The sequence below is a fragment of the Molothrus aeneus genome, chromosome 9, assembly GCF_037042795.1.
Source record: "Molothrus aeneus isolate 106 chromosome 9, BPBGC_Maene_1.0, whole genome shotgun sequence".
Taxonomy (NCBI): Eukaryota; Metazoa; Chordata; class Aves; order Passeriformes; family Icteridae; genus Molothrus; species Molothrus aeneus.
The window spans coordinates 13,835,128-13,979,306 of NC_089654.1; positions in this window are offsets into that span (position 1 = coordinate 13,835,128).

Below are 144,179 nucleotides of genomic sequence, written 5' to 3' on the forward strand. Positions count from 1 at the left end.
TTGGGAAAAATTGATGAAGAAACTGGATTCAAGAAACAGCAGGTTTTTTGATTGTTGCCATTCATTCCCTCGTGATCATACAGCTTAAATATGAGCACAGCAACATCTGAGGCACAGCACCCCTTACAGCATGTGCAAACTGTCCTGAGCAGGGCTTTTCTAGTGCTGATTGGCAAATACCCAACACCAACAAAGCAGCAGTGTGCTACTGGGATTTAAGCAATCTTTCCACAGAATCAAATGTCAGAAAGAAATGAATATCAAAACAGACTTTAGCTGTCTCGTGATTTTGTCATGCTGGTTCTGAACTGAATGAGACTGAGGAACAAGCCCTGAGAGACAAGGAGCACCCACATGCTTGGAAAGGACTCCACTGTACTTCTACTTCTCACCATTATTACAAACTAATACTGGATGTAAGCTGACTGAATTTTTAAAACCAGACTTTCTTGTACTTAGAAGAGCTCCTGTTGGGATACTTCAAAGATTTCAAAAGGTAGGAGAGACTCTGGAGAAGGCTATACCCTTTCTGTGCAGCCTGCATGGAAGCCCCTCAGCACAAGGCAGGTCTGTGGTTTTAAATACTAGACCTAAATTCTTCTTACAAGCAAAAATTAGTCTGTAGTGGCAGGGAGAAAAGATGTGGAATCAAAGCCTCACCTCAGAAAAAAACTGCTTTGTCTCTGCCAAGGGCGCTTTCAGCCCCAGCTGCATTTAGTTCAAAGACAAAAGAGTCCACAGCTGGGGCTCAAATTGAAAATGATACTTTCAAATGACACTGGAGGCTTTAGGTCCCCAAGGTTTTTATTCATTTAAATGAATAAATAAACAATAACAAAGCAGAAAAGAAAAAACGTTTCACTCTTTTCCTTCTACTTTTTCCTTGGATGTACTAATTCAGCTAGTCTGAAATAGCAAAAAAGTTCTAGCAGCATCTGTAGAGGCTGGAACCTTCATTAGTTAATCAGATCATTCCCTTTTTTGTATTCCATAATACAATGATTTTACTGATTTCTTTAACCTTTCATTTTGGACACAATTAATGCAATCACACTTCCAACTATTTGGAGATGATTTCTTGCTAGCAAACTGCTACATATAGTGGTGTGCTTATTTCTGGCTTGATTCTCAAACAGCCAACAGAAATGGGAGTTTGAAGTTAAGTTAATTTCTTTTTAATTATCTTTTCTTTCTTTCTAATTATCCTTTGATCACAGATAAGAGGAACAAATTACAAGAGCTTTTTCATTATCCTCAAAAGTTGATGATGTCTGCACGTCTCATATACCATATTGGTGATGCTTATTGTTTCTGCAAGATGCCTTAACAACATTTTGGAAGGAAAGTATGTACGCTACACTAGTACAAGATAACTTTTTAAAAAGCACATAAATACCAAGATCATGAAGCCAACTATATCCATGAAATGACTGATTGATTTTTTTATTAGATACAAGCCAGAAAAAAAAATTCTTCAGTCCTTGATGCTCCATGCAAGCAAACTTAATGTGAAAGACAAAGTGAAATATTCCCAAGTTATTCTGGAGAAAGCAGAAAGATTCTTAGCTAAATGCCCCAGCTCCAAGTTTATAACAAAGTCACCACCTCAGTAGAGTAACACATCTCTACAGTATTTTTCTAGATTTCCTCCAGCCTCTCCAACATGCCAAGCAATTTGGCATCTACTTCTGCCTTTGGGAGACTACTTCACAATCTAATAGATCTCATTGTCAGGAAATTTTTCTGCACTGCCAAGTCTTTCCCAAGAGTGCCACTTTTATTTAAGGGAGGGGAACTGATTCTGGCAATGGTGCAGTCACTCCTTCGATATTTTGAGTTAGTGGGTGCAAGTAGCCAAACACCATCTGGTACCCAGCTGGTACAGTATATTTAGAGGCACCTAAAATCTTTCCAACCATCCCTGGCTCATCTTTTCTTTTGGAATCAGCTTCTTAATCATTTTTAATCATTGTATTGTTTTGCTATCTGAAAAATTCTTTTATATGTATACAATTATTGGAAGGAAGAATTTAATTATAGTTCAGAGACTATTATTATGAACAAAGCAGTGTGGCAGGTTTTTTTCTCTCCACTTCAGTTTAATTATCTTTAACAAGTTTTAATTGTGTATCTTTTTTCAGTTTACAGCATACAAAGTGTCTCATGAGATGAACAAATCTATGAAAGTGGGGCAAGGTTAGTGGCCACATTTGTACATAAACATGAGCAGCAGTAGATCTTTTATGATATTTGCAATAAAAACATGAAAAGGGGATTCTATATGGCAGCTTTAGCAGATAAATGCTATTAAGTATTCAGAAAGCATGTTTCAAAGACATGCTTTTTAACAAGACTATACAGTAAATTATTTTTGCTATAATTAGATTTAAGAAAAAGATAGACATGTTAGTGTTATCTTTTAAATGTACAAGGTGGTTAATGACTGACCTATTATAGCTCCAAAGGAAGTCCTTCACAGAGCACGGCCCTTATTTAGTATTTTTCTCAAGACTCACTACAGTGAAAAATGTGTTTAGTGGCACACTCCTGCAAAATAAAAAACACAACCTATTCTTTATGACCTGATTCCAAATCCCACTGAAGTCAATGGTAGTCTTTGCACTGACATTAGACCCCAATGCTTAGCTAAATATTTTACAGCATCATAATAAAAACTGCAGTAGGAGAAAGGGTAGAGCAGGGATCTGATGCAAGTCTTCAGTAAACTCATTGGAGCGGTGTCTCATGTAAAAGTAAATGTGTGCTCTGTGCATCTGTTATTTATGTCACCATGAGCTTGGCTCAGAATTAGATAAAGGATGTGGGGCATCCTCAGCTGGCTTCACCAATGCAGGCAGAGAGGTAAAATCTTCCATAACAAAAATTAATTGTCTGTTTCAGAAAAGATAGGAAAGCAAATATGGTCTCCATCATCTTCAAGACGCAAAATGAATATGCAAAATTAAGTCCAGTCACTACTGAGAAAAAAGCTTATTTCCCCATATGAAATCATATATTACAAAAAATGGAAGCACACAAGGAAAACAAGATCTCATCTTTCACAGCACACATATCTTCACAGCAGAAGGTTCCAATGACTGGGAGCAAACGCAATTCTCCACAAAACTGTCTCTGTAAAGGACATTTAGAGCAAATGTTTTCATTCCATCTGTGAAACTAGCACACAATAATAAAAAAAATCTGATTAAAAGAGAAATAGTGATTTTTAGTTTTTTCAACACTAAAATCTGAATTCCTTTTCTGCCCAGGCCAAGTAATAATCCTTAACATGCAAGCTTTTCACTTTGGAAAAACTTCCCATGACCATATTTGTACCTGTGTATTGTCTGCTATATTAGAAGGAATCAAATGGATTTGATAGACATGTTAGATGCAAACAATACTTCTGAGGGAGTTATGGGAATTATCTACTGATAGTCCTCCAGACATTTTATCTGAAGAGACCTATTCTAAATGACAGTTCATATTGGCCTGGCTGCCTACAGAATCTGCTTTTCTAATGGGTTTTTTCCTGATCCATTTCTATTAAACACAGAGACTAGCTGAGGACTTATTCACTTTCTCCTCTCTGTTCATTTTGCAGCCTCAAATCTGTCACTCAATAGGAATGTTTACTGTGTCATTAACTGTGGTCAAAAACAAAAGTCAAGGGAAGCCAACATTTGATGTAATATGGAGCCCTTCAATCTATAATGCTTTATTAGACTTCCTGTTAAATGCTCCATAACAAAGAAACTACTATTTGAAAGCAAGATACAGTCTGATACATCAAACAATTCAACCATACCAAATGTCTCAGTCAGTCAATCAAATCAATCAATCTAATTAATAAATAAAATTCCTTGTGTCTGTTACAAAACTGACAGTAGAAAAAGAGTGGGAAAGGAAACTGCATTTGAGGACTGGATTTACATATTTCTAACTGATTTTTTCAGCTGGTACCAATAGTTTTGGTTTTGCAAAAATAAAGCCAAATACAAAAATTAAAAATGCCTTGATGCTGCCGAGTAAGGTTCCAAAGAATATAGGCCAAAACTGGTCTGACTGGGAGGAGAACATGAAACAGAACAAAAAAGCAAATTAGCTCCTACGGAAATAAGTTGGGTATTAGTTGAGTAAGACATTTTCTGTTTATTCATCATAAACATTATTTGGGTTTGTGGCAGAAAGGGTTGTTCTACAGAACGAGGCCATAATGAATATGATTCATCATTTAATGAATGCCTAATCCTTAGCCTTTAATACTCCATGCCATCATCTACACACTAGACAGATGTTAGTTATAATTCCAAGCAGGGAGACTGAATATCTGCTTACAGGAAAGCAGTTCATCAAGCCTTCAAAGAAACAGTCAAATGCCATAAATGCCACAACTGTCCTGCCTCTTCTTGAGAAACTCTGTATTTTGAAATCACCGACAATATTTGATCTGTGGTTCCAGATTAACACTTAGGCACAGAAGCTGAACTTTCTAATTGAAACTTACCTCATCTTTGGAAGTGTTTGAGGAGTTAATTCTGGAATTTCCTTTACTATTTAGGCACTAAATATGCGCATGATAAATAACTAATTTCACTGCCCAACATCTTCTTTTCAGTAATGAAGAAAGGGGTATTACATTCATCTGGAGACCTTAACACCATCAAAAATAAGGTCTGATTTAGTCAGCTATAAGTCAGGTGGTTGAGTACTCCAGTTGCTTACTTTTAGAGAGCCCAGCAGGGAAACTATACATTTACATCACAAATTTTTTTCAAGATTGGCTTATCTCTGGTTTTCTCCTTCATTGTCTGTGCATGAGACTTAGCATGAATAACAACAGAAAGATGTTAACTCGAGTTTCCATTTTGTCAGCATCATGGCAGCAGTCACTTAAACAGTAGAGTGGTTTGAGTCTGGAAATCAGCACCATCTGCACTGATCCATAGGAAAGATTGCATGCTCAGCAGGACTGCTGTTAACAGCTGAAGTCCACTTCTATGTGTGAATCTCATGGAATTCTAGGAACACTGGTAATTTCATATTTGCAATTTATATTTCATATAGCAATTTACTCTGATATGAAACTTACACTTTTTCTGAAGATACTATGTCTGAATTGTCTCTCTAGAAGGGCATTCCAGGCATAATCATCAATCCATACATAATGCTACTTTCTGAGCCTAAGAGATAGACATCACTCATCCTTGCTTAATCAGGAGGACCCATACATTCAATAAATATTCTGAAGAAGAATGTTTTCCAAAGCAACCAACACTATTTTCCTTTAATCTGAAACAGATCTATATTGAAAACCTGTGTGCATAATGTGTGTGAACACCAACAGCTCGCCAACTTACCAAATTCTCAAACATAAAGCTCTTGGAATATACATACAGCAATAAGGACAAAATAGTCATAGCCTTTCACTTGTTTTCATGCACAACATCTACTAATAACAGTGTATGTTAGAATCTATAACCAGATGCATAAACTTTGGAAACAATATATATCACCTGAAATTCTGTTTCTACTTGAAAATTAGGAGCTACTCTACATTAGCTGTTTTTATTGATCCAGTAGATTCTGAGTCGGATGATGTGGAGAATTTTCTATTTACATTCACAATCTCTGGCCCAGAAAAATGGATTCAGGCTGTACTCATTTCATATTCAACATCTATTTGGTCATTCTTTCACTCTAGCAAATTATTTAACTCTATTTTTTCTTAGAATGTATGCAGGAAGGATTGAGTCCACAAAAATCAATTAAGCATCATAATTCTAAAAATTGTTGTTAACTTGTGAGCTAATTATAAAAATAGACCAAGAATCCAGAAAATATCAGGGATAAACTAGAAAAAGTGTTACAAACTCCCCAATGACACTGAAGTAAGATGACAGCAAATATGCATAAGTGAGTATGGTTCTTTTTAAAGAACTAAATCATTAACTCCAGATCATCAAGTAATGACAACTCACCTTTTGCAGCAATATGTGAGTGGCATATAGGCTGCAGCAAGTTTCCTCTCACAAATAGGGAGGAGGGAAGGGAAAAAAGGAACAAAAGAAAAGAAACTAAACAACCATCCTGTCCCTCTTTTTATACTTTGAAACATAATGTTTCAAACAATTGCTGGGAGATCTAGAATAAAATCCCTTTCACACCACACTTGAAGGAAGTGCTTGAATTCAAGAGTGCAGCTACACAATGAGCTAAATAGCTCAATATTAGGGACTTCCAGGGAAGTTGTTGCTAACAAAAGTCCTTGTCCATCTGGGCCAAAGCAGGGTCCTGCAGTCCTGTATGTCACAGGTGAAGTGACTGTACAAGACACAGGAGAGGAAGGAAGACAGAAAGCCAATCCTCTGGGAATTTTGTGTTCTACAAGCTTTAAATTAATCAAGCCCAGAGGCAGAACAAGCAAAGGAATGCATCCTCTCTCAGCAACACCTGGGAGCAAGGGAAAAGCCAGCTGGCACCCTCAGGACACACAGAGTTGTGGCCACCAGCAGAAACAAGCGCTCCATTTAGCTGCAGCTTTAGGCTGGAAGTGGCAATGACACAACCAATTTAAGCAAAACTGAGATGTGCGAGTGTTCTTGAATTTAACTCCTATAAATAAAGAGAGTAGCAGTATTTTCCTCCATGAAGTGGGGTTTTTTTGTCATGGTTTGTTATCAGGTGTCTGTGCCCAGCCTGGCTCGGGAGTGCGGTGAGGAGAGGCCGGTCCCGCAGTGCAGCTGGACAGCGCAGGGCTGAGGCAGCAGCCCCGGGGAAATGTGCCTGAGAAAGGGCAAAACACTGCCCAGACAGTGGGGAACAAAGGGCACAGAGCCCTGTGGGCTCCCAGAGAGCATGGGGAGGGATGGAGCCCCAGGCACCCAAGCATGGACTGCCCTGCAGCCCACGAGGGCCATGCGGTGGAGCAGGTTTTTGTCTTCGATCACACCGGCATGGTTCATGAGCTTTTCCACCTTATTTTGTCTCCATGAGGAGAGGAAGTGAGGGTGTCTGCCTGGGTGTCTGACAGCCAGTCATGATCAACCCACGACAGTTTGCAAGGAAGATCTGATTTTTGCTGCACTTCTCCAGGGGATTACCTGCATTAGTTATGACTCTAATACTTTCTATAATTATGTAATCCATAAAGGTGAAAATTATGACTGTCCGTGGTGGTTTTCATCTCTATATCCTGGTTATAACCTTTAATTCTACTTTTTCAAATGATCACACTTCTCTATATGTATTTTTGTCATTGCATAATATTTATAAGGTGACTTTTATAGCATTCTTTAATGATACTGGCAAGTCTCTATCTCAATGGCAGATTGCAGTCCTTTTCTTTTATTTTTTTTTAATTGTAAACGTAATTAAAATGGCAGTATTCCAGTGGCTTCTCTACCAGGAAAAGAAAAATTACTTCTGTACAGGATAAAGATATTGGGGCTGGAACTTTTGATATGTTTTCTATTTTTCTTTTCTAGATACGTAATGAAAATATTCTGTTGCACTTGCCCAACACAGAGTATTTTGGTTTCAATTCCAGATGCACTGTCCCTCACAAGAGGTCTGAGATCACTTTTGTTAAAAGGGAATCTTGCCTTCAAGAGAACATAACAAGAGAATTTGCCACAAAGCAGTCGTAGCATTAGCATCAAGGTACACCCAGAAGATAAAAGCCAGGAACATTCATATTTAAGCTAATTCAGCTGTCTTCTCAGGGAATTTATAAATTATGAATAATACAGAAGAGAAAATAAAAACTACTACCATGCTTTGTTATGTAGTTGACTGACAAATATTTCACATTTCAGCATTTACTCTGTTGCAAAAGCATTAAGGGTGAGCAAAACCTATTGCCAGGTTCAAGCAAACATGATGGTTTCATGTAATCTTTGAGCCCCCTCAGACAGTCCACGTACACTGCACTGTTTATCTCAGTTCTCCACTTTTGTATCTTTGTATAGTATCTATGGTTTTAGGATATCACAAAGATGTATTCAATTGTATAGTATCTATGGTTTTAGGATATCACAAAGATGTAATCAATTGTACATCAGAAAAAACCAATAATTTTTAGTAGAAAAATGAGAATAAAAAGTTACTGTGGGAAAGTTCCTAGTTGACAATATGTCATTTTAAGAGCTTTTACTCAAAAAGCAGGATCAGAGCTTGTTTCTCTCCAGGTTACAAATTTCTTCTGTCACCAAGCATAAAATTACCAGTTAGAAAAACTTGAGAATATTACTAAAGACAGTGCTGGGAAAAGAGCCTATCTACACTGCATGCAATGGTGCCCTGACCTAGGTAAATGCCAAATTAATATTTAATTAATGTTCATTTATTTAGCATAAATATATGTCTTTTCTTTGGGCAAGGTATCCCAAATGGATGCTGTCCAATAAGAATGAGACACTTGTAATTCTTTCTTTCAAATGTTGAAAGCTGAGCTAATAATCTTAATTTATCAATACAGTAAAATAGCTTTACTTGATACTTAAAGTTCCCTGATGGCTTTGCAAGCCTATTTTAATTAAGAAGCAGCTGATGCTTTGAACATTTCAGGTCAAGTCAGTTTCCTGAAAGTGGGTTAAACACTGAACAGTAGTAATGGAAATTACAAATGACAAATGTCAGTAAATCCTCAGCTTTAACACCAAGGCACAACCAACCACCTACAAAATGCATCACAAGGAAAAAAAGTTTTAATGATTCTAGATCACAGTGGGCCTGACTCCAAAGTGAGGGAAATTGGGCAGAGGACAGAGACCCATAAACACATAAGAAACAGAAATGTCTCACTGAAATCAGTGGCAAAACTCCTGGTAGTAGCTAAACAGATCTTATACTAAACCGAAGAAGTAAAAAAAGCTAAATTAAAAAATTGCATCAAGATAGGAGGACCTGACTGGAAAAGAATTCCTATTGTTTCTTTGTTATGCACTGTTTTTAACACCAAATTCTTGCAGAAATAGGAACATCAAGAAGTCTGCTAATTTTATGCAAATGGTTACTCTCTTTTTCTGTGAATGTGAGAAAAAGTTTCTCAATTTCAAGGCAGAATTTGTAATTTCAAGAAAAACCCAGGTTACTACTTGGATTAAAACATTGTTATTGCACAGTAGTACCTTCATTCCTTCTTTCCCAGCCATCAATAGAGAACTGAAAATCTCATTGATTCATTCTGCATGTTTCCATTCCTTTAATATTTTGCTCTAACTTTTAATCAGCAGCAGGAAAGTCTCGTCTCTCCCTAGCAAACAAGTCAACATTTTCATCTTCAAAACCCCAGAGAACTTAAATAAGTTTTTTATAAAATTGAGAAGTAGAGAGAAATTCTCTCTGGACTGATTCTTTCTCTTATTTTTGCACCTGCATTATCCTCCTGGATTATCCTGCTGTCAGCTGCTTCTGAACAGAAAACACTGATATATGCACACCACTGACTGAAGTATTTTGCTTTTTCAAGCCATGCTCACCCACTTCACAGGTGGTGCTGCACCATCAGCAATATTTTAGTAGAGATAACAGAAAACCTTTCATTATTTAGGCTTCTGCAGCAAGGACACCTGTATACTGAGGCAAAAGAGGTGTAGGATAGGGGAAAAAAAAATCTGACTGGTGTAGAGGGAGCAGTGACAAAGGTTCCTGCCATTGTTTGCAGAGAATCTGCAGCTGAATGAATAACGCCAGTGCTCAGGGGCCTCTTGTGACACCTCATGCCTTTTAACATGAGCAAGGAATCATTGGCATCTGTAAACTTTGTTTACCTGGTCAAACTGATGGAAGATTTCATCAGTTAGGATTGTTGAGGATTACAGTGAAACTGTCCCTGTAACATGCACTTCAAAGTCTATTTCAGAACACAGAAAAGAGTTTTCTGTAAGTAGTGTATTATTTGAAAATAACAAGAAGACAGCCTATGTTTGCAGAGGTCAAAGATATTAGTGAAAATATCTAAAATTTTAGCAAAAACACTAGGTGTTGCAGCAAGGAGAAAGTGTAGAAAAAGGAATAAGATGCTGAAAAAAAGAATCCTATGGGGCACAAATAGAAGATCTGACATTTTCTGACAGTTTAGATAAATCCATTGTAATGAGAAAAGAAAGATTCTGTATGAAATCAAATCTGTTTGCAATACTTACCCTTGGATGTTCTGAAAAACCATTTCACATCTCAGAGATGACATCCTTTTCTTTAGGGCCTAATCCAAAAACCATTTAAGTTAGTGGGCTGAAAAAGACTCAGCTCAACTTGGAATGATAGCATCTGCCATAAGATTTGTTTCACATCTTTACAGCTTCAAAAGCATCACAGACATATCTCCAGGAAGTGAAGAGGGAGGAGGCACACATCCAACTGCCCCCAAATCTTTGTTTAGCTTTTCCACTGTTTGAAATCTTTCCCATATTTTTTTACGGTGGTAAAAAATTATCTATTCCATCACAGGACTCCATGAAAGAGGAAGAACACGTATTGTTTTTGCAATGTGCAGTCTACATTCATATAGTCACATTATAATTATTTTTAGGTTAATTAAAACATTTGATCTAAAATGTGTAAATAAAATAGAAGATACAATGGAAGCATATATAAACATGTCACATTAAAGGGTTTACTTGAAAATTAATAGACTGGAGAAAAAGGAATCGTGATGTATATGGAAAAAGATAAAAAGAGCAGAAACCAAAAACTAAAATACTCAAGCCAAGACTCCTACACAAACAAATATAATGTGGTGGAAGACAATGTGAAGTTCTACATTTAGTGTTTTTTAAACCATTTTACTTTGTATATTTAAACAATGAGGAAACAGGAAGCTCCCTCCACAGAAAAGTCTGGATGGCAGTTTGTTCCACTGAGAGGTAGAAAGAAGTAAGGATATAAATACTGCCTTAGTGACAGTTTTACACATGATTCTGTTACCAGATTGAAGTCCAAGAAATCAGAGGCACATTTGGGAAAGAACTTATAAAAAGATCCCTGGAAGATTAACCAGGAATGAAGATAATATTAGTAGAGAATGTAGGAAGATAAATTGTTCCTGGATTTGATACTTAAATTTAAGTAAAATTCAAAAACAAACCCTCTTCCTAACTTAATGTCCAAACACAGTGCTGAAGCTGGTGCTGATTAACCTGAGGAATCCTTTGCCAAAGCAGTATGTCAGCTGTCCCATAGCTTAAGATAACAGAAACTTGAAAAAAACCTCCCAGGGAACTGCTGTAGGAAAAAGACTGGAGAACAGCCAAAATGGCCAACAAATCTTTACTACCAGTGATCTAAGTAAAGAAGGAAAAGGAAGATAAAGGAGAGTAAACAGTGCTCTCCCTTCCTTCTCTGGCTTGAATGGACAGCAATACTGCAATCCCCATATCTTTCCTCCTCCCACCACGTTACTGCACCACGTGTGTGCTCCAGTGACCTCCAGGGACAATAACAAATTCCTCATTTCCTTCAGCTGAGTAGAAATCAGGCCCAAGGGGAAAAGCTGAAGAACACATCCCCTATACCTTACTGATTGGGCTTGTCTTTGTTCACTTCAAACACAGCAGGCTCTTCAGATCACTTTTGCTTTTAAACAGCTGATGGCATGGCAGAGGGAGAGGAATACATGGTGTGTATTGGGGTTTTTACATAACTCTGTGTTCCTTGCTAAGGTTTTAAAATTCTTTATGTTCTCCATAAGGAGAAATGGCATGAGCACAACTTCTTGTGAGATAACTACTGCAGGAAGGAAGTCTGCCTACTACTTTGTATGATACCTTGGTGATTAAAGTTCTTTCTCAATAAATTGGAAATCCAGGTTCAATTCTCTCTTCTGCTTTAACATATTGAGGATCACACCTTCTATTTCTCAAGTGACATACAATATGCCATAGGCTGCTAGATGACAAGGTGTCAGAAACATCTCTTGATAAAGCTGCATCAGTGCACTGGGAGAAGAAACTGAGATTATTTGGGTTGTAGATAATGAATAGAGAGAGGAAGATTTTAAATTCAAACAGGTTAAGACACATGGTTACATTCAAGGGATGAATGAGAATCCTCATTTCCTATTCTCATATTTAAGACTATTTGTTTATTTGATTCAACGACCGAGACAATAAAAGAAAATTTAGAGAGATACATGTCTTATTTTGTACTATTTTCAGCATGTTTGTTTTCTACCTTTACTAAGTCACATACCAGTTTTCCAGTATCTGTGGTATCCAGCTTTTGTTGTAATGGTTCTGAGGTGAAGCATTAGATGATAAAAGAAGGAAAGAATTTTTAATATCTAAGCCCACTCTGGGAAAGTATTTTGTTAGTAGGCAGTGAAGACACACATTGTAGCAAGGAAAACTTCAAACATCAGCTTTCATTCCTATCTTTACCTCTGCACTCAGTGAAATTCACATACTTTATTGGAAATAAATACACATATTCAATTTCCCTTTCTCTTTTCTCTGCCTCTAGTATAAATTATGAATAAACTAGCAAAAGTACTTTGTTCAATAATAGTTTGAGGGCAGATTCCATGTTTTGGAATGTTTCTTCTATACCCCTCTCTATTACTTGCCTAGTTGACAAAATTCCTCAAGGAAGCTCCTTAAGACTTTACCAGTGTCAGACACTTCAACTTCTCTTTTCTTCCTTGCTCTTTGTTCAAATACAAGCTTTGGATTTTGTCTTGAACTCTTTTACATTTCATGTGCATTCTTTGTTCTAAAAGTGTATGAATGTTTTTTAATATCTAATAGTTTTAAACTAGCTAAAATGCCCCAACATGCACAGTTTACTCATGAAAATTTGATGTCAATTTTTTCATATTTCCTGCAATCTGTACATATTTCATCTAATTATATTTGGAAGTACATCTGCTTGGACACCTGCAGAATTACTGCAAGCTGTCATTTTCATTCTTGAAACATTATTTAAATTTTAAATTTGGCATCTGTCAAAAACAAACAAAAAATATTATTGGAAATTATAATACAGCAGTTAAAATTTGATGAATTTTACTGAATCACACAGAATGAAAGACCGTGCTTTCAAACTGGATTTTTATGTCAGCACTGTGGAGCAGAAGAAAAATCACTGTGAAGTGATATATTTCTAGTAAGATATATTTTATTCTGATTAAGTCCCTACAAAACTGATTGGATGAGATAACTTGAAAGCAGTGACAATATGTTTTTTCCCCTCAAAGTAATGTCGAAAACTTTCACACTGGTCCCAGTAATAAGAGTCTCAGTAACAGGCCCTGTTTGACAGACTAGGACACAGAAAGCTGTCAACCTAAGAGCAGTCTGAAGATTATTGTTAAGGGGATTTGGTATTTCGTGTATTTTGCCTAATAGGGGAGCCTGTGCTCAGCATTTCCTGAAGCAAAAGAAGACAGATGAAATCTCTGGGCACTTCATTGCTGCTGTCTCTCAAAGATTTCCTGTCAAAATGGGCCTATAAGGGAAGAAAGGTTTTCAATAACATTTTTTTTTTTTTTACCTGGCAGGATTTCCAGTCTTGCTATGAAAGAGTTTGAAGGCGCTGTCTTTGTGAAAACACTGCTGCCAAACTACCATATCTAGTTGTGTTTAAAAATAAAAAAGCAATATGACTCACATTACCATAGTGTATACTACAAACCCGGGTTTGATTGACATTCTATCCATATTTTATACAGTGCTTTTTTTCTTCCGTCAAATGGAGCAAGTGACCTTGATGTTACTGTGCTTTGCAACTTAAACAGGAAAAGCATATTTGTTGTCAACTTCTTTAGGGATACAATTTTCAACAGACTATGTAGGAAAAGGAACACAACTCCTATTATTAATGATAGGGAGTTATTCATGTAAGTTCTTGTTCATCTCATCGAGACTTCACTCTTTTATATCAGCCTGCTCAGAAGGTTGCCATGTAAATTTAAGCTGCCCAAAATTAAAAGGAACAATGAAAATGATCATCCTTTTTGGCATCAATTCTAAATAAAAATTGTTGTACATGTCTGAAAATATTAGAACTTTCCAAGGAATTTAATCTTGGATGTCACAGCGCCACACCCAAGTGAATCAGCTGCATTAAAAACAACTACACATATATAGCCACAGCAACCATAAAAATTAAGTGCTTTCCCCTACTTCATCATTAAAAATGAGTAAACAAAAATCTCATTTTCAAAACTACCTCAGATTCTGGAAATTGTTTTGAAAAAAATAAGATGATGTCCAAAATTATCAAATCATACAAAACCTGCAACAATTTCCATTTGTTAAGTATAACAAATACTATTCTCTATTTAAGGTAAGTCATGTAGCAGGGTTGAGATAGGGAACTTGGCTGTTCATCTGTTGAACAGTCTCAGCTCTTTTGGATTTTTGTGGTGCTTTTCTTGCAAGGAGGAGGCTACTTAACCTGCTCTCATGTGAGCTTTCCTCCTGGAAGTGGAGCAGGAAATTCGAGTTTTGCAGGTCTGAGGTGTTAAATTAACTTGATTTATTACAGACTCAACGGAGGATTTTACTTGGTGGCCTGAGAACCCCCTGCTGTCTAAGAAAACTCAAGTGATGCACATTAACTCTGTCTAAACAGACTGTGGAGGATAATTTAATTTGCTGCAGAATGATTTTCTCCAACAGGGGTCTTGAACAAGGAGAAGGGGATGTGAAGCTTGCTGTCTGTTATTGGCAAAGACAATTTATCTGATTGGAAAATGGGTAAAAATTACTGTATTTTCTTAAAAAAGAGGAAGCGTTTGTCAAATGGAAATGATGGATACTTTTTCCAGGAAATGGGATCAGCAGATATTACAGAAAAAAGATTAAGGGGAGAGGATACAGCACTAAGAGCAAGAACTGAAACAAAGAAAATGCGGGGAATCTGGGAAGAACAGTTTTTTGAAGTAGGTGTCTCTCAAAAGGCTAAGGAAGACTTTCAGGGTCAGATGGGTGTATTTACATGGTCAGACAGCCAGAGTTACAGGGGGAAATGACTCTGAAAGATTGGGGACGATTAAGATCTGCAGCGACAAATGCGTGAACAAACTGATCAGCAAAATGAGCAGGAAACTTCAGCAGAGGTAGGTGCACATGACAGCACAGGCCTGGTAGACAAGGGTCCTGCAAAGTATATCATGAATGACTGTGAAAAGCAGAGTTGAGAAGAGCTGCACAACTCTGAGTCCAAAAAGGAAATCAACTTCACTACATCAGGAGATGGAGCATGTGAGATGGAGTAAGTCACAGGTACCGTGGAAGGTGTTTATCTTTCCAGGACACAGCAAAGAAAGCAGATGCTTTTCTGCAGCCTCAGTCTTAGTACTCATGCAGATCTCTTAGCATTGTTTATCCATAGCTCAGTGGAACTCTTAATGCAATCCTCTGACTTGGCAGGAAATCTGGGATTCATATTTCTCAAAGTAAGACTGTGATGCAGAAGCATTTTTGTCAGGTCTTGAGACCCTCTGATGGGGCTTCATCTAGAGAACAAGACACCAGGTCAATCAGACAAAAACCGCTTCTATTCAGCATTAAGGAATTGCATTAAAATCTTACCATATAAAGGTTTCAAAAAGGACTCTGATACTTTACATTTAGAAAGTCCACAGTTCAAATAACTTACTCTCTAAATGCAAGGAAAGATGAAAAAGAATAAGACTGTAAATCACAAGGGGACAGTAATGTTCAAATTTGCAGGAATCTGTTCAGAATGCAATGATTGCAAATTCAGTCCTTTTTCTAGAGAGAAATATGACAAACTATGCAAACATAATGCTTTGCCTTCTTTATTTTTGTAGCCTGTTAAACACTTTGATGATCTTCTTATATTTTTTAATAAAATTTCCAAGTAGCATTCTTTCTCTGGCTCTGTTTTGCTTTCTTTAATTTTGTACTAACATCTCTGAGAATCCATTTGTTGAATTTGAGGTGCTAAAAACAGAGAGGATTTTTAAACAAATAAAGCAGAATGTGGCATTGGCAGCTTTTTTAGCAGCATTCTAAAAGCTCTAAAAATTTAAAAAAGAAGGAACCAACCAGCTACTTCATCTTAAACAGCAAAAGTGGAACTTCAGCAGATAGATGGGTACAAATACTTAACACAATTTCCCCCCATCTTTTTCCATCATATTTATCTTCTTCCATTTGAATCTATGCTTGAGAGTATGGGCCAGGTACTCACACACTGTTATTAATTGCCCTTCTAGAAACATATCTACCAGTTGTTTTCAGCTTTTACATAAAATATGTTTCTATAAATGGTAAATGTCAGAAAATAGAATAAACAACTAGAAAAATATTTGTTAGTCTTCACCACTAAGTTAAACAGGTATTTTTGCTAAGTCCTACTAGACTCCTCACAGTCACAGCTTCAGTGTGGTCAGCAAACAAAAAAATGGCCAATTTTAGGGATCACTCCCAGATGTCTCGCTCTTTAGCCTCTAAAACCACCTACTGAGTGTAATATTCCCAAAGCACTGCACTCAGTTGATTAAAGGCATGTTTGCTGTGGTGTAAACATCACAGCATCACCCAAGTGTCAACATCGCCAAACGGTAATTTTGGAATTATTTTAGCACAGTCTGACTACACGACAGTTCATCAGGGTATTTGAACCAAAACATCCTTGCTAATTTGTGCAAATATACTACAAACTAATAAAGTAATATACTGCAGGATTTGCTGCCCTTTTTACACCATAAGCATAAACCACACATTATTTTCCCTATGAACTAAGCCATTACTCAATTACAACCAAATTCCAACATCTGTTTTTTGAAATAGTGAAACATCTAAGTCTGTTACAGAAACTAATAAAATTGTTTCAGTAAATTTCTCAAGACAATAATGAATCATAATTACCAGATTTCTCAAAGCTTTACTGTGAACAGTGTGGGAGACAAACAGGCCCAGACTGATACTTTGACATCAGAGTACAGAAGGACAGGGATGACAAGGTGAAGCAACCCTCAGAATGAGCTGGCAGCAATTACAGCTCCATTAGACATCATAAATTTTCCACTTAACTCCTGTAGCTTGGTGGCCACTAAAATAAAGTCAGAGGGACAATTCCAACTCTGGCATTGCTGGGAAGGGGCCCCTCAAATGGCTATTAGAGTGTAACAGACTTAGGTCTATAGCCAGGTTTGGTTTGGAAGGGATGCTCAGAGGTCATGCAGCCCAACCCCCTGCCCTAGGCAGGGATAATTTCAATGAAATCAGCTGCCCCCAGAGCCCCATCCAACCTGACCATGAATGTCTCTAGAGATGTGGTATCTGCTGCCTCTCCTGGCAACCAATTACAATGTTTTACCACTCTCATAATAAAAAACTTCATCCTTACATATAATCTAAATTGACACTCTTTTAGTTTGACCCATTACCCCTGTCCTATCACAACAGGCCCTCCCATCTTTCCCACAGCCCCCCTTCAAGTATTGAAAGGCCACAGTAAGGTCTCCCTGGAGCCTTCTCTTCTCCAGGCTGAATAACCCCATCTCTCAGCCTCACAGGGGAGGTGCTGCATCCCCTTAATCATCGTTGTGGTTCTCCTCAGGACCTCATCCCACAGGTCCCTGTGCTTCCACTCCTGAGGAACCCAGACCAAGAAGCCATATCTGCTGGCAATGCTGCTTTTGGTATGGACCAGAATGCACAGGCAGAGTAAAGGAGTGCTCCTCTGTTTGCATGTTTTTCCTGTCCTCATTAAGATGTCAGAGTTTTTTCCTATTTTCACATATCTGATGCATCTCTGATGTAGCTATACAGATACTAGGGTTCTTTAAATATTGTATGAATAGGTTGATCTTAAAAGATATTGTAAAAAAACCCCCAAACAATTAGGACATCTGCTCTGGGAAAGACTGAAATATGATCTCATCTTTCCACAGGCACCAGAGATTATGTGGGACAGAAGGGACATTACACATGCCCTAATTTCAGGGAAATCTTCAGTTTGAGTTGTGCCCTGCAAGTCTTCACGGAATCCCATCACTAGACATGGAGCTACAGCACACCAGGTTTCATTAGTTTCACTGCTCGCAAACGACATGTTTATTTTAATAAAACATGAACAACTGAATACAGAAACCTGCCTACCAGGTGGGTTTTCTGTTTGTTGGTTTGGTTTGCTCGAAGAGCTTTAGATAAAGCCATAATATTAAGCAGTAATTTTGTCTGTGTTTTAAATCACACTATCAGCAGTGAAATAACAGATGAGAGAGGTAACTAAAACACTGATTCAGAATGAGCTGAGCTTGCCATCCCTGGCCTGGCACAGGCTGCTACCACCCTAATCAAATTCTTCAGGTTATTCTGGATTCGTGCACTCAATGCTGTGAAAGTGAGTTTCCTGGTTAATGCTATAAAGCAACACTGAATAAATACAAATAGTTTAATCTTTCTCTGCAGTCATGTCCTCCCACACTGGTAAGTGTAATTAGGAAAATGCTACATTGCATGTCTTGAATAGTGAATGTAGCTGATTGTTAATCATTATATTTACATAGTTTATATGAAAAATATTTAAATTCATGAATGCTCCAACTTTTCTTTGCCATAACATTAATACCTGAACAGCATCTGAATGTATAATAGTATATTTGCAGCCTGTTGATTCTTTTGCAATGTCCTTGTAAGAAAACTGTTAGACAATGAACTTCTGGGTGTAGAAGGCACTTGGGATTAAAAAAGGAGTATTTTTTTGATAAAAGCTGCATATGCATAGAGGGAAAGAAGGGAAAGACACACATCCTAGGCGGACATTAAAAAGTACCCACATAAACAAATGGTAAACTGTAATATATTAAAAGAAAATTTGAGGAAGTGCCTTTTATAAAATCCTTTTTTTGTAGAAGTAATTGTGAATAATCTTTCATCTGTGTTTAACACCCATGAAATAATGATTTCCACAAAACCACAGTGATAAAAAGGTTAATATGAAGCATGCAATTTCATTTTGCCAACAATAATTGTCTTGTATTTTTTTACAGGGAACAGACAAAACAAAAATGTATCAAATATTTTGTGAATGTAAAAAACTAAAAACACTCAACAAATAACTCTTTAGAAATTTGACAAGGAAGCAGTGTATGCTCACTGGCAATACCTCTGATAGGATTTGTAAAATCATAGGATGAATGTATAGAGTATTAATAAAACATATTTTAAAAACTGAGCTGGGAGAAAGAGCAACTGTTATTCCATAAGAAAATTTATAAACCAGAACAATATTTCCAAAACCCCTCCATTTATTTTCTAGGTGCTCAGTCTAGGCTACTATGGACTGAATTTTCAGCAAGTGAAAAATGTACACCTTTAAATATCTGTTTTCACTTAGAAATCAAAATCTAGAGCCTCTCAACTGAAAATACTAGTCTTCTCCTAAATAAAATTGAAAAAGTGAGACAAAAAAAACTGGCATTCACATGAAGTTATTGCCTTTTTCCCTTTTTTTTCTCTTTCTATATTGTTCATCCACAAAAGAACTCTGTTTCTAAAGTATCAAACTAAATCCTTACATTACCCTATTACAAATCTTCACTTTTAGTCTATATAAATACAAACTAATGCCCATTTGATTTGTGCATTCAAATTTGGACATTTCTAAGCATTCTTATCTATACACTTATCTAGTCAAATACACGCATAAATGAAAGCAACAATGTCCATTTGAAATAGTCTTAAGAAATGCTTCATTTAGGTACACTGAAACTTCATGAACAAAAGCTTGAAATAACTTTAGTCTTCCTGTAAGCATAACTATTTGCAGTTTTCTGTAGTTCTTAATCTGTGTTTAGCCCATATTCCAAAAAAGGCTTATTTATTAATTTGTGATATTCTTTATACACATTTACTTGCTAAGCATATTAAATGCAGCATTTCATGACCAAGGTACCCATGAAGATTTATTTCTTAATGAGAAGTAGAATAGTGGTAATGCTTGGGGAGTGATTAGGTAAAGTATTTGAGGCTCACAAGTGCAGTGAGTGAACTAACTCCTTGAATGATTTAAAAGCTAATTTTTCAGTACTTTCAGTATTTACACAGTGAGATCACAAGAACTAAAGTAGAAGATTTGAAACCATTTCAACACATAGACATGTTGTGCCATAATATTTCCTAGAAGAGCACATGACAATCCAGTGTCTCAAGCAAAATCAATTACTTTTTAGTTCAAGATCCTCAGTCACTGAAACAGGATATTATTTTGTGTCCTGAACAATATCTTGTTCCAGTTTCTAAGGAAACCAGCAGCAAAAACTAAGTTTACAGTGCTGCATCCTCCAGAAATTGACTACAACGTTAGTCTCTAGGGTATTATTACCAAGTACAATTTGCATTTAAATTTCTATAACCCTTAAGCAACTGGATTATTTGTTTATATGCACAGTTATGGTCTACCTGGTATCTAGGTGCTATTCTTCACCTCTCTGTGTGGGTTAACAACCTATTGACATTTAATGAATCAAGAAGCTTGATTTCAAGTCAGCAACACCATTTGGGAACTTTCATTTTAGAAATTTCTTTTGCCACCCTCAGTGAGATGTCAGTTTGAGACCCAGTATGCGCTTCATTAATGGATGCCACTCATTTGGCTTCACACATGGGAAGAACCAGGCAAAGTCCTGCTGCTCTGTGCTGCAAATAGCCAGTCTAGAGGAACTGTGCCTTTGTTTTGCACAGAAGGTTTTGGGAATTGGCTTTGGGGAACTGTATTACGTGTTCCTAGAGGAAGTCAAGGAAAACTCCAGATTTTTCTTGACAGACAATTGCTTCTTTTTCAGAAAAGCCCAACAAATATTCTGATGAGTTACTGCTTCCATAGATGAAAGCTCTCCATACAAACCTCTTTGCTGACCAGAGGTGACAAGGCCCTGACATCAAGTTTCTGTCTTCAGAATATACAGAATTTTTATAAAATCTGCTCACAAAGGATGCCACAAGAACGGTTTAAGGATTGTATTTTCCCACCAAAATCAAGATCGATTTTCATTTAGTGGAAAATCTGCTTCCTTTCTGTTATAAGGCTTTAATTTTGTAATTATTTTTTCACAAGAAAAAGTCGTCTATAAACTTCTACAAGCTCTATATTTATTCTGCATTTAGTGACACAACTTAGTGAACAGGATAAAAAAAGGGCTTTTCTAAACAAATCACTTTTATGACTAAGCAATCACACTTATCTAAAGAAGCAGGTTATGAATATAAGAAGCATTACTTTTACAGTCAGTTATACTTGAACCAAATGAGCAAAAAATATTAATAATAAAAATATGTCAAAACCACTAAAAATACTTTAAAGATAGTTTGAAATACTTAAATGAAAACTTTTTTTTTTTTTTAAGTTAAATTTATGCTTAAAGGTGATAAAGGCATATTTCTCATTGCTTGGATGCAATACATTAGTTATAGTGCCTAGTGTGATGCATTTATTCAATGTTCTAGCTTCTTTTTGCTGCAAATAATTAGCACAGGATTACTTTAAAGATGGATTACTATTTGATGACTGATAAATTCATTGGGCACTGCTGTTGAATTTGTATACTTGCTGAGCAATAAAGTAAAGCCCTATTACAGTCTCAGCCAAAGTAGCACTAGGCACCTCTTAAGACACAATAAGACTCTAAATCAGTCAGTCAGTTAAAGAGAACTTGTGGCTTTGCATCTCATAAGATCAGTTTTCAGCTAGAAGTGAAAGGCCATGTATTGTACTGAATCATTCTTTGACTTTAATGAGCATCTCTCACACTTGAGTCAAAGGTTGTGTATTGAGGATGATGTTTGACTACCCCGTGCTCCGAAAGTAGAGCAAATGCTGATTCATTTGCCTACCAAGTGAGAAGAAAAGGCAGAAGCAAAGGCACACCTTGACAGTATTTTACCAGTTGGGCCCAGATTCCCAAGACTGCCTCCAGCACTGAGCCCCAGCAGGGCCAGGCTGCCTCTGCAGCCCCGCCACTTCAGTCATCCACAGGGAGCAGAAACAGAGAGAGCACTGACACCACTAGAGATAAGACTGCTTGAAAGGAAACACTACTACAAGGAGAGGATAGCTCAAAAAATAGGAAGGAAGGTCATGGGTAGAGATGGGAACAAGACTAACCAGAATTTAAAAAATAAGTCTGTCTTAAACAGACACAAAATGAAACCCCTGGGTAATCAGCCTTATTTCTGTGTCGCAGCTGAGCCATCTATAGGAAATATTGTATCACTGGTATTTAAACAAATATTAAGGAAGGGAAGAACAGGAATCTTCATTGCAGGATGAAGATTTTTTATTATTTCTCACTTCTTTTTTATAACTTCCACTTTGATTTTGGCAGCTGTTATGAGGTAAGCTCCTGTAGTAGGGATATCACCAAAATGCAAAATACTCTTCAGCTACCACATTCCTGTAGTCTCCTTGTGGGGCTCCTTACAAATGCCTGGCTATTTAATGTACTCATGTCAGAGCAAAATTCAAGCTCAGAAATACAAACCAAAACTGTTAAAAAGGTTTTTAAGATACTCCCTGAGAAGGGGATAATCATTCATGAGAATTGATGCAATCCTTTCAAGGAATAAGCTCTTGCCAGAGACTGAATTAATTTAGAGGGACAGTGTTGAAGCCTGCATCCTGTTAAGAATATACAAGCGGAAAATGTTTCATACATATTTTGCATTCATTTTTCCACTGTCTAATTGGGCTGGAGGAATGAGATAACTCATAGCTTATTGTTCTGGCAAGCCACAAGTGTAAAGAGAGAAGGGAATTGTTAACAAGCTAATATTAGTCCAGTAACATGACTCGATCATTTTATTTCTATCTGTTGGAGGGATGTCACAAATTGTCATGTAGGAAATTTGCTCTTTTGCCACAAGGATTAGCTGCAACCTGCAATACCAGTCCTTTGCTGGAAGGAATAGTAGAGGAGCTTCACTGCTGTGTTATTATCTGGGATCTATTATGTTTTACATTTTTCAAAAATCTTTAAGCTAGATCTTTGACATTCAACTGCCTGTAAAGACATACACCACCCGATGAGAAGCTTTGATGTGCATTTTGAGGATTAAATAATCTAGATGGAAGGCAGTGTGTTTCCAGCCAAGAAGAAAACTATGGAGAAAATTTTGCCTCCTGCTGTTCAGCGCTGCTGGCAGTCAATACCTTTTAGCCTACCCTCTAAATTTGATTTCATACATATTTACAGACTATTTTTCCTCTTACTACTAATTCTTTTGAGACCAAATTAAGAACAAAGATAGCAGGAACAGGCTTCATCAAATAAAAATGTAAATATGCTGCATCTCATTTTTGGATGAAGAGAGTTTATTTAAATATTTTCTCCACTGGAATATCTTTGCAGTATCATTATTGCTTGCAACTGGAAAAGTAATAGCCTTACAAGTCAGAGTAACCCATTGGGGCTTAAGCAAATTTATGAATTTAAATAATGGCGTTTACCTAAAAACCAAAAAATCCTATAATTTTCTGCACTTCCAGACAAGGAAAGAATAGTAATGATAAAACAAATAGATACTAAAGAAAACATAATCTCTCTTACTCTATCCAACATGCATTCTCACATAACTCAATAGTTTAAACAATGAAAGAAACACTAAAGTAATTACAAACCCACATTTTTTTCACATTTTTGAAAAAAAGCAACTGAAAAATCTGAAGTTTAAACTGAAAATTATAGTGTTTCTGCAAAGTGAGATTAATCTACAACATATTTCTAATTTCCATTTCCTTAAGTAGGTTTAAAAACCATAATTTTTTTTTTTTTTGTTAGCAGCCTACCCTTTCCGTTTGATTGACTTCACAGGTAAATAGACAAATATGGTAGATGTGTGATACTACCTTGATGAAGCAAAAAAAGTTACAGCAGTGACTTTGGTGGAGTAAAAAATCTTACCAGAGATGTTTGATCTCTTTTATTTCCCAGTTTAAGTTCAGTGAGAAAAATTATTATACTTTGTCTGACTGAATGTGCTGATACTTTTTCCCTTGGTTATTACCTCCACCCACAGCCCAAGTATCTAAAAGAAATCTGAAAAGTCACTAGTAATAATTATTGCTGTAAACAAACTAAAGCATTACATTCCATCATCATCATCCTCATTGTTCAAGAGCTTTAAGACATAGTTTTCTCCATAATGACACACTTCATTCAAGCTCAGTACAAAAACTAAAGTTATGTACAAAGCAAGAAAAGAGTAACCAGAGACATTTCTCACATGTTCATCTGGCATGATGAACAGCCATTTTAAGTAATTTTAACCTCTAGATTTTTCTCAATTTTGAGGTTCTTCCATCCCATTTTACTCCCCAAAAAACCCTCAGAAACTACCACAGGGTGCTAGTTCCCACATATCCCACAGGCATATATTGTACATATATATCCCACATATCCTATCAGGCATTTTCTACATATGCTGTAGTTAAAGAGAAATAGTCAGAGCAGGCTTGATAAGGCTTTAAACATTGTGTGTGTGCTGTAAAATGGTGTCTGCAAGCCAATCTCTGGCTTGGATTGGACACCTGGGGGAGGAACGCTCACTGTTTCTGGGCAAGGTGGCATCCAGAGTGCCACGAAGAGGTGTAGGAGAAATCAAAGGTTCCAGCAAGAAGCCCACTGGATTTTCTGGGTTGCATCAAACTTTAGCTTTCTCTGCACTCTCCAGCTTCTAAGGAGAGCATGCAAACGAAACTCACTGAGCAAAGATGTCAGGAGTTACGTGAGAATGTGTGTATTATCCTTGCCTGCAGGTATTTCTTCACAGAAGAATATATTAGGGCCTGCTACCTTGTATCATTTTCTTTTGAGAAACTGAATCACAGTTCTGCTACTTCTAAAGTGTCAGATGTTCACAAGCACAATATTAAACTGATATGTGTTTGTTATATAGCATAAAGATATCCTTTGTTGATATCTCATGATATTTCTATATAGGGCAAGATAAAATCTGCTTGAAAGAAGAGCAAATATGTTAACTGTTTTTCTCAAGAAAACTCATGCAGAGAGGAAGGAGAGATTAATCTCTTTGTAAATGCTGGCAACATTTCAAATGTATCTACAAAGAATTGTGACAAGTTTAAGGGCGACATTATGTAGAATTGTGAGGAGACCAAACACAAACCTAAAGAGCCCAACTTCCCCATTAAGTCCCTGTCTACATCAGTCAGTGAACAGTGTGATGTTTGAACACAATGCCTTCAGCAGGTAGGCACGTTCATTATCTGCAGACCTGCTCTGTGAGTCTGCAGTAGGAGTCCCAAATATTCCTAGTCCAGGTGTGTCCCTGTAGTATCACTTAATTTCTCTGTTTTTTCAGGAAAAAAAACAAAACATCTGCTACTCAGTCTGTGACTGCTGCAGCTGCAGTTTGCCCCTACAGGTTGCAGGACGATGGAAAATGGGCCCTGGGAATGTGTCCCTGGCTTGGCTCTGTTGGCAACTCTCATACAAACAGCTTGGAATGTCTTTATCTGCCAAATTCCAAGTGAAAAAAAAATAAAGTAACTGTTCACAAATCTTGAGGGAATTTTCAAATATTTTTGATGTCCTGGACACTAGGAACACAAATTCTGAAGGTTTTTGGTGTCATGATAATAATAATGAGCTAAATCTAGAAAAGGGAAAAAATATTAGATTCTGATAGTGAAAAGAAAAAAAAAGGTGAAGACTGAGATGTAACAATAAACTTTAAACAAAAGTATTTAATACAAAATAATTTTCTTTAAAGGCCTGGTTGTGATTTTCACAGATAAAATATGTATAATGCCAGCAATTGTTTTCTTAGAATGATATTATATAATTTGTGAGAATGAAAAAACCCACAAAATTTTTCTCATCTGCAAGATTATTTTCAAGAGAGATGCTTAGCAAATTCTCCTTTAAGAATACTGTATGCATCAGAATTCTACATATGAATGTTTTCACAGGCTCAGAGGCTTCACTATTGTAATTAAAGGTGATTTTTTTTTCCCTTTTATTTTGTTTTTCTTGTCTCCTGGGCCTGATTTATAACTTTTGTTATACAATTATACTCATTTATTTCTTTGTACCATGTTGTATGTTATTTCAAAAGTAACATCTAGGGTGTCCTTGCTTTAAAATGTAGATTTAGCCTCTCTGGATGAAACTTGGTAGAACATCTGTGTTTGAAAGTATGAAAAATTACACATTTTCTGAGAGAACCAGGCTGAGTGCTCATATAATACTGTCTCTAAGAGAAAATTAAAGTGCTGCTGATAGCAAAGGGACTGGATGGCTCAAGGGAATCCTAGTGTGACACAGTCTTTCATCTGATGAAAACCAGCATGAATTTAAGCCCATGCTGATAATGACCAAAAGTCATTATCATTTGTTCAGTAATTTATTTAAAATGAGTTAGGGGTCTGGCTCTCATCTTGCTGGCAAAGAGTCCAAATTATAACTAAGCAAATAATGAAGAAATGTCTTTGCAAAGTGATTGTATATCTTTAATGTCTATCTTTAAATTAGTGTGTTAAAACTTCTTTCTGTTTATCACCTTCCTAATATTTCAACAAACAAGTCTAGGAGAATGGAGGTTTGTGAATTTAAAATTTAAATGTATCTGCAAATTCTCATGGAAAACAAATTCTGAATTTATGAAGACAAGTGTTTGCACCAAAAAAAAAATCTATTTTTCAGGATTCTGCTTAATCAACTAAATATATTAAAATATATGTCTTGTCTCTGTGCCTGGTCAGAACTAACATCTTCTATATTGTGAATCAGATGCTAACAAATGAAGCACTTGGAAGAAAGCTAGAGAATCACAGTTGTTTACAAAAAAATAGCAAAGAAAAACATCCCACAAGTTAAATAGAAAACACATGATTTCTTATTAACCTAATATTTGAGATCAACTGAGACCTGCTAGAAGTAGGAATGGAGAATCTAATTCTCTGTAGAACAGAAAAAAAGACTGGTGTGTGATGACTTTCCCTTAGTGTGGCCGGAGGATTAAAACAAGACCAATAAATTGATGTACAAGAGATAACAAATATATGAATGAATATGCATGTCCTGCAAAAGTACCTCCAGTGAAAGTATCTGGTGTGAAGGTATATGCTAGTAAAAAGTGAAGGCAATGGGCAATCTTTCAGTAAAAGGCTGATCTAAAAAACCCAAACAAACCAACAAAACCCAAATTCCACCCCTTTTTATTAACAAAGATATTATGACTTATGGACTCAGTCTTTAAAGGCAGACAAGAGAAATTGCAAAGACAAGTGTTTTGTTTCCCTGTGTTCTACACTCTTGGCTGGGGTTCCTGCTTTAATGGGAACAGCAGGATTCTGTGCCACACCAAATACACTCAAACTGTGACAAAATCACGGGCAAAGGGAAGTACTTCCAATAATTGTATTTCTGTATGACTAGTGATTATGGCACAAACCCCTCAAACGTCCCTTCCCTGAGAAACACCATATTTCTGGAATAAGTAGTATTACTCTTGATTTACATCAGCAAGCCTGAGAGGAGAAACACACGTGGAAAAGCTCACAATGAGAGGGACCACAGGCTTATTTCTGTTGTTGCTAAACAGAATGTCAGCAACAACAATCTGTATTTTGCACTGTTCACTATGTTCATCCTCATGCCACGGGGAAAAATGATGCTTAAGGCAGAACAATTACACCACAACTAGCCTGAAGGAAAATGACAGCATAAATAAACAGTGCAAGAAATAGCAATAATGACAGCAATGAAAATAGATATAGAAACAAAAAACCAAAGTAGAACTGTCACAAAATAATATATCTTCAAACATATAAAACTAACTAGGATATTTTAAAATCCATTTAGAATAAGAAAGAAAAAAATGGCAAATGAAAATCTGATATAATACTTGAAATTGTCCTTTTAACCTTTATTTAAATTAGCAAAAGTTGTATGTTCATGCCCAATGGCAAAATATAGTCCTTTTCTAGCAAAACATGGACATTTGGTATTAATATAGAGCATATAATATTTAAAAAGTCATCTATTATAAAATCTAAGTCATGACTATACTGCCAAGTATTGAGCTTAGCAAAGAAATATTAATTTTAGTTAAATTGGTTCAAAATCTAATACAAATATTCAATGAAAATTTGGGTCAATTGTCCCTTTGTAGACCAGCTACAATAAAGGAAACAATGTCTTCACTTGTTGAATTTCATATCCCTGTAAGTTCTGAACATAAGCATCCTCTAAGAATAAACCAAACGAGCTCTCAATTTAAAATATATCTTCCTTCTCTGAAAATCTGTATAGCAAATACAGCCCGAGGGAACTCTTAACAAAATGTTATAAAACTGAAAACTGACATTAATAGGAAGTACTGATATATCTTTAGTGACAATGAGTTCAATTCTCCTGCCACTGCATAACAGAAACACCAATTGGCTCCAATTTGCTTCGATTGGATTTGCTCCTATCTGTGACAGAAGAATGAGGCCCAGTCCTGCTGAGACATCATTATGACAGACAGATTTAGCAGAAAGTATTGGCTACAGCTGAAATATGTGACTCCTTAACACGACTCAGACTTGGGTTGAAATCCGTGGGGGTGGGTAGGATGCAGTACAAGTGGTCAATGCACTCCTTAGGGTCAATGGCTATAGCTCATACAATGAGCTCTGTCAGGGAGGTAAAGCACATGATGTTTAAATGTGCAAATTTATCCTGGCCCTTTATTCTAAAAAATCCTCTAACATCTCCCCTGTACTTCATTTTTGCTGTGTCTTTCGCAGATCTTTCTTTTCTGTCTGCCTAAATACACTTCATTTTCCCTCACATCTTTGCCTCTTTCTTCCTTCACCACTCCCCATCAGCTCTCCTTTTCTCCCTGCTCAGCAGAGGGACAGGTGGTGGAGTTCTCCTAGAACATCTGCCCAAAGCAGCCCAAAGTTTGCACTCGCCCAAAAGAATCTGTCCACTCTATTTCTTCCTCTTTCCTACAGCATGCTTGCATTTTGAAGGGAAAGAGGAAGTAGTGCAGTCCATCTTGTGAAAACTAGCAAGGGGAAATGCAATCTGTCCCCTTACAAAGATGTTCTGGCCAAGAACAGACATATGCACCATGAGAAGATGCAAGAAGGAATTTACACTGCACTGGAAATGTGTGATGAATTTTATACTGAATCAAACTTAATGTTCAATTGATTTTTTTTCTTCAACTAAAGATTGAAAGCCTATTATAATACCACTTATCAATAGAGAATGCTAATTCACACTTTGAGTTATCTAAAATGGGAATTTAATTTAGATTTACTAAAATGGCAATTGCATATTAATTAAATAGCAATTGATCATTAAAATATTTTATTGAGGCTTAACAGCTCTACTACATAAGAAAATTTGCTGAATTACTGCCCAAATTTTATTTTTAGATGCACTGCAGTGATTTCAGTGAGGTTGCATTGATGCAAATGAAAACAAACTAGTTGTTTTCTCTTGAGTTAGTGTTTATTTAACATAGTGTAAGTGACTGAGTCTAAACCAAGTGGTTAACTAAAGCTATTTATGATAGCTAAATTTTTAAGGAATATTATGATGTCATTTGTTTTGAAGCTGGTAATGTTTGGTACCATTTATTAATTGCCAAAATAATCTTTAGTTCAGAAAGATATCAAAGATTTTTGATTCATCTGTACACAACTCTGGCACAAGATATAAGAAGTAAAAATCCATGCTATTATAACTGTAATACACTTTGGTCAACAACAGTGTGGGAGTGTGACCTGGGAAGTTTTATCTAGAAAACTGAATCAATCACCCATCAGCAAAGCCTGGAGAATTAAGAACTCCTGCTGTTCCATGGTGTCCAGGCACACAAGCACTAAGCAGGTGCTCTGATGAATTTTGTTTTCACTTGATGCTGAAAGCTGGGCTCAGGATGTGCATGAGCATAGCCTGGGTTTTCCCTCTGCAGCTGAGGCAGTTCAAAGGGGATGCCATAATTTGCTTGCAGAATATTCATTACCAATTAACATAATCAATGGAGATCTCCTCCATTTAGAAGGGCAAGACAAGCCACAAGAGTTGCATTAGTAGAGCCCTGTCAGAATCTAATCCTGTATGTGTGGATGTTTTCTCTGTATTTTTCCACCACTGTTTAAGAGGTTGACACTTTCAAGGAGGAAAAAAACATCCTTTTTACAGTCTTAACTGGGCACACAGTGAGAGCATAACTGTGATTTTTATCATTTTTATATGGTCTTAGATTCTCCCCCAGTTCTTCCCCCTTAAGATAGCTCTTGTCTTCAGCAACGTAATGTACTCATTTTTCCAGTGGGCATAGGTAGAATTCCCCTTTCTCATGGAGATTCCTTGGACATTTTTTAAAAATGTTATTCTATCTATTCACATTCAGCTTTCAATTCCTGATTTCAATATTTTATCATCCTTCTTCATCCCCTGTTTTATATGCTGCCTTTCAGCTGTTCCAATTCTTCCTGGTCTAGAGAGCACCAGCACAAATTTCAGCAACACTGCTCAGCACCATTTTTGCTTTCCATCCTTCATAAATCAGAAATATAATCCTTGGATCTATCCCAAGTCTTGTGACACCAAATAAATCACCATTTTCTTTGGCGTGAGGACTTCTATTTCATATTTGTATGAAAAACACAGTTATCAGAATAAGGTCTTTGGCAGTTAGATCCACTAATTCTTTTTCACTCCTACACATTGACAAAAAGCTCATGGATTGCAGAGGCAGAGCAGTTCTCTGGATGCCCTCTTTCCTCCCATCTAGTACAAACCCCCATTACTGGAGGAAGAGGGACAGCTAAATCCCACTGTCACACCCAAGGCAAAGCCGCATTTTATGTCAATACCCTTCTTTTCATCAAATGCTGTATGTGTGAGCCAGACATGCCTTTAGCCTTTCCCCTTCATGGCAAAATGCCCATGTCCAAGGAACTCAAAACCTTCCTGTCAGCATCAGCCTCTGCCTAAATTTTTATTCCCAGCTGTGCTGATTGAAAAAAGAAATTCCTGGTGCTCCCCAGGATGGGAGGACTCACTCAAGGTCTCACCAAACGCTGCCAGCAGTCATGCCCAGGCTCTGGTAACTGGAGGGGGAAGGGTTTGTCCGAGTTTCCTGAGTTACCAGCTCTAGCTGGTATTCCTCCTCTTTTTAATGCCATTCCAAGGCAGATCTGCCTGAAACACGACACTCTTCCTTCTTTTTTAATCCTCCAACAGAACCTACAAGTGAAACTGTTCTACAGTGTAAGTTCACGCTCTCACAATAAGTATTACTGAGTAGCCAGTGGCTAATAGTCCTAAAGAAAGGTAGCAAAATTTAGCCATTATTTTCTGAAAGTCAATTATTCTAGAACCACTTTAAACAAAGCGTGTATTTTTCTGCTTCTTCTGAACTTCTTGTGTATTATCATCTCAAAAAAAGGGATTTAATTGCTTACTCACCATACAAGTACATAGTTATCTTTTTTGGAGTGGGGGCAAGGGGAGCTTAAGTGCAGCTGTACAGTATTATGTTGAAATTTTCATTACTAGTTCTACCTACTGGACACACATTACTTGGTCTTCCTAGGAAATACAAACATTCAAAATACAAACCAAATACAAGCTGATGTTACTTTTATGCCTATTTCCCATTCCTCTTCATTCACACTTGCGTGACTGATTTGTGTGTGAAATGGTTTCCAAGTTTTCAAGCAAAAAGCAGTTAAGAAACAAAATATTTATACTCTTCTAACTTGCACTTCCTGTCTAGCTAGATCCAATGCAGATGCAAAGTCACTGATCTGCAAGAGCTTTCCACAGATCTATAATAAAATAATTAAATTAGTGAGTTGTGTTTAGATCAGAGATTCTTGGCTGCCAGCTCCTAAGAACTTGGGGAATTCTGAACCACAGAAGGATCATTTGGAGTCCATTTGGCAGAAACGTCAGAAACTTGCTGCTCCTGGGAACATCCTTTTCCAATAACATTTATAGCTCTAGATGGAAGTGAAAAGCACCATATGTTAAGAGTTTCCTGCAAAGCTTCCTGGTAAGAGAGGAAATAAATTCAACTTGTCACATCTGCTCGTGGACCAGTCAAGTAGGATTTTATCACAGCTTTAAGTGGTTTACAAAACTGTCCTGTTATCGACTGAAGGGAGCTTTACTTCTCAGGGCTTTTTTTCCATATGCATGTTTATATAATCTCAATCATTAAATTAGTTATTTGTCAGTGGAATTCAGTAACATGTATTATTATTTATCTCTAAACAGCAAAGATTACCCAGTTATTCAGCTAACAGCAACAGTTCAGTTGGAAGCCAATTTGTGTGGTTCAGCTGAATAAAAGCAAGCAGTCCCATTCTGCCCCTTGTTTTTCTAACCCCAGTTCTGTAAATTGTATCACATTTTTCATTATGAAATACTTTTAATTAGACAAAAGTCAAGTTTCTAACCTATAGAGAAATCTTAGGTCCTAACCACTGTAAACACAATGCAAACAGCTGGTTTCAAATTCCCAGGAGTCAAGGATCCCAAAGAAAATATTATGAACCACTACATCTTGTCTCTGTGGTTGCTCAAGAAATCATTACTCCCCTTACAGAAAGCAGCAATTTATTATGTAAAGTGCAAAGATTGCACAAAACGAGGCAACAATATTCTGTGGCAGGAACTTCTGCAAAAGTCACAGCTCTTTGAAATTTGGCGTAGGCAAACTCTACAAGCACACACATGGTTTTTGGCATCTTGTCCTGTTCTCATTGAAGTCAGTGGGAATTTTGCCACTGACAAAACAAAGAGGAGGATTGGGCCCAAACCATGCAGCTATTTGCCAAAATAATCAAGTTACAGGAAATTGCTCCCCAAAAGGTAGATGTGTTTTAAAACTCCAGATGCCTACTTGGAGCTGATCTAATTTACACAGACCGGGCCATATACTGTTCCCTGCCTCTGCACACAGTTCCCTTTGATGTTAATGGGAATCTGATGCTGCTTCAGGGCAGTGCAGAACACGTTCCTTGGAGCCCATTCCTTCCACTCTATCACTAAAGAGTGAGCCCAAAAGAGAGTGGCAGTAACACATCACATTATATCCAATATTCATGCAATTATTGAAGAACACTGTATGTATTACATTTGCAAACTGTCCATAATAATTTAATTTTCTCTCCTCAATTTATAATATGTTAATTAAGCATGAAATTAAATGCTTTTTAACATACAACTGATTATGCTATAATGTATCCAACAAAGATTGATTACTGAATAATAAATCATCATTTGCATAAATATTTATATAATTTATTTTTTAAAATTCCATAATGCATAAACAGATAACATGGGAAAACAAGTTCCATTACAGACATTGTACTTTGACTTTTAAAGACCTTTTTCCTTGAGACTTGTGAAGACTTTCTCATATATTAGGGAGCCTCTTTTTTCTGCCTTGCTATCTATCATTATCACTATCATTATCTTACACTCAAAAACTTTTACTGCAATTATTTCAGTCTAGGTTTCTCTGTGACAAAGTTACAGTTGCACTCATTACTTGGCCAGGGAGTTAAAAGTTGATAGTTTTTGTTTACAAGACACCCAGGATTACTTTCAAATATGAGGAGAGATCTAAAGAAAATCCATTAACAGAGTTTCTGAGAACTTGTTCAGTAGATTTCCCAGCAACTCTGGCACCACTCACCCTGCCTGCCTGATAGCAAGAGTCAGTTTTTGTGAGCTACATATCCTTCAGGAGCTCTTCACCAGCAACAGCTCAGATACCTTCTCACTCCTCCACAAAGGGCCTGCACCAAAACTGACTGAAGTAAATGGAAACATTCCCCAAGAACTCACAAGTTTGGATCAGGTTCATATTTTGCACAATATTCTTATGAACCAAAGATCATTTATAGGCAAATCCCAATGCTCAACTCTGTTCTGTCCACACCGAGTGGAAAGGGAGCCTCCACATTTATTTCAGTGGGAAAGAAAAGGAAAACTTCATGTAACTGCAGGAGTGCCTCTACCTTGGCTAACTTTGTTTATGCTTCTTATTGGCCTAATCAGAAGCGTCAAAGATATTAAAAAACACACACCATTATTCAAAAAATGCAATCAAAACAATGGAGTTAGATTTTTTTGGATATACTGACTTGCTGCTGACAAGCTAGAAGCAAGAAAGAGTTTGGAATAAACCACACTGGTTTGAACACAGAATTCTCTTGTAAAAAGAAAACTGGATTTAAATGCCTGATTTAGGATGACCAATTAAAAATAATTTTCAGTTATTCAAAAAGGAAAAAGTTTAATGAGAAAACTATTACAAGAAAAGTGCAACTGGGTTTTTTTTCTGCACCTGCTTAAAAGTCACCAACTAGTCAGCAGGAACCGCCAAGGAGACATATTCCACACAGGGAGCAAGACTGAAATAGAGCCCAGCTTTGGTTCACTGCTGCAAGCTGCTGTGCACCTCTTGAGAAACACTCAGCTCTATACAGAAATCAGTGGGAGTTTTAGTAACTCAGACTGCTACAGCATCAAATTTTTGGATATTAATGTGGATTATGTTTAAAAAGTCTGTTTTCATGCCCAGAAATCCTGTGATGAATTTGCTCTTCAGTAAGTTTTCAGGAAGCCCTCATCATTAGTGGAAGGATGTGGTATAATATAAGCTTTTTTGAAAAGTTTTGAGATTATACTTCTCCTGGCTGCTGCCCCCGTACATCTGAGAAAGGAGGTGGGAGTCCCTGCACAGCTGAGAGCTCTTGGGACAGCAGAGCCTGATGGGCTGCCCAAGAGCTCCTCCTGGGCTCCTCCCAGGGACTGCACAGAAAATTCCATAAAACTGAGCCTTCCAGGCAGTTTCTGCAGAGGCACATTCTTTTCTCTCTTCTACTCCTTCCCACTTCTCTTTCTCATTCTTATTCTCAATTACTTTCTCCTTTTTGTTTTCAAGGTACTGTGTAAGAGGATTTTGTTTTAAGAAGTGATGTTCTCTTTGCGAGTATTCCATCACAAGTAGAGAGCACCAGACCATCCATGTCTGCTAAACCACACTTCATCTCTTAATATTGTTGCTTTGTGTTTGGCACCAGCTTCAAACTCCATTTCATATAAATGCACAGAACTCTGCAAGCTGCAATCCCTCAGATACAAACTGGTAATGCTACCTCAATACCCTGAATTCTTAGAGCTTTCTTCCACATCTCAAAATGCTTAGAGATATCAATATTTCTTCTGCACACAGAAAACCTAGGGCATAAGTACATGACATAACTTTGAATGTACACTCAGACTACAAAACTACACACTAGTCATACAGCTGACCATCAGCTGGATCTTCTAATACTCTTAAAGCAACAAGAACAAACTTTACCTCCTTACAAAATTTGCCTAACCAACTCATTATTTTTAGTTCTCTCTAAAATTGCCATATATCTTACTGTTTAAAGATCTTTTTGGATCTCTTGAAAGCTGTTCTCACTGCACTCCCTCCCCACCATTTGATCCAGCTGTGCCCCAGGTGGGTACAAGAAGGGCATTGTGCTGCCCTCTGTGCCTCTGCTGCTGTGCTCCACAGTCCTGCTCTTCTGCATCCAATTCTTACTGACACATTTCTTATATGCAGCACACTGTGAAAGGGATACAGGATGTTACATGAGGTGTACTGATATACTTTATTATTAAATATTTTAAATTAATCATGTGTGATAGTTAATTATTCATTCAAACAAACCATGAAAAATAGGGACTGCAGCAATTTCCTCTCTCCAGTATGAGATTGCTACTAAATGTATGGCACAATAAAACACTCAAATTAAAACTTCCTGATGTGACACAAAATTACTAAATACCCAAACTGCTGAAAAATTAGAAGTATAACCCTTGCACAACATATTTATTATATTCATGTCCTACTTAAAAATGCATCTTATTTGGAAGAAAAGAATATTCATGATCTCTCTTGTACAAATTGGAAAGGAAGTTTCTTGATTTGCCTGAAACTTTTAAACAGCAACATAAGAAAACCTTAAGAAAGGCACACCATGTGTAAGCAGTTGATGGTGTAGTGTGAAATTAAATAATTAGATAGCAGAATGTAACCTCTTGAAGTCAGGCTTTCCACCTGAACAAGTAAATTTTTATTATTCCTAATTACTTAGTGCGCCCTTCCTCAAGGAGTAAGAACAAAAATTCACTGCTTCAAAGAACTCAAAACTGAAAATCCTATTACATCCTACTTGTGAAAAGGCCAGTGTTGGTGGAACTAGTCCTTGTAAGAAGCAACACACGAGTTATGAAAAATTTTTAGGAAAGAAACCTGGAAGAATAAAGGAAAAACAAAACATATAAGAAAGAAGTCTCTAAAAGAGATTAACATTAAGATACAAAGAAAAAGTTCAGCCAAATCAAAATATGCCCCATCAACTCTCCAATGCTATCTTTTTTTACACTCTCACAGGTCTGAAGGTCAGACTGAGTATTCCTCTACTGCCCTTCCCTAACAATCACTAAAGCCATTAAAAACAATCCCAGAAACATAAAAGCAGGATAGAAAAGATGACAGAACCCATATCCCTATCTTACTTTTATTTATGATTTTACTGTATTTTTTTTTCACACATAATCAGCTGTATAAGTTTACCTCCTATATAATTCCTAAACCCTGCAAAAAATGTAAACATAAGACTTTTGATTGAACTTAATGATTCTATTTTGAACTGCCTGGTTTCTGGCAGAGATATCATTATAGTATATATTCCTGAAGACTCAGTGTAATGATCAAAGCACTCTGCAAGTACAGTGATCAATGAAGAGCTGTTTGTCTGTCAATCCTTCAGGAGAAGCAGGAGTGCCCAGCTCAGCAGAACAGCAGGAGAGCACCCTGCCTTCTGAGGGAATTGTGGCTTGGTCATGTTCTCTCCAAGGTAATAATATTTTGTCAGTATTATTTCTTTTCTTACTATGAAAAGAGATCCATCTTCTGTGAACCCATTTGTTAGATTGCAATTTACAGGTTTAACCTTTCATTAGTCTCTATCCACTTTCATTAAAGCCACTAATTTGACAAGTGAATGGCTTCTTTTTGAGAGGTTTGTCCTTTTCTTTCCAAAGAAATTTCTTTTCACCTTGCCTATCAGCCTGGCCCAGGCCCTGAGTGTCACTGCTGCCTTCTCTGCTGACAGCAAGGGGATGGAGCAGGAGAGCAGGCAAAGGCTTGCAGAGGTGCAAACAGATTACACACATGGATGAATTCTAATACTGGTCACCTCTTACTGAACTCATACTCTGGTCATCCTTTCTCCCTTCCCCCTCCAATAAAAGTCCATGCCACTTCTCTCTTGGTGAGATATTCCTAACGGCATCTTTGAATCCTTTTCCCCTTGCACGTCCTTCTTCTCTACTTCCTTCTGCTTTGATTCTCCCTTGCTTTCTTCTGTTTCATCTTTTCTCTAGTCAGGTCTCCTATTATTTGTTTCATCTTTTGTTGCTCTTTCCCCCCTCTGCAGTTGCTCTTTTTCTGTGCTGCTGACTAAACTTACTTTCTTCTTCCTTCTTTTTCTTCTCCCCCCAAAGAGTTTTTCCAATCTTTCTCTAAAGCACAGTAGAAAAAGCAAATGAGAGAATCTTGTTAATTTAATCTAGCACCTCCTCAGTGTTGCTCTTTTCTTGATCATTCTGCTCCCTCTTGCTTTTCTACAAGCAAGGATAAACAACTTCTAATGATAAAGGGCAGACAGAGAGGGAAAGATCATGCACACGCTCTTCTAAAGCTCTCACCAACCTTGCTGGAGCCATTTGCTAATTTTTATATCTATTATCTATTTGGTTGTTGCATAATAAGAGCCTTCTCCTTTAAGCCTCCAAATGAGCCAGATACAGCCTTTTACTGTTCTCTATCATTATATGGCTCTTCAATCTTTTTATAGTAAGAAACTGGAAATATATTCTGCACAGTGTTATTTGTTAGCTTCTCTCTCTCCTCATCCCTTTCAGTTTTTTAAGTGTTATTTGACAGTCAAAGTTTAGGATGCTGTATTTGAAAAATACTATTCAGCATCTCTACACTGGAAGACCTGTGAGAGAAAAGGAAATAAACCCTCCTGAAAGCATTTGTGTTCCCTGAGTAGCAGCACATGGATACCTGGGAGTCATCAGTTCCCTTCAGCTGTTACAGTATGGGTGAACATTAGCCAATACATAAGAGCTGTTTGGAAAGAGCCAGCATTAGTGGGGTCAGAGAGGAATGGGCTCCATTCTGTACAGTAAGCTTTGCTCCTGTGCAGCCTCTGCTTCCTACTGCCAGAATCAATGAGCTGCGACAGGCTGCTCCTTGGGTCAGGCTGTGCACGAGGTGAGCAGCGCATGAAGGAAAAATGGTAGGGAGTCCTGAGGTTATTATACAGACAAGGCAGAAGCAATTGGAAAAAGGAATGAAATGCAAACTGCCATGACAAAAGGAAAAGGATAGAAAACATAAAATGAGTTCAGGCCAGACAATCACCAGGGATGGAGAGAAAAAGAAGGGAGAGGTGGGAGGTAAGACATTTTATCTCCTATCTACTCAGTAAATTTCCTCAGATTACTCATAATACATTAAATTATACATAATTCTCCTCAAAGCTGTTGTCAGTGAAGCTACTTCTACCTCAACAATGTCACTTATTCTTTACAGACAACAAGTAGCAATAATTTTTATCTATGATTAATAAAAACATTGTATGATATATACAGGTATATAGCAACAGTACCAAAAAACTTAATCCCTTCCTAAGAACACACACCCAAATTTCTAGACAGAAACAATGCATTTTTTTTCTCTTGTTACATATACAGGTTCTTTCAACTGAAAGTGCTAAGTCTTAGACAAAAGAGCACAGAAAATCAAAAGCAAATCTAGGAACAGAGATGAGAGTCCTGTTGGCAGAGTCTGGCTCTGAGCACCCTTCACCCTTTTTCATAAAGAAATTTTGAAGAAAAAACTAAAAATTATAGCAAAAATTAACACAACTGGACAGCATGTAGGTCTTCAAGTGCTCCTGGGATGAGAAACAAGACAAAGAGATAATCTGTTGACATTTAGTTGATAATTTCTGGATATAATTTTTCTCAACACTAAGGTTATAGGCACTTTGAATCTTATCTATACATTTCTCCACCTGGGAAATTTAAGTGTCCCAAACAGACAAGCCTAGTGCAAGCCATCTCAGGCTGCTGAGATAGCAGAACAACAGAAAAGCAACAAAACACTACACACACCTATGGGAAGAATACCAGGAATTTGCTTCACTTAGTATCTAACAACCCCCTTCTCTCACTAGATTTTGGAAATCAGTTTTTTAGCAATCTAATCCAGAGACTTTAGCTATAGGCTGATTAGATTCATTTTCTAGATCCACAAACTACCTAAGAAATGGAATATGGTGCTCTACATTTCAGTAAATGCAAGATTCTGACCTTGAGCATATAATCCTAAATGATTCAAGAACAGTTAGAACAATCTTCAACTAAATTAGTAAAGGAACTTCATGATTTATGCTGTCATTGATGTCTTTGTCTAAGGAGAATAAAGTTTTATCTTATTTTATTTTTAAATTATCAATTAAGGAAAAGTTGACTGGTGACAAGAACTCTTCTAATTACTAAGTTTTCACAGTATTAAATACTTAAAGTTAAATCAACCAGCATTTAGCAAACTACTGCTCCCCCCTTCTCCCCCTCCATATAGACACTTTTTTCTTTCTAAAAGCCCTCTACTGAATTAGCTGTTAGGTACTAATTGCAAATGATTAAGCACTCACTAGTCTTACACTTCTTGCTTTAATATTAATGTGATGTATTAGCATGGAACATGGCTTGTATTAATATTATAAATGGAAGCCTGCATGGATCACTGCCTACTGTTTTGCATTACAAGGAGCATGCAGCTAAAAAAAAAGTCCAATTTAGACCAGAAAAAACCTAGTACACCATATATTTCTGTTGGCAAGAAAGAAGTAAAAGGACTGAAGAAAATAAAGTTAAATACTATCTATTTATATAAGCAGCATATCATTTTTTCATAAGCAGCAGTAGCAAACATATAAAGAGATGAGATTAATTTCTCTCATCCATCTCTGAAATAACTGGAATACATGAAGCTAAAGTTAAATTTAAATTACTCCACTAAGCAGAGCCATGCCACAGACAAATATATTTTCTGCCCCACTCTACAGAGGTGTTGTTCTTTCTGTGTATATCAGGTTCAAGGATTATATTCCATTTAAACATCTTACTTGTGATCTCATATTCATAGGATGCCAAAGAGTACTTAGTGTGTTTTTAAAGTTTGTATATTTGTAATTATTTATCCTTCCCCCAAGGTAGCTTTGTCATTGCTTCAGCCACCATGGGCATGTAAAACATAGGTCTGCTAGATTGTACAGCTTAACAAGCTTGCCTTGTATTGGTTATACAAAATAAGCTGTGTGCTAAAATTGAATCCAGTTTTTTAGAGACAAAAAACATTGGTTTCATTCTTCATTTCTTTGTGCAACTTTAAATGGACATAATGTATTTAGATGAAGGCAAATGAAAGCTCTCTGCACACGAACTGTGTCAGTTCTAAAGAAAAGCACTTTCTACAAATTTATGCATTTTCTTAGGAGCCTAAAGAGTCTCCTCCAAGATAAAATTTTTAATGCTAGCTATTGGAGAAGTATGGAAAGTATGATATGCACTTTAAAAATAAATGACAGGTTTCTTCATCTGGAAAACACAATACATCTCTTTTTTGGTCTTTCTCTTGAAGTTGGTTATGAGAAAAAGCTTGTGGAAGGAAGAGAAATTATTTATGCAGTATTCTTATAAATAAGTTGGAAGGATCAATACGAATGTAACTTTAGAAAGAGAAAGCCTGAGAGCTGAAATGTGCAACCAGCAGCAGAACCCTGGGATACCTTTGCCACTGCAGAAGCAGCAGGAATGGGCAGCAACCACCAAAAGAGTGGTGTCAAAAACTCTGAGCTGTAATGTCCCTTAGACACACTTTGCTGCTAGTGACATCAGAGAGGCTTCCCCAGAGAGCAAAAGGAGCATCTAGTGCTGAGATTACTTATAAAGAGAGTGAGCAGCTCAGCCACATCCCTGCTCGCGACACAGGACACCGCCACACATCAGCCAACTCCCATGGACAAACGGTGCCCCAGTCATTTAGAGCTGGGCCTGGCTCAAGGAACATTAGCACACAAACACAGCAGAGGCAAAAAAAGCATTGCTAATGCAACAAACCAGCTGTAAAGGGCCAAGGAGCAAAGGATGGGAAGGACCCTCCCTGGCAAAGCACAACCACTTTGCGAGTGAGAGCTGGCAGCAGCTGTGCAAGATCGTGAGTGCGATCCTGTATTAGAGTCAAATACACATTTATGAAGCATTGTGATTAGAAAAATATTCCTTTTCAACAATAAAAAGTAGGATTTATTATTTTTTTGATCCCTACTAGATTTAATGAGAGATTATGAAGACATGCGTCTAATTGGTCAAATGAATTTTTTTATTTTGCTTTCTCTTATACGTCATTATAAAACAGCAGCAACATTGGCCTAGCTTTGCCTTTTAATGATTTCTGCTGTCATCATCCTGAAGCACTTTCAGCATAGGGAGTCTTTTCCCCAGTATTTCTTATTCCCCACCAGCCATCTGAGAAAGAGACAGGAGCTGACTGAATTACCCATGCCCACAAAGTGATGCTGAGGCAGAGTTAACCCAGTTCACATGAATCCTACTGAGTCACTCTACTGTCACAAAAGTTGACATAAACTTGTTCATCTAGAAGGATGGAGAACTATCTTATACACATAGCAGACATCCACATTTTTATGAGATGGATGTCAGTGAAGACTCTCCAGCTGCCTGTGAAAAGATGAGTAAAGGATTGTTCAGCTTTAGCTTCTTCATTAGTCCAAGAATGCAACATTATTAGGGCTTAATTTATGGAGATATACCTATATACCTATAGATATATTTGTACAGAGAGAGACACAAATATTCAAAAGAGGAACCTTTAGGAAAATAGTAATTGGATTATTAAAAACACTATCAGATTACATGGATTCTGATACAAGACTGGTATCAAGTTCAGATTGCTCTCTAAACCTTGAATTCCAGCTCTTAAATTATTGAATTTACAACCTTGATAATGCTTGAGCTTTTCAATGTATATCTTTGTTTTGACTGCATATATAAAGAACTGTTACAGAAATTCAGTGTTTGCCTATATTTATCACACACTGTCACAGAAGTTTCTCAATCTTCTGTTTTTAGAATTGGAAATAAACCTATTGCTAAGAATATAATTTTCCATAGGAACTATTTCCTACCAGAATCCTAATACTGGTAATTCCTTGGAGAAAATACTGCCATTTCTGCCATGCAATCAATGAAACTGAGCAGTTGTTTCAAGTCAGATCTATATCCGATTATTATTCAACTCAGCTTTAATTTCTAATGCAGGACAGGAAAACACAAAAGCAGGCTCCCATCTCCACTGTCCTTTGGGAATTATGTATTTCTCACTAGCAGTGGCTAAGTCCTCTTTGAAGCTGCAACACAACCACTTATTCCATAATATCTAATGTAAAAAATGTGTTGAGCATCACCCAGACACCATCTTACTGAGTGCCACAGCTTACTCACACAAGAGTCTGCCACAACTCTTCCATTTCTTTCATTTATGTACCTGCTGCACCACAGTGATTTGGGATAATTGGCGGTGGAATTCTGCTAACAGGAACTTTGGGACTGAATTGTTTCCAATTAGCAAATGTTCCTATTGCACATTGGTGACTGCCCGTGCAAGCATCCATTCCTCAGAAATACTACTGAAGTGCTCTCTGAAAAAGAAAGTTTGGAAAGAATTCAAAACAAGGGGAAAAACCCAAGACTAAGCAGTAAACACAAGAATTCTTGTGGCAGTAAGAGAACCAGAGGAAGCAGAGGGGTTGATATTTGGCTACACAAACTACTCTGTCCAAGGATTGTGCTGTTACTTTATATTAAATTTCAGTTTCTACTAAACTTTCTTAGGAGTTTTCTACTTATTTTTCTTTTGGAAAGAGTGGGTAAAATTAGCCACTAGAAGAGATGGATGGTAGAGGAATTGTACACTGTATGGCTTTACTAACTTGGATCTACATCTACATCTATGAATTCATCTCCATGGTGTAGGACACTTGCCTGATTCTACCTCACAGTACGGCAAAGGAATCCTGCCAAAAATCCTGTGTTCTAATCCATGGGATGCCAGGCTCAGCAGACATGCTTTCAATTTCACTATTCTTTCTTTTACACAGCATTGACTTGATGAAAAGTTAGGGTATCATTCTTGTTACCACAGTTCACTTTCAACAGATGGAGGGTTTTTTTATCATTTTCTTTGCAATTGTCTATTAATGCTGAAATGCATCTCCTCCCTCAGTATACTTCATTCCTTTTTCAGAGTAGTAAGCAATATTGAAAGGTCTAAAATCCCCCTTTAACAGTGCCAGCTACCTCACTCAAGTGAGCAACAGTCATTTTAGCCATGTCACATGCCGATGCATGTCACAGAAAACTGAAGATATTTTTACTTAATATTAAAAACAGCTTGACAAATTTCTCATCTAAATTACAATTCTTCAATTTTCAATACATAACACTCCTCTCTAGTGCTCACTACATTACTGTAGATAGCAGGACAGTTAGAAAAGAGATATCAGCCTTCCCTACTGATGGCACTGCAGTGGAATCACCCAGCCTCTGCTGCCTTAGCCCTGCTGCCTTCTGCAAATGGTTGGGGATGTGGGAACAGAGTCTCTGCAAAGTTTCCTGTCTACAGATATTTAGTAACTTGATCTGATACTGATCTGAAACACCAAGTCCCAACTCAGGAAAACATTTCACACCTTGTTTAGCTTTAATTCAACAAATTACCTAACTGAAGTCCACTCACTGAATTACTTTGGTGCCTAAAGTACAATAAAGCATTTAAGCATGCACAGAGACAAACTGCTCTGCACTTTTGATGCTTGTACTCTCAACTGAACACATCTTAACTCAGTGTCACACTGCAGAGTTGAGGAATGAGACTCTCACCCATTTCACTTCCATTTGTCTGTAGTCCTTAACAAGAAGCATCTTATTCAGTCACCTCTTATTATATCGTATCAGGTCTGCAAGCACTATAGCTTCAAAGAGGCAAAGTGCTAAGAATGAGACAGGCTGATCATATGAGATCAAAAATATACAAGAATTCAGATAAGGAGGTGGGAAAAAAAAAAGAGGGAAGAGGAATGAAAGCATGTGCTTACAATTCCTGAACAAGAGCAGTTCTCTCAAAGACAATGTACTGTACATATGTTATTTATATGCCACCATTTTAATGGCCCTTCAATGAAAAACATCTTGTTACCATAGTAACTGCCACATTGCGTGCTGTCTCTGAGACTCCTACATCATCACACAGGACACGCACAGCGTTTCACACCAATAAGTCATGGACATGTCTGGTATTTTATGAAAGAACAACGTGCACATATTTTCTCTACTTTAACCCATTATCTTGCACACACAGTATTGATGTGAGTTTCTCAACATGGAAAATGAAAACGGTGTTCTTGTTATTTCTCTTATTGTATTGGTGGAGAGTAACATGTGCCTGTAATGCCAACTCACAATAGGAGAAAACAGCCTTTTATTTTCAACTATTATCTTACCTCTCCATGCATCCACAAGCTATTTACAAGTTGAACAAGAACCTGTTGAATTATTTCATCTCATTGTAAAAGTGCCTACTTAATTCCTTTTGGCATTTCTGTAACACTGATTTTTCAGGATACTTTGCAGGGAGTTATGCATGTTTGCAACAGAAATTCCCTGCAAAGACTCTCAGTGTGAGGTGGTTCATCCTCTTCATCCTCCACTCCATCGTTTATATATGTAAGATTTTGTACATCTTACCTAAGATATTGCACAACAAACTTCTGTTGCTCCAGTTGCTACCACATTTATATCCCATTTCTGTCCAATACTTAAAATTTTTTTTGTCATACCTACCTTAAAGATTTAAAACTCCACAAAAAGTGGACTAAATTTTTCCCTTGGAAATGGGCACAATAAAAAAAAGTTTTGTCATGACCCTAAGGAAATGTTGGGTGCCTGTACATAGTCTCCATGGGTAGAACTTCAGAACAAATGATGCAAGACTTATCTTCACACTTCATACAACAGCTCTGAATCTACATCTATTCTGTGAAACTACATCTATTCAGCAGTGCAGCTGAAGAAAACACAGGTAAACAGCCTGCTGGTTCTAATTTGATGAGTGTAATATCTCCAGACAGTTTGTTCACTTTAAATGGGTAGGTTTATTCATTTTGAACACATTATGACACAAAAACTTTTTTTTTATACCAAAGGATAATTAACCCTGGAGCCTACATGCAGGAAATCTGCTTTCAGTATTGTTGGCTACCTTCAGGATAAAATTAGCAGAAACACCAAGCTGTTAAGCTTATATCAATACAATTCAGCTAAACATAGTAGGTACACAATGCTTGAAGATTTCTTGAGACGGAGGAAGAGTAGGAACCATCACTGCCAGACTTAAGGCTCCTGGTTCTGCAACATGGGAAAGATACAACCATTTATTGTGGCAAAATCCACTCTTACAAGAAAAAGACACCAAAATTCAAGCCAGCTTCTTGCCATTCCTCAATATTAAAAGACCCAAAATGCTCCTAATTTGAGAGTAGATGAAAGTCAGGCAAGTTTACTGTGTAGTCCAGGAAATGACTACAAGATGATTGCAGAGGGCTGAGGGGAAATCCCACCATGGAAGGACTGTTGCTTGTTTAGCACCAGGTCCTTCCTAGGGTTCTGCCTCATAACACAGGCCCAGCAAGAAGAACAGATTTTGAATATGTGGCTTATAACCAAATTAGTTTTCCCTAAGTTATTGATGCCAAGATGATTTTTTGCCTTTTATTTTATATACCTTTTATATAACTTTTATGTATCCTCAGTATTTTTAGCATGCATACTTGTAGCTTCTTAAGTCTAATAATTTAGCACAGTCCTAGTGTTCTGTTAGGCCAGGAGAGCAAACATCCTAAAGGCCTCGTAGTAGGAGGCTGGAAAACCCTACACTAACCTGGAAACCAAGGTTGTCACTAAAACATATCCTGTAAACTGGAGATTTGGCCCATCCAGGGGGAATTCCTCAGATGGGGGAATCTCATGCCATTCATCCAGGCCTCCCATTGAGGATATTCTAATTTGGAAGGTCTATAAATTGTATACAAGATCTGTTGTGTGTGTGCATTGGGTCATATCCCACCCTTGGCAAAGTGGTGCATCAGTCATGAGCCTTATTAAATACTGAGGTAAAAACCCCTTATCCCTGTCTGGCTCCCCATTTTTAAGACCAGGGAAAGGCATCATTATAGAAAACATACCTAACATACATTAAAAATGTGACTCATCTGGAGAGAAATTTTTCTTTGACTATTCCAGGATATCCTGCATTGTCACTGATAGGGACAAAACTTGTTCAACTTAAAACTTTTCAATTGACTAGAAAGTATGGAAGCCCTGAGGCCACAAATACACATTGCACAACAGACTGTTTCTGCTTTCCCACCAAGAATCAGGAGAACCCTTAGAGTATTTTCCTCTTACTCATGAAATTGAAACTGAAAAAAGCCAATGAATTTCTCACACTGTACAGAAATCAGCTTGGTCCCAAGACAGATACCATGAGCTTTAAACCCTCACACCAGAAGTTATTTCAAACCTGACAAAACATACTTGTTTATAATATTCAGCATTGTTTCTAGTGAGAGGAGTCACCATTTTTGCACATTCTAGGCCACACTGCTGTGCAAAAATGGTGGTGTCGAGGTGAGTGGGGTGTTGTTGATAATTTTATTTTCTGTTCAGATTGCAAGGAGTCTCTTGTTATTTGTATCATGAAGTCTGTTATTCAGTGAAAAGACAGAGGGCATGAAATTAGAGGTTAACATAACTAAGTTAATATGCCCATATAACCTATTTATATTACTAGGTTCCAGACACAGAAAAAAGCCAGTCAAAATTCTATCTGTAACTGAAAATTTTGCCAGTTTTGAAAAGAACAGGATGAAATAGCATCAGAGATTATACAGCAGTTCAAACCTTCCTGTGGGCACAAAAATCAAGAAGAATAAAATAAAAATTTTTAACATTTAAAAACATGTAGATACTACATTACTAGAATATTAGGATTTAGGTTTTATAGCTTACTAACTTCCCTAAGTTTGGCTGAATGTTACAAGCTTTGGTTTAGTTACATTAGTTGTTATTTTACTTTGTATGCCTCAAATTCTTCAATGTCCTCACACCCGAGTCCCTTTTGTAGCTTTCTTCTCAAAACTCCTACTTCCCATTCTATTGAATCACTAAGAGAATTTCAAATGTTTATTGCACATCTAATAGCTCAAGCATCAATTATGTAGGTTTTTGCCATTTAATATCCTTAAATGCTTCACTTTAGACCAAAAAAAAACCAACAAACTGAAGCAACTTCTGCTTGCTCAGAAATCATTATCTGTGCTTTTATTGATACTAACAGTAAGGGACCCTGCTCTGCAACAGCAAAACACAGATTTGTGGTAGCATTTTGATGTCACTTTGGATTTTGCTTCTTTACATTTTCAAATCGTTCAGCATTGTGCAAGAGCAATAGGGTTTAAAAATAATAAGATAAGACAAGTAAGAGGCCACTATTTCCTGTATTTTGGTTAATTTAGTACCTAGAGTTCTTTCCACCTATAACTTACCAGTGGTGTATGGGAGAAATAAAGGGAATGTGGGAAAGAGATGGGGAGAGGAAATGTACTTTGATTATCTTATAAGGCTCTTAACAGCTGCTAGCAAACTATCAGGGAAAAAAAGTGAACCCATTCCAAACCTTCATCTGTTCTAAATCCAACTTTTTTTTTTTCTCCAGCACTGAAGAGGACAAGTCAGTCATTCAGACATCCAAGATCCATACTAGCAAGACCTAACTGTGAACTCAGCTACCTATGTGTCTGAAGGGGTTTTTTCTACATCTCATTGCATTGAGAGAAAAGTGTAGTTATGATTTCAAAACTTGCTGAAGCAGCACTTATTAAAGCATGCACTCAGGATTCAATTGTGTTTGAGATCTTTCATTACCTAAATTTTAATGCCACCTTTCCAGGCATCACTCATTATCACCTGAAATTCAGGAACCACCAGCAAAAAAGATTGTCTGAACACATGGTTACAAGAGAGTGATTTTCCTAGCAAAAGACAGACATGTGAAAGCTTTCAGAACTTCTTTTCAAACTCTTGTGAGTTTTTAATGATTTGGATAGCGTGGGTAGTGGAAACAGATGCTATCGTCTCTACATTTTTGGCAGAGGATAAAGCAGCAAAGGCTAACATATTCATGCTGTTTGCAAACTCATGTATACCACAGATCATCTTTCCAAAATACATTTGGGCAGGACAGAAAATTTTCAGCTCTTGATGATATAAAATTACACCATTAATGTCTAAATATATCATTACATTTTAAAAGAAAATACCCCCCTCCCACAATGCATAATCTTTGCTGTTCTCAAACGGATCAAGAATAGATATCTGGGTAGCCCTTTAGATTCTTTCCTCTCCCATGAAAGAAAATAAGGCTTGCCAAGTGCTAGAGGATCCTCAGATGGAAGACACTTTGTATGAGTAAATTCCTTCATTTATTGCCACCACGCAGCATTCAGTACACCCATAATGCTTCTTGCAGGCTGAAGACTATATTAAGAGCCAGTGCAAGCAGATGTAACTCCACTGACACCAGCAGAGCTACACACACAGCAGGCCTCAGCATGGTCTGAACACTGCTGCCTGTGGTCCATACATTGTCTGTCCTTATCAGTGAAGCCTTTTTAATTGGATGATAACTGTCTATATCTGATCCAAAACTTAAGATACAGAGAAAACTAACACAAAGAGAGGATCTATCTCTGCTTCATCTAAGCTTTTGCCTGTCCTAAAGAAGCTTGGTTTGGATCCTTTGGATCTTTTCATACATTTCACCAACAGCCTCTGCAACTCATACATATCCCTGTCCTTTGTGTTATCCCCTTTTAATTAGCTGTAGGCTGTAAAGCTAAGATACACTTTGCAACATATTTTAAAATAAACCCAAAGCATTTATCATGCAATAATCTGAAAGAATTTAAATAGCCTTCAAAATGATGAAGGAAGAGGAAGGTAATTTCAGAATACAAGCAACGTGCTATCAGCTGAGACGTCAATTCCACTTTGCACAGGCTGAACAATGTGCAAGTGTACATCCTCCTCAGGGTCAAGGGGACAGTGTAGATAAGGATGCCCTGGAAGGGGATCTCATTTCAGAATGACGTTTTCTAAGCATCCCCATAGTGCTGAGTCTAAGGAGAGCATCAAGTGAAAGGCCACCCAGATATTTTGGGTTGAAAATTTCTTAAAAGTGACAATAAAATGCAGGTTATTTTGGGGGGTTTCATGATGGTTAGAATAGAAACCTCAACTCAAGATTCACTGTCTGACCTTTGGTCTGATTTTGATCTGTTGCTAGAGAGTACTCTGGAAAGCAAGTGGCCTAGAATCAAGCTGATATCACTGACAGCACCATCAGGGTTTATGATGAGTAGATCACACTAATGCTGGCTTGAACCATATGAAAAACACGGAAGAGGAGAGTGTCAATACTTTTCCCATTGTGAGAAACAGAGACACACAAAAAAGAAAATGGCGTTATTTTCTGGCTTCTATTAATCAAGCCCAGTAACAATTAAAAACAAGACACTTGCTATCATTTCTCTACATTGTGGTCAAAATATTGCATAATGCTTTGTACTTTGGCTTTTAAGAATGAGAACAATTTGATCTTTCTGATTTCTTTATTTTTAGCAAAGTAACGACATAGGCTTTTTATACATCATCTTTTGAAAACAGTGTTTCATGTTTTCTGCACTCCAGGCAATTCAAAATCAGACTTGCCTCATACCAGACTGATACTTAAAACAGGTGGTGGAAAAAAAATGAGTGGGCAAAAATCAAGCCTCAGTTGTATATTGTTTTTTAGTTTAAAGCTACAAGAAATTTCCCCTGTCTCTTTTAAACTGTAGGCTATTTCCATATACACTACAGGAATAAGAATTATTAGGATAATTTATCATGGATTTATGATCCTACTCAGTTACACTAAACATTCTCATTCAGTTCCAATGAATTATACCAATAATTAAAGAAGCTAATGTGTTAAGTATACTTTGAATAAAAAAATAAACCTATTTTTGGTTTGGTTTTTTTTTTAAATACTTGCAGTGAATTGCTGGAAAGAGAAGAATATGTATTATAGTGAGGTGTTCAACCCAAAACATTCACCCTTCAGAATAAGCATTAAGGCAATATACAGTATTTGCTTTCCCATGTGTAAAAGTGGTCAAACAGTCTGGAATCATGGTGGCCACCCTCCATGTCCTGAGTGCAGCGCTTCATTGAAAGTCAGTGACTACAGCCCAACGTTGCTGCATTTTTATCTTTTAAAAAAGCTGTTTTGGTAAAAGAATGGCTCAAAGAAGGTACAGCTGTGATGGAGAAGATGGGGAATAAAAGATAATCATTTTTTGCAAGGATTACTGTGTACCATATCTAATGCTTCTTATTCTATGTATGCTTGAGGCAATAAGCCCTACCAGTAAACCTTTCACCTTTCACATTTTCTATTCAAAGACTGTTAAGACAGATGGCAGTAAATGCCATCTTTATTGAATTATGATCCATAGTGCTTTACCAGAAATAAGCAAGTATTAATCAAAGTACAAAGGTTTGAAAAAGGTAGAGCTGAGAGAGCTTTGGGAAGGAAACAGCTTGGCAGTTTTGCTGTCATATCTCTCTCAAAAATTAAAATAAACATCACAAGAGTTAGAAAACTTGCTAGCTACCAAGCAGGGTTGAATGAAGCATTTTCAAACTTCCTATAAATTTTCAGAATATTCTGCCCTTTGTTCTGTGCCTTGTGTATGTATCTGATGTGTGCATGACTGTTTTCCAGGGTAAAAGTATAATTTTTAAATTTTAATTTTGTTTGTTTCATTTTAAGTGAATTGACCAAACCTTTTAAATTACATATGGTTTTCTTTGGGCCTCTTATTGGTTTGGGGGTTTATTTATGTCTTGGTTTGGGGGTTTGGATTTTGGGGCTTTTTTAAACCTCTTTGCCTGCTCTTGTGGCCTTGCTGGCTTTTTGTCATCATAACTTCATGCTTCTGCAATCTGCCTTGGCCAAAGGACAAAATCAACACTGATCTCTCTCTGAGCAGCCCCATTCTTCACACTGTAGGTTGGAGATGGGACTCTGCAGTAAACCTGCACTCGTGTGCTCAGCAGAGGGCCAGACACAGCCTGTGACTTGTTCCCCACCCAGGAGGAGTTGTGAGCTAGCAAATAAGCCAAAAGCATGCATTAGAGTTGGAATCCCTTAGTACACTACAGCTCTGGAACTGCCAGGAAATTCCTTGGAACAATTCTTTTTCTTCTTTTATCTTTAATGGCAAAAGGACTACTTTTCTGTAGTATAACAGAACCTCTGAGGCAAACAGATATATGATGAGGTACGCCTACATGCTGCCTAGCTCTAGCCATGACAACCAGGGACATCCTAAAGGGACATTACAGCCCTTAAAGGCTTCTCCTGCTCCCCATAAAGCCAAACCCCACACACAGCCCCACCAGGGAGCAGCCGCTGTTAGAGCCACAGAAGCAAAATGAAAGACCTGGCTACAGATATGTGCATACATTAGAAAAAGTACTCGTGGATGACCTTTTCTCATATTACCTTTATTTTATGAGTGTGATTTAAATACTAACCAGCAGGTAATTTGTTCATGCACTTGCATGCTGAATACCTAGAATCGAAGACATCAGTTAAATCATACCAGGCTTTGAGGAAGAAACTCAGACTTAAAAATTCTGTTTGGTTCAAGCTGGAGCCAAAAAATGTAAACATCTAATGCAGATGAAAGAGTTTTCTCTAGTGAAATCCCACTAGGTGTTTTTCCAATAGCAATTCTCATTTAACAAGTGCACTCTGCCATGCAGGTGGGACCTGTTACAAGCAACAGCACGTTGGAACACAAGCCTTGCGTAATTAATATTTATTACTTACGAATATTCATTTTATTTATGTCTTTATTGCCAGCCTCATGCTCTATTAACCATAGTAGGAAAGCAGAAAAAGTTTTCACTAGTTATATACACCTTCTAATTTCTAAAAATATTCTCAAACGCCTAAAACATACATTTATTATGAAATTATTTTAAATTAAATAGAAAAAAATATCAACCGATTTATCACTTGTCATAAAAGAAAACCAAAGTGAGTGACTCCAGATGATGAATACACTAAAATGTCAACATGAGCCAAATTACAGTGTGAAGGAGCAGCTCACAGAGCTGATTTGCCCATGGAGCTGATATTACTTCCCAATAAATTTGATGTGAGCCTGCTTACCTGCTGATGAAAGGGAAGTGAGTCACCCTGTGAACACAGGTGGGCAAAATTCCACACAGCTTATCCACCGAGGTCAGAGCAGCTGGCAGGCTGCTAATTGCTCCCCAAGTTACCCCAAGGTAACCCAGCCATGCATTTGCACTCTGAAGCCTGAGCAGCTCAAGGCACCACAAAGCCTCTCCACTTATTAACAGCAACTTATTAACTTGTAACTCAGGGTGGTGATTTACAGTAGTGGCTGTTTTCTTTCATAGGGAGCTAATACAAGACCTGAAGCCACTGTCATTTTTTGTGACCTACAGTTTTGAACCTAATTTAAATATCTAAATAGCCCCTTAACCTTCTTTGTATCCTTATTGTACTATAGTAATTGTTATTCTTCTCTTTTCCCATGCAATACTCCATGATACTTTTCATGAAAAAAAATATTGATTTACCTGCAGTTCACTGTTTGTTGTTACTGGTAGCTTCCTTTCCCAGATAGCATTTTTGGTTACATTTGTCTTGGTTGTGGTTTGACTCTGTAAATCACTTAACTGCTTAAATTTGGTTCTTCTGTAATCAGTGAAGTACAGTACTCATACAAATGCTTTGCTGAACTAAGGCATAACTAATATCATGAATTCTGAACTCCCAAATTTCTATATTTTCCAAAAGCATATCACTCTCTGAAAGGCCAAAATAAATCTGAAGTACGTCCTATTCCAGTGGATGATAAATATTTTTACTTTTTCTATTTGTAAACAAAACTATATAAAAAAATAAATACTGATATTTAAGAACCAGCATTGTCATAAAACATGCAGAATTTGTTCTCCCACTTGCTCAACTATTTTTATTTTATTGCAGTTTTGAGGATATAGAAAAAGCTCTAAAAAGTAATGCTACTACTTTTTTATTTATTAATACTTCTTGCATATTTTAATAAGGGCTGTAAATACAATTTAGACTTCAGAGCAATTTTGGTTATCAAACCACCCAGAGAATTTCTATATGCTTCTGTGTCAGATGGCAAGTTCTACCATGTTACTACCAGTTTTAAATGGTGAAAAATTTCTATCAGCTATCCATATTTCTATAATTATTACTGGTTGACTTTTGCCAGGTCTGTGCTAAATATAGAAGGAATTTGAATTTGTGTTATGTTCAAGCCATGCTTCTGCAGGTTTTAAGAAAAATATAGCTTTCAGAAATTAGATAACACCATTCTATTAGCAAGATTTGCAAAGCTGTGATGTGATATAGCACTACACATGTAAATCTGTTCAATATGGTTTTAGAATCTGTCATCATCGTTGGGGTTTTTTTCCCAGGACACTTTTATCTGTTGGAGGACAATGGGTCAAGTAGCAAAAACTAAGCAGTTACTCCAATAAAAACTTCTCAGTTATTTGCCATCTGCATTTATTTGCATTCAAGGCTAGGAGCAAGGAAGATTAGAATCTAGTCCATGGATAGATTATAAAATAAATTACTTGGGAAATCTCAAGTCAGGACTACAGAAGTTAAAAGTATGGGGAAAAAAATCCAACAATAAGAACTTGAAGGAAATAGTTTGGAATGTATATTTTTTTCCTTTGTCCTCCTCTTTCAGTCCCAGGTTATTTATTACTAAATATGGAGCTCAAAAATCTGATGCACCACAACACAAGTTCAACTTTAACGATACCCTGAAAAATATCCTATTTTTACCACAATTGGCATCTTTCTGGATATGAGAATTTACCAGGCACCGAAATAAGCCTTAAATCCATAATATTTTTCCTACATAAAGTAAAGGCTGATTGCTAAGGACAACAGTAACAGTATTTTGGTGAATTACAGACCCCACTTGTCATTAGTGGTCAGAAACTGAATTAGATCTCTGAATATATTTTTTCTGTATGCATCCTAAACAATTTTCTTGCTATTTGACCCATGTAATTTGAGAAAATAAGCTCAACACTGGTAAGTTTGACAAAGCTGCAGTAAACCAGACTGCCCTACAGTTTTGTTTCTGATATATTCCTAGATTAAAATAGCTGATAATTTACATCCAAAGATGTAAAATAAACAACTCATGAGGCATTCCAGTCGGAAGCACAACTCCTTCTGCAAAACTATGAATAACTTATTCACTAGCATCAACAGTAATTTCATCTAGATTGCAGTCTTTACATTGTAAGTATTGAGGGGATATTAAATACAACAATATTAACTTCAGCCTTTGTCATCAAGTAATATCTCTTACTCTTTGAAATTGAAAACAACAGCACAAAAATAAAAGAAAGGACAACACAACCAAAATTAATTCTTAAAATCCAGACAATATGGGTAAATGTTTGTGAGTCTATTGAAATGCTTAAATGAACACCACTGTAAGCCTTAAAAATACAGCTAGATTGTAGCCCTACTTAAAAAGGAAGAATGACATTTCTGATGCAAAATGTTAAAGCATGCTGAGTGAAATATATTACACAGTTGTTCCAGGTTGAGATCCATAAAGACTGTTTATTCTTTACTTTGCTCAGATAGTTTTGAGAACTCTAGAAAAAAATTACATATTCAATATTTTACTATCAGCTCCTTGGTTTCATTAAGTGTGAAGGCATATGTGCCTTGGTGCCTACAAAGAGTTCAAGGAACATTGGGTGTTATTAGATTGATAACCAACTCATATCCCCAGCAGGTGGCTCATAAATACTTAAACGTATGCAAATAAGTTAGGAGAAGGTAGTCTTTACTTGTGGGTTTTAGGTCATACTAATGTGATTTTCTCTTTCAAACAGGACTAAACAGATGTGTCAGAAGGGGTAAAATTCTTAATGGAAGAGAACACAAATAGTTTCTAACCTGCTGGTAAGGTTAGAAAAGTCACAGGTTGTGGTCATTACCATAGAATGGAGAGTTCTTCATCATTTCAAATACCTGTTCATATCCACAGGTAGTCAGATAAGTGGCCATTACCACGTGTAGCAAAAGGACAAACAGATGAGATTCAGCTCATTAATTTTTGTCTCTCCTTTACATTTCTAATGTTTTCTAAGTTTGCAGTTGCCTATTGACTTCATGGGGGGAGTAGTTTTCTCTTTTTTTCACTGAAAAACTATTTATACAACAAAATGTATCATGTCTTGGAAAGCTACTTTCTCCAATTTTAAACTAACATTCTCATACTTTGAGTCTGTTCTTGGCACTCGACGGATGTAAGCACAGTTCTGTCAGAAACTGAAAGCAGAATCAAAAGGAAGATTTAAAAAAAATCTTTGATGATGTTTCTTCACATTATTATTTTTAAGCAAGACAAAAAGTAGAATGAAGTTAAAATTTAATAAGGGAAACAGTGATATAATCAGCTAATTTATAACACTGACAGATCATAGCAGAATATCAAACATGAGTCATGGTATGATGAGGTCAACTGATCTGATGTATCATTTAAAATATTTTTAAGGAAACCTATCACATTCAGTGAATCACAGCTATTAAAATAATTCCTAGCTAAATAATATTCTACTGAATATGATTCTAGTCAACTTTTGCATTCCTTTTATTCAATATGCCTCATATATACATAAATATATATATATTTTGACCTCAATGGCTTTTATAGTGTCAAACATTAGACTGCAAGCAATCCATCTCTTTGCACATCTGCTTACAAAATTATAGAGCAGGGGAGTCTGGTGTGCACAGTTCATACCTGTGGTTGTTGCTGCCTAAGGACAGACAAAAACATCTCTAATCAGACAACTGTGTTCCTTTAGGCTCTAGCAGCATGTCTTCATTTAGTTTGATTTCAGTGACTGAGCTTTCAACAGTGACTGCAGTGCAAGGTTGTAATTACGTCTCAGGAGTGAAAAAGCGCCAAAGCTCAGGTTCTGGAAAGCCTCAGAGTTGAGCTTTGCTTTCTGTGCTGTAAGGAAGCCCAATCATCTCCAGGAAGACACTGCTCCCTGTGCACACAAATGCATTCATAAGCCCTTGCTGGACTGGGGTGCAGGTTGGAATTATATTTCTGTCGTTTAACTGTGCACACTTGGCAATTTTGATCAAGTTGTATCAGTTGTATCAGTTCAGTAAAAATGAAATATTTTTGTCACTCCTGGCTAAGACTAATGCAACAAACCCCTGACTGTTCTCGGCCCAGCAATAATTCTAGCCTAGAATGCCAGGCTTCATACCACTGAACTGACAGCTCAATGGAGTAAGTCACATTGGCACAGATGGCCAGAGAAAGGCCCAGTGCACTGTACTTGCTGGGCACCGGGGTTTGATATGATCAGCTGTTACCAAGAGCTCACACTGAAGAACATGAAGTGATGGGCACAGAATAACCAATCTGTCAGACCTGCACTGATTGACAGAAGGAGCAGGGGAGTGACTGCAGAAAGGGACAAGTGTGTGAAGTCATATAGGACTCATCTTTCCCAACCCAATTTGATGAATGACAGTGTTCCACTAACGGTGCAAAGCAGTTCATCTTTCAAGCAAACCAGCAGATTTTTAGGCTAGGATGTGATCAGGGAAGAAAACTGGCGATAGTTCTATCTTGTCTGTGCCAGAACCCTATTGCTGTTGTGACCCCAGGAGAAGCAGTAACATTCAGGAGCTGGAAGTACTCCTGACATCAGCCCTTCCAGTACCCATCAGGGAATATTGCTAACCTATCTCTTCAGATTTCCTCCTTTATTCCAAATGGGCTTTCCATCTCAAAATTCTTATTCTTCCTTTTTTCTCTAGGCAAATGGTGCAGTAGCAAGTACTTGGGAGGTTCCCATAAGTGAAGAAAAAAGGGAGAATTTTCTGCATTAAAACATTTACTGAGACAGGTAAGAAACTACAGTATGTTGCTTATGATCCTGCAGCTTATGATACTTTCATAAATTCAAAAAAGTGTTCATGTTTCAAATAAAATTACATCTGCCTTCCAATCATGTTGATTCTCACTGCTGAGCCTCTCCTTAGGCCTTTTTTTACACACATGCTGCATGTCTGCACAAGAACCACACATATACCCTAAACCTTCCCATGAAGGCAAGTTACTCCATCCTCCTGTGAGGGTGTGGAATTCCATAACTAGGTTTTAGGAGCTTTCTTTATAGGTCTGGAGTGCCCTCTGTCCTGAATTCCTCTATACCATTACTATATACTGGGGAGCAAATGGGAAAAAAAACATGGGAAAACTTTCTCCTAAGGAAACTTGAAATTTTCCCCAGAGCAGCAGCTGATTTCTACCCTCAGACACAGATGTTTCATAGTGTCCAGCAGTTAGCCTGGAAGCTCTGGTCTGTTAGGTGATCCTGACACTGTAAGAACTCAAATACAACATCATAGTCACATATAAGTGAATACACTCCTAACCAAGTATTTCTCTAAAGGTGGGCACAGAAGCAGAACGATAAATACAAGATCTTTTTAACTGATTGTGATGAGGCAATGAGCTGTTCAAAAAAACGCTAGTTTTGAAATGGGAATCGCCTAGCAAGGTTACTTCCCTTGCAGCTGGGCCCCTTACCATATCTAATATATTTCTGGTATACAGCACTGTAAAGTTAAAATGGAGTTATTATTCCAGCTTTCATGGCAGACAACAATACCACTACAGTCACATACAGTTCTCTTTAAAAGTTCTGTTTTCAACAATGATAATTTGCTGGGGAAGATTATATGGGGGTAGGGGAAGAGCAGAGGCAAGGAGGGTGATGAAATTTTGATGTTTTGCCTGTAACTAAATTACTTAAATTTTTGGTCTGAAATACATATCTTACAACTGATTTATTTCTAAGTTCACAAGAAAAGGCTAATTGCTCCTGTTTCCATTCACTACACCATCCTCCATTATACACACTACTCTTTTAATTTTCTACTTATGGAGAGAAGTAAAGAAGTTATACAAGAAGAAAAATAGAAAGTAAGGTAGTTACAAAATGCAAGCAATTTAGGGGTCAGGTACTGCAGTATTACACTGTACCAAACTGTGTGATGAGAGTGATGTGAATTTAATATTCACACAAAGAAACCAGTGACTGTAAAAGTTTAATGCAAAAATCTTAGCAGGCCCTTATTCATATTTACTAGTAGATTGTCTTTATACACACATTCCCCTTTACAATTCCTCTCTCTTTTTTTTCCTTATATGACTTCATGCAGGCTATAAGGAATAGAGCTGAAGCTCTGCTAAAACAATCGAATGGCTTGTAAGATGCTCTCCTTTTCCATTTTACCTATCACCCCTTATAAGTAAAAAATTATTTTATGCTGGTCATGTAGAACACATCTCCATTGCACGTTTCCTTCTTTTCTTTTTCTAGCTAATAACTTGGAGTAAAAATTTAAGTTAAATGGTTCTACACCTTGACCTCTATCTTGATGAACCGCAGGTGGCAGAGACTGTATTAGAGCTTTATTGGGGATGTTATGCATAAGACTTCAGTGCTTATAAAGTGAAGAAAATTGTGCTTTAGTGTTAGCCTGCTGAGTATGCATTATAATTCTCTAACTATTTTCAGCAATGTATTTTATGGTATTCAGTGTTTTCAGATGCCATATATTTAGTACAAGATGGCATTAAATTTTCCATGTAGGGTTCATTAGCAAGCCATACATGTTAAAATTAAATTTTTTCTTCTACTCTGCATAGAATTATGCCAAGTGGCTGAACAAAAATCTAAATCTTAGACCCCAAAACTAAATTCTTCTCTCTTTTTTTTTTAGAAATTGTGTAAATGGTGTGATTCATTACATATGTGCTGGGAAATATATATCATAGGGCAATATTGCCTGTTATGAACATACAGACTGTACAAAGTCAGGGAAATCTGTTAAAAACGATTTCTGTTTTACTCAAGATCAGTTTTACAATATTGCTCCAGCCTGCTATAGAGCAAAGACCTCACTTTTACATAATGGACTGTGGGACTGGAGTTACTCTTTATAAAAGAGAAATCCTTTTTGAGAGTTTAAACTTGTCTTGAGATAAAGAGCTCATCATGTCCAGCATTACCTCATCAGAACTTGCTTCAGCCATACACAGGGTATTAAAGGCAGCCTTTTCCCTTCTTTTTAATGTTTAAAAAAAATTAGATAAAAAAATTACTAAAACAAATAATACATATATTTCATTTTTATATATTTCATTTTTAATATTCCATTATGCAACAGTGCTGAATGCAGTTTTATTTGCATGTGCTTTTTATGACCTACATGTACCAATGTCTTCTGGGTTCATTTAACACACATTCAGATGGGAGGAAAAAGCATTACAACTACAGCAAGGTGGTGTATTTGGAGATCATGTCCAAACTACCCAGAACAAGTGCTGAAATCTATCTCTAGATGGTTTAAACTGAGAATTTAATAGAAGGATTAAATTCTTTTCACCCCAAAAACTCAGGGGTGAAAGAAAAAAAGTTGTCTTAACATTGATGATAGATTTTTTCAGCTGAAGAATTGTATTTTCATTTTGCCTTTAGTACAATGACTCCCAACATACAATCTGACATAAGGAAGCAGGATTATGAATCATCCCTAGAGAATTCTAGATAGTCATCTCCACCCTTGGCCATCCATAGCACAAAAAGATCTTGGTTCAGATGTTGCTAATTCTTCTTGTATCCATATGCTTCTTATTTCCAAGCAACATTACCTCTACATTAATGATCTTCTGCTTTGTCAATGGTATTTTCCACCTCTCAGTTATCATTGTTTCCCCACTTTTATCAACCTTCCCTGCTTTTTTATCAACCTTTTCCTGCTTTTCCTGTGTGTCCACTGTGCTCTTTCAACTACTCTTTTTTAAACATGATTGCTAGTCCAGAACATCTGAGTGTTTTATATCTAGCTCAGCCCCTTCCTGGCATATGCATTTCAGAATTTCCCTGTGTCATTTTTAACCTTTGTTGAGCTTTTACTGCCAGGACAGAAGTGTCAATGGGCCTCAGATATTTTACAGGCCATTAAAAAAACATACTATGGTATTAACTTCCTTTGTCTGAGTGTACCATTGTTTTAAACTGCATTCCCCATGAACAGTAGCTTCTGTTGTCTTCTCACTAACTCTGACTAACACATAAGAATTCCCCTCACTCTCCCTGAGTGACTGCATCTTGGGTTTGGCTCAAGTACACACTTCAATATAATATTATCACATTACACTGCAATGCAGGTGCTGCACCAAGAGTGGGAAAAGTAATTAAACACCTTATGCAAAACAATTAGTAGTAAAAAAACCCCTAAATTAATATCCAAAATCATAATGAGGGGGATCACTAAATTGTAGTCTTTAAAGCAGTTTAAGATTATCTTTCAATACCTCCTACCAACAAGACATCCCATTTCAGGAAGAGAGAGAGAGGACAGGCATTTAAGTGGATGCATGCCAGTGACTCAGAACAAAACAGTTTCTAAAACTGTTTTAGAGACATAAAACACCAACCATGACTGAAATACAAAAAAAGGTCATTTTTAACCATTTCATTAAAATAATTGCAAATACTACACACAACAATTTACTATAGTTAGCAAAGATCCTTCAAAGCTCTTAATAAATTAAGAGGTCATCTGTAGTAAGTGGCTTGGTACAACACTGACATTCCTAATCAAATTTGGGACAGTTGAGTTACACAGATTCTGTTAATTTAATTAACTTACAACTGCTTTGTACTAATGGTAGATGGGCAAACAATATTATTTGTGACAACACTAAATAAAATAAATAAAAGCAAATGAGGCACATGATGTATTACCAGGATAAATCATACCACAAAATGTAGGGAGATGAAAGCCTACAGCAACAACACTTAGCACACTTCATTTGATTCTCATCCGTCACCTACAGTTCCAGTGGCTCGAAAAAGAATGCAGTGGTAAATGAACACCAAAATGTGATATACAGCACTTGAAAAAGAATCACAAAGAAATAAATCAAAACTTCAGTTTTATTTTCGGTCAACGCTTATTCAAAATATAGGACTTTCACAATAAGATGCTGCTTGCATAAAAGAATAATAGCATAAATACAGTAATAAAAAAACCCAAGTAAATAAAATAAACCCAGCTTTAGCTAAGTCATAAGCTAAGGGTCAGAGGGGTAGATTTTTTTGTTTCAGTTTTGTTTGGTATTTTTTGTTCTAGTAGATAGTTATATTCATTCCATCCTAAAGGGGATGATGCATAGTCACCTAAAATTTCAACTGTGGCTCATGATGCTGACTGCCTTCTTATTTGCTTGTGTTCACAAACAAGTGGTCGGTCCTCTGTCTCTCTTTTTGTTCTTACAAGAATTGAGACAGGCTTTTGATAGGCTTAGATGTTGTACGCCCATGGGTCAGAGTTCAGAGGGATGCAGTTAGAGGGACTTTGCCAGATGGAGAGGTTTGCTAGCCCTTGCCAGGTCCTGCACAGTGTGGTGGCTCTCTGCTGTCCAGCAACCCCTCATGCCAGACACAGCTTTTTGGCAAGAGCTGCACCTGGCAGCAGAGCAAGAAGCGGGTGTTACCCAGACTCACAGAAACCAGGAGCCATTTGTGCGGAGGCCACTCCACCCTCTGCCTGACAGGGGACACCAGCTCACACTACTGCCCTAGAAAAGTTCTTGCACATTTGCTCTACAACGCACAGGGAATGTTTTCTCCATCTCTTCTGATACTTTTTATGAGCCACTGTTGGGACATAGTACCCTAATTAAAATAAAAGCTTCAGTAAAGCCACCAGGTCTGACAGAAGTCTAAGGGGAAACACAAACGAGACACGTATTGCAAGTTTGACCAATGTGAAATGGGAAAAAGTGAAAATGAGCCTTTGTATGCCACGCTGTCCCAAGGTCAATCCTACCTAGACAATCCTCAAGCAGTCATGCTATTTAATGGTTTTGGACTATTAATGTTGAACAAGTATATCAGCATTCATTATCACACTAAGTTTACAACTTTGATTGGTTTTGCTTTCAATAATCAGACCTCTTTCTCGAGGTTAACTCGTCTATGACTGCAGCTGGAATGTTTGATTTCCTTTTTTCTTAATTGCATGTAGAAGAAATACATTGGAATTATTTTTGACCGCCTACTGCTATATCTCATAAGATTTATATCAGGTTCTTTTATTAACAGTCTGAAAAGCAGCAGTAAAGAAGAGCTTTGATGATAATAATAAAAAAAACTTAAACCTTATTTCATACCTGTAACATCATTCCCAGAAAGATATTTTCCTAGCATTTGCTCCATAAATGCTTTTTATATTACTGAAACTTAAATTGTAATACTGTTGCAAGTAGGGATGAAACATTAACAAATTTACGTTCCTAGAGCTGTATGAAGTTAAGATTATACATTTCAAAGGTTTAAATAGGTGCTTGCCTAAGAGCAGCAATCTCTATGGAAAACAAGTTTGAGAAAGAAAACACCAGTTGGATTTTCACTCTATTATCATTGAAATGGCATGGGGCTTTTTTTGTTAATGACTGAATAAATCAGAATTTCAGCTTTATAGTCACAGTATTTCTCCTAGTTATTTCACATTTGATGCAAAACTGAACAGCAGCTGAAGAAATAACTGATTTCACAAGGGAATGCAGTAAATTTGAATTGGTCACTTGGACTAGATGCTCATGCTAAGTCCTTTCCAACTAAAATGTTCTATTCTTATTTGTTGAATTACTTCCCAGAAAAAACAACCCCCAAGTAAATGCGATTTAATTTATCATTACAGCTATAATAAGAAGAATCTGAAGATAGTCAATGTTCCTGTAAAGATGATAAGGATGATCCAGGGAATTATAAACTCATGATCCTCACTTAAGTACCTAAGAAAATTGTTGAGAAAGTCATTACAGATATCATTATAAAATACCTGAGGCACAAACCAGCATAACTTTCTGTAAGTGCAAATTTTGTTTAATATATTGGAATCCTTTGAAAAAGTTAGGGTGCGTAATGAAAGAAATTTAGATATACTGAATCCTAAACAGTTTATGATGAAGAAACTCTCAGCTTTATTACAGTGCAATAAGGGTAAAAAATTAGGAAAGAAAACAAAGAATTAGGGAATGAATCTTACAGCTTTTGGCATGAAAGCTATTAAGTATCACTTGGGGCCTGAATGCACATTTCTCCTTTTTCCATTGCTGCCCTGCCCTTAAGCACTGCATGGCTGAGCCATTAGGTTTATCTTAGGTCTTTGTAACCCAGAAAACTTCCCTCAATCTTTCTCTATCAGAACTGCAAAGTCTTTTCCTTCTCACTATAAATTTGAAGCAAACCTTAATACAATGTCTCTCCCACCAGCAATAGTCCTCGTAGGTTTTTTAAGAATGTGGCATAAAAACACCCTATGAAAAAACACACCAGCACCACACAGAGATATAAATGCATATTTAAAGCTCATGGCTGGTGAGAGAAACTTTTCTAGTGCTCATCACAACCCAGTATTGTTTCCTGCCTGAATAAAAATGCTGAAAAAAATGCCTAATTATGATTTGGTAGTCCTGCAATCAGTTGAACTGGCAATTAAAAATTGCATCCAAGAAAAATTATCTGTATATATACACGCAAGAACTAAAGATGTAGGTGGTTAAAATGAGAGAATTTGAAGAAAAGCTTCCTGAGGTGGTTAATGCAATTCTTATAAAAGTCTGCAGGCTGAAGGTCTTAAAACCTGAATCACAGCCCCTGTACAGCTTTTGCAGTTATTCAAACCTACATGGCACAGGTGTAAAGCTCAGATGTGGCTGCATTTACACCCACATAGCAGAGCTCAATGTCAACAGAAACCAGCTCAAGGCACTATCTCATCCAGCTCATCTCAACATACTGCTTTAAGACTGGAAAGCTGTAAAAGTCATCAACTCTACTGCCTTAAAATTCAATGTCTGTAAGAAGTTCAGAATATACTTTAATATCTTTCTAACTGTTTTAATAAAATCTATAATTAACTAAATGGGGATCATAAATGTTATGATGTTTTATATAAAATGTGACCCGATCGATATATGTAAATGACTTGACCATTTTATTCTTGGTGAAAGCATCTGAGGTCCAGGAAAGTATCAGTAACACAGCAGTCTCAGAACAGTTTTCAATAGAGAATTCTGAAGGAGGAGAGCTATTTTATCATTATAACCATTAACATGATTTACGAGCCCCAATAAAATGGGCAAACTCTGATCTATTTTAATCAAGTGCATTAACAGTCTGAACCACACTCAGAAGCATGGCAGTGGCAATAGGAGAAGCAGAAAGACTGTCAGGTTCCCAGGAGATAATTGTTCTTTGATGCTCTTCCTGCAGCTTCCTCCACACAGCTGGAGCCACCGGTGTACTCCTGCTGACACCAGGACTAGAAGAAGGTGACCATGAGATTTGATGTTTTCCTAAACACCTCAGCATCCTAAATTCTACCCATATATGAAAAGCAAGCCATGAGGAGGGGAAGAATGGTAAACCAGCAGAGCTCATTGAAAACCCCATGAGATTCACCATCAGGAGCTGGAGGTGTGGATCTGAGCACAGAAAGAGAAGCCCTCTGCCCAGAGCCATGCAAATGATCAGAATTTAAATTCACCTTCAAGAATGACAAATCCCAAACACACCACAGGCTAAACTAATAAGTCATAAATTTATCTTAGTCAAAATTTTTATCTATGTCAGTTCAGAAACTTTTGCACACAGCTTGGTATGATACCCATTTTACTGATCAACATCATCAGACTACTGTCACCTAGACCTTGCTGATAATCAACCGTGCGCCCAGACTTATTAGTCAGGAGTCAAAGCCACCTGTCCATCCTTAGTATGGCAGAAAGAACATTAGCCTCAAATGCCCACTGAGAAGAGAGTAATTTGAAGGCTCATGTCAATGACTTTAATTTAATTTTTTTTTTACAGTAGTTCTCTGAAACATTCAAGAGGGGAAATAAAGACCAAAAACAGCAATGAAAAAATCATTATGAAAGCAAAAGAAATATTTGCAGGTTACAAAAATTAAAGGTAGGGGCTGCCCAGCTCCAACAGAAAAAAAAAAACCAAACCCACAAGTTTTCCTATGAGTGGGAGAGCAGGGTACAATAAAGGGAAAAGGGAGTGAAAAATGAACAGTAAAGAAAATATTCATTAATTCTGCTCACAACTTTGGAAGGGAGGGAGGGAAGGATCTGACTATTTTAAAATAAAGAGATCATAAGGAACTGTTATTGACCCCAAGGGATGGAGAAGAAAGCAGATCAGTAAATGTTTACACAGATAAGAGAGGTATGTAAAATGGCTGGTCTATTGCCCATGAGAGGTTTCAATTACTTCTCCAATCTGCACAACAATGGGATTACAAAGAAAGCATTCATTTTCCTGGAGTTGGGACAAAGTCAACAGGTTTGAAAAGACATTCTGGAGTTAGTTTAAGGAATTAAGCCAAATAAAATGGGCAAATATCTATAGTTAAGTGTTGAGAACAGAATTTCAAATACACATGACTCAAACCGAAAAGCATATAAGTAGTAAAACTTTAACAGATAAAAATACTTGTGCAGATTAAGTAATTTAACAGAATTCATATATCAAATTTACTTTCAAAATCACTGAAAGCATGTGCAATTCAGTTACAAGACACTTTATAACTTGTATTTGCTTTCATTTGTTCTCATCCCTGACAGTATTTTACTTAAATGGGAAACAATGCACTGCATCAAAAATCCTGTGAAGCTGATGAAACCCTGTGCACTCTTCAGCAACACTAAAATTGTGCTACCAACCTTTCAATGCTAAAATAAATGAATGGAAAACACTGTTGCCCTAAGGTCTCTGTACCTAAGAGACTTAAACGTGTAAATGTTTCCAAGAAGCTCCTGCGAGCACAAACCTTTACAATATTATAAATAACTCGGGGGCATCTCAGCTGAAGGCCACAGTATGATACAAACTGAGTTAGTTAACCTCATGCTAAGAGAATTAGGGGCATTTAGGAAATGCAGTATGACAGTTGAGGGTGCTACTTTGCAGGGAATGACCAGCACTTTCTGCCATCACTTCCAGTTGAGATTCACCACTCTATCTACACTTTGCAGACATTTCTAAATCCAAGTTCAACAGTTCTAGAAGGTTTAAATACCATTATTTTTCTTTATTATTTCACCAGGCTTTCATGTATCCATATTCTTAGTCCTTTTCCCTCAGTATTCTGCCCTCCACTTCAATTCTTCTTTGTCCCATTTCCACCCCGGATAAATCAAATGTGTACAGGCTTTCTATAACTCGAGTTATACTACATTTGGACACAAAGTGCTCAGTATATTTGCTGAAAATGACTGGTAGTCCCAATGGGCATGTCCTCCCTAATTATCAGCTTCAGATACTTTCCCCTCTACATCCTATTGCCTCCAGTGGCATTTTGAATGTTCATATTTTAAACTTAACTTCAGACTGAGTAGATACTAACTTCTGTCTCTTATTCACTGCTTAGATAAACTTTAAGCATTTATCATTCCTTAACCTTCAACAAGAGACAATTCTTTTGTTGTGGTGTTTGGCTGTTTACTACATGAGCTGGCAAAGAGTCAGAAATCCATCAGTGGGAAAAGACAGGCAGAAGTGACCAAAAAACCCCAAACAAAATAATATTTTCTCTGGCTGATGCATTGATACTTCATCTCTGGCAAGGTTTTTCACATCATAAACTGATCAATGGCCATCAGCTGAGGCACTGTGTTCCATTCTAAGTTCAAATGGTCATCTGGTTATTGCAGAGGGAGTACTGCAACATCTTCCTGCCTTTACACCAGATTTATTTACTTTTTTAATACTAAACAGGGAAATCAAGGAATCCGGGCAAAAGAAGTAAAGAAAAACATCCACTTGTAAGTAGTAAAAAAAAAAAGAAGAGCAATCCTGTGTTGATATGAAACAATCTAACTGCTTTAATAATTAAGTGTCATTTTCCTTTCAAAGTTCAAGGCCAATTCACAATTGTTTTGGTAAAGTGAAATGATAAATTGTTTTCTCATGGGTTGTGGGGATACATTTGCAGTTACTGGAAATCTTGTCATTTACAGCAACCAGTACTCTAACTCCCTTTGCCTGAAATCCTGTAAACTGTGCTTAAATGGGGCTGTCAGGGCTTTTCACTTGGCAGCTCTGGGGCCACATCCTTGCTGCAAAGAACAGTTGAGTAAAGCATGGACAATCAGAGAAATTAAAAAATTAACCCAGCTGGAGCCCAGGCTGGGCTCTCTGCCAGGGCTGCAGCGGCTCTGTGCCTGCTCCTGGCTATGGCTGCAGTGACACTGGTGTGACATCAGGGACAGCTGGGGGCAGAGGGTGTCCTGCAGTCAGGTAGCCCAGAAAGTACCCCAGACCCTGTGGAGAGGAGCCAGCCTGCACAGAGGCCTCCAGCATGGGATGCACCCAGCGCAGGGCTCTGAAAGAAGGATTTGGGAGCTTAGTGTCCTGTTATACCACTGCCTTGTACCTGCACTGGTGATAGGGGAATGGAGGGCAAGACTCTCACTTAAGTTGTGCAGAATTAGATATTTGTGGCCATTTGCTCCATTAAGAAAACACCAAAACTAACACGAAAGTTAGAAATTTAGAATGTGCTCAATCCTGTTCAGATTTTAAAACAGCATGAAGATTTTTAAGTCAAGTAAAATACATTCATAAGTTTTTTTTGGGGCCCAGACAATGACAATAAGCAGATTCAGATCCAGTTCTTAGATGTTCCCAGAAAGCTGCACATACACAAGAAGGCATAAGATGAGAGGCATATGCAATTTCTATTTTTTTTTTCCAGACATTGCATTTTTCAGAACCTAAATCACTTTTCCAGATGTAGCTGCACCACAGGCAGGAATGAAAAACTTGTTACTTCTGTAATGGAGTGCTTTTAGATATACTGACCAAAACTTAAAGGGCTTTCTCTGATCTTAGTGCTCACTGAAGAGTTACACAGAATCTTCTGTTTATAATTGCACCCCTTTTTTCTCTTTCCTCTTCAGTATTGCTGGAAATTTTCTGCTTTTCAAAATTTCTCTGCAAACACATTGCTTGCATGTTTCCAAGAGGAATCTAGTTTTAATATTTATGGGGTATGGTTTGATTATCTGTAGATGCTATTTCATTATTTCTTTGTCTTTCTAGTATGTTTCATCCTTCCATTTTAGCTTCAATTCATTAAGAAAATATAGATTTATTCCCCTGTCTCTTTGATCAATAAAGATATGGAATATGTTTTTGCAAGAATGAATGTTGTCATATTACAGAAGTATAATTGTACAAGTATCAGTAAGTAAGAAAAACACGTAAGAATTGACAGCTTTAAATGTGTGTGAGAAATAGCTTATAGAAAGCAATCCATACTTCAGGGTATCTTGACCATAACCACATATGAGCATATATTTTTCCCTTACATCTAAATGGTATTCAGAAAATCAAACAGATTTTGCCTGTATTAGATAGATTATATTTACTCCTTCTCATCAGTTGTTTCTTACCAATGTACTACTTCCCCCACATTCCTATCTAAAATAATGCTCAGGTGTTCACCATGAGAACCCATGACAGTGCACTAATGCCAGTACATGTCTCACAAGCAACCGTAACTTTGATTTTTGCATTATAACTTTGATATTTACATTGGTAAGTTGTACTTTTCATGGAGCACAAAGAGGAAAAGGTTATCCATGAAAAGATTAAACATCTAATTAGGCTCAAAGTGACAATAAAAAATGCAACAAAATATTCATAAGCTAAAATAAAATTTTAAAAAATAGAGCTTTAAAGAACAAGTCTGTATCAGTGGATTAGACAGGCCACCCCATGGTGTGACCATCAGCCCAGGCTCCCACAAAGGGCTTGGCCTTGTCCCAGCTCATCACGGAAAGGGCCCTGGGCTGCCTTGCCCTTCCCAGGCAGGGGTGAGCCTGGGTGTGACAGGCACAGTTGAGCAGGTGGCACTGGGCCTGCAGCAGAGAGGTGGCTGAGGTGACTGAGAATGTCACTAATCACTCCTGCCTCACAGCATTTCTCATTCACAACAAGGAAAACAAAATGTGAACACCACGAGGTACAGTGAAAGCTACTGTTATAGATGGATAATGAGATGATTGTGCCTATTCTATCTACTCCTTCCTCACTCACAGCAGATTTACTGTGCACTGAACAGGGACAACGGAATGCAAATCCTTTTTAATAATATGAGGTAAAAACAAATAAAAGTGAAGAATGTATTGTCCTTGCCTCTTCTATGAAGAGGTGAGGAGTTTGCTGGTGAAGGAGAAAGATTTTTTTGTTGTTAAGTCTCTAATGGTAGTGGTTTTACAAAAATGCTTAGGCAGTCTTAAAAACCATGGCCAGACAAATATCCATACTTGCTAAGGATGTGGAGAGAGAAACTAAGGAATTAGCAGACACATTCACAAGCTCATTTAATTCAGAAGAGACCCCTGGGGACTGGAAAGTGGCTAACATAACAAAGTTCTTTTAAAAGTGCCTGGAGACATAACAGGAAACCATAGACCAGTTAGCTTGATATAAAGTGGGGAGAAACTCTAGAATATCAAATGGGAAAACACTTGAAGAAGCACAGCTTGATTAAGGATTGACAGTATAAGAGTAGAGAAGGGAGAGAGCTTGAGGTTCATGGTTTGATAACTTGATGGGATTCTTTGAGGAGATTTCTGCCACAGTAGTAGGAAATGCAGTAGGCACCACCAATGTAAACCTTTCTCTCTATTTAAGAAAGCATATGCTCTACTTCAGATAAGAATTAACTCCTCCCTTGATGGCACACTACCACAGCCTCTCTGGCAAGAAACCTGATCATGTCCAGATACACCAAAATATTTCCTGAAGTGTACCATCTTTTGGGGAAAGCCAGTCTTTCATAAATACATTTCTCACACAGAAATTATCTGAACCAAATCTAATGAACAATTTAGCGCTACTTTTCATCAGTTGTGTCTGGCAATATCAGTAGCAATGCTGCTTATCAGAAATCCTTATTAATGTTGTAAAATACTTTGCAAGAAAAAATAAAAAGAGAAAAAACTAAGAATTGGGTCCTGTTTTTAAATCCTCAAAATGGAAACAGCTTGAAGTTTGATTTCTTTGTACTTTACATGAAAGTAAGCACATTCTCTTGATATGCCACAGTCTGTAGATAATGAACCAGGCAGAAAAGACAGCCTGAAATTCTGCTTTGATTCATGGGCAAGACAGAACAATAAAGGCAATGAATATGAAACCATCTACCACTCAGTAAGCATTTCAAATCAGTTTCATGATTATAAATAATTGTTACCATATTTGTAAAGCTGAACACTAAATTCCTCTTTTTGTTAAAGAGATAATTGTCCAATTCATGTAAGCAGAAGTTACTCTCTTTCCTCTCTCCCTTTTTAGTAGCTGTAACTTGTGCTAAGTTTTATTTAATGAAATAAGAGACCCAAGATGCTGATCAGCATGGTTAACTGAAATGGAATGTTACCCAAAAATGAAATGTTGCTGCAAAGGAAGCATTTGGCAAACGCAGAAGTCAGATTGTGGTCATGCAGAAGCATTTTACGATTAGAAATGTCTCGTTCTATTCTTCTGCCTACCCTTGAAGAGCCAAAAGTAACTTGGATTTTTGGCTCTAGGTTGTGAGGTCCCAGACTGGGATGACTGCTGCTGTGTTTCGGAAGATCGAGCTGGTTGACAAGACGTGCCATTGTCAAGCAGAAATAACCTGACTACTACAGCAGCTCCAACACACATGGGTTCACATGCAAGAAGTATATCTGCATTACCAGCAGGAAGGCTGTAAATTATGAACTAAAATTGTTTGTTTAATGATGAATTTGGTGCTATGACTCCCACAATCAAGAACTTTCACATTTAGGGAAAATAAAGTTGCAGAAAGGCAGGATAATCTAGTCATGGCACAGTTATCCACTGAAATTCCACTGCTTTGAAAAAAACTGATTAAATTTTTGGAGAATATAGAAACCATAACAGAAACTCAACCAGCAGAGAGCCATAAAGAGATCCTGGGTTTTAAGACCAGAATAACAGCAAGAGTTGGAAACAGCTGATTTAAAAGATCAGTTGAGAAGAATCCTGTGAGCTATTTTCTGTAATGCCCTGAAAAAAAAACCATGATAGGGAGTGGATGGGTTGCCAGGAATTAAATGCAGGTAAACCAAATAAAACGACCCATGTGGCACCTTACTGAAAGCTAAAGAGGTAAACTAGCATCAGAAGCTTCACATGAGAGTTTATATGCCTTACATCATAGCTAATAAATACTGCTTATGTTAGAAAAGACAATTAAAAAATGGCAGCACAATCTGTGATTAACTTCTGTGTCTTGAGCATTGTGAACACAGCAAATGGAAAGACAGATTTAAATATAATCTAAAACATGACATTCACAGCTACTGTTATTCATGACTTTTCTCAGATTTTTCTTATTCTTTCACCAGCCTGAAGAATATCAGGTTTCCATTCACAAAGCGTCATCACCCACTCCATATATATCAACCGCAAATTTGCACGTATGATAGATATGGAGTGCCATGGTGTGCTTTGCAACAGCTTTTGCAGCCAAATATGTTCTGCTTCTTACTCTATAGCTGCTCACAGAAGTTCCAACAGGGTGTTCTCCCCTTTCCCTTCCTCCCTCTTAAGTGAGGAACAAAGACTTCATAGAGTTTATTTTATTATCATCATAAATCTGTTATCAAGATAATGTCTGCCAGAAAAAATCCTGTAAATGATGATCTTCATGATGGGCTTAAGTCACTTGTTTGTCTTCTTTTCCTTTAATAATAGAATCATTGAAGTTGGACAAGACCTTTAAGATCACCGAGTCCAACCATAAATCTAACCCTGCCAAGTCCACCACTGGACCACGTCCTTAAGTGCCACATCTACATGTCTTGCAATAAAAAAACCAATGGAGTTGGGCCGTACCTGCCCCCAGATCTCTGGATGCCACTGATTCTTGATGTTGCTTAAAAGAAATGAGAAATGTACCTCAGGCCAACCTCCTTAGAGCATGCAGCCCAGTCCAGTCATTCCCAAAGAGGCTTTTTGCATTTTCCATTCTCCACTGATAATTTTCTTCAGTTTTAGCTCCATGCAACACTGTTCCCCACCAGAGAAAGCATGCCTCTGTCTCTTCTTTCCCCTTACATCCAGAAATGTAGCCAAAAACTGGTATCCATAGCATTGCCTGCTTGCAAGTGGTCACAAGCCAGTGTCCAGTTCCTATCACTGTCTGTATGTTGACACAGTCAAAAATTTTGCAGACACCTCTTGTCATCACCTGCAGAAAAACAGGGCAGCAGACAGCTCCTAATTTTTCCCTGCTCGTGCACATGACTTGCTAGAAACAGACTCCCAGCTCTGCCCTGTATCTTTCTGTGATGATTCACACAGCTCAGCCTGAAAATCTGTAATTACAATTACTCCTAGCCCTGGCTAAATTGCTAGTTTGAAGGTTTCTCCCCCAGTTAAATTCCCACAGCTCAATGTCAAATTACACTATATTATCTCAAATGTCATCTAAGACTTTGGAGGCTTATCAGAGTTGGCTTAACTGGTTAGTATGAGACCTTTTTAATGAGATGATTAGCTACATAAAACAATGGAAAACTTTGAACCCTTGTATTTGGCTGATAATATATATAAAAAACATTAGTAAGAGTTTTAGTTCTGGTAGAGTGGTAAGTGGAGAAAACTGGCTGCTGCTCTAATGAGATAACCACCTAGCTAAGACTTCTAAGGAACATTTAAATATGGACTATGAAAATATCTCCTTTGTTCCCTCACTTCTTTCCCTCTTTTTGCAAGTCTCTGCTTTCTGCCAAGTGTGACAGCAGACAGCTTTCCCTGCACAGAGATCTTCTGCTTACAATCTTCACACTATACAACTCTGAGAATAGCCAGATAGTCTTCCAGATAGAGCAAAAGGCACCCATCTTTTCACAGCTATATAAAAAATACTGCCAGGGTTGATGGGTCAGGTTGTTTTTCAACTGCTATGTAGTAAATAAAGTAGTAAATCAAACAATATTCAAACAATGTAAAACACCGCATTTTTTAGACTGGCACATCTCATAAACACCTTGTCCAATTCATTTCTCTCACCATCCTCTCTTAAAAAAAATAAATACAAGTTCTTTTGAGGAAGAGGAGAGCACATGAGAAATGTCTTGGCTGCAGAGTGAAGTTGAAAATGAAATCAAACTCAGATTTATGGCAAAAAAGGCTCATTACTGGCTTAAACATGGAAACAATTGTCTCATATAATATATGGTGATGAATCAGCAGAGCAGCCACAGATCACAGGGGACAGTGCGAGGAATGAAACTGCTGCTTCTATCAAGGGGTCACACTTCATCAAAAGACAGATTATTTGGGGGAGATCAAACAATCCCAGAGCAGCTGCTACAAGGAGCTGGTCAGTCTAGAATGGGAACAGGACAGATCTCCTTCAGAAAGCAACAGGCTCAGAGATCAGGATGTGCTGCACCACGTGCTATTGGCACGACTGAAACAACAGCCCCAGCCCTGCCAGCACAGCCCTGGCACAAAGCTGTGCCAGTGTGCTGGGGAGACCCCCTGAGACCCCAAGCACCAAACCCCAGCCAGCAGATGTGGTGCCTGCTCATCCTGGACAAAGGGACAGGCTGATGTGGGATAACCAGCCCTTGACTAGCTTACCTGGATCTAAGCTGGAAATTCATTAGTTGCAACTGTTAAATCTAGCAAGATAAAGTTTTCCTGCAGCTCTACTTGACTAGCTTTCCCATAAGACACATTCCAGGTAATTCCCAGAGCCCAGAAGGCTGTTCAAGCTGCAGGCCACCCAGTTGCTTACCCTAGGACACAGCACACAGAGGTGCATAATGAACACATGGGGAAAGGTCTGGTGTGTCCCAGCAGTCCACTCCTTTTTTTTTTTTTTTAACAGAAAAAGCAAAAAACTCTCTCACTACCAGTTTGTTTTCTTTCTTAAATCTTGCTTATGCTACTCTCACCTCCACTGCCCGGGGAATTTTTGGGGGCTTGGTTTCAGAAGGCTAGTTGCTTTCTAGTGTTTGTAATTGAACAAAGCTTAGTAATTTGTTAAGGTCTATCTTTTCCATTGTATTTCACTGGTTTTCTTTTTTTTTCTCCTACAGATGTGGTACTGAATGGCAAGTAAAACTTCTTCCTACTCTAAAATTCATTATTTTCTTAAGAAAGTCTGCACTATTCCATAAATGATAATTGTTCCTGTAGTTGTGTAGCATCATGAGAGACCCCACTGATGTTGAATGGCATCTGAGCCTTCCCACAGTGCAGCCACAGAGAAAGGCTCTGGGGAGAATGGGTGAGAGGCCCAAACCTTACACAGAAAGAAGGGTATCACACACACAGCCCTGCCAGCTAAGAAGAGGCAGGTCCTGTCAGATGGCCCTCAAAGCACCCAACACTTCAGCCCATTTCTCAAAGATCTGAGCATACCACACTGCCTGGAGGGCTCTGCAAGCCTGCACAGCTTCTGCACCCCTACCCCTCCTGAAAATTACACCCTCTTTATTTCTTTTTTTAAAAATAATGCATTTTCATCCCTCTTTTATATTATTGTGTTTTAAAGTCTGCATAGTTTATGAAACTAAACTCAAACTTTGGACTTCAGGTTTTTTCAGGCAAAGGGACAAAAAAAGATAAATCCAAAGCTGCAGCAAGACCTCAGGGAGCTAAGAGAAGCTGTGTAAGCAGTACATTGGGGTTTTCTGCATTGAATTCCTTAAATCAACCCTGACATTATTCTTCCCCATTCCATTTTATTATACCACTTAGCTTTCTTGTCACATTAGCCAGAAATTCCTATGCCTCATACCAGCACCACCAACAAGAAAAGCTGCACTCCTCATTTGATCTGTTCCAGAGTGATCTCCCAAACAGAGATCAGAAACTCTGGGCCTTCTACCTAACCAGACCTTTTTGGATATTTGTACCATTAGTATGAGACAGAATGTATGAAACAGAAAAGCTTTAACATTGCAACAATTTTTGTCAAAACTATAAACTCCTAAGATATATTTTTAGCCATATGTTTTGTAGGTAGAGGAAATCTTCGCCAGCCTTACTTTATCTTTCAGTAGAAAGTCCAGTGTTTTCTAAAGAATAGCTCTTCTTGAGAGAAAAGTTAGTCTAAGTGTGCTCAAAACTCTGGTCTTGAAGCTTCAAGCTACTACTAATGTTAGGAGCAGCTGCTCTGAATTAGACTTACCTTAATTAAGTGTGTGATTCAATGCTGACTAGCACCTGTGGTTGAAACAGGTTTTTAAACATGTTAAATACTTTTTAAAAAATTTTTCTTCTTTGCTTTTTTAAAGAGGGAAAAATGTTTAGGGATTACCATGGAATTAAACAGATAAAGATTTCTGAGATATAATCCTTTTATATTGTTTTAATACCCATGTATAATATTTTTGGCTTTGACTGTTGAGGCTCATTTGGCCCATGAAATTTAACAGATAGACTTCTGACTTTTCTGACAGAAAAATGCCAACTGTTACAGAAATACAGAAGTTTAGCTGATGACTTACTTTAGGAATTTCTTGAAGAAAATTGTATGCCAGACCTGAGTTTGGTGCAGCATGAGATTGGAAACATCAGTTCTCTGACAGGATGTCTAAAATCTAGCAAAGGATTAGATTTTTCCCCTGTGAATTTCAATATAATAACTACCATTGCTCTTGACTGCTGCAGTATTAAGTCTGTTCTGGCATGTCCACTAGTATATGAGCAGATGACTGTTCTGCGCTCCCACATTTTCCATGCACTTTCAATCAGAAAGGCTGAACTACAAGAAGGAAACAGCTTAGGCATCATCTTTCTAGCAGTCTATAAACTACCAAGTAAAATAGGGGAAGAGTTAAGAAGGAAATAAAGCCCTCTGAGGAAGGATATGGAGAGGACTGAACAATTCTCTGAAGACATATTTTTATTGAAGTACGCAGTTATTGATACAGTCTTGGAGCATACAGCAAAAAAATCATAAGTGTTGTCTATGACCTAAAGTGATCCTTTGAAGGGATTTCTCTGAGGTATCCAGCATAGAGGATAAAGTGAAACAGATGCCAAAGAAAAATTCCTTTTTTACTCCACCTACACTGTGTGATTATGTTATTACTGAAACAAGTTTTATTTGAAAAGTTTCCATTATGTCTCTAAAAACTAGATTTTATGTAACAGATTTTTCTTTATGGTATTACATTCCTTCTCCTAATTTCCTTTACTAATTTCTTTTCTTCCTCTAACTACATTATTTTTTCTATATTTTTAACTTGCATCTTCTTTATTGCTTCATTGCTATCATTGTGTGAATACCATGATTTACTTTAACTAAAGCCCCAGCATCTGGAATTGACTGACCACAGGATTAGCTCAGTTTCCACATACTATAAATAAAACTGATTTTGTACAGTTTTGTACCCTTGTCTAATTCCTACCTGCAAAACCCTATAATAATCCCAAGTGTTTCTTTAAACCTGGGGAAGGGAAGAGACAGCAAGGTTGAGGCTAGTTTCAATATGCAAATTTCAATATCCAGAAAAATTCATCAGGCTTGAGTAGCTAGCTAATATCCAGAAAATTCATCAGGCTTGAGTATTCTATAATGTTATCATGTGAAGAAAAATTTTGGACTAACTAGGATTCATAGTATTGCTTAATTGCTATATGGACTTGCTTGTGTGTATAAGGACATAGATATCTCCTTTACTCATTCTTCCCCAGTATTAAAAATATTCTTCTGCCTCTCATTGTCCCACAGAGAAAAAACCCACTTTCCCCACCACAGGAGAGTGCTGTTACCTGCTCAGCCTCCCAGCAAGCAAGGGGAAGTTCACAGACAGGGAAGGCATAAAATGGTTCTGGCTCTGCAGGCAGGAGAGGCAGGGTTCCTGTCCATTGCCATGACACAGCAGGGCTAGTCTGTACCTCCAGTAGCACCAGGAGCACAGGGCAGCTAAGTGATAAGGAGTGTCACAAGTTCAACCAGTCAAAGCTAAGTGTCCCTTCTCACCCCTCTGTCAGGCAGCTCATGCATTTGTTCCATCTATAGATCCAAATCTAGGGACAAGTCTCAGGTTAAGAGCAGCTCCACATTGGAACACAGGATAGAAATGTACCCATCATCTTGAATGGTGATAAAAAATTAATCTGCAAAATAAACTATTGATTACCGTTGCTGCCATGAAGGTTAGTTTCTCTGTATGAAGAATACTTAATAAACTCAGGAGCACACTTTGATTGTCATAAAAACAAAACAAAAGCCTGCATGAAGCTGATTCCCTTATGCTTTGAAAAGCACAGTGTAAGACAAGTTTTACTTGTTCCACTGCATAGATTTTCAATGATGAATTAATTACATCTCACATAAATGAAACTAGAATTCACAAGGGAAATCAAGTAGTTCTTAATTTTTTTTTTTACTTTCACCACTGACTATGTATACAATATATATATTCTGATGCTATAATAATTCTCATAGTTACCTTGTTGTGTTTTCTCGGCAAGAACCGTCCTCAGTCCTATCGCAGTTTGAGCAGAAAAAGTAGGGGTTTATTTGGGACTGAAAATTACTGTGGAAAGAAAGAAAAAACTCTAGATGATAATTCTGAGCAAAGAGCATAGGGAAAGCAATAATAGCAGTAATAATCTTCTTTCATTTTTAACACCTTTCACCTTGAAACTTTATAAAGCTCTATGAAACCGATGTATGCTGCAGTAGCTTTGCCAGCTGGAATGGCACCTGAAAAGGAACACAGCTACCTGCAAGAGATGGACTTGGTGTTTTCTTCCATTTCCACTTGTAACCTTCCTTTCACCCTCCATGGTGCTTACCCCATCCAAATACAATTCACAAAGCATATTTCAAGGCTGCTATCCCATTCTCTAAATTTGCTTTCCAGCCCTTCCTATATTCTTTACAAGTATTTGATGATTTGAGACAGTTAAGAGAAAAAAGGATTCCCTTTCCCTTGCATGTGCCAACATCACAGTGCTGAAATAACTTCCACAGTGCAGCCATACCATCTTTCACCTGAAACCTCCTGTTGTTCGGCAGGGAGCCCACTGGCAACAGCAGATTCCCCCCATGGTTTGGAGTGTGCTGTCTTCCTTGGAGGTGCACATATGCTGTGGGGTCTAGAGATGTTTTTACTGATAAGGTCTAGTTTGCCAGCTTTTCAGGGCGGGACTGATTTCCTATCTGGGCATTTGAACCAGCTCATTCAAGCTTGACATCTGATGTGATGAAAATATAACAAATACAATAAAAAAATTGGATTCATATTAAATTAACACCTAGCTAAAATTTATTTAGATGGACTATAAAAGAAGATCAAGATATTTATTTATAGGAAAGAGAGTCCTGTCATTCCTTTGTCAAAAAGAAAAAGAGTTAATTTATGGAATGAATTACTTTGTAAAAGGTCTACAATAATACTGACATTCCTTTTGTGCAGAACTATTAATATTTTATTTATATTCTTGTATTGCCTTCAAACCTCAGCCAAGAATCAGGTTCCCATTATGCCCTCTCAGAAAACAAAGAGACAATCCCTGCTAGGAATATGTATCAGGTAATTAGCTTTTTAGGGACTTTCTCCTTTTTTTCAGGGTGCCTTTGTAGATGCAGAGTTTGCCAAAGACACTAACCTGGATTTTCTCTAAAGCCACCCAACCCTTTCTGAAATTCAATTCACTTCACAACTAGAAATTCATCATTTGCATTTTTTCAAACTTACATCCAAGGACACTTCTCCTTTCCTAGTACTTTAACCATGCACAGCCCGTGAAGTCAACATCCAAGCAACACTGCATTACCAGCCAAATGCAGATATGAAGAAAGAGTAACATACATGATCCTTCATCTCCTGTTCTGTCATCCCTGCCACAAAATTTTGGACCTTTATAAACTTTCATCAGCAGAGAGTAGTGTGAGATATAAAATATACAGAATCGTGAGCTAAACTAGTAAGGATCAAAAGATAAATCTTCCATAATTTTTTTTAGGGTCATGCTTGGATGGAGATTCATTACATAAAGGAATCCCAATCCAGAGAAATCTTTCTGCCTTGCAAAATGCTTTTAATACTCATCTCTCCCACAGCACTGTACAGGATCATTTTTCAGGTTATAAATTTGAAAGGAGAGAGCAGAGGGAAATTTCACAGTTCTTTCACTTGCCATAAACTTTTTTGGGGTGTTTATAGATCTTGTAACAGAAACCACAATTCTCCCACTGGAATGTGACCTGTCGCTTCTTAAAGTAGAAGGGAGTATGGCAATTAAAACGTCCCAATTTCCCTTTTTTTCCAGCAGTGGCTTTTCACAGCTTTCTTCATAATTGCACATAAATTACATACTCCCTTCAAAGTAAAGCTGTCCAAAAGACCACATTAACAGCTCGTGCATCTTCTTCTCTTTCACCTGCTGTGCCCTTCTTTGGACCAATGTTCACCTCCTAATGTGGTGACTTCACAATGTGTCTTTCCTGGATGTTTGTTTGATCCAATCTCTGCTCCCTACAATGAGATTTCCTTTTCATTAATTATCATTTCATTAATGGCAAGCAGCCAGACTGTAGTACCCAGGATCTATCATCAACAGTAATAGCAGGAATTCTGATTTCACAGCCCTGCCTCCTACAAGATACAAGGAATCAGAAATTTAAATACATTCTTTTGAAGTTGTGGTGACATGCAGCACCTCATGGTGCAAAGACCATAAGGACTGAAGTCTTTCTACAGAGAGTTGCAGCAATTACCTTTCCATAGTAAAATGTTGCTTAATTTGACCTTGCTTCTAAGATATAGTGGAGTCCTGTCAATTTGCCCTACTCTTGTTGAGTGCTGATTACTTTTTGAATCAGGAATTTGTGGCACAACTGATTTCCACTGAGCTGTCTCCATCATTGGTTTATTAGATGAAACAGTGGGCAGACAGCAACTCCACTCATGTTCTCCTACCTTCAGTTTGGAGGTCCTTCCTCCAGCCTGTAACCAGGGCTATGCTAGCTGTGCAGCCTCTAGCTTAGAGTTTCCCTGAATTCCCTGAATTCCTCCTCCAATGAAGATGGACCTCTGCTTCCACACTTCGTACTGCTACTCCACTGAGATGGGACTTTGCCAGTGCATCATCTACTGCAGGGCCAACATACCCACCCTACATTATCAGTATCACAAAGGGAGGGAGCCTGTCCAATCTCATTGTCCTCCACTACATCATTTGCAATGATGACACACACCATAGACAATGAAAGCTAAGGAACTTACCGGATTTACATGCAGTCATAAAGGCTAGTTAGACTTCCTCACAAGATACTTATGAATTGAAATCTGTAAGTTTGGAATTAAATATTGCTTTGGAAATAGGAGCATAGCCTGGAAAATAACATAGGAGATATTCTAATAGGGAAAAATCAATGATAGTTACCACACAATCATGCTTTCAGAAAACCAGGTCTCCATCCCCTGCTGCATGTAATCAACTGTCAGATATCCAGCAACTCTCTACTTACAACATAGCAGCCAATATCAATACTAATTAGACTTGAGAAAACAACTCGCAACAAAGAATTCATTTTTTGAGTTCCTGACATTTTGGAAATGTCACTGGTCTCCTAAATTTATAAAATTTCACTGTCTCAAAGAATACATGCTTTCTTGCCAGCTAACTAATGTTGAAATTGTTAATTAATTTTGGTTTGTCACAGAGATCATCTAAGAAATAGTTTCTTTCAATTTTGCTTTGTATCTTATAAACAACTCTCACAGAATGCAAGTTTGAAATGAGTTTATTAGGAGAACAGGAGCTTTCAAGATAGAAAGGAACACTTTGCGAACACACACATATTTTGAGTAATTGGTGGAAATGCACAGAGAACAGAATGATATGACTAAAAGCAACAGGTGTGGAACATTTTGGGGAAATTTTGTTGCATTTAATAGTACAAATTTCAATCACATTCTGATAAATAGTGTTAATTATTAATTAAATGCCAAGGAAAGAAAATACCTGCAAAATAATACTTCTCAATTGTTTTACTGCTTATAAGGTCTTTCGCAGCCTCTGAAATCCTGCCAGGGAATCCTAGAGATCACCAGGAAGCCAGAGACAGCTGCAGAGAAGCCCCTTATCTCCAGGCCAGCTCCTGGTCACTCATTTGCTATTTGACAGCACATTCCCAAGCCATTCAAACAACAGATTTTGTAACTGAATTGAACATAGCTGATCATTGATCATGCTCAAACCAGAGAAGAACTTTCAGGCAGGACTTGGACAAGCATTAAAGCCTTATGTTGCATACATGTCCTAGCAGACCTCACTCAGCAGAGGATGAGCACAGCTCTGGCCTCTCTGCCTTCTCCTCTAAAGCCTCTCCTTTCCCCGTACTTGGACTTCAGTGTCTGAGGTGTGGGGAGATGAGCACACTTCCCAGAGGAGTATCCTTAAACTTGCAGAGGAGTAAAAAAGGAGAGAAAGATACTATAATTAATAAGACTTCCACTGATTTCAAAGAAAAAGTCAAATTCATGCCAGGCAATTGTGCCAGAGAACAAACACTTTAGAAATACAAAGTCCTGAAATCACAGTCCCCCTTAGTAAGTATTTGACTTGTTCCAAGATTTAAATAAAAATATCAATACTGAAAATTTTCTTTTCTGTTAATATTTGAGAATACTTAGGAGCACTTTGAGATTTGGAAAAACTAGTTTTCAGACAATTTTAGTTTTAAATAAAAATATCTTACATCATTCAGCAAAGATTTCTCCTGCACTATGGATGAAGTTTTTCAGAAAAGACAGCTACCATTTATAAAAAATAGACTCAAATATACGTATCCTTCTCAACTCCTCACATCCTAAAGCATTCTGCAATTTATTTCCCCACTTTCATCTACTGAGATTCAGAGCAGCCATGGTGTGATCATATGTTTTTTCAAGAATAGCTGATGAATACCTGAAAACTCTCCCACTGTGGGACATTCTGTTTTCTCAGAAATGAAAAAAGCAGCCAGAATGACACATTTTCTATTTCTAAAAATAAACTGAAAGGCCAGAGAAATCAATGAAAAAAAATCACAGCACAAACATAGAATACCAATTACAATTTGGCAATCTGACTAATGAGATAGTCAGCTAATTGCTTTATTCTGATAAACTTTTTAGCAAATAATCTTATGGGTAATGCTTCCTTCCTTTCTAACCCTGACATTTTTCATTGTGGAAAAGCACACAGACAACACATGATTAAAGGCCTCCCTACCTAACTGAGGGTTTGGTTTATGCTGTTAACCACCTGAAGACTCAACTAAGCAGTTTATTGCTGGATAAAAAAAAACTGAAAAAAGGGATTGTCTAGGAACAGGTTGATCTTTTCTCTGTATTGCCTTAAATGAGAATGTAGTTTATTTTATGAAACCTTCTCTGCAAGGATTTCTCACATTTCCCTGCTCTACTTTCTGGAATTCTCCAGGGAGTCAGGAAAGGGAAGGATCTCTATGCAACCTCAATTTGTTTTTTGCCCCACAAGAATTCGTCTGCATATCCAATGGTTACTTCCCACTTTGATAATCAGCAAATACTACAGGATGAAGAGGTGGTTAATTCAACCAACTCATGCTGTTTCAGAGAGATGAGAATAAGGGTAAGTTTCTGATTTTTGTTTGGTGTGAGGTTTTTTTGTTTGTTTGGGTTGGCTTTTTTGTTTATTTGTTTGGGGGTTCCATTTTGATTTGATTTGGTTTTTTGCAGGTTCCTGTGCCCTGCTGTAATCAATGAACTCAGGAATGTAGAATTAGTTCCACCAGTTGGGAGCTTTTTCAGAGCACTGTGGATACCCACACTGATTTGTTGCCTTCATTTCTCCAGCTGTTGCAGCACTGTATTATTCTGATCTTAAAAAATACCTGTTATCATGTAGCCTTCAAAAGATTAATATTAATTCTTCTGCCTAGTTCCTCTATCATAGGGATTGATTCATCACTAAACCACAGGGAACTCCTTGTCCTGGGAATGCTGTATATGGGGGAAGCAGGGGGCCAAGACAAAAGTGGATTGAAATCTAAGGGCAAGCAGGAGCTCTGAAAACCTCAATTGCAAGAGACTTCTGCATGTTATTAACATTCAATCTAACTCAATTTTCAGAAATGACATATAATACTGCTGTGCATCCCTCTGTCTGTATTCCATTGCTGTCTTTTGGAAGTTCTCTCTGCATGTTTGTACAGCCTACAGAACTCAAGTATAAGGCAGGGAGATCTAAGTATTTTACTAGTACACATCATATCATGGCTTCTTGGATGTCTAAAGGATGCTTCAATTCTCTTTTATTTCTCTCTGTCTGATATTGTACTGAGCTGGCAGTAACAATTAAGAGCAGATATTATAGATCCATATAAATTTTTTTTCTTGCAACAGAGATACCAAACAACTGTGCATAAAAGGTAAGGAAATTCTGTAGAAATCTTGCCCTGCATAGTAAACAAACAGCTGTTTATCATTGGTCTAATTACCAAGCTAATGAGATCTAATTTCTATATTCATAAAGTATGCATGAGCAAGCATAAGCATATACAAACCAGAGCACAGTGACAAATACAATAAATAAAATAGTAAGGTATTGGTAAATAAACATTAATGATCTTTAAACCTAAGAATCAGGTGATGCTTTATGGCAATGTTGCATGGGCAATACATAATTCTAGGAAGTCTTGGTGTTTCTGTATTAACAGCATTGAAAAAGTATAAAGTATGTCATTTAGAAAGGAAAACCAGCAAATATTGAAACATAAACTGGAGAATTACTGTGCTGGCAGCAGCACTGAAGAAAGGTTTGAGCAACACAGCAATAAAATAAGTCAAATTAATAATATACAGGTGCTGCAAGAAAAGGAGCATTATCTGAGACATCACCCATAAGCACAAGCAGTGATTATTTCCCTTGGTTGATGTCATGGCTGAAGTGCTTCCTTAAGAAGGAGCTAGAGGAATTAGTGAGAATCTTAAGTTGAACAACAAAAATGCTGAGGGGTTTGGAAATTGTTAAGCTTTGCAGAAAGGTAGGGGGAAAAGCTGAGTTCTTCCATTTAGACACCAAAAATCTGAAGACTGTGAATTCTTCAATTATATGAAATATTGCAACGAGGAGTATAAAGACTGATTTTCCCCACGGTTCCTTGAGGAATTATGAATACTCAGTGACAGCAGAGGGGGCTTAATGTATTAGGAAGCAGTTGTCAATGGTCAAGCCCTGGACAATTAAGCACTGGAACAGCCTGTGTATGAAAGCTCTGACATCCTTGCAGCTGGCAGGTTTTTAAGAATCAGTATGACAACCAAGTCCCAAGAGACTCTTGCTATAGAGCAGGAGGATGAGATAGAATAGATGATGCCTGCATTTCCTTTCCAGTCTTTTACTTCTGACACTGGCCAGTCTTTGCTGATTCTGTGTACATGAAAAGTGAAGTGAAATAGTTCCCTAACATGTATCTTCTACAAAGAATGGAATACATTAGCCTCATCACCCATAAACCCTTTGAGGAAGGTGGGACAATATTTTTTAGGAATACTGTTTGTGAAGTACAATCTCCTCCTTGCAAATATACATGCTTGTCACTGAGAGAGCAGAGCTATTGATCCAGAAGGTGTCTCTTGCTGACTGGTGCAGGTGTATCTGTAGGATGATCACTGTATTTCCACAATTATATTGGAGAGCATGAAAAATGAGTACCTTGAAATCAAATGCTCAAGATTATAACAACTCTGAGAATGTTCAGCCTGGAAAAAATATGATAAACAGCATCTTAAAAATAGTTGCGCTTTCTGCTTTCTATTCTATTCCCCCTAAATTTGTTCTAAAAGTAATATATGACAAACTTGCACTGTGCACAACATTACAAATCCTGGCATGTCAGCATAAGCCTGACGACAGCTGGCCACCATATGCCTAAAACCAGCTTGGAGTTCTAGAAAAGCACTTCTAAACTGTGGCTGGTTTCATCTTTGTAGTTGCTTTTTAAAGGAAGGATGGGCAGCCATGGGTCCTGATTGTGTGGAGGTGGTAAATGTCTATCCCCAACCCCCACCAAGCTACTTAACTAATAATGAAAAATGTATTTAACTAAAACTGAGATTCCAGTTATGTTGAAGACAATGGCTTTGACCTGATTTTCTCTGGGAAATACAGAGTTTTGCATCATTCTTCTCATCCTCTACCCAGGCTTAGCCTCATTCTCTATGACAAAGTAAATTCAATTCCTCTTCTGCTCCCAGGGGATGGCAAAGAGAGAGTAAGTCTATGTGTCTTACGTCACACTGAGGTGTTAATGAAATATCAGTAGAAAAGTCCATCCTCTCAATAATCTATTTCGGTTTTGTTTGAGTTTTTATCATTTTTTGCTTTTGCTGCTAAACTGAAACAATTCACCATGCACCCAGACCTGTTAACTGCAGGACACAGCTTAGCTCCTACTTACAAGTAGCTGGATTTTTTCAGAAGTTATGTTATTTATAGTAGTTAATAATGGGGTGTAGGTAGTTTCTTCATAACTTCAGATGAAAGAAGCTCTGTATTAAAAATCTTTTTTCTCCCTGTCAAATTTTCCCCTTAAAAGGGCATTGCATCTTGGAAAAAATCTGGAAATCAGTCAGATTTATTTTTCTAACCATCATCATCATTTCAATCAGAGGACTATTTAAAGTAAGACCCAGATAGGGATTTTTTTCCTAAAAACTTAGAATTTCTTTTGCATACTTCTCTTGAGTCAGATAAAAGTATTTCAATGCAAAGTCCTGATACCATCCAACAGCTTACATGTTTATTTTGTGCATCAGAGAAACCACACAAATTTCTTAGAATCACGTCAAACTTCTAATCTTTATTTCATCAAGGGCCTACTGATGTAAAATTATAATAGAAAAGTTTCTAGACTTTATATTTTATATCTATATTTATGCAATATTTAGTCAGGAAAGTAATAACTGGATAAACACCAATAAGCTATTCCAAACACTTTCATTTCCCTTCAATCTTTAGGATGTTTTTATCTTAAGAGAAAAGAAATCATTTGGAAACACTTATTAGATCCTATCATGCTGTTAGACAGAAATAATTTTTTTATAATTTTTCAAGTCCAGTTCTGGTTTCAATGTCGTGGTGTTTTTTCATGCATGGAAATCTTGTTTTCAGCTGTGCCACAGCTTTAGTGACAGAAGTTACTAGAAAATATTTATGTGCATTACATGGCAGATATGCTGATCTTCACCAGTTGTTTCAGCTGCTTGGGACTAATTTCTGCATTTTTCTTTTCCTGTTTCAGAATGTTGCTAACTAAAGGCTTTTATTAAAAAACAGTAAAGATATCTTTTTATATGCCTGATGATTTTTTCTTTCATGCTTTACAGTGTCTCTTAGAGACCAGAAATTATTCTTCTTGCCCTAGTCCCTTCAAAACATTAATATTGTTTAATATTACTGTGCTCCAGCTTTTAACTGAAGTTCTAGACTTGAACATCACCTATCACAGTGTATCAACTTTCTTTTCTCTTTCATTTAGTTGCTTCTCAATTATAAATAAAATGTTGAAATTCTAGGGACAGTATAATTTTAAATCCCTCCCAAACTATTTATAACATAATTAGCTTTCAAATAATTTGTCTACTTCATCTTCTAGCTACCAAGATAACAGAAATTTTAGAGTAGTCACATTTTCCAGTTATTTTTATGTGTCTTGCATTTCCCAATGTTAATTTTCATAGTTTTACTTCTTACTTGGAATATCATGGGGAGCAGGCACCATCTCCCTACTCAGCAGCTGTGGCTCATTTTTATTCAAACTGTTTGCTATTCAGTCTCTAAGCTTCCTGCCTCAGCTTAGCACTGTGAAGGAAGGATCCTGCCCAGCCTCACTAAATCCTCCTAGCTATTAGATTGCTTTCTGCTCCTTTTATGAAAGTAAGGCCTATCACCAATCCAGCACCCTTCCTATTTCCACTATTCTCACCCTGCCTTCCACCAGCTGTCAGCCTGCTGCCATCACCTGCAACTTAGATGGAGCTGCCATTCTTTTCCCTATTAAAAGCCCTAATTAATCAGCCAGAACCAGAATACAAAGTCTTGCAGTGACTGTAAGTCACTGTTTAGCATTTGTTCTGTATGCAATGGTCTGTAAGCCTGGGAGAGTGACCCTGTGACTCCAGGAGGCTCCTGGCCCTCCAGGTGAATTGTCCTGGAAGCACTGGCTGGCACCAGGACTGGGGTGCAGGTGCCTGCTGTGGGTCTGAGCCCCTTGTGCCCTTCCCACAGTAGCTGGCATGAGAGGCAGAATCCAGCCTGTGGTGCTCTCCAGGAAGCAGCTGCAATATTCCAGATCCCTGTGCCAGGCTCTGCCTTGCCACTTGCAGCCTGCCTCTTACAGCCCATAGATTTCCTTGAGAAGTAGAAAAGAAACTGTGGTGCTGAGCTGACATGCTGACTGGAGCAGAAGAGGAAGGGATGGAAATATGAAGACAGCCCTTCCCTCACCCCTGAGAATCAAGAACTGCTAATGTTAAAGCGTGGATCAATATGCAATCTGCCACAAGTGACTGGTGGTTTATGCAGACCTTGGCAAGCAAGAAAGAATTTCCCTCCCTTGCTTTAGGAAAGTGTTGATATAAAAACAATTGTCAAAACTTCATCATCCAACCATCTGATATTGATCCTTCCATGTCAGCCAGTGCTCTGGATGCTGCAAAAAGTCAACACTCCCCTTCCAGCAATTGATCCTGTGCAGTAGCAAACTGCCCCACCTGCCTCTCTGAAAACACACCTCTTCCAAATAAAATCCAACTCCCTGTAAGGAAAGACAAGGGGTAAGACACTTCCACCTCTTCATGCAATTTTGTCCAGAGAGTCTAATCATGCTGGTTTCTCCATGGAGCACAGGAGAGGCCAACAAAGCTCCAGTGCTTCACAGGGCTGAAGGAGTTCACACAGCTACAGCCTCTGACTGCAATCCTATTCCATGAGATCCCATTGACACACCTAATTTTCTCCTCTTATAAAAAAAACTTGTCCTCCCCTAAAACCACATTAAAAAATGACAGCCAGTTTCCTGATTTTAAGTCTGAGACCTCCATACAAGAGGCAAAAAAAAAAAAAATAAGAGCAAAGTAGCTCAGTCCTCAAAATCCTCTGTCATGGTAACACAAAATAGGAAAATGCACAGACTGTGAGAATTCTCATTCTTAACCATCTCCTGACAACAGTTAAGCTTGATGATCCTGTGTACACAACCACATTTAATAAGTATTTGAAGTGAAGTCTAATTCCAAGGGCTCAGGATGGAAATTTTCAAATCAGATCTATTTTTCTGATTTGATGGCATACAAGAGGGTCCATGTATGTTTTGTCTTTTGATGGCTGTTTAGCTGTGACATTAAATATCCTCTTTTCTCTCTGCTTTCAGCCCTTTGTCTATCTCTTTAATATAGCAGTAGATTTTTCATAGCCTTCTGCAGGTGAAATAGACTTCTCTGCTACTCCCTCCATCTCTGGTAATCTTGTTTCACTAATATTAGAATTATTTAAAGTTATACTGAAAATATTTTACTAAATACTCTGACAGCTGGGAACAGACAACACCATGCTACTAAAGAGTCCCTCTAAAAAACACAGAATCTCTTTCAGGTGTAACAATTACCATTAGTTACTAATGATTTAATGTTTTTTCTAAAATTGTATATCAAGGTTTACTGCCAACCAATCAAAAGACATTCAAAAACCTGCCTAATTTCCCAAGTTTAGTGAGAAGCAAAATGCAAAGAATAGTATCTGCAAATCACAGGTGAACCACAGAGAAGGGAAAATGGAATGCACAGATCAGCTGAGTGCTTGTGTTGTTAAAATGCCTGAAAATTCTCATTAAGTGAGAGGAGAGTGAGATTATCAGGCAATGTGATTTGGTTGTGACAGAAAGGAGCAGTCTGAAAATGCTGTAAATCTGCAGGATTGCAGGTTTTCCTTCCTTCAGCAGGGAAAGTTTGGAAGTTCATCTACGGGACCAGTTTCTGCAGGGCAGGAAGAGGCTTTGAGAAAAGAGCTACATAAAAATGTATGTTTACCTGGAAAATTAAATGGAAACAAAATAAAAACAAAATTTAAAAAAAATTTTAAAAACTCAAAAACTTTAGGGTTGCCATTTTCCTCTCTTGATTCATTGTTAGAGTTTTTTGGACTCAGCAAGAACATTTGAAATCACAAGATGCCACAACTGCCACAGGCACCAGTACCTCCTGGCCATCCTGTAAGTACTGTTGCCAGAATCTCCCAGGGCCCAATTATCCCAAATGATGAGTAAAAACGGCTCCCAGTGAAGCTAGTGGGAGCTACAGGTGCTTAATCCTGAACTGAAAGTCACTTTGAGTCACACATGAACTGAGGAGCTGAACTTCATATATCTGAATAAATGGGGATTGGCTCTTGCATGAGATAAACACCAAGGAATAAGGTCTGGCTTGAACAGATTATAATACTATAAAACGCTTCTAATTTATCTTTTTTAAAATAGGAAGTCATATCGTTTTAAAATAATCTCTATTTATTATTTTTACTTTACAGACTATGCTCCTTGGGGGCTTAATAATCTGCAGAGAAGGCCTGCCTGGCAGTGGCAGGCAAGCAGTGCTCTGGAAGACAGAGCAGAGAGGTGTTGTGGAAGGTGGCAATTCAAAGCTCAAGCAGAAATAACTGGCACAAGACCACTGCCATGTGCCAAATCCCAGCCCATTCTATGGAAGGCAGGTTTTGTGCAGGTGTGAATTACTCAAGAGGAATTTTCTCCCTATCTGTTAAAAGCCTCTGCTGCCTTGTAAACTGCTGCACTCAGTGGCCTCCTGGTGGCTGGCTCTGTGGTGTTTACTTGAGGTACAATTTATGTTTCAAACCAGATGCTTGTTGGTTTGACTTCATGAAAGCTTCTTATGTTACAGTTGTCCACTAGAAATTAAGTTAACATGAGGAAATCAAGTGCATCAGTAACAATTTGGCAGCTGGTCAATAAGTAATCCATGCATAAACCATTTCTACCATCTGACATGATCCATAGATGCTGGAATCAGGCAAGTCTATTTTCATCATTCTTTAGGAAAGCAGTAGCCCATCATCACAGAAAATTGTGGTGAGTGCTTCCAGCCACCCTCTCTATCAAGCAGGGGACTGCTTCCTATCCCTGTGGGCACATCAACAGGGCTGCCTGGGCAAACTCTTTTTTCAAAGACTGTTTATAGCCTGTCATGAGAAAAACAGCTCTTTTTCCCTGGGGACTGTAAGAAAAGAAAGACACATCTTAGCAGCCAGAATGTGAAAAATTTTTGGCTTACACGTAAAGTTTAGGGAGAAAATGTTTCAAGTTGTCCTTTTTCCCTTTCTACCCATCATGCCCATCATATCTTAGTGAGCAGTCTTGTGGATGAAGGTATATTAGAAATTTTTAGGTAGAAGTCTATTCTGAATGCTGCATCTTAGTACACCTGGGCATCATTTAGAGAGTTTCTTCTGGATTTATATTATTTCGATCTGTTGCCATATTTGTAAGTGAATTTTAAAAGACAATTATAATTAGTTATAGAAGATGATGGTTTTCTTTTTTTTTCTTTTTTTTTCTTTTTTTTTTTCCCATCTAGCTTCCCAGAAATCTTGAGAAAGTTTGTAAAATTGCTTTAGAGCAAGCTCTGGCAATGCAGTCTTTCATATGGGTTACCTGAACATTATCTAAACAATAGGAGGTGTCTGGCAAAAAGCCAACAAAGGTAATGCAGGCTGAGTCTGTCTGCAGAGTCGCAATGATCTAATGACAAAAACTGAGAAATGCAAGGAAAAGCTGGGGCCCCCAGATACAATTAAGGAATGAGCAGGCTGAGTAGCAGAGGAGTAACCCCAGAGGGAGACAGGCAAAAGAATGATGATTAATATCAGTATGTGTTATGCTTGATAGGACCAGTCACAGCAATTACACCAGTGATTCAAAAAGGGGGGTAGGGGCATATGGCTGCACATAAGGCTCAGAAGAGCTATTATATTCAGATATCACCTAGATCATTGGGAAATAGTATCTGTAAGGATTGCATCATGAGCTGTCCAAGAATACACATGCATGGAGAGCACCACAAAGTTTGTTATGCCAAAACTGCTGCATTACTATTAAAAATGCAATCTTCAGAGTCCAAGTTCCTCTCTGGTTGTTACAACAAAAGCATCTGCTCAGTGATGCTACTCAAGACAAGACTGCCAGCCTTTTAAGTGAATGGGATTTTTGGAATAAACAATCAGGATGATTATGCTTGCACTGCTGCAGGGATTTTTATTTACTTCTACAGCTTATTAATATAGACAAGAAAAAAAAACAGATAAACATTTTTTGGTTGTACTAGATGGCAAAAGTATATAATTACATCGCTCAGAATCTCATCAGCTCCCATCAGTCTGAGCTACTTTATGAACATATTTATAAACTGACGAGTATGGAGCAATTATGAGAAAACATTCTCCATTCTGAATGCATCTGCACATTTAGCACGGTCTGATCTAATTAAAGTCACTTCCACTAAAGTCAACTGAAGTATTTTCACTCCAGGTTAAGGAAAAGACAAAATAAGAACAAGAAGACCCCAGTTCCTACAGCCAAAGCTTTAATTTTAACCAAGTAAGGACGTTTCTAGAAATGATCTAAAGCATGACCTGAATAAAATGCTCAGCTGAGGCAGAAAGTTATTTGGCTTTATTTGCTCAGCAAAAGTCAAAAAACATCCTACTTAGTGTGGGGTACAATGCAGGAAACTATACTCTAAACAAATACTATTTGGGCAAAAAAAAAAGTGAAAAAAAAAGAAAGACCGTTGTTCAAGTATTTAAAGACAGAAGAAAACAACTTTAATTTTTTTCTCAATTAATTTTCTTTCTGAGACACACAGTGAAATATTTTAGGGTTTCCTGTACCCTAAAAATCTCTATCAGTGTTAGTATCAGGGAGACAATGGAAAGAATTTAAAAGAAGAAAAAAACTGTGCATGAGGTTTTATAAATATATGAAGATAGACTATCTGGTTTTAATGGTGAAAAGAGAAAATATCTGAAGCACTTAAAAGTGAAAAGTTAACATGACATGCAAGTTTAACAGGCTTAATTCATAATTCCATATTAAATTCATATTGATTTCTTTTCTCACCAATACTCCCTTTATCTAAACAACCTTTGACTGTCAAAAGCCTGGGGAGACTGCAAAAGACCACTTCATTAATACAATCAATGGGAATTGTTAAGTCTCACAAATATAACTAGGCTATGTTTATTTCAGGACAAAAGGCACAGTTAAATGTTCCATCTTGAGGCAGCCAGGCATCAAACTTTATTTTGGAGGTTTGAAAAGTGGCAAAAAGCCTCTGCTCACATGACTGAGAATACTTAGCATAAGTTTTTAATAGCTGAGCAGAAACTACACATCATGTCATTGACTTCAAAGGCCTCTCACCTCTATGGAAGGAGCAGCTTTTTCTAACACACTGAATTTGTTTTCTTTAAAGGAAGATCCAAGGAATGTGTCCATTGACCAAAAAGCAAGTGAAGTACAGATGGAGATTTTTTTTCCTTCATATTTTAAGCCAGATTCTTCAATGATAAGCTTAATTCTGAGTGTAATTAGAGTACAGCAGTTGGTGTCAAATCATATCCTTTGTTTTAAAAACTAGATGGGTGAGTAACTTTCAGTGAAGCTTATTTGATCTTTAATTTTGAAATTAAGAAGGCAGAAAGCATATACATATTGTGTCACAAACACAGTGAACTTTTCTACTAAGCTGAGCACAGATATTAAAAATGAAAATCAATTTTTAACTATATTAATGAATTCAAAAGTTTGAAGGCGTTTGTGACAATTTAACATTACTTTTAAGGACACACCACTATCTTCCATTTTCTTTCTCTGTACTTTATTAATAAAACATTCAGAACTTAAGTACACAGATAGAATTTGAAGGATGTAATTACCTGCCTGGCACACCAGAAAAGGCTGTTTCCCTGATTCCTCCAGAAAGAAAAGGGGTGCACAACTAATTATATAAATCGAAAGTAATGAGCATGAGAAAATCACTTTAGCCTTGAAATCACCACCATGGAGTGAACAAAAACCATCAGGGTAATGACACAGGTGGTACCTGAATAAGAGCAACCATGCATTTCACTGGGAACAAGCAGGAAAAGAGTTGGCACATGAGCACCAAGCCCCCAAATGGATACAAGTCAGTATAGGGCTTCTCTTAACAAGCAGAACAATTCCTCTTTCTTTTCCTACTTTCCTATTTATTTTACATTTGAAGGGATTTCTGAGTTTGGGGTATTTACGTCTCTCTAGTAAGTATTATGTAAATTTCGGTCTTATCAACAAGCATTATGTACACAAATATGTAAATAAGAGAGTGATGATTATGATTTGCATTCTTACACAATTGCATTACACAAGCCAGATCCACATTTAAGCCCTTCAAATAAATAAATCTAAAGAAATGTGAAAAGACATACAAGTAAAACTGGAAAGCTGCTCCCTGTTCTATGCAGACATATACACATCCTTCTACACACTTAGTTTCTTAATAACTGAGTCATAACTTCTCAGTAATTATGCTAGCATAATTATTTTAGTTTCCCACTACTATGAAATTTCCACAATTTCTGAGTAGCACTGAGTTGCTGCAAATTTCCACCAGAACAGAATGTGACTCACAAGTCTTTACAGAAGGGAAATGTCCTACTCTGACATTGTCAAAAATTACATAAGACAATTTTTCTCCAAAAGGAAGGATAACTCATGCCTAAGACTGGATTGATAAAAGAAACCAGGTTATGTTCCTTACTATTTCACAGTCTTTCATTATGGCCTAAGGCAAGTGGTTTAACCTCTGTGTATCTAGTTGCTATGACTAAAATGAGTATAATAACATTTTTTCCCTTTATTTTTTGTCTGCCTTGCCTTTGGGTATTCTCCATCAAGGTATGTTTTTTCACTTTGACTGCAGTCCTGCTGAAGTGCAGACACTTCAACAGAATTACCCGTGTATTTACTGTTGCACACATTGAAGGCAACCTGCTGCACTGGGAAAAGCAGCTACCACAACAAATCTTCAAAAACTCTGTGATGTATATAAATAAATAATACCTGCTTATCAAAGCCATTCATGTTTATTACATACTCTTATGAAAAAACTTTATTAAATATTTATGCCAGTAATATTTGTATATTATAAAAAGGAGTCTAGCACAACAACAGAGAGCTGTGATAGTTTAAAAGTACTCTTAAGCATAGTTTCAATGGTTTTGCATATTGTAGCAAAGTTACATGAGCTCAAAGTATGCAGGAGTAAGTTTCTAATAGGAAAGTATGAAATATCATAGAGAATGACCAAATTCAGGAGGTCTAAAATCCTTTGCGAAAACAACCATACCTTGCAATGTAAAATCTATAATTTAGTGTAGTGTCAACATCGTCTTAATTTACCATTTTCTAGAGAAAGCATTCTAATTCTATAATGTAATATTTAGGTACTTACTGAAATACTGTTACCTCACTTCATTGAGATGACTCAATTAATATGTGAAAACAATGCATTGTAAGAATCATTCAGCTCCTGCAGCAGAAAAAAAAAGGTGTTTACATGAAGTACATTTTTTTCGAGACCAACAAATAATGAATGTGTGGCATGTGTCAAGCCTCTGGGTAATTCCTGACCCAGAATGTGCATTACTCTATTTCTTTCTCTTTTTTTTCTTATAATTAGCTTAGCTTGAGAAAAACTTGCAATATCATTATGAACAATATTTATTAAATAACATACATTCAAAAAACTGATTTCCTAGTTGACAGGGACTCTATCACTGGCCACCACTACTGTTATTACTTTATTCCTCTAGTGTTTTTCTGATGGTTTAAGCACAATGCCCACACAAGCATTTTTTCCTCACTCTCCTCCTCTTGTGCTACCTCAGATCAAACATCTTTTGTCTCTCCATTTTCAGTGCTCCATAAAACAATTCTGTTGTCAATCTGAGGACACCTGGCATGAACTTAGCAGTGGATTCTTTGACCTTTTTAACACATGGGGGTCAAAAATCACCATCAGCAGTTGGAGAGAAAAATGTGAAAGATCAAAGTCTTCCACTCCCACTACTGTTCTTGTTTTCCTTTGTTGATATGTGCTCTGCTGACAGAAACCAGCATTTTTTAGCTCAGAAGTGCAAATATTTGATAGGAAACTGAGGCCAGATGTATAAACCTAAACCAAACACCAAATATTTCTGTGATTCTTTTTACAGCAGTGGAAAAGGTCCTTTTGAGCAAACAGAATCTTTCTCCTGGAGGGAGATGTTTGTAAATCAAACACTGTAGCTTTTATTAGTTGATAGACTGTTGATACTAAATAACAGCTGACTTTAAGCCCAAGAGCAACTGAATAGACTCCTTTCATTGTTGAGCTGAGCTATGCAAAAAGTAAACACCATAAATCATGAAAACTTTGCTTTGTACAAGTATTTCATGGTAGAAATATACAACATTTTGGTAGAGAAGGCAATGTTTTTTAAAAACACTTTTTTTTTTAATCAGCCCCTCTGCAAATCTATATCTAACAGAAGATTATTCATTTTCATTCACTTTGCTTGAAACAAAATTTTTCTTTTTTGTTTTCCAACTATTACTTTTCTCTGCTGACCTTTATGTGGCCCAAATTTTAGAGGAATGTAATGGAAAAGCCTTCAAGCATCTTAACAGTTACAAATTGTTTATATTTCAAACCGACTCTATCTCAAATCAAATGTCAATATACATTTGGTCTCTTAAAAAGGCACAACATTCTTTTTGAAGTATGTTCAGAGAAGTATTGAAGAAAGAAAAGAATAAGAGTACAGAATCAAAAGAACTTGGTTTTGGTCTACAGATATACCTAATTTGTCTTGTAAAGTCAGACCTCAAGTTCTCTCAGCTATTCCCATTTCTTTGCAACCCAACACAAAACTGAATGATTATAAAGAGTGAAGGCACCAATGAGGAAGCAGAAGATAAAATTTTACTTCACTCATCAAAGTATCAGCAAAAACTGATACAATTTTGACACAAAGCCTCTTATTTTCTTAAAGTGTTTTTTTACACCACTGTCACACAGAGTGTCACGGTCTCTCAGTACCTAGGAATCTTACTTAACAGAAATCTACACATGTAAATACAGTTAAGCTGCCTGTATATGAAAATAATATAGTTTAGTGTTGAGGTTTGTTGAGGATCTATTGTTTGGCATCAATAATCTTTGGAGAAGCCAAAGCCTTTGTCCATGTCCCTCCTGGTATGGAGACTACAAAGATGCTGCATGCCTTCTCCTGCACAGTTTAAGATTTGGCTGCTGCTAAAGACCAAGGCCTCTCTCTCAAGTGGACCCAATAATCACACAGGGGTCAGAATGAGTGTCTAATTCCTGAAAAGGGTAAAATCTAAGAAATCATCCAGTTGTTGAGTTCCTTTTATGCATACAAGACCAGGCCAGGTACATTATAAAGCACTAACTCGTAAAATCTGTGGGTTTAAGTCAAGTATCAAAACATAGCACATGTTGAAAATTACTGGATGATTTATCAACTAACCAAAATGTTTGAACAAGTCCTTGGAGGATTACAATGCAGAAGTAATTTCCACACCAACTTAATCAATCCCCACTACAATTTCCATGATTTTATGTTTTTAGAGAATTTTGATGCGTTCTTAATTCCCATAGCTTTACCATCTGCACAGCATTTTTATGAAAGGTAATTTTATCCCCTCTACCAACCTGTTAAATATTGTCATGGGAGGATTTATTAGTTTCTATGACTCCAGACAGTATTTTATTCTTCCTCTGTTGTCAGCTGGCAGACCCAAGTTCCTAATTTTATCAATCGAAAGCATAGAAACCATTCATTAATAAAATACTCCAATTTACCTCTTCTGTGACTCAAGAGCAACACTTGCCTTTCAGCCCGGAGCTGACAACTTCTTTCGCAAAAAGAGAGTGAGAAGAAGAAGTTTTTCTGTGTGATGCAAATGTCTGTAAGTTTAGAACTCTAGGTAGAGCTCCCCCACTTTCTAATGAGAAAATCCTTCAGAAGTATGATCATAACAGAAGTCTAATTGCTACAATTTGTTGGAGAAATGTAATATCCCATTAAGCTCTAAGCTTTTTAAGGGCACTAAACTCATTTTACCCTTAAAATTCTACACACACTACTGATGCTCTTTAATTATTATAGTGCAGTGATTAATAAAAGTAGCAATGAGCTCAGCAGTCTGAGCACACGTGAACTGTATCTGCTTTAGGGAAGCCTGAAATGCATGGCAGTGGATTCCTTCCAAAAGTATTTATCAGAAAGCTGTTTATCTTCTGTAGTAGAGCTTGATTCATACTCATTCCATTTGTGTCAATGAATGCAGCACAAGGCCTTTAATACTCCCTGGTTGGTAGCTAATGCCTTTAGCTTTCCATTAGGTAATTTGAAAGACCTATTCATTTTTTTTCACAGTCAGCTAACTAATTCTTTAACACTTCATTTCAATACCACTAACACTTACTAAGGGATTGACTTCACTAAGTGAACAATCTCAGCTGTCTCAACATTTCATCACTACCTGACATATATAGCTCTGTTTAAATCAATGAATCACACTGAGGTAGGTCTATCCCCCTAAGCTTTTTTTTTTTTTTACATCTAGTCCCAGTGCTCCTCTTTATTGTTCAACATGAAATTTCCAAGATCTGTGGAGAGGATGATATAAACTTGCATCTTACCCCCATTTCTATACTCTCCTTCCATACAAATCAAACACCATCAACACTACATCTCAGGAACTAGGATTTCAAAATGCTTCCCTTCTGATGCACCTTGTGGCAAAGATGACAAAGGAAAAACTGATTCTTTTTTTGCAGCAAAGACAATCACATATCATGATGACAGGCAGTGTGTAGGAAAGATGAATTGGGTTCCTCTTTTATCCCAAACTTGTCAGAATTCATTCCCTTCCAGCCCAATTCTATCAGGTACACCAAGGAAGATTATCAGGCATAAACTCATTAAAAGTTTTCAAGATGAATCAGTGAATGCAGAGTGAGTTTAAATTTCTCTTGGCGTCAGCTTAGACTAAAAAATACAAATGTGTAGCTTATTTTTTCCAGGTGATCTTTAAATAAGAGAAAACTTGTAGAATTTTATCTCCTAGCATGTCTGTCTCATGTACAGCTGTGTATGAGAATTCCTAGTAAAAGATACAAGTGCACATTAGAAATAAAACATCACTTAATTTAATTCTTTCAGTGCCTTCACTTAACAGTAAAGAAGGGCCCTACCAAGATGCAGAACATGTGGCTTCTGTTGTCAGCCTGCTTGAGCATGGTGTCTTTACTGTTTCTGCTGCTCTGAAGTTACTGTTCCTCCAGAGCCAACTCCTGTGTCTCAAATGCATCCCCACAGGGTGTTGCACAAAGTTACTTGATTTGAATCTTTTAGAATCTCTTCTGTAGTTGAATAATGACAGAATTTAAATTTTTTAATACTAAATAGCTCATTACTGGCACACACAAGTTGTATGTCACCAAACCTGGCATTACCAGGTTTGCGTTACACTGTCTAAAACACAGAAAGAAAGAAATAAAAAACAAGAAAAAAACCCAAACAAACAAACAAAAAACCAAAAAACAAAAACAAACAAACAAAAAAAAAACCCACAGGAGGAAAAATACCCAACCAACTGTAGGGTGTGTCCTGGAGGGAAATTATTCAGATGAGAAAATACTGTTTCTGGAAGCTTCTTCGTATTAGTTTAGTGATCCAAAACATCAGTTGAGCTTTGTCTTTCCAGAGGAATGTCAGCTGAGGAAGAAAAGCTGGTGTTTGCCTGTATGATGCCTGTCACTGTGGTCCCTGCAGGGCAGCTCTAAACTCCTTTGTAAGTTTCATTTCTATGAAAAGCAGAAGGAACAGGTCTCAAATAATCAGTTGGTTTTGTGTGCCGAGGATCAACAGTCACCTTTCTACCCAAGTCTGAGTGAATTCCTTGGCCAACAGAAAGCAGGTGTCAACTTAAATTCTACATTAACAAATATTATAGCAGATATAGAATATTTTGATGATTTACTGCCATAAGAAATTATACTTTTATGAAATTTAAAGCTGTCTTCTGCACATTAAGAGTTACAACACACTATTATGATAATTACATACTTTTCAAACTTTTATATTATAACTAAAACCCCATTTAGGTACCTAAAGGCATCCAGTTTTCAAAGTATAACTAAACCTGACCAGAAGCAAGAAAGAAAAATGCAGAAAAAGTAAATAAATGCAAATAAATTACATAAAGTTTTTCTGGAGTACAGAGTAAAGTACTACAGTACTGAAGAGTGGGTATATAGATGTATTATCTTGGAGTCTCATCACCATGAAAGATTTCTACAGAGAAAAGCAATGAAATCTTGTATAAATCAGAACCAATTCACCTCCTTCATGACTGCAAAGCCTCCTGTTACTTCTACTGTTGGAAAAGAGAATCACTTCATAGGAAATGGTAGAACCAGCTACACATGCTCAGCATTGGAACACAAAAATCACATTATAAGATTACTACTGAGTTCTTTTAACTCAGACAAAGCCCTCTTGTTAGCAAATGATACTTTGTATTTGGCCACGATTTGTAAAAGCGCATAATATTTTCCATTTGTATCATAAATTTCATCACTGGATATGAAAGTCAGCTAGTGGTTATTGGCTGCCTATGTACACTATGTACACTATGATTCATGAGAGATTGTCTGTTCTTTATGGGTAGAGAGATGGAAGCACCAAGTGAACTGATTTAATGTCGTCAAGGCCTGTGGAAGAACAGGATGGGAAAGTCAGTCTTCCTGGATCCCAGTTCCTGTGTTTTCACTACCAGAACACCTTTCCTAAGTTTAAGCACCGTTGTTACCATTTTCTAGATTAAAAAGACAGCAGGAAAAAGAAAAAAACAGAGTTAAAAAGAGATGTCATGCATTAGTCAAAATACTAAATAAGCCACCTTTGAATGAGTGTTGATTTCATTCTCTCTCTCCTAATTTTCCAGAGTATATTTGAAAATAGAGAAATAAAAGGAAAATCATTACTGATTGTTTTTGGGAGCTAGGCCTGCTTCAACAAAATACACCTATCTGTAGGAAGAATAATTAAAAGTCACCTACAGTATTTTGCAGAAGTCCTACATAAATAAAATGGGTTTGGAAGAGAACGTGAAACATCAAACATCCATTCTCCAGTCTCAAATATCTCTGTTCAGTAATTTTTAAGACTTTCATAAATTCTAAAAAACAAAGCTGTATCTCAATTAAGGGCTGCTGAAGGGAGAATAGTATCCTATAACACTGACATCTGGACTCCTGCTAGCACATGTAATGTATATCTGTCACTGACAGCTTATCAGGTTATATATCATTCTGAACCATTAGTCATGTCTTTCTCAGCAAGCACAGGAATCTGCAAAACCAACACAGACATAGAAGAAGTACCTCTGAGAGGACAAATTCACTTACATGTAACAATCTTAGAAGGTAATCATAGCCATTAATATAATGCAGACCATAAATGTCAATACAAATAGTCAAGAGTATGTCAACAAGCAGGGCATGGACATGACTGATCTAAACAATAAACTTATGGGAAATGATAACTTTGTGAATATCCCCAGCTATGGATACACATTTAATCTCCATGTGCTAAAGATACAAGAGGAAAAAATTCAAAGTGATTTCATAAGAGAGGGGGAAAAAAAATCTGTTCCTATTTCCATAGCCTTGTAAAAGAGCTTCTGAAAAACGTCCAAGAAGAATGTAGTGTGCCCCAGCACAAACTTATTCAAGATGTAACTAGCAGATAAAACCCTACACATGACACCAACTGGTTAAACAGAGGCAGGCTCCACATGCCTTGTCATTTGATCATGATAGAGATTGATCATTCCTGTTACTGGACTAGACTGTAATGAAAAGCTTCATGAATGTGTTAAGGCCATTTTAAGAGCTCACTAGAGACCCAAGTGTGGAAGGAGCATGCCTGAGCCAAGTTCTACATGCAGTCCCAACACCATCATGAATAATGAACTGTTTCAGGCAAAAAACAAGATATTAAAATGAGAATTTTTTTCTGACACAGAGTATTTTGACCATTTGGTTGAATCCACAAACTGAAGAGTAACTTAATGGAAGAGGCAGGGATTTATACACTATCAGGACAAAAAAAAGTATGAACAAGCCTTATAAAAGGCTCCTGTGAAGAGCTGCTGTTTGCAAACACTTACCTAGAACAGCTGTTAATTACTTCTAAAACATGGCAGGTTTTAGAAGTAATTAACAGGTTGTTTGCTTGCAAAAACAAAGTGAAATTGCTGTCAGGAACTGTACAGCACACAGGCTTTCCCTGCCTGTTGGGAGCTTGACAGATATCCATAAGTTTAGGATAATATTAGAAAACACGTATAAAAACAGTAACTAATTTATTTTCATAAGAAACTTTAGTATTAAATGCATTAATTTAATTATTATCATTTCCTGTTAGCATCTGAACACTCAAATTTTAGAAGTTACATACAATTGTAGGGGGCTATAGTTCCACTTAAAATTCTGCCTAAAATTCTGCTTATTTTCCCTTCTGAAGTACATGCATTAAAAATAGAAGAAAAGAGTTTATCAGAAAAATTAGACCTCCCAGACTCAATTCTCTCAGTGTCTTTATTAGGCCATGGCCATGTTCCTCAATTCTGCCAGAAGTGACAGTCTCATTATCATAGTAGAATAGTGAAAAAAAATTAGACTATGTAGGGACCACTGAAAATTCTGAAAAATAAAAAATTGTTTCAGTGTGAATAGTGTTTTATTTAAGAGCTCAGAATGTGATAGTTAATCTTTATGAAACAAAATTAAATGTTGAAAAATTATTTCAAATTTAAGTAAAAGTATTTTAAATAAAAATAAGTTTTTATACATTTTAAATGGGCCATTGTATGAAAATAGACATTATTTTATTAGATAGTTCATTGTAGTCAAAACTATTTCTTATTGGAAATGCTACAGTTGTAAAATGTTTGCCCACTTTATTGCTATATGGGGGGAAAAGAAGTTAGTGTACAGATAATACAAATTTTGTGATGCATGTACAAATGTGGTCTATTCCCCAGAATCGACCAGATTCATAGTACCACATTTTTGTAACACAATGTGTTGTAACTGCTGGCTTTTAAGAACTGACCTATTTCAATTAATGATCCTTATCACACTGTTGCACATTTGATGGGAAGCAGCATGCTTTATTTGCTGATAGTATTCAGAGCTGAGATTATGATTTAATTACAATCAGAGATCTTTCCATTTTGCCTAGAACATCAATTACAGCGACAAAAGTCTTAAAAGAAAAAAATAGCATATGGCTAATGGACTGGCTGAACACACAGCTGCCCTTTCCTTTAAAGGGCCTTCCACCAAATATTCAATTGATGCTTACTAGCAGCAGGAATTCACTGAATTCTGCTCACAGCATCAAAGAGAATGCAGGAAACACATGTTAACACTTGCCTCGATGCAGGGGAAGTGCCATTCTCTTAAATGCATCCCATAATATCACATGGATTAAAAGACAATTGAATACATTTTCATATCCCCTGAATGGAGTCTAAACCAGAAACAGAGATGTGGGATTTGGGCCAGCCCCCTTGGTGAGGGATGCCTTAGCAATGGCCAGTTAGAGCAAAGTGTGGGTCCTGTCCAGGCAGCAGAGTCATCCATTAGGGGCCTTCAAGAGATAAGGGAGGTGCTGACATCCCTGGGGAGAGCAGCTACAATTACACACTCTGCACTCCTCAGACACCTGTCACCATGAGATATAAACATTTATGGCAGTGATAACAAACCACTTACCTTATTTGACCATTCTGAACACCAGTGGAATTTAAGGAATATCATAGCAGTGCGATGTGTTTCTGCTAGAGAAAAGTGGTATCACACCTGCAGTGGTTTTAGGTGGTGTAAATCAAATTGTGCAATCTTTCACAACAAAAGTGCAAGACTCGCAAATGCTACACAAATATTCTTGATCACTGCAGTGTAATCAGGTGACTATAATACAGTAATTAACTTTCTGTACAGTGTTCTTGTGACAGAAAATTCAATATTTTCACTTTAAAGGCAGCAGGAGCTGGTGATCAGCACTTTAGTTGTATCTCTTCATTGTTAACTTTTGAATAATTGTTATGCTAATTAAAATTTTCACATTTATCTGCAAAACAAAATCAACATGTAAGAAATTGAGCACATTGCAGCGTAAGTGAGAAACTTTGTCTAAAACAGAGTGAAGTAAAAGCATATTTGATTGATGAGGTCTAAAATTAGAATCATAGCATTTGACTTCTCACATTTCAGAAAGGATTTCGCCTATGAACACCAAACAGGATTCTTAGCCTCCTTTCTCAGCCAGGATATATAACAAACATTTGTTGAGGAAGTTTATTTTTCAAATTCTTACCTATAAAGCAAGTTTGTTATCACTGTGAGAACTTGTATTTACCAGAAAAAATATAGTTCACTTTCCAAAAATCCTTTCAATTCAAAAATAAATAATGTGAACACTAAGTGTCTGTATGGTCTGGAGATGCTCTATGCCTTTAGTATTTGGGTGACATTTCCTGTGTATTTGCTTACTTTAAAGTATATTTGAATGTTGGAACTTCTACAGTGTTCTCTTAAAATGCCACTACTCTGAAAAGTGACTTCTAAAGATAGGATTGTTTGACGTTTGTTGTTTCTTAGCGATTTTGGAGCCAAATATGTTTCAGTTCAATGTCAAAAAGATTACTCTCTCTCTGATTGTTAGATCTGCAAATTGATCCTTATTTCAAAGAGTCAAGAGGCTCTCATTGCTAAAATACCTATAGGTTTTCCATGTTCTGTATTTTGTTGCAATTACATTAATTGAGAGGCCAGTGTTCAAGGAATGTGCATTCTATCAATATTATTTCTTGATGATGCAACATAAAAGATAGCATCTTCTCTATGCTTTAAAAATATTTTTTAAAAATAGAGTCTATGTATTCTTGAGCAGGCAGATAAAATCTTTTGCACTGTGATCTGTGAAGTGAAAAAAACCACCAAACTTAGAAGTAACTAAGTGATGCAGTTAATAATTTTAGGGATCTTTTTGAAATCATTTTTAGGCAAATACAGCACAATACTGAAAAAAAGTTTCTTACACTGTTGGTTTGTGGATCAGACAGAGGGATCTTGAACACAAAAGCCAATTAAGAGGTAAGGGAGGATCCCACAGTCATAGAGAATATTTTTTTCTTCACTTTTCCTTTGAGGCTGCCCCATGTTTGCCTAACTGTGTCTGATTCCTCAGGGCTAAAATGGAATACACCTCGTTACAAAACATTTTTATTTTATTTGGACAAAAGCTTCTTAAACACAGCAAAATTTTGCCTGTAGAGAGGAAACAAAGTTTGACTCATTTTTCACCTTGAAACTTTGATTATTGAAAAAACTGAAAGAAAATTTATCGACTGGGCAGCAGATCACGAGGATTGTGCATTACCTCATTTGGCTTAGTAACAAGGAAAATTGTGCCAACTGATTTTACACTGCAGATGACTCTAGATCTGTCCTTGATAACTATGCCTTATCTATCATTAATGATCTGTTTACTATTTGAACAAAGCTAAAGTCCTCCATTTACATATATAGTAAACATCTCTTCCCTTAGCAAACAGATTTGACTCTGTCCTAGACTGCACTAGACTCCTTAGTATACACAAGACTCAATTGTCTCTTCAAAGAAGGTTATCCTCTAAAGTTGATCTTTTTACTACAAAAAATACTCCTCTGTTTTTTTAAGAACTTTAGTATTTCAGTCTTTTACATAGTCTCAGTGTCATTTTCAATATTTAATATTTGGACTCTTATAAAAGAAAAAACAACCCAAATTCTATTCAAAACTCATATTAATAACACACTGCTTACCAGAGTTCTGTGTCAGAACTCACAAACAGACATTCAAACTAAAGTACTCTTTAGTGATTAATTCTTCTCTCCCAGCACCTGTAGAGTCCTGTTAACTTTGCTTATGAAATCTCTGTGGCAAAGGTGAAAGCAACTCTTTGACCCCTTCTTGTAAACAGTTAACCCAATAATCAGTCCTCTTCCCTATTGGCTGTTTTTTAAATTTTGGTGTCTAGAAGCTATTCAGGTAAAGAACTTCCAAGTTGACTAGATGAGTTTTAGATGTTTTCCACTTAATTATACAGGGATTTACACTCTTTCTTATGAATGCCAGATATCCAAGGACATCAAGAATTCTATACAAGAGAGAAGTCAATATGAGGCAGGTACAATCAGATCCAAGTACACCTTCCTCTACAAAGTAAAAAAATATTTCTGAGATAAGTCAAGGCAGTTTATCAGTAATTTAAGATAGAAGTGCTTAAAAACAGTTGAATTTAGAGAAAAAAAAAGTCTTGCAGGCCAAAAAATGCAGAGTTAAACTTAACGTGTATCAGTATTCCTATCATCTGAGCATAGTTTATCGTTGTCATGTACTTGAAATTAAAATGCTAAAGACGAATCTTAGAATGCACAGCATCTTCCAGAAGATAAATCCAAAAGGAGTGAGAAGAATTTAATCAACAGGTGAGTAACATTCATTACTGCTGGCACAGTTACAGGCTGCACAGCAGTCCTCAAGAGGATAAGAGTGGCTGGCAAGGATATGTGGTTTCTCAGTGAGACAGCATTTCCTGTAGGGCTGCTCTTATCCTATCCATTAAAACTCATGCCCATGAAACCCAGGTTATAGTGAACTAGAGTTCTCTTAAATCCTTTCCTATTTTGTGAACACGGGTTCAGTTTCTTTGTGAGTGCACACTGTAATATTGCTACTGACTTCAGTGTACTATAGCACCTCACTTTAGCTTAGGTTGGCTAAGTATTAAAATTCTGTAGATTTTAATTCATTAAAAGTCTAGAGGTTTCCCCATATTCCATTTTCATTTGCTAATTGAGATAATTCTTATTATTTGTTTTTCTCTCTAAAAGCTGACTCAGCACCTCTTTCATTCCCTGCAAATTAACATTTTATTGTTGTGAATGTTGACACAGAACATATTTCTAATTGTTCAATAAATACCATGCCATACAGAAAAAATGGAACAAGTAACTTCTGGGAAAGAAAAAGACTATGAGTCCTTTCTGGAATCTCATTTAAAATGGATCACAACATCCTATTGTATCCTGTTACAATATCAAAGGCATTATGCTTAAATTAAAGAAGCAGAAATAAGAGAGACAATTCAGAAAAATGAAAATTTTCTCATTTTATATATATATATATATATATATATATATATATATATATATATATATATATATATGAAAATCTTCATTATCAAATAAAATACTAGATGTTGTGACAAGGCTTACTCTAGTAATCCACAACTGAAAAGATTTCTGGTAGTCCTCTGGGTTAAAAAAAGCCCCTGGGCCAATTTATGTAACAGGAGTACGATCCAGAAAGAAAAAAAGGCTTTGAGGATTTGAGGATTCACACTACTTTAGTAGCTGTACTTTTAGCTTTGTTTTCCATGTCATCAACTTCAAGAGACTAAGATTCATTGCCCTCTGTTCCCTTATTAACTGTGCTATCAAAGGCTTATGATCCCTGCATGACTTCAAGATCTCACTTCAACATCAACTTGGTTCAAGATCGATTCCACTTTTTGTCAATATTATTCAAAGACTCTGGATGTGCATCTCATCTTTTATTTAAGGCATCTATGTATTTAGTCATGCCATGATAAGTACAGGTCTGATAAAAGCAGGTACAGTTCTAACTTCAGCTGAACTGAACCTACTGAAACTAGAACTGAACATGATCAGCTAGCATTTGAATAAAAGTCCACCCATGTGGGTAAAATCCATGTTTATTGTATTGTCATCTCCAAATAATATGTCATCAAGTAGATTTTTATTAGAAAACTCTGCTATTAATAATTTTAAGATGCAATCCTAACCCACCCTAAGAATTTCAGTTAATAATCTTTAATGACTGGTGAATCCAATTAATTCATGGTCTTCTGTATTTACTAGCTGATCACAAATAAATCAAAAATATCTACCAGTCTGTATTAATCAGCAATTTCAAATCGTTATTGGTGTTGACTGTATGCATATGAAATTTGTTTCATATACAAAATAAAAATCAGTCAAGAGGATCTTGACTAAATATACCATTCACAGTACATTTTAGTTGTCTGATTACAGAGCCTAAGAGTGAAATTCCAGGTGCCCTCATTCCCAATTGTAACATCATCCTGTGTTCTTTCAAAATGACCCCTTCCATTGCTCTTCCTGCAATCACTGTTGCACTGTCTTTCAGCAAAAGGTAGGCTACTCCCCAAAATAAAAGCAGCATGTATGTCAAAAGAATAAAAAAAAGTGGAATGAAATCACCTTAAAAATTGAATTAGCACTGTCTTGTAGCATTTGCTCTGTTCTAGCAACTGACTCTGAGGATCACACCAGAGAACAATGTGTTCTGAAATTTTAACAAAAAAAAGGGATTAAATTACCAGATACTTAGATGGGAATGAGCCCCTCGAATCATCCTAGCAGGCTGTCATTAGTTTAATAGGTTTCATTCTCCATCAGCCTGATCCTGGTCTATCTCATCTCAACACTGGGATAACAGAAGGTGTGAGGTAGAGAGCTGAACATCCACACTAGAGACCTTTTGCAGCCACCCCCTCCCTGCTCTCTGCCACAGGAGCCTCTTCACTTCACCAGGTAGGTGAAGCACATTCAGGACTGTACACACAGTCTTGGCAGCTGTCCTGGACCCTCAGCTCTCCCTTTGTGCTGAGGAGTAAACCACCAGCTTAACAAAATCATTGATGGCATTTCAAAGGTTAAAACAGCAGTGCAAGTATTCCCTCTTACTTTCTCTCATCTCTCTAGAGGAGACACCACTAGTTCTTTGAAACAGTAAATAAACCTTAAACCTTTACATGTTCAAAGGAAATTCTGGCTTGTCTTGGAGAGCATTCCTTTTGACACAGCCTCCAAAAGCCTGCTCCCTGGCAAGTTCATCCTGTTTCTCAGGCAAGACCTGGGTATTCCCTGCTGTGACAGAGCAAGCCCTTCTTCCCCTTCTCCCTCAGTGGAAAGTACATCTTCTTTCTAGCCAGGCTAACCTTTGACTTTGTCTCGAGCATAACAATATTCTCTCTTTTGAAAGCTTCCTGGAGGACTTCTGCCTTTAAAGCACAGAATTGCCCTAATTGGACCTCCAAGAATGACTGTCATCTTTTTTTCACATTACTTTACAAACCCACTACGCTCCCCACCTCTCTGCTCCGTGGTGTTAGATTTTGTTAGGTTTCAGATTAAAATAAATTAAAGGCAACTGCATGAGGTTAAAGGCACTTTAGGGTTTAAACCACTGTTATTGCAGTAGCTCTCTCTCTCACGTGGCACTATCCTGCATCCATCACACTGTCAGTTCTCTTTTCAGTGTACAATTGACAGAGAACAAGATGGAAACAGTCCATCAATCTAGTGTCACAGCTGTAATAAAAGTCTGCAGAAAACCTGTAAAACTGCTTACACTCAGCTAGAGCACCAGTGTGCTGGCTGGTGTAAAGTATTCAAGCGACCTGCAAAGAGGTAGCATGTCAGATGGAAAAACTGCCATTGGAGGCATTTTACAAGTACTAAGTGCTTGCAGATATCTCCCTGTCACAACTGGAGAGAATGAGAACTGCACAAACAAACAAACACTTCTGCAGTTCCCACACTGAAGCACAGATAATTCAGCTATGCTTTCATCTGTGTACCTGCATCTATTATACTCATTACTATGCAAAGGGACAGTCACTCGAGCCACAAAGTACTTCTCTAAGTAAACAACTAATTCATGGGGATTAAACATGCAACTCTTCTCCATGAACAGATAATTTTCCATGTGTTTTCCATGTACACAATTTATCTGCCACACTTGGAAAATTATAGACAACACACCTGAGGTGGATTTCTTGTACAAAAATACTGAAAGCCACAGCAAAGAGAGGATTGAAAGCTTTCAGAATAAAGAACACATAACATGTAAGTCTTTACTTATAGTTTACAATGTACAAAAATTCCATGGAAAACATGTTTCAGATACTCTGCTCACAAAATAAAGATTTTATGAGAAGAAATATGAGACACAAAGCCTGCTATCTACCATTATTCACATTCTTGGGAACAAAAATGCTAAAAGCAAATAGGTAAGTGAAGAGATAAGTCACCACGAGGGTGTAGGGAGTGTTTTTAGGTGAATAGAGAAGCATAAGAAACCAAATATACTAACAATATAAGGAGGGGACTGACTCTTAGGAAAAATACATGGAATAAATTCTGCTTTAGAATACAGTAGATATCTAGAAATATATAGGCAAGTTATAATGTTGTTGTTTTGTTTTTTTATTTTTTAATTAAGCCTGATAGGAATTACATTTAAAGAACCAATTACATTTTAAAGAGGATCAGGAAATACCCTCATCATCCTATTCACTCACAAGAAGAAAGCAGTTGGTATATTAAATTGCTGCTTTGCAAAACAAAAACTAATCACAGAGTATCTTTAGGGACATTCTAACAGATTACTTTTACTAATAAAATAGAAACTGGCTCTTTAATTGTTTATTTGTCTTTTAAGTGATTGGCTCTTCTTCAGTACCATAATCTACCACAAAAAGGTGGTTACAAAGCAGCTCAATTCCACAGCATTTTCAGGCTTTCTTCATAGCCTCTTTGTCAAAAATTCACTGGAGGAATGGTTTTGTTTATCAAATCATAATCAGATGTTTGCAGGGTGACCCAGAATGTGAGCAATGGCAGATGTGTCTCAGACTTTGTGTCACAAGATAATGATTTGAGTTAACAAAAATTGTTTTGGTGAGGTCACGGATCTTTCTATCATCAAATAAGAGTTCAGCAATCTGAGTAATGAGGAGCAGCAGGAAAAGCAAGTGAGAGAATAGAATGAAAAATAACATTTCTGCTCTTTCTGGTTCATTGAGACTAAGCCTTTAACTGTTGCAAGAAATAAGATTTTTCTCAGTTTTAAATAGCAGTTTCACTTCCTCCTTTACATGAACACCAAAAAACCTGTTATAATGCCCAAAACAGAGAGCTGCTAAAGTCTGGGATTTAGAATCATTCTTACCACATTGGAAATTGATCTGATAGATGTGAAGGCTTTTCAGACACAGGATAACCAAGAAAGGCAAGGGGAACATTGAGGAGTTTTTATCATCCCAGCAAACAGAGTGGTTGCATGTTAAAAGACCCTCAAAGCAAAGGAATCCTCTGCAACACAAACAAAGCTCACACTTGCATTATGGAGTTGACTTCTACACATAACCCTCTCCCACCAGAGCCACACTGGACCCTGTGTGCATGGCCATGCCCTGGTTGGTTTGCACTGTTTATCACTCTTTTGATTATTTTGTCCCTGCCCAGAGAAGAGAGGAGATGGAAGTTTCTCCTTCTCCCCTCCCCATTATCAAAAGCCCTTAAGTGCTGCAAAATCAGCTTTATGTCACACCTCCAGCTACCTGAATAAGCATGAATTTTGTGGAGCAATGGGGTTTAAAAGGAATTTCAATGATTCCAACTCCCAGTATGTAAGACCATGTTAATACACAGCTGTGCAGGATTCTCCTTTAAATAAGGACTGAATTCACCCTCCCTGATAAAAAAGATGCAGTGAGGGAGAGAGAGTAATAAGGGCAGAACACCACCTTGTTAATAAAGATGATGGAAAGAGCCCAGTAGGTTATTCATTCCAGAGGTGAAATAATACTCATGTGGCTCTAAAACTATGGATGTGCAAAAGTAATGCAAATTTTCTCTGATACTGCTGCTTAATGAGACCACCAAAGCAGGGCCTTCCCAGGTGCAGGAGGAATTATCATGCCTGGACTTGCAGAGCCTCTGCCCAACTAAGCACCCTGCAGGTGTCTAAGTTTGGAAACTGGCACTAGAGCGCTGTGCTCTTTGAAGTCCCCTTGCTGTGACTGGCCCCAGCCTATCCAGCACAAGAGATCCCCTTCAATTTTAAGTTCAGAGGATCAGTATTGATGACCAAAATGTGGTATGAGCTTAAGCAAACATTTTCTGAGAAAATCAGTACCAAGAATCCCTGCTTTTCTACACCTCTCAGAGCTGCGCCATATCCAGACATACATGTGCCTTTTACAGGTTCTTTGTTCCAACACTTTTTCTCAGCAGAAATGTTTGGTCTACCTTAACTCTGAAGAAGTGGCATCACCAACAGATAAAAAGAAATATTAGCCCTGAAAGTGGTAACTATCCTTACGGGAAGTCATTTTTCGTTACCTCAAATATAAAGGAGAATTAACAGCAATTAGTGCATATTGCAGATTGTGTACACACATTTCGCATTATTTGGTGATTTTAATTGTTAAGTCTCACCCAAACAGGATTTTGCAATTAGTCTTTTATCTATCTTATGCATTCTCAGCACAGTGTTAGGCAGGACAGCTTTGGATAAAGAATGTTCAGATGTTTGTCTTAGATTAAGTAGGAGGGTGTTAATTGGCAAAATAGTTCATGATTTTCATATTTAATATGAAATTTAATATGTGGCATATTTTCATGTAAGGAAGTGGCAACTACATTCTGCATGCTGTTTTTTCTTTGCTGGTCTTGAAATGAATGATACATGTTCTTGCTAGTAAACAGATGGCCATTCATTTCCATGCCAAAGTAATGGTAGGTTTTTTGCCTAGATTTTAACATGGGCCCTAGATTTATCTATTGTTATATTATACTTGGCTTTCTTAATTAGAGAGAGTGAGTGTAATTTGAAGGCTCTGTTGGGATACATTTTTGAAACTACCCCATAGAGTCTGAGTCTTCCTGACTCTTGAGAAATCCCAAAACACTGATTTTATTTTGGCAGCTCCTGTTTTCTGAGTTTCCTTCTTTTTTTCAGCAGACAATGCCTTCCTCTACATCTCACATACAGACAGTAAGTGGAATGCTAACATCCCATATGGCTTCTAAATTCTAGTTTATTGAGTTCACTGAACTCTCTTGTTCACATGCGGACACACTCTTGTTTCCATGTTTTCAATGGTTTTGTGCCAGTCCTTAGATAAGGACATAAGGCCTCATTAAATAGAATTGTCAGTGATCTCGTCCATCCATTATTTTGAAGACTTATATCCTATGCTTGTCTGATTGTACAGATATAGCTTTTGCTATTTCTAGATTTTCTACCTCTGTTGATATTTTTTAAATGGAGTTTAGTAATTCTCCCTATATGCCCCTTTAGAGCATTACCTGGCACCTACCTGAAAGTTTATGTTGAATAACAGCTTCGAGCTGCTGTAAAAAATCACCTTATGAGGACACACTGTTTGGTTATTCATGGAGGTCTGCATTCTGCAGATTGTTCAGTTCTGATCTTTCAGAAACATTTTCATGAGCTAGAACTGTATTAGAAAGCTCAATCTCCACTGCAGCAAATTATTTAATGCAAATTATCGAGCTATTCTGCAACATTTCTAAAAAATATTTAAGGAAAAGTAACAGCTTTCCATCCAGCTTATAAAACATTGCATGGTCTACTCAGAGGTGCAATAGACTTCTTGTAAAGTCTTGACACCAACAAATTTTCATCATTCATTCTGGTTCACGTCACAATCTTAAATGCAGGGATTTTGATCTTTGCAAAGCCAGTCCATGCTGAATTACCTTAGAAGTACTAAAAACATTCACCATACGTGTCCCTTTGCTACTGCTGTTTATTATTTGATCTAGGTTTATTTAAAGTGCTCATCCATAGCTCTGTTACTTATTTTGCTATTCATTTGCCTTAATCAGAACATTCAGTAAACAGTGTTGCTATGGCAATACTGCAAATTTTTGTATGACCAGATTCTGGTCTACTGCAGTCAGTGCAAAATAATTTTAAAATCTTACTATTAACAGCTTAAGTGGTCCAGAGGTGCACCTAAAAATTCACCTCTCACTCCAAGAGCTGGCTTGCATGCTGGTATCAATTAGGGGTACACACAGGATATACTTTACTATTCACATTGATATTTGATGCATTAAATGGAAGGCTAGGCATGAAAGGGGTTTCTCTACCCTCATGCACCACAGAGGAGGTTTCTTAAACTCAGGTCTTCAAGGACCAACATAGCCCAGTGTTAAAGGCTGGAAATAGGTCAGAGATTCTCCATTAAATATGTAGTGACCCAAATTTCTATGCAAGTGGCACAGTGTAACAGTCCCTGCTAGTCCAGAGTAGCAAGTAATGCAGAAATGCCACTCTTCAGACCTAGGTTCACAGGGTAGAAATTGTTTCCCCATTTTCCTTGTGCTTGACCCACATAAAGTCCTCTCAGTAAAGATTTAGTACTTGAATTAAATTCACTGATCCACAGTTGTATTTCTCCGGTGTGATTTAGGCTGACATAAAATGAAGTGACGAATAAGGCCCTGAGGGCTTCAGCAATGATGGGGCCTTTCGCAGGCCTTTTGGCGTGGGATGAGATTTTGCCCACAGTGAATACATAAAATAACTAGCTAACTCTCTTACTTTGAATATCAGTCACAAGACCAAGGAGTCTTCATTACTCTACTGGCTGGGGATTGAAAGTTCCAAAATTAGAAATCTACTCAAGAAAAAAAATCTGGGCATACTATAATTGAACTGGTTATGAAAAGAGCTGTGAAGAGACTGTAAAAGTGAGGCAGCAAATGTACTACTCAACAGAACAGCAGCAGCAAGAGGAATAGGCACTGCAAGTCATTTTGCAACGAGGCACAGAGGGGGATAGCAGCCAAAATAATGAGAACAAAGGAGAATTAAAAGCCCTTTAACAAAAGATTAATTTCAAATGTCTATAATAAAGTTACACAAATGCTTCAGTCAATTTATTCTTAAAATAACGCAAATTAATAATACTTTAATTTGAGATTAAATGCTCTCCTATAAAGTTTGTCAGTGTCTTTTAAATAAATTTATCTTAAGGAAGAGTCTCATATTACAGCTTTTTACCTGTGCCCATTCTTTCTAGTCAAAAAGTTGTACTCCCTATTGCTGCCATGTAACTCACTGTCAACCCAAATTTCATTAGTACTGGATCCCCTGACACAGACCCCATTTCTTGTTTCCCCTACGCACTGTAGGTATTTACAATGCACAAGCAGAGCGGCATCTGAGCACCCCACAACTGGCACAATCTCACATTTTACAAAATGATCATCAGCAATCAGCACAGAAGAACAAGCTCATTCTGAAGCATAAGTGTAAACCAATCCTACAGAGACACACTAATAGTTGTTACATCTATCAGTATGCATGCAAATATACAAATATCCCATTAAAGTGGATCTACATTAGTATTAAATAGCTCTCTTTCTTCTTGTCAGTTATATCAATACTTCTTTCCTTTTTCCAAAATAAAGTATTCCCTAGCCCTGTAGTTAGTACTTAGCCTAATTTTATGAAAATCTGACAAAATAAGTTAATTTTCACTATGTTCTGCATTCAGCCAAGACTTTGGGCTATATTTAGAATGGCAGCCCTTCCCCATCCCCATTGATACACTATTCTACACTAATTTTTTATACTAATGATGCACTAATTTTGATATGCTAATTTTTTTCATAAATCTCATTGCATAAGTACTGTAAGTTCATTATAAATATAACCAATAATGAATCCAGCTCCAAAAATATGAATAAACTATGCTCTGGAGTTTTTCCAGTTTTCAAAGAAAAAGAATTTTGTCTGAGAAATAGCTGAAGAACCAACCATTTAGATGTGACAAAGAAATTTAATATTGTAATAGGAAATTTCTGAAATCAATATAATAGACAGCCTCTGCTGGATGCACATAAAACCCCTGAGTTAAACGACTGTGTCACTGAAGCATTCAGAGACAGGGGATGGTTGGAAGCCCAGCATGTGTTTGCTGTAGTACTCTGCTGAAATCAAGCTTTTATTAAGCCACATATCTTACAGAAAGTTTCTTTATAGCACTTACTTTTTCTTTGTCCTAACGCTGTCTTCCAATAGAACTTCTCCTCAAATTTTAGTGGCTGAGACAGACTACCAGGTAGGAAAACAGGGAAAGCTCTACAAGTCCCTTAAGCAGTATCAAATGAAGCTTTGTAGTAGGGAATTTTTTTCAAAATATATTTAGAAGGGAGCTGTTTATTTATGTCTAATTTTTTGGGTGTCTAAGTTATCTTGCAATGAATAAAATAAAAAGCAGATGATTTTTAGAGTTGCATTAGCAAGTAACAAGCACAAAAAGTTTGCAACTCTAGCTCACAAGTTTTTCCTTTCCCTTCATACAGAACTTAATGATTACAGAGCTTGCATATAGTTTATTCTGAACTACTACATTTAATAAGAGATTCTACTAGCATTAGTATTCGTGGACATCAAACAAAAAACTGGCTGAGGATGGCATATTTCCCTTCTAACAGGAAAATTGTTGTGTGAAACTGTACATAGTTCAAACAACTTCAAAAATAATGTTTAATATTTAAAGAAAAGTACTAGTCAAGGGTTTATAACTTCAGTAGATTTTATCATGTATTATTTACCTATTGGAGACTTTGGAACCTGTTCTATAACAAAAATGTAAAGATCGGTGCTGAAGTAGCCCTTCTAATTCTGTGAGAGAACTTAACAGAGGTTTGAGTTTATGATACCCTGATAAAAAGTGGTGAGTTATGTTAGCAAAGAAAATATTTTATGGCATTATTATGTTTTTTTATTCAGTTAGATTTAATTTTCAGTCATGCTAGTCTGAGTTAGGTAATTCAGAACTGAAGCCTAAAGAGAAGAGGAAAGAAACAAAGTTGTCCCTCCTCAGTGCCCAGGTATGGTCCTACTCTCTGCCCTGCCTAGGCGCTACTGTGGCAGACTGAAACAGAAGCCCAGTTATACTGGAACATGTGGGCACCTCTAGGCATTAAAAAACCAAAATATGTTGAATTAAAATTGATTTTAAACTCACATATAAAATTCTCCAATTAAATAGTACTATATTTCAGAGGGAACAATACAACAGAATTTCCAAACACTCTGGTCAGAGTTGTGATAATGAAAAATCAAATGGGACAGGGGTACATGTTCTCAAGAGCACAGCAAACACCAAATAAGTTTAAACTTTTCCGTGTGGCATTACAAAGGCATGGCCTGCACACATTGTTGGTGAAGGAGTCTCGAGGTACATGGGCCAAAGGACACATCTGAACCAAAGAGTGTTCCTTCTCTGCTGTTTGCCTGCAGATTTCCTCCCACAGGCTGGGTGCTCCTGGCAGGTCCCCAGAGCCGCCCCAGCAGATCTGTTGCACACACGGCCTGGAGCAGGCAGCCCTGGCAGCACAGCTGATCCTGGGGCAGGAGGCAGGGGCATTCCCTGACACTCAGCCTGTGTTTTTCCTGCTGGTGAAGCCCTCTTGAGCACCTGGTTTAGCTGCCATGGGAGCATGAGGGATACTGTAAACAGCAGATCTATCACAACACTAAGGTACGCTAATCCCACCTGACTTGAAATCTTATACTTTGTCTGAAGGGGAATCAATAACACACATTTCACTTGCAACTAATCTTCAGTACAACATCAATAAAGAGTAGGAAGCATTAAGAAAGGAATGGATTTGCTATTCTTAAAATTATTCAGAAAATATCAAATACAGACTAACTTTAAATACTTTGCTATTTGTTCATGGTCATCCTTTAAGCAGAAAGATTTATTCAGCATTTATTCATTGAGTAAACTGCTGTGATTATTTTTTCAGTCATCAATCTCTTTTGCTTGAAGAGTCATTCAAAGAGCATGTACAGTGAACATTTTATGAGTTGCTTTTTATACGGCCAGGAAGTCAGACAAGAGGAAGATGACCTTGCCTGACACAATTTCTTTATGAGACCATCTTCTCATTGATCTATGGCTCCACCGAGTAGAATTATGGTTTCAATGCTGCCCTCGGAACACGGGGCAAGTCATGTCACGAACATGCATTCTTCCCTGTCAAACATTTAACTGATCCCATGGTTTGCAGAGCCAGTGCTATTACTTCCAAATTTGATTTGCATGTTTTCAGCAAAGAGGTGGCTATGCCTGTACAAGATAAGTAGCTGCACCTGCCTTCAATTTGCTCTACTACATCTAATTTCCTAAGTGAACAGTTCAAACACTATAAGATGGCAGTCAAAAACTAGCAAGATTTCAGAAGCAAAGGTAAGGATTGGATTACTCTCAGCTTTCAACTTGTGTTTCCCTGGCCTTGTCCAATTTCTTGACTAAAACTGGAAAATAAAGACTCAGCTCTGCTAAATATAGTTGTCATCTGTTCACTGGGAAGCTGCAGGGTAGACAAATGTTTTATCAAGACATGATGCTTTATTCTGGTAACTCTGAGCTTTATGACCACTGTTGAAACACTGACAGAGAATTTATTTTAACTTACAAATATAGGAGTGTACAGTTAACTTATATTTTTGTGAATCCCAGAAAATACTTCTCCTGTTTTAGTTTTAACAATTTTTCTGTTTGTGGTTATAAATAAACTTAAGAGAAATAAAAAAAAATTATAACTTTTGCAGTTAATGTTTAATACTTGATTCAATCACCATTGTCTGTTTGGCAGAACACCTTTGTGTCCCAGTTAAAAGCAATTTCAATCACCAGGATGAGCATACCTCAAAGGATCAAGACACCACAACACACTCCATGCTTGTACACTAAGCTTGGTTGGCTGAGGGCAAAATTTACTTATGTCCATTGCTTTCAGTTGGAGTATTAAGTCAGACATGTATGTAAATACATTCTCACAAAATGAGAAAAAACTTTCTTAAATTGTACTTGTAATTTGATATTAAATTATTCCAACAAAAACAGAAAGTTCAATAAAGGTTTTGAATATGAATATTTAGCAATCACTATTCTCTCAATGTTTTGCTGTTGCATCTATGAATTGCTATATAAATCATATGCTCTTCATTACAAAAGAAAATTCACTCTGAAATAGTCAAGAAGATAATGTATAGAGAAAAAAGGCCATGATATAACTAGCTAGCAACATGCAGAGTCCATAAATAGAGGTTCAAATATAATTTCCTATTATTTTATATTAATATATTTATTATCTTTTTTTCTGTTACAGCATGACCTTATACTGCACTTTCTCAATTTTCATAATGTAGTTGTGTAGGTCTGAGCCCATTTTTCTACCTATTTTTTAAATCCTCCAGTCTGCCACTCCACCACAAAAAAAGAAAACTATAACAGTATATTTTGGTGCTACTGAAAAGTAAGGTAAAGGCTCTTAAATCAAAAAACCTTAAATCAAAGGAAAAGTTTCTTTTTCTTGGAAAAAAGAAACTAGATAATTTATCTAATATGATTAGATATAACACCAGGTAAAAATGCACCAGTTTTAACAAACAAATCTTCTGGAAAATGTAGGCGTGCAAAGAAGAGAGAGAACATTAATACAATTTTGTTAAGAGAATATGAAAAGTCTTATTATGTGTAAGTAATTACTTTATTCATTTTTCTTCATTCAATTTAGATTTGCTTGGGCTTAATCTTCACCATGAAGAAAAGTCACAGTATGTGTGAATAGATGGAGATGCTGCCTGCATAAGCATAGCAGCTTTTCAAGACCATGCTACCATTTCCAAGCTCATGCCAGCCATTTGTTCCCCTCTAGCTGGATTGCAATATGCAATGCTTCTCCCTTAGAACATCTCATGTCTTGTATTATATCACTTTCAAACTTACAGCTGAAGTCATTTTCAGAGTATGGTCCCTAATGCAATCTCAGTGCTGACAAATGGACTCTCCTAGAAACTAGTTCTTTAAAGACACATAATGCATGCTTGGACAGCATTATCTTTAAGGGGCCTCAGGAGTCCTCCAAGTTAAGAGAGCACAGAAAGAAAACCCACTTGTTAAAGAAAGTCAGAGTAGCAGAATTTATTACCTCCTAAATAATCATTTTATTCGTAATATGATTCACTTATTTATTTCTGTTATAAGAACTGCACAATGGCTGAATATGTTGCTAACAATATTTTCAATTTGACAAACTTAAAAGTTCCATCATCAGATACCTCCCATGACAGAAGGGTACCTAAAATTTCCTTGCATGTTTAAAAGATGAAATAAACTTTAGTACCAGGGTAAGCTGAAGTAAGACTGGAGAGTCCACTGAGCCATTAGTCTCTAGAAACTGGTCCTAATCTGAACATTTACAGAAACAATCCAACCTGGTAAGTTTTCTAAGCCCACAAAAAATTGTTTGCTAGTTTCAATAGAATAATTGTCACCAAAAACTGGCATTATCTTTCTTATCTCAGGAAAGAAAATGAACCAGATAGAAAAGAAACAGCAAACTCTAGCAGAGCAAACCTGCAATGAGCTGTGTGGTGCATGTAGGCTCCACTTCACTTTGGCAGCACGATACATGCTCCAAGAGAAAAGAGGAGTAAAATGCTTCTCAGGAACTGGCCCAAACACTGGTGGTTCAGGGTTTTGTTTCTAATTAAAACTTCATGAAAATATATTGATATTTCTTTATTAGCAATTTCTTCTGGCCCACTACTTTTTCAAATGTCAGTTACTTGAAAGGGACAAACTTTACACATTATCAGCTCTTTCAACAAATTAGAAAAACAAATATGAACATAGTATACCATATTCCTATATAATGAAAAATTGATTATAAGCAAAGAATTGCATACTGTGCTAGTGTTGTAAATTACTTCCTCTGTGGTTTTTACAACATTGCCTATGAACATAATTGAATGTCACTAGTTTATGTTTGCAAATACAATCCCAATGACACTGCACCTGGGAGCGTGCACGCACAGTCATCTGTTAGAGAAGGATCTAAACATATGGCCTGTTGATTAGGGTCTGGCCCCAAAGCTATCCTCCAGCCAGTTTTCTGCCAGACTAACCCATCACAATAATTCAGCTCTATCAAATAGGAGCTTCTCAACAACAACAGAGAAAGTGTATAGCATTTGAAACAGCCACTTCAGATCTAGACACTGAATATTTGAGAAAGCAAAGGTCAGAAGCACTCCTACTGAGAGAAAACTATATTGGGTCCTATCTTACATTTTTATTCATCTTACTAGTCTGTTAAGGTACAGGCTTTACTTTCCGCTTGAATTTTCCAGTAGCACACTTCTAGAGCAAAATTGCAACAATGAGATTATCATTTTGAGTATATGGGTAGCACTTTTATGTTCAAAGTTAAGTTGATTCTTTAAACATAATTGGACCTCATGTGCATGGTTCCCATCAGCTGGTTTGGGCAAATCTTCTGTGGCTCACAGATGCAATGCACATGCAATCACTGCACAGGAAAAAAACATGCCTCTTCTCACTTCTGCACGTGTTTTCTGAATAGGATAGTAATTAAAATACCACAGAAATCAAACTGCTTGTGAAAATGAGCATGCATTCCTGGGAATTCAAACAGGATAAGATATTTAAACTTTAAGTCAATAGCTTTGGAAAAAATATTTTCCACTCCTAAGTACAAGAGTTTGGTGTGTTTGAAATGAGATACAGCTTTTGACAATCACTAAGGCTTACTGCAGGGTTCCACACTTTAAAAATAAAGGTCTACTTGTACATTTTTTTTGAAGAATCAGCAATCAGACTAAGAACTAAGTACCTATTGGCAATGCCAGAATCCATAAATTAGGGCAGTGCCTGTTAGTGTCTGTTATTACATCTGAATTTGAAACATCTACCCAAAGTAAATGGCAGCATTTGGGCTGTTACTTTTGTCATACCTTCCAGTAAAAGCTGGCTTAGTTTGATCCTGCAATGCTTTTAAATTAATAACTGTAAGCGAATGTGTGCAATGGCCATGGCTCACACAATTTTACTTTGTAGAAAATAAAATAGTCAAACTTGGTATTGTGATAGCCTGCTGTTAGAGCATATTGAAAGGGGAAAGATGTTCTTTCTAATGAACCCTTAAAGTGAAATGTTCTGGAGGACAAAAATATTCAAGTTACTAGCTGACCTTTAGAGTCATATAGGAGAGGATGTGCATAATGCATTATTCTGTCGGATATGCATTACTTATTATAAAATAATGGAGGCTTCAGTACTTTACATGTGACTATTAGAAAGATCAGAACATAACCCAGCCTTCGTAATATAATTGAGTGCTGCAAAAATATCTCTAATGATTAATATACCAGACATTATGCAATGCTCCTACAAGGTAATTTTGTCCTGACACAGAATAATGATTGTTACAGAACTTCTGCAGTTTAAGACACATTAGGCCTCTGGGCTACAAAGCCAGTTGTAAAGCTCTACGTGGGAGGAGAAATTTCTCATTAACATCCTAGAATCTCCAACATGTGTTTACACTAAGCCAACAAAAATTTTAAAAACTTGTCTACACAAAACTGTACAATTCTCCCTGCAGTGTGAAAGAGGAAGGTCCTCCAAAGCCAAGAACAAACAATCTCTTTCACCTAGTGCCACTCACACACTGCCAAGGCCCTGGCCTGACATAAGTGGGGGAACAGGCACAGGAATTGTTTCTGCCTTATTACTTCCCTGGGAGAGGACTAGAAAAATCCAGTAGTTTATAACATCTGCTTCAGCTGAGGCAGGGCAGTTACTGGCAGTGAGGAGCAGTGAAGGGCTACACGGCACCCTGGTAGCTTTGCCTTGTCACCAGCTGAGGCAGGGGGAGAGCTGGGCACTGTGCCTCTCCTCTCCCCCCACAGCAGCACCCTCAGCCCCCAGCTCCTGCCACCCACCATGCTCTGTCCGCACGGAACGGACAGGCACGACAGAGAAAGCAAAGGGCTGATGTGAAACAGCTGCAGACACAGAAATGCTGAAATGCCTTCTTATGTTAAACAATTTGAGAAACAACAACACAGCCTGATATCCAAATCTGTCACCCAGCTGAATTGTTCTGCTGTTTGTTTTGACATAGAATGAATTCTTGTGGTTCATATGAGGACAGCTTTTCATGAACAGCAGTTTGATACTTGTTCCATGGTTTGAGTATCTTTTTCTGGGGTGCCATATTGGGCTATCACTTGTTTGCAATTTGGATGGAAGCATTTGCAGGGCACACATGGCAATCTGCTGCGACTGACTGGAAGGGATGGCAATGTTTATGAAGGCAGCCCTCTGAAACAACTCAGAACAATCAAAACCACTATTACAGCAATAAAATTTGAGCTCATATTACTTCAAAACCATTTCAAGTAAAAAACTAAAAGTTTTTATTTATAAGCACCCAAAACTGGGGAAATCCATATACTGTAAGTATTATAATTAGTGTTTCATTTGCTTCTAGCAAGTAAGAAAAAGATTGCTGTTACTTCAGAAATTAAGTATATACCATCTTGCCATTCATTTTCAGAGACATAATCTGAAAGAAAAAGCCATTATTTGTGCAAGCACAGGAGTTTCAATAAAGCAAAGCAAAGCAAAATTTCTTACTAAAGCATACAGCAACACAAGACAAAGTAAGATTATGAGAAAAGAGCTGAGTACCAATACCGTCAGACAGCCCTCAGGACTGAATACTGAAATCAGAAAAGAGACAAATAATAACTGAGATAATCTTTCCAGTAATAATTAAGAGATTTTAAAATGTTACAAATTTAAATTAAATTACCCAATTGACTCCTTCATTCCTGAAGCCATATATTTTTTCAGCAGAAGACATGTTTCTCTTCACACTCTGATTCACAATGAAGACAGAAAAGCTGGTGTAATCTAAGGTAGCTTTCTCTAGAAACCATAGTTGGAGGGAATTATTTAAAAACAGCTTAACTTTTTTTAAATCCTCCATTCCCATACTTTGGTATTAGCTAGCAAGCACAAACATCAGATAATAAAAATGAAAGGACAATGTGTTTCACAATACCAGCCAGACAGAAATCAGAAGTTTAACATGTTGTTGAAATAGGAAAATATAATCAAATCAAAATACTTTAATTTGGAAAAACTTTACAAGATCCTTTGACCGGTATGGGGTTTTAATTATTATTTAGAAAATCAATGGAATGGAAGAAATCCCTCAAAAGGAATAAGAAAAGTGTAGTTTTTTTGGTAAAAATAAAACCTCTGTTCTCAGCCTCCAGGGCTGTACAGTATTCCCAATGATCAGACCCAGCAATCAGAAGCAGGAAAAGAGAGCAGCCCTCCATAACCTAGCACTTCATGGATCAGCAGCACTTTGTAGCAGATATTCCAATAGTTGGATTAAATCTATAGTTCTAGAAATATTGCCTTTTGGGTGTGCTTCGGGAATAGCATTTACAGATTGTGAAATGAGAAAAAAGTTATACCTAAAATCAAAAAAATAGGAAAAGAAATATTTCATTTCTCTTTTTCTGGAACAAATTAGAACATACTGAAATGCTGCAATGTGGGGACAAAACAAATAGCTGAGAGGCAGGTGACAGATTGCAGTTTCTGTGATGGCATTGCAGTATGAAATTAATTCACTCCTCAATTTCTTGTGGCAGGAGCTTTTGACTAGATTTTTAACCATGTCTAGTGGAGATCCTGTATACTGAAATTGTAAAATTGCCAATCCAAGAAAAATGAAAAAATACTGAATAAACTCCAATCACCTTCTTCCTGGCTGATGGGACAGCATGCCTAAATATTAGCCTACTTCGGCATAGAAAGTCCATTTAGGGAATTTTGAGACATGATTTCTCTTTCTTGTTTGTTATTTGAAGATTTTATCCACTTTTCCCTTTTTCTTGGCATTATGATGTAGATGGAGTCTTTTAATTCCATCTTTTCATGGGCTTAAATCACTCAAAGTAGCATCAACAGTTATGGATAGAAGTGGAAAGAGGATAGAAAGAAGTGGAAAGTGGATAGAAAGGAAAATGTGCAAGTGATTCAAGAATAGAAAACTTAAGATAAATACAAAATTCTGGTTTTACAGAAGCCACCTATGGGAAGTAGAAATAGCTTGGGGGTGACGTTTTGCATAGCTCTACTTTTATGTGCCTCTAGTATGGACATTAATTTTTTTTTATCACATTTAACCTTTTCTTCATTATCTAGAATTCACAATGCCATGGTTGTTGATTTTTTTTGAGATTTATAAATAAAACAAAGATTAGAAACTTGCAAAATTTAGCATATATAGTAAATTAAATTTTAAATGTGCATTTTAAAGTACTGTTTTGTTGCATAACTAATGCAGAAGATGCTATTAGCATTTGCTTTTCAAGTCTGCAGTTGTTCCCACATAAATTGTGGCTATAGTGTACTCCCTTCTTTCATTAGCTTATTCATAGCTTCCTGGGAAAAAGCTGATGCATCTCTCCTTCTTCAAGTAAATATTTTATAGTATCAGAGTCCTAAATTCAACTCCAGTATTGATTACAAGGCATATTACAATTTAGTTTGGTATGCATAGAATAAAACAAAAAATCTCAAAGTATCAGAGTGAGTTCTGTCATGGTGACAGGGATGCAGGCACTAGAATGCACTGGGAATGTACAGTTTTCTAAGAATTTTACTCTGCAACATTTACAGATTAATCCATTTGGGTATATTTACCTGTTGTCTCCAGCTTGTCTCCATTTCCACAATGGAAATGCATGGAGAAAATAGGATTATATATTTACATATATATTTTCACCTAAAGCAAGAGCATTTTGCACATCAACCAGATTAATAAATATATTTACAAAGAAATCACATTAATAAAACTTGGACTACAGCTGTCATTGCTGTTGCAGTGCTAAAACCATCATAGTCCCTTCATAGAAGACAGCTTCACTGTAATATAATTTTCAGTCAGAACTGACAGGACTAAATTTTATTTTATGCTCTCAATGTGCCCTTTTCTAGACAGAGATGCTAAAGAATATATAAAGAATTGAGAAAGGAACCACAAGACTAAGCAATGTTGACTAGGTCTTGAAAAGCAGGAGAGGGGCTTTGGGGTGAAGCAAAATAACCAACAGAATGTAATGATGCTTTAGCTAATGCACAGCACCAATGAATACAAAAGCTCCAAAAATCACTGAGTCATGTATCACTTTCTAAGAAAACCACTGTTTGGGTCACCGCATCTTTGTTTCTCCCTTAGTGCCACACACTGTAGAATTTACACAGTTTCAATTAAGTGTTTCTAGACTTCATAGTCAAATAAGTGCCAGGGAGTCTTAATACAACTAGAGTTTGCCAAACCCCAAGATCTCTACTTCTATTACTCCTATTGCTTCTGTTACTTTTGGTAAAACAAAACAAACAAATAAATAAAACCACAAAACCTAAAGAAAAACAAACAAACAACAAAAATACTTTGTAACGTTTGGGAGAAACAAAAACAACCACAAGAACCAGAAACCAGAGGCAGAAAAAGATAACAGAAGACAGCCAAATATCTTATTAAGTTGGGTCACTTAATGTTTAACAGGATCCAGTTATGTAGCTAATCCCTATGCTGCTGTTTTATCTTTGTTATTTATGGACCACAGAAAATCTCCCAGTGGAAAATTCAAATAAACAAGGGTATGCTAAATTATAAGGCATGGTTTTGATCAATAAAATAATAATTAATAGCAAAAAAATGCCTTTTTATGTCATTAAGAAAAATATTTCAAGATATCAGAAAGTTATTAAGGTATTAAGAATAAAAATGCTGGTCATAAGACCTTAAAAATTCAGCCTAAGCAGCATATGTGCATCTTTTACCACATAACACCATGTTCTAAATTTACAGCAAAAATTACTGAACAAAAGAGAAAAATAAAATTTTAAGTGAAATTTAGCAGAGAAAAATGTCAGAGGGCAAAATCATTATTTAAAGTAAAGTAACTCCAAAGTGAAAAAGAGCAATCCAGCTAATTTGAAGACTGGGCTAGCTCAAAAAGCACTACTATTCAGTAGTGTCTTACTATTGCTTAGCAGATGGCTGAGACTGCATTAGAGCTCAAGAACATTAGACTGAATGCCAAGTACCCCAAACAAAACACCAAATGCATTTATTTACTAATTTCTAGACTCTGCTGCAGTACTGCCATAGTGCAGATATTCAGTCATCCTCCATGGAGTCACAGGCAGATGAGACTTTAGAAACTGACTGCCACGTACATTCAGCTACCACAGAGGCTCAGCTCCTTGGTGAGTACCACACCAATAGTACTGCTAAATCTTTACCAAGCAAGTGTATGAGATTAATAGAAAATAGCAGTTACTAACCTTCCCCTCCGAGAGCAAAGAAGGAAAGAATGCAAATTCCACTGAAAGTCTGCTTCTATTCGTTTTTTTCTTCAGGCTTTACAAGGAGTGGCAAACTCCATCAATAGTGTTCCATCCCACCCGAAGAAATGTTATCACATCAGAACAAACATTGCAATATCTAAAAGTTAGCTGTAACACTACTTGGAATATTAGAAAGATATGCTTTTACCTACATGTGTGAAGATAAATAATGATATTACTTCTTGAGACTATAGTTGCTGCTTGGGGTTACTCTGAGTTCCTACATGTTCATTTCTTTTTACCTGCAGGCAGCTCAAATGCTCCAGCTTTTCAGTGCACCCCTTCATCTCCTTACATGCACTGACCTTATTACAAAAAGAACCAAAATCATCTTGATTTTTTTCAATGTCACAGAGTAAAAGTGGTCCCTCAGATGTTCTGATCACTTAAGACAGCTTGCATTATGTATTATGGATCCATTTATGTCATGGATCCTCCCACAAAATCATCAAATTAGGGGATAAAACTCTGTTGCCCCACCAAGTTCAATGAAGATGTAACAACATGTTACAAGAATTAGAAAAGAGCAGAAACAGAGTGATTTTCAAGTCTTCTAACAGTGCCTCTGTTTTGTGAGAGTATCTCCAGGTTTTGGAGAGTGGAAAGAGATTTCTAAAGGAAGTGCATTTAAAACCTTCAATATTCAGAAATGGGGAAAAGTGAAGTTAAGATTTTTTAGAACCATCATAATTGTCAGGGCAGTGGGAAACTCATTTGTTCAGCTCCTTCAGAACATCACTGATAACAGTTTGGAAAAGACTGTGAGTGAAATACAGACTTTGTGAAGCTCCCGTTGTACATGAATTTAGATTCACTGATGTTCTCATCACAGAGTTCAGTCACATTTACTGCTTATGAAACTAGTCTGATGAATTCAATTACTGAAGGAAGTCTGGTTTTAATTCTTAGGACTACTACTTTTTTCAATTTAAATTGATTAATAATAAAAGTTACAGCATTTCAGAGGAACAGCATATAAATTAATTATAAATTGAAGCCCTAGCCCATGGCAATAAGACACAAAGCTCTCCTTCATGTCAGTTCAGATGCAGCTTTCAAGTATATTCTAAAGGTACTTCTTCTGGATAAATATTTTACGTTATAGATATAAATTACAGTTTATTGCCAGCTGTTTAAAATATCTATGATTTGGTAAGATGAGTCTTGCTAACCCCCAGCTGTCTCCCATTTAGCTGAATTGGAAAAACACTGGGTAAATTGCTGCCCATGGAGCACAAACAGAAGCAACTGAAGTACCCATAATTTGTTGGAGTTTTAGATCATCCTAATTTAGATATTTTTCAAAAGACATAATGTAAAGTAGATGCTACTTAATCGCCACCCTGATAAATAGCTCTACTGGGAAGATAATACAGTTAGTAAAAGGGTAAATTAAAAGCAAACTGTAAGAGCCACACTGCATCCGTGACATACCCGATGTGTTTGGAATGAAGCCGTTTGATGCGCTGATCGCAGCAGTGCACACTGAACTACCACCATACATGGCACAGCTGCTTGTTATCTTCAGGGACTGCCTCATGCTCCTGAAGTGATATTTACAAACTGCATTGATGTAATCAAAGAAAAGCTAGAAAGTTTCTTAATTTACTGTGCTCTTGGGTAACAATGTAAACGCAGCATTTACTTGTTCTTAATGGGACACTTAAATATCTTTTTTCATAGATTTTATCATATGAAAAGCTACAATAAGTGGGGATGCAGTCATGAGATATACCTGAGTTATATGCCAAGGTAGCCACAAGAAGGGACTCTCAACAGAAGAGAACTGACAGTACAGAAGAATCTATTATGTCTCAGTAAGTCTGTACCAATTTTTGACCATTTTTGATATTTTTTGTGATTTTTCTATATGTTCAGCAGAGAAAACATATGGGGTGAATACTAGTTCATACTACCCTCTGTCAAAGGCAGCTGTCGACTGCTAGATACTGTCACCAATAAGCAAAAGTTGCAAGCTCAAGAACCAAGAAATACGTAGATTTTCAGTGTCACATACAGAGCCAAGTATTTTATTCTCCATCAAAAAAAAAGAAAATTGTATTTCCTTTTGAAGTCTATTTATAATCACAAATGCAATTTTGTCCTCTTTGAGTAGTTAAAACCTTAATCTCTGGCTTTCTTGTTCAGAAGATATTCTTCACAGAGTGATTTTTAACTGTTACAGTGCCTTTCCATGATTCTTAACTGGGGCTGAGCCTTTCCCCTTTTTACAGGGTGCAGTGATGTCCTGATTAGGAAAGAAACAGAAGGCAGTGGTGGCAAGAGAGAAGCAAAGGAAGGAAAACATGCAGGGAAAGGAGACAGAAGTGCAGAAGGTAGAAGTGCGGCTGACAGCCCTGGAATCCCCCAGGACCACAGTCAGCAGTGAAGAGAATTACCTTGCGGAAAAGACACAGCTGGCAGGAAAGATGTCAACCGCAGGAGGTAAAGAAAAATGCAGGCAGGAGGAGAAACTGGTGAGACACTCTGTGGACAGGAGTGCCCTGGGAGAAACACCACAGGGGTAAAATGGCCGATGACTTACAAATGTGCACGCAGCCCACAAATTAAAGTAACATTTGATTACCCCTATCAATCCAAAATGGTTTCCTTGGACACCAGTCCAAGAGAACATGGAAATTACCTCTTCACTCACTGACAGGCATGGTTCAAGAGCACATACCTTCTACCCTCACGCCCAAGGGTATTAACCAGTCATTACCTCACATTTTCTTGTTTCCCTAATGGGCCCCGTTTCATCTCCCTGGGTAGTGAGAGCTGCTTCACAGCATATCCATGGCAGCAATCTGTAACAGTGCACTTAGCCAGGCAGCAGGGGTACTGAATAATGAGCCCATCTGTACTATCCTTCCAACCCTATCCTAAAAGCATCAGCAAGCTCCAGAAGTAACATTCTCCAGGTGCCTCCCCCTAACCAAATTTCTAAGTAGCAGAAGATTACTCTTATTGTTAGGGTGCTTCTTGTACAGTATATAAAATGAGGTGTTTTTTGCTTTACTCTTTAGGCAAAAAAAAGTATTTCACTTTTTTTTTTTTTACGTTGGCAGACAGCTAATAATAAAATGTACTTGGAATAACACTGTTATGAAAGGGAGCATTTCCTCTTCCATATTATGTCACAGGACATACCCAATTAGTGGCAAAACTATGCTTGCCCTCAAATTAGAGCAAAAAGATGAAATAGCAATTTGGTGGAAAGCATTTTAATAAAGGCATCGAAGAGTAAGAGTATTCTGAGTTGTGCAATGGAAAAAATAAGAAGAAACAAGAAGGAAAAGCATTCCTCTGATTTCCTCTGATGCTGCAATACCTTTCCCTCCTCTGTTCCCATAAAAAGAAAATGGGGTTCTTTTTCATTCAGGAGTAACTGGAACTTTAAACAAATGAAATACTTGGGAGTGAAATCTATCTTTTGTTTTGAATCAAGACATGGGTCAAGCAGATTTCTGACCAATGGGAATGATAAGTACAACCATACTTTTTTGCTTGCCTCAGTTCCTTCTAGGATCAAAGCTGAGGCTGTCAACCTTAATTTATGTTTAGATATTTATAAAATTTCCAGTATAATTCTGTATTTTTAAGGAGTTGTCACTGAGCAACCTGAAACTGTCTCACTGTACTAGACTATGGCAGTATTTTTTCCCATCAGGTACTAGTTCAGCAATCCTCTTCATGTCTAATTCTTTGACAGCAATTCAGTTTTAGGTGGTTTATAATAGGTGCTGCCTGAATTCTGCCAAGATTGAATTGTTATTGATTGGTATGAGGCAATGGTGTAGAAGGGTACATTTCCACAGCCTGTATTTGGATGGGTCAGATCTTTTGACAGCTGATTTTGTTAGAAAACCTGGGGTTATTGTGGGCACTGATTATTACACACCCTTGCATTTCTTCCATGACTGCAGGCTCAGCTTCTAACTCGTAAAAAAACACAAGTAATTTTCTTTCTAAGGTCTACATTATAGAAGTACCATTATAGGTAGGAACAGACATTATAATCAGTACATTAGAAATTGTACATAAGAATTATAACTGTTATGTTCATACAATTGTATGAACAACACAAGATGCCAAGTGCCAGTTTCCTACCTGGGCACAGCCTACCAACCTGCATGAAGCTTCCTTGTAAGCCTAATTTTCCCCATCACTACAAGCTCAGCTTCTCACTCTGCAAAAGATGTTGCAGATCTCAGCACTGCTGTGTAAGACAAACCCGTGCTTGTTCCTTTTCTGCACTTATAAATGCCAAAATACACTAAGACAACAAAAATTTATGTATTTGACTTCAGAAGATGAAATTATGTAATTAGTAACATTACACTGATTTTATTACTGTTTCTTTGATTTAAATTGTTAGTGGTTCAAACATCTTAATTTCAGAGTTAATTATATAATTGTTTTTTGTTGCTTGTTTATCCATTTTTTGTATAATTAGGATGCAGTAATTTACTTTATATCTCTTTAACTTAATTGAGTTAATAATATCTGCTGAGAAGCATGATGTCACACTCCCAGCCACTTGGCTGGAAGTACCAGGAAAGAGCTTTCATTGGACGTAAGAATTTCAAAGGGCAGCTTTTCTGCTAGACCTGTAACTCTGCAAAAGTTGGTTTTGTTCAAATGACACAGCTGCTTCCATATTTTAGTGCTTCTTTTACTGCTCTTGTGATAGATCATATTAAAATATCTTTCTTGACATGGCATGGTTGTCCCTGATGATATTGTTATCACAAAACACTATCTAGTGTATCAATAACAGCAAACAGGAGCAAGGACAACCTGCACTGAAAAAGAAAACCTTGGCTTTCAGGTAGTGTGTAATAGCTGAAATTGCCTCACTTGAACTCAATCAATGCAGCCAGTGTGGCACATTCATCTCCGTTTTATCAACCCTTCATCTTTTCATGAGCCAGCCAGTCTGGAAAGGACTCCCCCTCCACTTGGACCATGTCAGGCAGGACAGGCTTGCCTGCAGTCTATCCCACAGTAATGCAGGATCTCTTTGGTACCAGGCTGCAGATGAGACGAACACATTTGCCTGGTGCTGTACAACAGGTCAGCATCTCGTCCAACGTGAAATCCCATTTGGCTTGCAGCACTGATCAAGAGATCACAAGAAGGCAAGTATCTCAGGCATAGTGAACAGGATTTGACTGGTCTGGGGTCATTGCCATAAATTTATTATAGAAAATCAAATAAATTCCATATATTTGGATATTAATGACAGTCAAGCAGCATCTACATTAGAGGTAGTGCCACAAAAAGTCATCTGAAAAACAGAACCATGAGTATAGTAATTATAAACATTGGACAGCCTTTAGGCCTAAATCTTGGCTTACCCTAGAAGTTAAATCCCAGAAATAAAGATCACTGCTAATAATTCCTAGAATCCATGGGGGTACTCACAAGGAACTTAGAGAACTATAAAAAAATCCACATGTGTCAAAAAACATGTATCTAATCCTGGCTCCTGAATGTCCAGTGCATGTATAATCCCTTCTATCCTCAAAGTTTTGATAAATATTAACTTGCTGATCTTTATATGTCACATAGAGGGAAAGTTATGTAATTGCCATTTTCCAGCTCTAAAAATGGTGACATTAAAAATAAGATAATAATGAAGGAAAATGCACCAACCACTAGTGTAGCCATGGAATGCTATTCATAAAACTGCCTATGACAATAAAAGGAAACACCACATGGTAAAAATGAAACATTATAATCTTAGCTGGGAAGCATGGCATTAAAAATGTTAGTTTGTGGATAGACCAATTCATAAATGAAAGGTCAGGGGTGAAAAATAAAGCTCCATGAGGTGAAGAAAGAAGCTCAGTACAATTTCTGTCATGCCAGGACAGAACCACTCTCACCGCACCTCAGACATCAGTCACCAACCAGATAATGCATCCACTCTGCACCTACAGCCCACCATGCTCTCTGCTGACTCTGACTGGCCAGCATGGGACACCTAGGTCCAGTCTGTGTTTAGAGCAGGTACAGACAACACTGCAGGGCTGCTGGTAAGAATTCCAAAGGATCCAGTAAGTGTAGTTAAGGTAGTTCTAGAAGGTGACTGGGTTAGCCATTTCTGCCCCACAAACAGTTGTGAAGCTTAAAATTAGAGTGTCCGAGCAGAAACAGGACTCATGGGAAACTGGAGGAGGGGAAAAGGACAAAAGTCTGTAACAACATGTAAATGAGGGTACTCAGAGCAGAGCAGCCTTAATCTAGACCAATCTGTTGTAGAAAGGAACAAGCAGTTTACCCCTGAAAGAGCCGTGGCTTTTGAAACTTAACATGACCACAGTCTGAGGCTGAGTTATAGCCATTAAATGCAAGTGAATACTAAAGTCCTGTATTCTGACTGACTGCAATATTAATTTTGAAAGTATCTGTACAATTTAACCTTCCAGTGCCACAGCCAGCAGCAAGACTTCCTAAATTAGCAGAAGTAATAAACAGGAGCCTCATTAAATCTTCTTCTTCCCTGATTTTTTATCCTTCTAATTAAGCTCTCTGTCCTGTAACTCCCCTCATTTCCCTAATTCTCTCTTCATCACTGATTTCTTTATCCTTTGATATGACGGAGTGTCGTGTCATAAGGAAAGGTAGAGCTACGTTTTCTAGAGGGCAGAGCATGAAAAGGACAGGAAGGCATGTTGTTCTCAAAACTGTGTCCAAGCAAGGCAGATGGCTCATTAATGTACCAGTCTTGCCCTCTGAGCAAGGAAAAAACACACACTCACTTACACAGAGGGGTCAGCCTGCGAGCCATGCTCCCTCTGGCAGCTCAGCTCTGTCTGCCTCTGTTCAAGCTGTCTTCTGTACTAGTTAGGTTCACCTTTATGCAGCAATGAAGGGAAAGGCTCTTTAAAAGATGTTGGGACAGCTCTTGATGCACTCCTTATAGCTTTGAGTCTCTAGTTTCAAACTCTTGAGAGCCCCTTGAGAGTAGAAAAAAACCCAAACCCCTCAGTATCATGTTCCTCTGCAGACATCATTACCTCAATTAAACAAAACAGAAATAAAGTAATTTACTGAGTGCTAATTACACACACACAAAAAAAATTGTTTAACACAAACAGGCAACAACAAAAAGCTAATATAATTCACTCTGAAATGAAGATTTTTTTACCAACACTCCCTGCTTCTATCAAAGCAAGTAATAAAATAAGTGTATTGTTACTAATTATAGCAGTTCATCTCCTAAAGTGAAATACATACAACTGTGATGATCTTATATATTTTGACAAATGAAAACTGAAAGAACAAACACAGCTCATCAGTTTAGTTTCCCCTACAAGGAAACAGTGTCAACAAGGCTACAGGCATTTAGCTTTCCCTGCTTTTCTAACTTTAAAGAAAGTGTCAAAAGCACATTGACAAAGTCTGACAACCACAGATGATTCCAGAAAAGACTTTGCCAGGTTTTTTTCTTCTTACTGTCATTTGAAGAATTGAAATAAAATTCTGTTATGCCATGGATTGCCCCGTCAGGACTCCATTGACTATTTGCTAATGGAAAGTGCATTGCTCCCTGCACAGCTGCCCCAAGCTCTCCTTCTGCAGTGCCTTGGAAACAGGTGAAATACTTCCATACTTTAATACCACCATCTTTTTACACAGGATTTTTTCCTTAAATAATGAGCCTTATTTGAGGTAAGCTCCTACTGCTGTCACTCTCCTACCCCTGTACACAGTAGGTACTTCAAACCTATTTCAGTAGTGATGAGGACATAATGGCAAATTGATCTATCCCTGCAAACCTAAGGAGCACATTATGAGGGAAAGCACAGAAAATGTGGGGAGGAGAAAATCTCAAAGTCTTCTTCCATTTGAAGTAAATTCCTCAATCTCAAAATTGCTAGTGAACCCCCCAGCACACCCAGACTCTGAAAATTGTGATGCAATAGCACTCTGTTTACTACCTCAAACAACATTAATTACTATCTTTGATCCTGATTCACAATTTAATTTAATACCAATGTTTTTCTAGATTTTTTTCGTATCTTTCAAATATTCTACTTTTCACAAATTCAGCCTTTATTGCATTTCAACTGAAGACAAGTTCCTATTTGTTATGTAGGCTTCAGCAGTCATGGTAGTTCAATAAATGAAGCTTTTGCAAATGCTCAAAAATCAAGAGATCTTGCTGAGCCTTCTCTGTGATTCTGGGCCTTTAAAAATAGAAAGAATCATTCTAGTTTCTAATGAGAAATTATTATGAAGCCCTAATGAGGAAAGAAAGAAGATATCAAGGTCCATGGTGTGTGTTCCTTACATGTGTTTCTACAGATGCATTATCTGTGGGCCTGATCTCAAAGGAAAATACTCAGGATCACCAGAGTGTCACAGAAACTGTTAAGTTTTCCAGCATTTTGAAGAAAAGGGCTCATTGTTTCTCTATTTATTCTTAAATCAGCTCAGATGACTGATAAAACCTATCCTATTTACTGCAGATCAGAATACAGACATGTTGATAGGGCTCTAGGAGGAAAAAAAGAGAAAAATGGAAGTGAGCCTTCCCTTTAAGGTCACACAGATCCTGCAGTCAGTAGATCCCTGCTGAGACCCCCCCTTCCTAATTGATTGTCTTGCCCAGGAGGAAGCTAAAGACTCTCCAGGAGCTAAAGAAATGGGAACTGCACTTTCCAGCAGGAGTAAGTGCCATTAACAAGGCAATTCTACCAAGAGGGTTGAAGGCATCTGCTATTTTGTAAAATACTTTGATGGATGATATATGCCCTGTACCTGTTTAAGTATGTGCACTGACTATTATGGATGCAATGTATCAAAGCAGCAAAATTACTTGGCAGAATTCTTGAGCAACAAGAAAACAGATCTTATTTAACTCTGAGTTAAGCATAGTTGATTTTTTGTCCATTAGTGTAGCTTTTGATGTTGTAGTGTAATTAAATTTGAACCCAGTGCACCCAACTTCTGCAACAAATGATACATATTTCTCTTTCTTCTCTTTGTATTGGAAATATATCCTGGCTAACTGGAATCACTGTGGCAAGCTGTAAATGATGTATGAAATGAAAAATCCCTGCTCACTGCAAGGAGAGGATATAGACAGGGCTCAGCAATTGCTGCTGGGCTATGCTATTTGCTGAAATATTCAGCTCAAATGCAGTCACACAAGCTTGTCAGTGCTGACACTGGGCACCAAGCTGCATATATCATTTTTCAACCTTACTCAGGACCAAATGACTAAGTGATAGATGGTATGATAAATTCAGAAAAAAATTTACGAAGATCCTAAACCAACTTCAGTTGGTTGGGCTATTTTTTTTTTTTTTACTTAAATGACTGATGTTCAACTGCCTTTGTCTCACCAATGCTCTGAACTTCAGAAACTCATAAAGTGACACGAAGAGCAGCTAGACTGGAAAATTATTAAACAAAGGGTTTTACCACTCTGGAAATATTTATAGACACTGTTTAAAATATACTGAATGACTGCCATGATTATTATAGGCTGCACCTTAATCAGGAGGGTCTACTGAACACCTCTGACCAAAGTCTAAGGCAAAGACTCTCTCTGTGCTTTGGTATAGAGATACATCTGCATTTCAGCACAATAAACCTATTTGCATTCCTGCACAGGACTGTTGGTACATGAGAGATATTTCTATTAACTGTTGGTACTGAGGCTATAATTTCACAATATAGAGACTTCTGCTGATTATGGAGTTCCTGCCAACCCCACACCCCCCATATGCAGTCATTCCACAGCTCACAGTTACCCCTGTTTTGCCCAAGCAACTGAAATACAGACATGTTATGAACTGAATCAGAAATCTGACCCGACTTTAACAAACTATGCCTAAAAAAACAAAGGAAAGGAGTATTTTTGGTAAGCCAGACAAGTTCTCCCTAAACATAGGAAAGGACAAGATGAAATGTGAGACCCTACACAAGATTAACTTGAGGCAAGGCTGGGGCTCATTTTGTCATTAGAAACATCCAGGGTGGATACCCTAAAAATATCACAAACTGTTTGGGAGAGCTGTCAATTACAAACCTAAGAGCTGGGAAGGGGAAGAGAAAGACAAGGCAGCTGAGAAGAGGGGTGACTGTGCTGGCAGTAAATCTGTCTTCTGTGGCAATTGTAACCCTGACTGACAAAATGCAGATCATGTAGCACCTATGGGGTTCTCTTTAAAATTTTTTATTCTTGAAGCCCTTCAAAGATCACACAACAAGATGAAATTTGAAATTTCTTTCTGCCTGTGTGTTCTTCCTTCCGTCTCTTCCATTGAGATGGTTGCAAAGGTTAGAAACTTGTCTCACCTCCCCTGAAGGCAACCAGCAAAAGGGAACCTCAAAAAGGCTTTAAAATTCCCATACTTTAAAATGTATCAACTGTTAAACTTTGGGTTTGTTCAGACATTTTTTACATACACATTTTCATGCATTAAGGAAGTTTGGAAGTCTAGCTTTGCATACTTAATGTTTAAACTTCCAGGCACATTTTTGACTTCTTACCCCCTCTAAGTGGGTGTTAATTCAAACTAGTCAAGAGGGCACAAGCTTGAACAGAAGATCTCCTTTCCAATGTTATTTTCTCCAGACCTTTCAAAGATAAGGTTAGATAGATGTGTCTGATCCAAACGTGGTGCAAGCAGTTAATGGCCCTCAGAGCACTAGTGTAGCACCTTGAGGCCAGAGTTGATGAACTGAAGGAGCAGGGAAATAGGGATGTCTCTGCAGAAGCAGCAAAGCAGTCCCACATCAGAGCTGCCTATTTTTACCATGCAGCAGGGAACACAGCACATATAAGGGGAGTTGGGGGGAGGTCACTATTTTAAACATATAGAATATAACACAGAGAGAAGACTACACTATAAAAGCTTTTTAAGTCAATTACACCTGTATAGATAGAAGCCCAAATATAACAGAAAACAAAAATGTTAGAAACACCACTGTGTTAATTGTCTCTTGATCAGGGAATGTGTATTTAAACAGTGACTACTACAATGACAGCATGGTCTGCAAATCAGGCTGCTGTGCATTACTAGTCTGAATATTTTCCCTACACATTATTTACTCAGAGCACTATTCTAACATTCACAATCCCCAGCCATGGGGCAGGACCCCACTGAGAAAACAAAGTCTAATAAAACAGCAGTAACAGGCAACTACAGCCCTCTGTATATAAATTAGATTTCTTAATATTGTTACAGCCTGAACAGGAGCAGAGCTCCATCTGTGCATGGCTTTGTGTGTGTGTGTGACCAGGTGCTGAACGCCTGAGCCATCCCTTGCTGCCTTCCTGCAGCAGCGAGGGCCAGCTGGGAGCTCCCACTGTGACTTCAGCGCAGCTTAATGGGGAGATCTTAAAACAGAGATGCAGCCTCTGTGGTTAGCAGTTTGGACAAATCCAACTGAATGTTCTGAGAGCCTAGGAAAGTTTAGAAGAGGAATTTTTGAGCTGACTGCTGCAGGGATATTGCTGCCTTTATTCAGGGCCATCAAAAAAAGCAAAAAGAAAATAGTTCATACAGAAAAATGGACCCAAGGAAATTAAGATCAAATTTCGATATTGAAAGTAAAAGATGCAAAACAAAACAAATTCAAATGAAAATATTAAAATATTTAGTTCTAAGACTCAGCAAGAGAAGGAGACTGATACATTAGAATACTTAAAAATAAAGTGCATCAGAAATGAGCAGAAGGTAAGTTCTAAACAACTGAATTACTTTTGCCAGGAGTACTGCACTGAGGCAGTACCTGGCCAACTACCTCTCCATAGAATACCTGAGGCAGGGTGCACCTAATGTGGGAAGATAAGAGGTGTGTCTGTGGCTGTGAAATGTCTCTCTCCTTTTCTTCTCCTGCAAGGGCAGGCATTTGACTACACAACCCTTCCTTGGCAGAAAAGATTCCCACTAGTTCCATGAACCATTTTAGATTTACTTCCTCCCTGGAGATGACAGCACTGTAACCTCCCTGTTAGCTATAGCACTGGATACGAAAGGTCACAAGTAAAAGCCAATTTGAGACTAATTTTGCTTCAACTTAAGTTTTACATTTACTGATGGAATATTTCTTTAATTGCTTTCTCTTGATACATGGGATTTCAAGATGTATTTGACACACTGGAGGCAAAAGTTAAGGTTAACAAACATAACCTCTCTCCTGGTTAAGGTTAACAAACATAACCTCTCTCCTGAATGTGACTGCCCATGATCAGCAATTTTACCCTGGCCCAAGAGTATGCTCACTTTGAATTTATGTCTGAGATTCAAATGTAAAAGCTCTTGCAGGCCTTGAGTATCATCTCCTCTCTGTTACATCTATCAGTCAGAAGATTTATGGACTCTCAGAAACTGGTGAGTGGCTTCTTCCTGACCATTTTGGGTGTAAAGGAGTTATTCCCTCCACACACCTTCCAACTGTTTATCCTCAGTCTCATCTGTTCCTTAAGCACAGGTTACTGATTCATTCCTGTTAAGTATCATGAGATTTATGGTACATTCTGCTTGTTCCATGACTTATTTCATTAGCTTATTCTACTAAAAGATAAAAAAGTATAAAAGTGCAGGACAAGTGCATTCTGCACTGAGTCCCGTAGTTCTGGTCCTCATGTTCCTCACAGATTCCTTACCTACAGAATGATGTGTGTCTACCCTCATTATGCATCTAGGACACAGTCAGCTAATGTTCTGCATCTTCTCAGAAGTAGCCATATCTCCAGATTTGGCCTGGTTACAAGAGAAAATACATATTAACTGCAATAACACATGGAGACAAACTAATCTTCATGCAGATATCCTAAGGGAATTGCAGAATGAAATGGCTGAGTAGTATGCAAAAAAAAGTTATCTGCCTAAAATTATCTACTACTGCAGGGGACTTAGGGGCATTTTAATTTGTGTCTATCCTTCAAAAAGGTATAGGGGTGATTATGGAAGCCAGGCTCTAGTAAGGTTTAAAAAAAAAGTGCTGAAACAACTGTAACAAGAATAAATTACACATGTAGGGACAGGCAAGCACAGCTCCTACAATAGAAGATGTGTCACTGTCTTCTATTTAGCACTTTGGGGATCGTAAACAAAAGTGAATGAAGAAATAGCAAATATTTATATGGGCTTCTAAAGCTTTTGACAAAATAAAAAAGATCTTGAAATCAAACAATGTCATAGTTTAGATAATGACTTGAAGACAAGAAACTATAAACGAAGGAACAGGTTTTAGTATGATGACTAGATGAAATTGAAACCTACTGGTTATTGTGTTAGCAGTTTTCTTAATTATCTTGTGAACTCTTCAAACCAGGAATATTATTCTAAAGCACCCGACTAAAAACATCTCCTTCTAGAAATGCTCACATGAGTGAAATTTAAATAACTATTTCCAACTAAGATACTGAATTTTTGTGCTGACAAGGAGAGATCTCCTCTAGCTAGGAAAGTCACATCTCCCTTTTTGGAAGTTCAAAGATAATATCTCTTACAAGTAAGGGGTTGGGGGAAGCAGAAAGGAAGAAGTACTGCCAGTTAAAAACCCAATGAACACTGAAAAACAGATTTCCAGGTTCATTCTAAGCCCTGAATACTAGTGGGGAGCCTTTTACCTAGGTAAAAGCAATCTAGAGACATCACAGTTGGACTGCATTGTTTTAGACTATTTTGCTATTCTGATGATTTTTGGTTTTTAAGGTTGCCTTAGGTGTCTGTTTAAACATATATTGGACAATGGACTTTGTGAGGAAGAAAGTAATGGATGCTTTTTTGAGGAAAGAGAAACTTTCCCCCTGCTGGTGTAATCATGCCCACTTTTAAACACAAACCATGAGAATACAGTGACAAAAAGCCACATGCTAGTAGTATAGTCTGATTATTTACTAGGCCTTTTATGATAATTGATCTTTTTGGTCCCTTCAGATTTACCATTTATCAACTCATTTGTTTAAAAAAAAACTTAAGTCTTTAAAGAGTTTTTAAAAATCCAAGAAACGTTTGCCAAAACATAATGAATCCTAAGCAATGAAGTCATCTGTATCTCAAGCAGAGCACACAGAAAAGCTATTCACTGGACAAAAAGAGCAGAGGAATCCAAGAACTGCACAGAAACTGCAAAGGCAAATGAAGAGTAAACCAGATCAAGCACCAGAAGTGGCATCTGAAGGAAGGAGATAAACAATAGGGGTGCTCCAGTGCTATTACTATTAATGCAACAAAAGAAGATCTATGTTGTATCTTTTACTACAAGAACTATTTATTCAGCATGCCTGAAACTTTCACACCAGCCATATGACCATGCTGCAATTACCCAGAATATGCAGTGCTTTACAAGAGAAATTTTAAACAGTCAGGAGTATATTTTTCTTCTCTATTTATGCAAGATCAAACTTTTTTTAGAGCATTTTCTCTTACTCAGTAAGAGAACCCTCAAGACACACTACAACCATACTCCCAAAATGGGCAAAATGTGGAAAAATTGGCAAGCTGTTTTCTGCATCAGTATTTTGGCTTGTCAGCTCTGTCAGCAGTTGATACTGACTTTTGAGAAGAAGCTAACTGTTCATTACACCTCTGGGCTTTTCAAAGATCACATATCAGAGCTTCATGACCAAATTAACGTACGGTCTATCCCCTTCCCTAAGGCCCCTTCCCTGGTATTATTATTGCTGGTAATATTGTAAGTGTAGTGTGAAATGGCCAATTCACACATAGCATGTTTTACACATTGCCTGAATCTGCTGGAACATGATTTTCATAAGAATGATGAGAGTAATAAACATCTTCTGGCAGAGACTTGCAAAATCTGCACACAGTTTACTCATGCAGTAATGGGCCATAGAACTGCAGGAGAAAAGCAATGTACATACACATGAATAAATTAAAAGAAGAAATGTGAACCCAATGGAATGCTTCTCTTTTAGATATTTACAAAAAGCATGTATGGTGTGAAAAAGCTGCATACATTCTCACTCACAATAGTCAGAGAAATTAGAACATATTAGTTTCTAAAACAAGACTTTATGGCCGAGCTGTCAATGATCCAGTCTCAGCAGTTGCCTCAACTGATCCTAGGTTTGAGCTCTCTACACAGGCTGTAGGCAGAAAAGGCTTTAAAAAGTTCTCTCTCCTACTAACCCAATTACATGGATTATTTCTAATCAGAAGAAAAATAAAATTTCTGTGGATATTCTGAAGCTGAGAGAAAAAAATTCAGCTTTCATGCTTGAAGAATTCCTCCAGCTGACCAGAAAGGTAACTTTTGTACACAACACAAACAAGAGTGGGGAAAAGACTTCAGATTTTATAAAGTGAAAACTCTGATCTCCTCTCATTTATTCAGATTACTTATTTGCATTGTCAGCGCAGCACGGCAAGGTTTTCCTTATGAAGGAACCAATTTGAAGCCCAAAACTGAAAATTGACATTCTTCATACTGCTGCTGTTTCAGAGAGAATGGGGAACTTCAGCTCCTGGTGTTGCCAGCAGCATGTAAGCAAGTATTTCCCACAGCTGCTGAGATACTGAACATGCAGAGAAACATGACTGGATAATGGCTTAGGTGACTGGTGTAAAAAACAAGTTTTGTCATGAAGGTAATGAGAGCAGTCTTAAGTGCACAGGAAAACCAGCTGGGATTTTTTGCTTTTCATTTTAGGAAATTTTTTCAGATAATCAAAGTAACACTTAAACAGGATGAGCTCTGAATCAAAAACAATAAATTCATGGGAGAAAAACAAAAAACACATTTTTGGCATTAGGAATCAACAGGACTTAACAAAACAATAGGATACAACCTGTTGTCCCATTCTTCTGTTCTGTGTTAGAAATGTGGTACAACCACAATTTTCCTTCATTGCTTTTCAACAGCTTCTAGCTCTTGCTGTTTCTATAGAATTTTGCTTTGAGAGTTTTTATCTACTAGTGACTTGCATCAGATTGACTAAATGACTAAATCCTGGTGTAAAAACAAACCGAATGTGCCTTCTTCGGTAAAAAGTCAGGTGGGACATAAAAAGGTTTTGACATGTTTTTTATCTTGTCCCTCCTCAAATGGCAACTACATTAAAGTTCCATACCAAGTTTCACACTAGGAACTTGTAGATTAAGGAACTCCTCTACTCATTCATTTTCCAAATCTCCTCCAGCTGCCCCGTGGCATGTATGCCATGGACTCTCACAACTGACAGCTACTGAAAATTAGATATTTCCTGGCAGTTTAGCTGAGATTTTCTGGTTTCCATTTATTTATTTATTTGCACTTTCTCTTGTATTAAAATAGAGGGCCATGTCATATAGCAGAAGTGACACAATGCATTCCTGATTGACACTAGCATGACCCTGAAACATAGGTTCCTTCATATCCATATGAACCAGTCATGTCTTTTATTTCTCTATTACATAAGAGCGTTAAAAAAGTTCAGTTGTGACAACAGTGAAATATTTTCTTTAGATCTGTGAAATGTAGGCGTAATTTTTGTCTTTCAGAGTTCTTTTCAATATTATTCTTAGAGTAAAATTGAATTAACATATGCTTTCTTGAAGTCCAATATACCCTCCTTTAGCTTCTCCTTAAGGATTTGTCTCAGTTCAAGATGATATTACAAAGAAGAAATTGCAATAAAAAGAACTCCAACATTTCTGCAATCATTCCAAAAACTTGGATCAACTTATATTCAGTACTTTGACTACAAGGACAGTATTTCATTCTTAAAATAACTATTAACAGTTCCTTTCTTTATTGAGATGTTCTGGAACTTAGCAATGATAAAATTATCTCAGAAAGTAAAAATTTTCCCAGTGAAAAGTCTTCACCTACACTTTTCCACAGTTTTATCTTTTTATTGAAACTTACAAAACCAAGCAAACAAAGAAAACCCTGTTGGAAACCAACAGGAGTTGAAAAGTAGAAAGATTGATAACAGTCCTCCAGAGAACACAGTTTCTCTTTTAGGGGACAGAATTGCTCCATAACTTATGAGTTTTGCATGTTCAGATATCATTTCCTCACAAGTTTCAGTATCCTTACTTACAAGAGTAGAGTACCTTTGGAGGAGCTGTGATAAGTAGTGCCACACACAGGATACAATTATAATCAAAAGTTACCTAAAGGTAAAAAATAACAAAAATCAACGAGGTTTGAAGACTTAGAGAGAATTACTTCATTATGACTAAAAATCTACCTGATCATAATACC